This window comes from Lepisosteus oculatus, chromosome 14 (genome assembly GCF_040954835.1).
Source record: "Lepisosteus oculatus isolate fLepOcu1 chromosome 14, fLepOcu1.hap2, whole genome shotgun sequence".
In the NCBI taxonomy this organism is placed as follows: Eukaryota; Metazoa; Chordata; class Actinopteri; order Semionotiformes; family Lepisosteidae; genus Lepisosteus; species Lepisosteus oculatus.
Window position 1 is genome coordinate 27,566,670 of NC_090709.1, and position 126,270 is coordinate 27,692,939.

The window sequence follows — 126,270 nt, forward strand, 5'->3', positions numbered from 1 at the left end:
TAACCCTCTTTATATTTGCCGAAAATGCGAGTCTTTTGCCCGTGTCCAACAACAACACTTGAGACCAGGGAAGTCCAATAGTGATCAACACCGCAACTCCCCAGAAATCCATATTTACCCATGGAAAAGTATCTTTGAAGGGCTGGCGGGAGATATCATTTATACTCCTGTTGTATCCTCTGCTAAAATACTTTAGAAATACAACGTGGATTTGTTTGAGAATTTGACAAGCATTGTTGCGTTAGCACTGTGAAGTTGGATGTTGATATTTTGATATATTTACCTTCATTTTAACATAAATATAAACATAAATGCTGTACAATCTGTGCTATACAATCAAACACAGGTATATTTTGAGTCTCGTGCTGATCGTCCTGTGGATCCAAAAGAAAATTTTACAGCTGATACATTTTCGATTGTAATTTGCATCTAGCTACAATGTCCCTGGAAAAGAGATTTTATTAGTTGCGTGCAATCGGTATCTTTTACTTTACGTATGGTAGTGGAAATAGTTTTAAAAATGTTTTCTAAAGAAGATTGTATTGCCAGGACCTGCCTTTAGCGCTCAGTAGCGATGACGCTGTTGATATAGATGGAGAAGAAATGTAAGATGAATTGATGATCTAAGCTAAAATAGCCCTAACACGCCTCCTGGAACAGTGTTTGTATTCATAGCAAGTAATATTCTTTTTCAAACCCGAACGTTGCTTTTGCATTAAGTGTTACATAACAATTACCGGTTTCGGTAGCTTCTGAAGAGCGCACTTTTCCAAACTGAAGCCTATAAGAACATTATTCAAGATGCACCATGGCCCAGAATCGTGCATCGGGACAAGGATTAACATCAATCGAAAGAACTCCCAAATAAAAGATTTGACCGAAAAATTGAAAGAGTAGGCAAGTATTAAAACAACGCCATAACTTCTCGACCTCCAGTCGCTTTCCTGGTTCAGGCTATGTAAAATGACATGATCAGTGGAGTCATGCCACGGTTGTGAGTTCAAGCCTCACCTGGAGCAGCCTGGTTTTCTGTCTTGACAGGTAAACAGTGTTTTGTGTTATTTGCTAAATGGAGAGAGGATTCTGTGTTAATTGTGCTCCTCCTGGGAGAGGTCAAGATGAGAAGTTCACGACGCTGGTAGTAAATATCCTGTCCAGGAATATCGGGGCTGTAGGGGGTCAGATCTATAGATGTAGTAAACACATCAGTGGAGACGGTGTGTCTGCTCTCTGTGAGAGAGCCGGGCAGAAAGAATAATCTGTGGTCTGGGAAGAAGAGACCCTCATTGGAAGAGCGGCGCTCCTCACAGGAGAGAATGAAAAAAATCTTTTTCAGGGACACTGATTGTTCTCTTTGGGGGAATTAAAAGCACTTATAGCAAGTGACCTTGTGGCGCAACGGTAGCGCATCTGACTCCAGATCAGAAGGTTGCGTGTTCAAATCACGTTGAGGTCAGCCGATGAGTTTGCAGGTGCTGCTGGTGCCGAACCCGGAAATTACACCACGCAGTTGGGTTTTATCTGTACACCACATAGGTAATCTGAACGAAGTAACAGCGCAGTACAGAACACCCAGTCAGGAGCTTATGCAGCGAATCATCTTGAACACGACAAGAGAAAAGGCACACTGCACATCCCCGAAACATCACGTCCGGCTTTAGAGACAGTAACATCAGAGAATGGAAGTTTCAGACCTCCCTTTTGTTACAGGTTCAAGCAAACCTGAAAGTTAGGGAGTGTTTGGTCACTTTTGTATGAAAAAGTGTCTGAAGCTTGTAATTATAATTTGCCCTTTTTTAATTGTGGTTGAAATCAACTCCCATGTACCAAGACCTTACAGTATATTCATGTTTACTTAAATGACTAACGCTATTGAACATTAGTTGGTGTTTCTTTTGTAATGATTTGCTATTTCATGCAGGAAAGAAAGGAACCCAGACCCAACGTTTGCTTTCAGGTGCGGTCTATTTACATAACAGACATCTATTTCTGGGGAGCCTGATTTAAATCACACAACCCCGGTAGAAGTCGAATCGACAATCTAATAAACCGAAATCAGACGCGTTATCCATTAAAGCACTAGCCCGTCACGTAAATGAATTGCACCATGGTGAGTTCAGCGCCGCTACTAGTAATACCCCACCCCCATCTTAAATTTCTAAGTGAGAAACGTGTTTTCTACATTTTTATCAGTTTTAAAAAATCATCACTTTTAAGCAGACAAAGCCTTTATGTGTCGCTCTGAATTTCTAATTGATTTAGAATTCCAAGAAAAAAGCGTTTTGTTCCACAATGGCGTGAAATGATCACGTCTTTCACTCTACTTCTCTCTTGTAGTAAAGCAGACCTTGCTAGGTGAGCATTTGCTCCGGTAAATTAGGTCACTTTTCATGTTAACTCACTTCTTCTAAACACAACATTTCCTGGTGCACGTTTTCTCCATGAAAAAAGACATTTTCCCTTACATGATTTCTCGTTTTGTTTCATCAAAGAGTACAGAAAGAAGAAAGAATGGAAAAGCGTCGTAAATGAACTCTGCCGCCCTTGGGAGATGTCAAGCGCATTGGACATGAAAAGTGCCCAATAAAAGCCATTTCTCTTCGTTTCTCTTACAGTCGGGGCTCCTGTTGCGTGTAAAGGAGGCAGCTTGCTCAGCCAGCAGACTCAGGGCTTACTGAACGCAGGTGTCTCAGAGCGGTGTGTCCAAGTGGCTGTAAAAGAGGAGCATTCTCCCGGCGCCGTAGCTTAGTTGCTTTAAGTACCTGTCTCGATAACTGAAGATCCTGGCTCCACATCCCAGAAATTTAATTCTTTGCAGAGCAGAAGAAATATTGCCGGCTGGCAAGAAAATACAAGTTATTTTTTTTAACCAGGAAATGGAGAATAGCCTTCCCAATTAGTCTCTGTGGTGCAATCGGCGAGCACGTTTGGCTGTTAACCGGAAGGTTGGTGGTTCAAGCCCACCCAGGGGCGGCCCTGTTGTTGCCATTGATGATCAAGAGTCTCACCACCCACTCTATGATGCCCCATAGTGGTGATCTGTAAGCAGTGTGTCTTTTACCCACCCACTTGAAATAACAGCAAGCTGGAGTCCCAGCCCAGCTCCTCTCTCTCTCCCCTTGGATCTGGGAGATTTCCTCACAACCAAGATGAGTGTGTTGACACAGGTATCTTGGAAAGCTGAGGAGGACAGGGGAGTCGCCCCAGCCCCTGTACCCCCCTGGTACAGCAGTGTAAGCAGGACAAGGGAGAGGGGTTTCAAGAACTCACCAATCCTGTCTACGTAGCCTCAGATCCAAACTTGGCCAGGAGGCCAGGACCTCATCGTACAGCTCCAGGGCTGCCAGAGCCAGGCTGGGCTGAGCGGGTATTGCAGCGGATGTGCAAGAGGGCGTGTGAGGGATGCACGCGAGGGAGTATTGGGGTGTCCAAAGTGAAGGTCCATGGGCTGTTCCTCTGGAGATTCGTCTCCTGGCCCTTTTGGCTGTCCCACGGCTGGATCTTGGTCTCCTGCCTGGTGATTTGTTAGGCAGGCCTGAGGAGACAGGGGCACAGAGACGTCATGAGGAGGACAGAGAGAAACCAAAGACGACCTTCTCTAGGAGGACAAGGCCCTGCCCCTGGTCTCCCAGGAATCCCGGTCCCCTTCATTACAGCTGAGAGCATACTTTTCGACAAATGTCACAGACACATAAGACTTACAAACTCACAGCTCTCGGCATCCTGAGGCGAGACACAGGGGGAGTCTGCTCCCTCTTTCTCCGACAGTCCGCAATTTTCTCCTGAAGGATCTACAGGAGGAGAGATACTGTCCCATCAGATGACAGCAGCAGACCTCATCCAACCCCACCTTCCCTTTCACACACACCCACACACAGGCATGATTTTGTCACCTTCAACACCACATCCACCATCACAACCTCCACTATCTTCATCATCATCATCACCACCTGCACCATCACAATGTCCACTATCTTCATCACCATCATCATCACCTGCACCATCACAACCCCCACTACCTTCATCAAGATCATCTTCATCACCAATGATCAACTCCACCATCTTCATCACCGTATCCTTCTTCATCATGTCCACCATCATCATCAAAAGCTTTTTCATCAAGACAATCATCATGTCCACTATCATCATCAACAGCTTTTTTATTAAGACCATCATCATCTAGACCACTTTCATTCTCTTCACTATCATCTGTATCACTATCATAACCCTGAGCAGAACACACTGGTTATCTTACTCTGGAAGAGTCTTTGCTCAGAGCCTCAGAGTATCGGTGGCCCCTCTTTGACCTTTCAGGGTCATGTCTGTCTCTGTTGAGACCTGTCAGCAAGTTGACTGCTTTAGTCTCACCAGTAGAAGTCGACCAAGTTTATGTGTGTCGGGACAGGCTTTTTCGTAGTCAAACAATATTAAACATTTAAGGAAGAGCACTTAAAATGACAGGAGGAGGCACTTCTTTACATAAAAGGTGGTAGAGGTGTGGAACAAGCTGTCTAGCCATATTGTTGAAGCAGATTCCCTGGCTTGTCTCAAGAGACAGCTGGATGAGACCCTATGGTCAGGACAGGAGGCACTACTGTACATAGAGGGTGGTGGGGGTGTGGAACAAGCTACCCAACCATGTTGTTGAAGCCAATACTCATGTTTCTCTGGGATCTGCCCCAGGCACTCACAGCTCTCTGGATGTTGGTCTGGACTCTAGAGTGTGATTCCATTCGCAAGCGACCTGAACACCTGTTGATGGGTCACTTCTCAGACACACATACAGACACCCACACACATATAACACACATTCACAGACACACATAGACACTACAAATACTCACAGACACACACCCACACACTCATAACTACAAATACATTATAACACAAATGCCACTAACATTATAACAGTAACACTATCGCTAAGACTTACACTATCATCATAATTACTAAACTACTAAAACTGACACAAACTACTACTACACTACTAAAATTAATAATAACAGTAATGCTATCACTAAAACTAACGTAACATTATTATAACATTATAATCACTAATATTAATATTAACATGAATACTAGCATTAAAACTATCAGTAGCACTATCATCATTAATACTGACATGAACACTGGCATTAATATTAAATATTAAAACTACCGATTGTACTCTGACTAATATTAAGATGAATACTATAGCATTCGTTTTAGTTGATGTCCGTGATGTCACACCGCTCTTTGTGATGAAGGCGAGACAAAGTGACCTGTCGCCGTGGTTACCATACTCATGATTTATAAACAGTGGAAAAATGAATTTAAGCTAATTTAAACTTTGATACTTGCACAAATTTCTCAATTTGGAATATAATTTTCTTGCTCTAGGATACAATTCCTAAATAATAATTTAATTAATCATTATTTAATTTCAGATTGAACATTATTAACACTAAAGACACTATGGTAATTGATCGATAAAGGCGGTATTGACTGTTTTCTAGATATTTAAAACAGGGTCAAGAACGGGAAAAGAATCAGTACTCAACAATCGGTGGTTAATCGATTATTTTACGGTTCTTCAGTTTAATTAATTGGTTGTCGATAAATAGGTGATCAATAACTCTCCTCGGTTGCGCTCCGCGCACCTCCCGTGTCTCGCTCTCTGATCCCGGTGCTCTGGCTGGTGTCTGTGACGTCACAGCGCTCTTTCTGACAGAGCGGAGCACGACTCCGCTGGAGGAGTCTCCTTTCCGGAGCCCGAGGGGCTTTTCTTACAAATATAACATCTCCAAGAAAAACAATCCGGGCTGCGGAGAGAGGCGATTCATAACATTTGGAGAAGGAGAGTGACTATCCGAGGAATGAAATTCATTTAACAGAAAAAAATATATGGTTTACTTTAGACACTAATGCGTTACAAAGCGTACTCTTGTGGAGCAGAAAATAATAGAAATATAAAGAATGCAAGTCCCTGTAACAATCTGTTCTAAGCGTTTTACACGATTCTCCACAGAATAGAAGCCAGAACGATCAGACGCCTGATCCCAGAGGTTTAAACGCGTCTCCTGGTTTGATTTCCACCCAGCTCTCAGTTCCTCAACCGGTTTGATGATTTAATCAACTGTATAACTGTTATCAGACACTGTACTGTATATTTATAAGACTCTCCGTGAGACAGGTCTTCTGTGTGATCTGAGTCACACTACTCAGAGCTACAGTCTGGTCAGCTGGTCACTATTGTAGACATGACCATCGGTCTTCTGCTGCTGATAATCACAATACACTTATAAGAGTGGCAATATTGCTGTTCATTAAATAAGTAAAAATAATAATAAGAGATAATCACATACTGCTCAATTATCAGTCAAACACTTCTGACAGAGGTTTGGAGGCTGACTTACAGTAAAGACATTAATCAGGGTAGTAATACTGAAGGGATGGAGGTCCTGGAAAGGGTTAATAGAATTTTCTTGCTTCTGACCTGGAACAGAGCCCACAGCTGCCAGATCAGTGACCCCTGAGCCCAGTTTACAGAGTGGAGAACCAGGAGCTCTTCTCTGTCTCTAAGAGGGCTAGGAGGAAGGGGAAAAGGGGGAGATGTGACCTGAGTCCAGGCTGTTCTGTCTGATATTATTCCTGTAGCAGCACTGATTGTCTGAATATCCTCTGGTACTGGATTGTGAGGATAAAGAGAAGGATGTTCTGTCTGTTCAGGAGGTAGGAGTTTGGGTAAAGTATTGAGGGATCCAATGCTCTGTGTGTGAGTCTGAGCTGTGAATCTGACTGAGAGGAGATAAAGATTTTTTTTTTATTCTGCCTCTGAGAAGTCTTTTCCTTTGCCAAGTGATGTTACATCCCCTTCAGATACTCTGCACAGATTGTCAGATCAAGAGAAGAGAAGAGAGACGGAGAGATAAGAGCACACACAGCGAGAGAGACGGGAAGGGGGAGAGAGAGGAGAAGGAGCAGGAAAACAGTCCAGGTGTTCAGCCACACTGTGACCACAGGAGACAGGGCTCCCCTGTGTGTTTCATTGTACTGCTCAGCTCTCAGCTGCCTCATCACACTGACACCCACAGCCTCACAGTACAGCCTGGCTTCCTGTGCTGGAAGAGCTCAGAGGAGCACAAACCACAGAGTCACTGCTGAGTCTGACATGCAGCTCCAGTAGAGCTCTGAGGAAACAGGCCCATTTCCTAAAGACAAGGGGGAGAAGAGATAGTGCTGTTATACTGAAGATAATATGTCTTTCTGTAAAAGTATGTTGTCATGTCATTATATGAAAATATTTAATCCTGGCTTAACAGGGATTGTTGGCTTAAATCACAGCTGTTCGGCTGTATTAACAAGAACTGATTGTTTATAGTTAATCATTTTGTTGTTTTTGAAACAGACTCCTGCTCTTCTGCTCCTGCAGTTATTATGGTGAAGTTGCAACAAATACTACTGCTGCTATTACTACAACTGCTAATACTGCTACTATCAATACAACTACTACTTCTGCTGCAACTATGATAAACACTACTGATTACTACTAATGCTACTAAAGCTACTAGTACTACTGTTACTACTGCTGCAGGTACCACTGTAACTTCTACTACTGCTGCCACTGCTACTACTATTAATAAGGAGGATGTGAGCTGTGTTCTCACTGTTCAGCCTGGGTGTATTAACAGGGACTATTTTTTATTTTTATTTTGTTGTTTCTCCGACTTTGAAACTGACTCCTGCTTTTCTGCTCCTGCTGCTGCAGTTATAGTGAAGCTGCAACACAGCTCTGTTATACTATTTATTTTAAACTAAATAGTTTAAATACAGCATAACTACTAATACTAATACTGTTCCTACTGCTAATGCTCCTACAATTGCTAATGCTAATACCATTACTACTGCTACTACAGCTACTACTACTGCTTCCACTGATACAACTTCAACTAATAAGATTTTATTGCTACTCTTACTGCTACTTCTAATGTTACTAAAGCTACAGTGCTGCCACTGACACTACTGCTACTACCACTACTACTAATAAGGAGGAGATGAGCTGTGTTCTCATTCTGTTCACCCCCGGGGGGTGTATCAGTGTATCAGTATCAGTTCAGCTCCACTGTGCTGTTAGAGAGTCTCAGTCTCACAGTCATCTCCCCACAGAGGGACACTGGGGCCACAGCTGGAGGGGCTGGAACATCTGTGTGGACTGGAGCTGCACAGGAACAGACTCAGTGTCTGAGGAACTTGAACTTGAACTTGAACTTGAACTTTATTGCCATATGTAACCGGTACTGGTACAATGGAATTCTTACTTACAGAAAGTCTCTCGATTATAAAACAAGTGTAAAAAACAAAACAAAGTGCAAACAGTGCATCAAGACAATGTACAAACAAACAATAGACAATGTGCAAGTAAACATGCAGACAGTTTGAATGTAAACAATACAGACGTGTAAACAATGACTGGAGACGTACAATTAATAAATTACAATGAGGTAGATGGTGATGGTGTAGGTGTGGTCCGAGGGGGATGGCTAAATGTGTTCGCCAGTCTCACTGCTTGTGGATAGAAGCTATTGAAGAATCTAGTGGTAAGTGTCCGTATGCTCTTATATCTCTTGCCTGAGGGCAGTGGGGTGAAGAGCTCATGCCCGGGGTGGTGACTGTCCTCTGTGATGGCCAGAATTCTACCACGGCAGCGGTCCTCATAGAGCTGTTTAATCTCGGTGAGACCGCAGCCGATGATCTTCTGGGCCATATTGACCATTCTCTGCAGTGCCTTTCTTTCTCGCGAAGAGGTGTTGCCATACCACACGGTGATCCCGTTGGTGAGGACGCTCTCGATAGTGCAGCGGTAGAAGTTCACCAACACATGTGTTGGCATCCCCCATCGCTTGAGGCACCTCAAGAAATAAAGGCGCTGCTGAGCCTTCTTCATGATAGAGTCAGTGTTCACAGTCCAGGTTAGATCTTTAGAGATGTGAATTCCCAAAAACCTAAAGCTGGTGACTGTTTCCACTTCCGTTCCATCAATACTGAGTGGGCTGTGAGTGTGTGGCCTGTGTCACTTAGAGCTGCTGTCCACCAGGATCAGTACAGAGGGGACAATCACTGCTGGGCTTTTCTTTCTTTTTCATTTAAATTATTGGGCTCTATTCACAGCCACAGGACAGCCAGTTCTTATTCAGTCCATCTTACCTTTGTATTCCTGTGCTGACCTGAGTGACCTCACTGCCACTTTAGAATGGGCTCTCATCACACTGTCCTTGACCAGGACCAGAAGACATTGCTGTCTGGAGACACAACAACTCTGTGACTCACTGCAGGACACCAGTTATTGGACACTGCCTGACACAGACAGCAAGACACACAGGACCATATTCAGGACACCAGTCACTGGACACGGACTGACACAGGCAACAAGTGACACACGACCATATTCAGGACACCAGTTACTGGACACTTCCTGAGTCACACAGCCATTGAAACCACTGTCCACTGTAGTGGCCACAGATCACAATAACACAGGAACCCACAGGAAGAAATAGGGTCAGCACAATTCTACAGTCCTTGTAGTTACTGTATAGAGACCACATCTCTCAGGACACAAATATCCAAATCTCTGACCTGAAGACACACAGTCTTTAAAAGCACTGTCCACTGCAGTAACTATAGTTACCATAGGTGAAGAATCTCAGGAACAAAGTCATTACAGCCATTGTCCACTGTAGTTAACATAATACATAGAAAATCAGAAATATAGTAATTAAAACCATCCATTGCAGTACCTCCAGCTCCCAAAAAGCACAGGAACATTGTCATTATATCTGCTGACCATTGCAGTGACCACAGGTCACAGGAACACAATTATTATAGCCAATGTCCATTATAGTGACCACAGTACTAAGAAACAAGGGAACATATTTATTACAGTCCCTGTCCACTATAGTGACCATAACACCAAGAAACAAGGAACACAGGCAACAAGAGACACAGGACCTTATTCAGGGCACCAGTCACTGGACACTGCCTGACACAGACAACAAGAATCACAGGATCATATATACATAATTGATTATCTTGATACTGATTTATAATTATAATACCTTTCTACGACTGCAGAGATTTTTTTAGTTCAATATCTGAGCTCTGCTTGCCCCTGCAGCACCTGTAGCCCTGCTGTCTGTGTGTTTCCTCCAGTGAGACACAGAGCTGCTCCTGTCTCTCCTCTCTTCCGCACTGCTGGGGGTGTCTTCAGGTAGAGGAAATAGTGATGTGGCTCTGATATATATGGAGAAGACTGAAAGGGCCCTGTCTGATTGGCCGTCCTGCCTGTGTGAGAGGTTTCTGCTGTCAGTCTGAAAAGGCAGTGCTGTGTGTGATTGGCGGGGCAGGGGGCTGTGTTGTTACTGGGGGTCTGGTGTGCAGAGCAGCAGTTCAGTTGTCCTGTGGGCTCAGGGGTGAAGATTGGAGTCTCAACTGCACTCTGTCCTGATAACAATGGAGATCTGCCTGTCCATCTTCTCTCTCGCTGTCCTGGTGCTGCACAGCTCAGCCAGTAAGAGTTCTCTTTTCTCCTGTCTCAGCCTGTCCTTTGAAATTAAAGTTTAGATGGAAATGGAGAAAAAAGTGGGTAGAAAACAATTAGCTTTGCAGGTTATTGTAATTATAAAAAAATAATAAAAATTATTACAATTTATTATATCTTTTTTTCTGAGTTTGTGAGTGAGGAAATATAATTAGTTGCTTAGAATAGTTTTAGTTTGAGATCTTTGTATTTCATGAATCCACTACAGAATATTAGTAAAATATTATTTAAATTATTTAAAAAGTTATTAATATTATTAATTTTATTCAGGTTCTATAACTCAGGAAAAATAATTTCTTAGAACAATTTTAGTTTTTACAATCACCTATATTAATTATAATTCCATGTCCATTAATGTACAATTAATCATAGGGTTATAGTTTTCGATAGAAATGGAGCAAAGAGTACTCTGGTTGAGAGATTTTATTTTAAATGAAGCTTTGTGGGAATTTATCAAAAATTGTTAAAATTATTTTTGTCTGGGTTTGCAAGTTAAACAAATTCAATCTATGGTTATTTTATTAAATAAATCAGAATGAATTATATTTATACCATGGATGCTACATGTACTACACTCATCTCTCCAATATACTTGTTGGTTAATTAACATGTTATTAATACATAATTTTATACGTATTTAGAAACTATGCTGTATAAGACATGTCAGGCTGGGTCAAAAGTGTTTTTTTTTGTTACCATGTTAATCATCTACAGTAGATACTGGTCATTATCACTCTCTTCATAATTTGTGATATTATATAAAAATTAGTATATAAACTCTATTTAAAAAGTTGTTAACAAATCCTAATCTGTTACACTAATAATAATAAAATTATTCATATATTAGCATAAATTTGAGGATATGCTGGAACATGTGAGAAATTAGAAAAATGATTCCATAATTATATAATAGCATACAGGCTGATTCAGAAATATTTAGCCTGTTGATTGTTTCATTATCACACAGGGTGGTTCAGAAATGTTTACCCTGGATTGTTTATTGCTTTATTGTGCTCAACTAAAGACAACTAGTAAATGTGTCATTAAAGACTAAAGTTTTATGCTAGAGAAATAAAACTGGAAATTTAATGCAGCCATTATGTCTCTTGTGTGTTCAGACAGACCTGGATTCTGTCTTTAAGCTGTGTAAGATTCAGTTGCTGTTTATAAGATCTCGTGTTCCATTATGATAGAAAGTTATTAGTGTGAATTATTCCTTATACCGAGATATAATACTGAAAAATATAAAATACTGAAAAAGTAAAATATTGGAATCCTAGGCAGCCACTCAACCCAGTTCCCAGAAACACAAGACCACAAGTCCCAGCTCTCTGAAGTCACGCACTAATTACAGCCACTGTCCACTGCAGGGACCACAACTCCCAATAACACAATGACACAGTCAATTCACTCACTGTCCACTGTAGTGACCATATGTCCCAGTAAAAATACAGGAACACAAATCAAAGCCCACTGAACAGCCACTGTCCACATCAGTGACACTGCACTAAGGAGAATTTTAAGACTTTTTTTGTTCTCATTTAAATTCCGCTTTATGGATATTTATTAAAATTATCATGTTAAATATGATTTGAAATAAATATAATTCAATCTGTGAATCAAGCATCTATTAAGATTTTTAATGGTCAAATCTAAAAAAATACATTTTTTATATATTTAATGTTTCAAGAGCAAAACAAATTCTTTATTTCTCTTAATTACGGCTTCATATCTCACAATTGCAACACAGAAATAACCCACATTTCATTGTCTATCCTTTTGGGTTCTAGGGCTTGTGCCCTCACTGCTCCTACGCTAGTTCCCTAGTGACCCCATGGACTCAAACCCAGGTCTCCGGCATTGCTCAACAAGGGTCTTGCCAGCTGAGCTAAAAAAGACCTATTTTAGCCCTGGTGGCCAACATTGCTGTTATGCACAGGGGAGGGCAGTGCCGTCACCACACAGCAACTGGCTTGTACAACCTGTATGTTGGCTGTTCCATTACACTATATTCATAAATCGTACAGGATCCATAGGCCTGAAGACTTGTCTTGTCAATTACTGTAGGTCTACAGTAATTTTTATGGAAGACTATTTCCGCCAGGGAGGCTTTCATTGGACTCGGATGGAGAAGTGGGCCTCTTTTGTCAGATGAGCAACCTGGCCTACATAAGTTCATTGTTGGTGCCAGAAATGATGTCAAAATTGTGAGATATCAAGTCGTGAATACGAGAAATGAACTCTGAAGCACAGTATTTTAAGTCGCAATAGTGAGATATGAAGTCGTAATTATGAGATTTTAAGTCACAATTTCGAGATTTAAAGTCATAATGTTGAGATCTAGAGTCGAAACTGCGAGATACCATAGCGCATTTTTTTTTTACTCCCTGGCGGAAACAGGCTTCCATATAAATCACACTTTCAAATACAACACTTTTACAGAGATTCATAAGTGTGTAAATACAGAGAGTCACTGTCCTGCTAGACTCGCCAGTGTCTCACTGTAATGGGAGCCAGTCCTGACTCCCGTGAAGCATGTAATTAAGAACCCTATGCAGATGGTATTATCCAGAAGATTCTACAGGGATACAGGGAAAACACAGTGACGGAAGGACGGGATGACCAACAGGGTGCAGTGACGACAGTGATCCAGGTGCATGGGGGAAGCGTAGGCAACCAAGTCCAAATGAGGGAAGTCCAAACTGGAAACTAGGGCGTAGTCCAGGGTCCAAGTGCCGGGAGATCCATCCAAGACTGACAATTAAAACCAGGAACGGAATCAGGAACAAGAAAGTTAAAAACAAGATAACGAGGCCAGGCACTCTGAGCCAGACTCAGCTGGTCAGGACACCGTTCTGAAGCCTATGCCCTCAAGCTGCGGACGTGGGGCTACTTGATGCTAGGCGGGCCTCTGGCTGTCCATCTTCCAATTCAGAACCCTGAGCTTCGGGGTGTTTAAATAATTAGGGGGAAACCAGGGACAGGTGTACATAATAATGAAACTAAACACAAAAGGGTCAGAGCATCCTCTAGAGGAGGGATGGCGATCGTGACACTCACACACAGTCACTGTGCTGTTAGACTCACACAGTCAAGTCAAACAGGAAAAACAAAATTAAAATACAATTACCAGGTGTGATTCTAATAGGTGTAAATATAAAATATCCTGTAGACATGGTTGTAAGTATGTACGTTATAAATGTAGATTGTATATGTGTATAAATGTATAAATGTATATTGTTTCTCTTTCTGCAGGCAGTGTTGATGTGAGGCTGGTGAATGGTGCCAGTCCCTGTGAGGGGAGAGTGGAGATTTATCATGAGGAACAGTGGGGGACAGTGTGTGATGATGAATGGGATCTTGATGATGCTGCAGTGGTGTGTAGACAGCTGGGCTGTGGATCTGCTGTTTCAGCACCACAAAGGGCTCACTTTGGACCAGGATCTGAACCAACCTGGCTGGATGATGTTTCCTGCACCGGGCAGGAGTCAGCACTCAGGGACTGTAGATCAGCAGGTTGGAGAATAGAAGACTGTGGCCATCATGAGGATGCTGGTGTAATCTGCTCTGGTAAGATAGTGTACATTAATTTAATTCCAAATATGTGTTAATTATGATACCAAATGTATTCATCTGTTTCCCTATTTTCTATCATCCTAAACTAGAACACACTAGGATATTGTCTACAAGAAGTATTATTTTTGTATTTTGTTAGGGCAGTAGTTTCAGGTTCTGATTTTTCCAGAAAGCTGTCAGTCACCCGACCAGTTCTAAAAGGACAACTGTTTGGTGACAATTTCAAACCAAGAAGCTGGTGTTTCCAAGGGAGAAATCTTTGTGGGAGAGACCTTTATGGAAATTAGATTCCCACCTTCATGAACACAGATACAACCAGGAACAAATCTGTATATACACCATTTTACCTCACTGATGACCCACTGATGTGGCATCAATTATACTATCTCCCAGTGGAATTGCTATCTTATTTTCTATCGACATCTCTGAAGTTCATGCACATGCCTCATTAGTTTGAGGAAACTTTCTCATTCATGTGTTAATACAATAGGACACAGGAAGTTTGTCTCTCTCTGTCTCTCTGAACCTGTAGCTCATCTTGTCTGTCCAGGACCTTCAGTGTCGGACGTTTTAAACAGCCAGTTGAGTCTGTATCTAATTCACTGTGTCTTTACTGTTTTAATACCAATGAGGTAAGAGTCTGTTGTGGTTCCAGTGTGCTGTGGAATGAAAGGTGACAGTGGATCTGATTAGTTTCAGGTGTGTTCTAATGGTATTTTGGTGGTAGGTGCCAGTGGATCTGATCAGTTTTAGTTGGTTTTTAATGCTATTGAGCTCTAGATGAGCACTCAAAACAGCATTGCCTATCAATAGAGATGAATTAGACCAGTTCTCTTAGTTTGTTCAGCTAATTAAATGATTTCAATTCAAAACTGGACCTCTTACGTCTTAGTTCCTCAGTATGAGGAATTAAAGTTTGAAAGACTAGTTCTTTCTAAAGAGCCTTTAAAGACCTCTTTAAGGCACTGATGGTCATGTATTTATGCACTGTAGCCAGGAGCTGAGACTAAAACCTGTCACGTTCACCTTCAAAGGGTGCTCAAACTTCCTCATGTTAGCCTTTTTTAATTACCTGCATTATTTCCGGGTGTGCCTTGTTTTAGTTTCCCTATTTACGTTTACTCCTTCCTGCCTTTGGCACTCAGTTTTGGTACTGTGAGTACCAATAAATCCTGTGTGTCTTCCCTGAACACTGTCTATGGTCCTTTTTCCGGAATCGCTGCCTTGCATAGTGTCTAAACACCACCTTCCATGGGAGACCAACCTGGCTTCCGTGACAAAACCCAGGTGTGTGTAAATAAAGCTGAACTCCATGACAGTGAGTGTTTTTCTGTGATCTGATATCATGAGGAGAAGCACTACCTTGGTCTTATCCAGAGTGTCTGTCAGTGCTCAGATCAGACAGTCCTGCTCCACCAGTGCCAGGCTGTGACAGTCCTGGTCTTGTCCAGAGTGTCTGCCAGTGCCCAGGTCAGACAGTCCTGCTCCAGCAGTGCCAGGCTGTGTCAGTCCTGATGTTCCATAACCATAGCTCCAGTTTGGAGGGGCTTCTAAAACAGCTTAATGGATTCCAGTTGCAAATTGTGAATCATTTTCCCTTTTTTATATGTTTTCTCCTGCTTGATATTCAAAACCAGTATTCAGCAGCCCCCAGATTCCTCCTCACCCATCTCAGATATCCAGGTCAGCTCTCAGGGTTTCCTGCAGCTCTGGCCCTTGTGTTTTACATCGCATACCTGATTTTGCCCGGCTTCAAGTTTCTCCTAGCTTCAGTATAGGATTTGTGGCTCCCAACTCCTCTACAATGTGGATTGTCAAGGGGTCTCTCCGCTAGTGATCTCTGTTATCGTTCTAATATTCCAGTTCATCAAGGGGTCATACTGGTTGGAGGAAGTGATCTCTGCTCTGGGAGAGTGGAAGTACAGCACGGAGAGACCTGGGGCTCAGTGTGTGACTCTGACTTCAACTGGCAGGATGCAGAAGTTGTCTGTCGAGAACTGGAGTGTGGGGTTCCCTCACAGTTGTTGAAAGGGGCTCATTTTGGAAGGGCAGAGGGACAGGTCTGGACAGAGGAGCTCCATTGCCAGGGCAATGAATCTCAGATTTTCTCCTGTCCAAAGTCATCCACAAAATCACAGAACTGCACCCACGAGAACGACGTGGGACTGAAGTGTTTTGGTAAGAGCAGGATAATTGATTTAATTTATTTTTGTAACGTTGTTCCTGAATGAAATGATCAGAAGTTTAGGAGAGAGAAAACCCTCAATTCTCTCCAGTCACCTGCTCAAAGCAGCCTGTCATTCCCAGCAGTCTTTGGTCTATAGCCCCTCCCCTCACTCAATGTCAATACAGCAGGGGCAGCAGCCCTGTGCCCTTGGATACAGGGACTATCAGTGTCTCATCCATTTTTGTTTTCTTCAAGCATGAAAGAAAACAAAGCAAATATAACTTGGTCATGTTCTGTTCTGCTCCTAACATCATACAGCAGTAAAGAGCTGCCCAAGTCCCATTGATTACTGTCTGAGTCAGTATTGTGGGTTTAATCAGTGAAGAGCTGTAGAGCCCCATTGATCAGAGGTACTAGGTTGAGGGGTTATTGCTGGAAATTGCATGAAGCTCAATTTGCTGTGACGCTACTCTCTCCCCTATACTGTGTGCAGGATACACAGGGTTCAGACTGGCGAACAGCTCGGACTCCTGCTCTGGCCGAGTGGAGCTGCAGCACGACAGTAAATGGGGGACAGTGTGTGACCTGTACTGGGACCTGAGAGATGCCAGTGTTCTCTGCCAGCAGCTGGGCTGTGGGAAGGCTGTAGCAGCGCCAGGACAGGCCTGGTTTGGACAGGGCAGTGGACCAGTAAGGGCTGATGTGTTTGAGTGCCGGGGCAATGAGAGCCGTCTCTCACACTGCGCTGTCTCTTCATGGGGGAGAGCAGGGTGCTCTCATGGACAGGACGCAGGAGTCATCTGCTCTGGTGAGAACCAACACACTTGATAATTAGAGATGTAAACTACAAAAAAAATGGGCATGCAGCCATTGCATGCAGAATGTAAACACAATTTTGACACATTGCGGATGCTCCACTTCCATCAATCTGTTGGATCCTAATGAAAAATTGTCCTTCAAATTCAAATTCCATCCATCCAATTTAGGGTCATGGGGGAGCTGGAGCCTATCCTAGCAAGCAAGAGGAGAAAGGTGAAATACTCCCTGGGTGGGATACCATTGCAGTGAACACACAGACACAAACACACTTTTATTCTTGGACCAGTTATCCCAAAATCTAATTAGCCTGTCAGAATAATTCTGGACTGTGGAAACAGAAAAACAACATGTAGATCATTACTGCTATGAGGCAGTAATGTTAACTACTGCACCACAATGCCACCAAATAAAGGAAACTTGATTTTCAAACATTTTGTTGAAAAACAATTAATGATTATTAAAAACAATGCTTCTTGAGGTTGAACACATGGATGTATCAAGGTTAATTTTACCAGAAAGATGTAGGTGAAATCTGTCAGGTATGAACAAATTTTCCATCCTTTCACCTGGACAAAATAAATTCTCCATCTCTGTGGGCCTGGTTTATGGTCCTGATGTCTGACAATAAAACTTGATGATCATTCATTTTTTTATAGGTTCCTCCCTGTCAGCTCTAGACGGTGGAGTCCGGCTGTCAGGAGGAGAGAGTCATTGTGATGGTCAGTTGGAAGTTCACTACAACAGGACCTGGGGGAGACTTCTCCAGCACTCCTGGGGCTACAGAGAGGCATCTGTGGTCTGCAGACAGCTGGGCTGTGGCTCAGTGGTGCAAATTTACAACTCCTCTGTGTATGAGACAGGGGACAGTGCTGTGTGTCTGACAGGTATTCAGTGCTCTGTAGTACAAGTCTATAACTCCTCTCTGTATGGGACAGTGACAGTGCTGTGTGTCTGACAGGTATTCAGTGCTCTGTAGTACAAGTCTATAACTCCTCTCTGTATGGGACAGTGGAAGTGCTGTGTGTCTGACAGGTGTTCAGTGCTGTGTAGTTCAAGTCTATAACTCCTTTCTGTATGGGACAGTGAGAGTGTTCTGTGTCTGACAGGTATTCAGTGCTCTGGTAACGAGTCTCACTTGGTGAACTGCAGCTCTCCACAGACAGTCAACTGTAGTGCTGGACAGGAAGTGTCACTGCTCTGCTCAGGTAGGATTCATTTGGTCTGTATGAAGGTTTTTCATTAGTTTAATAAAATATTTTTACTGTGTTATCTGTTGCATTGCACTGGTAGAAGTGGCCCGGAGCCAGGAGGTCTGAGTAAAGCAGGCTGAGCAAGCAGACAAAAGTGAAACTACAGCCAGGCAGAATAAAAATAATCACCTCCTCTACCTAAACACCCAGATCCTTCTGTAAAATCGTTCTTTGAGAGATCAACTCAGTCTGACTGCTTTGGCATTCTTTCCACTCTTCAGTGAGAATCACAGTTCTCACTCCTACATCAACTGACATCTTGCCCTCTTTAAAAGCAACAAAGGGAAAAAAAAAAGCCTTAAAGAGCTCTTCTAAAGACCCTCCCTCTTTCCAAAACCCAGTGAACAACCTATTCTACAAAATTAACCCATCACACCTCTTAGCAGAATTTTCCCACAACATACCAAAAACCTGAAGATGACTGAATCTGTGCATTGAGATAAAGAAGAGCAGCTAATTTTATTTTGAAATCATTAAAGATCAACAATTATCAATTAACTTATTGTGTAATTTGGAAGGCAAATGGTTACACCCACAATTGCAATTAACTATTTGTAAGGGTTGTGGAATCGTTTCCTATCAATTTGGCTAGAGCTTTCATTTCTAATTACTATTTAGAATGTCTCAGAACAAAATCAGAACACAATGCATAAGCACAAAACATTAAACGTAACTGATACATAACAAATGTGCTGTGTCAACCTACTGATGAGGTGACTCATCAGTACTATCAGTACTGATATAGACTAGTGGTCAGTCTTATCATGCAGTTCTTAAATGTGGGACTCTGATGCACAGATACAACAGACTGGAACAGATTCAGCTTTCTCACACCACAGCAGCTGACCACTGTAGTGACCACACCTCCAAAAAAAGCGAGAATACAAGTCCCAGCCCTCTGTAGGCACATTGTCTCACACTCACTCACTGTACTGCTCGATTCTCCAATGTCTCACATACAGTCACTGTGTTGCTAGACTCTCTAGTATCTCACACACAGTCAGGATGTGAACACAGGTTTGTGGAGTGAAAGGTAAGATGGTCTCTTGTTCACCCGCAATCCAGTCATACAGGTAAAAGAAAATAAAAATAAAGGTTGTGATTTTAATGTAATGTGTAGCGTTTCTCTCTCTCCAGGCAGAGCTGATGTGAGGCTGGTGAATGGAGCCAGTCCCTGTGAGGGGACAGTGGAGATTCACTATAAAGGAGAGTGGGGGACAGTGTACAGTAATAACTGGGATATCAGTGATGCTACAGTGGTGTGCAGACACCTAGGCTGTGGATCTGCTCTTTCAGCACTAGGAGGTGCTCACTTTGGACAAGGGTCTGGATCAGTCCTGTGGCACTCAGTCTCCTGCAGCGGTTCAGAATCTGGGCTGAGGGAATGTGGAAAACAAGAAGCAAAACAGTTAAATCTCCCTCACAATGTGGATGCTGGAGTGAGGTGTTCAGGTAGGAGACATCACATTTTTTCAGCCTCCAGCACTGAGAACAATAAAACTCCTCCACTGATCTAGAGTCCATCATCATGTCTTTCTACCTGTGTGGGGACCAGAGGTACAAATACAGAAGACAGGAGACTCTCTCAGACAGGAGACTCTGTCTGAGACTCAGACTGTCTGAGAGCTACAGCAGGACAAACGCCTCCTGTCTGCTGTCTCTCAGGGAGGAAGAAGACACTCTTTCACTAAAAGCAAGATCAAAGCACAAGAATTCATATCATAAGACAGTAAAATGAACGATTGATTGAACTGAACAAATCAAAATCCCGGACCCTGGATCTGTATGTCAAGTGTTTCAGAGTAGTGACTTGGGTTACAAGTCCAGTCTGTCCACCAAACAATGTAAATTATCAACCCTTTTCATTTCTCAAGTAGTCTTGTTCTCCACTTTACTACTCCCTCTCTCTATAGCTATTTTTAACAATGATAACAATGAACCAGATAATTAACATTTTTTTTTTAAATGCATTATATACTATTATTTATATAGTGCACATAACTATAAGAAATGCATAGATTACATAAATATGATGTAATCAATGTAATTGATGTAATTAATAAATATATTGTAGACATATTGCATATTCAGAAACTGCACTCTTCAGTTTGAGAAAACTCTTCTCTTATCTGTGTGTCTCTGCAGCACGAAAACAGGAAGCCTCTGTCTGTCTGAAACAATAGCTCATCCTGTCTGTACAGGACAGTTAGTGTGTCTGCATCTATTTCACTGTGTCTTTCAATTTTTAACACTGGTGAGTAGAGAGTCTGCTGGGGTTCCAGTGTGCTGTGGGGTGAAATGTCTGCTCTCCTGGTGTCAGGTCAGTCTCAGCTTTCAGTAGATCTGGTCAGTTTCAGTTGTGTTTTAATGGTATTGTGGTGTCAATTGTCAGTGGATATGGTCAGTATCAGTTGTGTTTTAATGGTATTGTGGGCTCAGTGTTGTGGAGCTCAGTGCTGCAGTGCACTGTGTGTTCAGCTGCAGTACCCGCTGGCCTAGGAGATTATTCTCACTCAGAGAGTAGTGAATGTCATTCTGGTTCACATGAATGTAATTGAAAGATGAACTCTCAGTACAACACTGGATATAAAAAAATAACTAAAACAGTTTTGTTGGGCTTATTAGAGTAATCCAGTGATTCATATTTGCGTCTAACCTCACTGCCATATTGCAATATGGGCTACAGATGCAGCCATTCAAAATGCGCGGGCGATACCGCATTATTTTCCGGTACGCTGTACGCAGTCTACCGCGAGTTACCGGTAAATACCGCTAGCAAAATAATAGTATCCGGAATTTCCGCAAGGTGGAGCTAATAAAGCTCAACCTCTCATGTTTGAGCTGTCGCCATCAAAGTCTTTAACGAAGATATTACTAATAGTATTAATAATGAATGACCTTGGACAAGCTGTAAGTGTAAACTCAAAGTATTGCCCTGGTCCACATTCCTTTTTTCATTGACCGTCTTTGTAAAAGTAACACCACAGCATTTCGCAATCACGCATTTTTTTCCAATCATGCAAAGTACAGTAATTTTTGAGAATCGATTTACCATGCCTTTCACATGCTCATAAAAGAGATTGATTTAGGAACATAAACATATTACCGTATGCAAACTGTACTGTATACAGTATGTATATGTATATTTAATGTCTTAACTGTGCCCGTTTAAGTATTGAATATTCATATGGAATTTTACCACTGAAGGGAAATCTTAGTAGCTGAGCATAAAAAGAATAGGAGCATACTGCAACGCGTGTGAAGGCCATAAACGATATTAATTTTGGAAAATAAACATAAAGTATATGGCTGGTCTCGGTACTTTAAAGAAAACATACACGAAACATGGTTTCATTATGACCAGAATCGGTCTTGAGATATTTTTAACTTGATTTACAGTATTTGAGAGGTATGTCTTAACACCGATACTACGTAAATACTGCTCACGTATATGTTTCTAGGTTTATATTATGCATTTCATACGGTCAAATTACTTTTGAGCAACTAATAAGACACGCGAAACGGTATGCCCAGGGCATTTTAGTTTCGTTTTGTGCTGGGACTCTGCTTTAACAATGTCGCCGTGGATTGATTAGAGATATCAAGTACATACAAGTCATTTTTTAAATGTTGTAGTTCGTCTTGTAAAAATGTTACGAGTACATCATCTATCAACAATTACACAGGTTCTGTTTCCATATTGCGGATTTTGGTTACGTAATATTATTTTCTAAATTTCACGTTGTGAATATATGATTTGGGCAAACAGAGCCGCTAAGAAGTACATTATGGGTTGTTGTTTTTTTTTGCAGTTTTATCTAGAACAAGCGATGCTTAAACCTTTGTCTGATTCTTGTGAAACTATCCACACGACAGTTACAGTACCTAGGAGTTGACTTCAGTGATGTCACTGATGGGATGTTTCTAAAAATCCATCCTCTGTAAAACGTCTTCTCTAGTTGTCCTGCATATGTATTCGCTAATGAAGCTGTGTGTTCTGAGCCTGAATCTCTACATTTCTGTATGAACCAGCTTAGAGGGCTAAAGACAGCTTGTGTTTAAATTGAGTGTAAGGTAATTTATGCTTCTAAAGTCATGGTCAGCATTTATTATTGTACTGTGCTGTAAACTTGTTCTGTGCCTAGTCACATTATTTTATAACATTTTTATAGTGTTATCAAATCTGGTGGTGCTGTGTGTTAGTTTCCTGACTCCCATGTCACATGGTCTGTGATTGAATCCCATGGAACTATGACTTTATTTTTTAACAAACATTTCTTTGAAAAAATGAAACTTTTCCCTTGGTCAGAGATTAAATAAAACCTCACTCGCACCAAACAAATTTATATTTCTAAATATCACAACATGATCGAATTTAAGTCTTTTTAATAACAATGAATAGTCACCTATGCGTTACAAAATAAACATTTATATTGATTTAAATCACGTTTTGATTTCGGGTGTTTAAAGGCGATATACTGTATAAAAGCGCTGATTCTTATGGAGTGTGTTCCGCCGGGGATTCAAAAATTTTATTTTTTTTAATCGCGTATCTAAGGAAAATTGCAGTATAACTTTGTTCATGCACAAACAGTGGCATGTTACATTATAATTTGGGTGTCTCCCCTTGCCAGAAAGCTCTAAATTGCATTTTGAGTGCGGTTTTTGACTTTTTCTAAATTGCAACCCATAAATAAAGCTGATAAAGCTTAGACTAACTGTATTCTAAACTGTATTACAACAGCACATTGGACAATGCAACGTAAATTACAAAAATGCACTTGGATTCTGTCCAAGCCCTCCTACGAAAATTATTTAAACTGCGACACTTATCATTCATCTCTAAATAAACTTTATTTTATATAGCGTTTTAAGCGAATAGGTAATTAGATTGCTCATAAACCTAATCGCTTTTTCTACATAAATACAGCGTGATTGCTCTCTGAAAATGCTTTTCCTTTATATTTAGGCTCAGATTTCAACTATAGATCGTATTATTATAAACTTTCTTGGAAAAATGTATTTTATGTAAACCATGTTTGCTATTAATTCATTTAGGGCTAAAATACGTTCATTGTCTTCCAATCGAGTCGAGTTGACATTGGAAGCTTGCCACTCCCGGACTGTTACATCAACGCATTAGCATGTTAAAGCGATTTCATTGAGGAGCCTAGCTACCAGTTAACACTGTACTTCCTACTTTAAAAATACCTGTGAAACTGGTTTAATTCGTCACAGCCAGCACTCCGGCAGAGAGGGGGTTGTACTCGTAAAGTAGAAGCAGGCGAGATTTCTAGCGAAAGACACCTCCACCCAAAATCCCAGTAAGTACAGTACTAGTTAAGAAAGGCGAGGCTCCTCAATGAAATCGCTTTAACATGCTAATGCGTTGGTGTAACAGTCCGGGCGTGGCAAGCTTCTAATTTCAACCCGACCATGGCGAAAGGAACCCTTCTTTCATTTGAAGACAATGAACATACTTTAGCCCTGAATGAATTAATAGCAAACATGGTTTACATAAAAGCCCTTTTAGCCTTTGTCACTAATGAAACCACTAAATAAAGACATAAATATAAAAATCTTAAGATTTTTAAAATACATGACTTTGCTAAAATTTATTTGATAATAAAAACGATTACAAATGCCAGGGGAGAGAGAGAACAGGGGAGGGGTGTTGGTTTTGCATAAGGGGCGGGGCTATGGTCTGTTTGGGAATGTGGAGTTACATGTTCTGGCTGTTTGTGAATTATCGTTGTTGAGTATGGAGTCTTGAGGTATTGATTTTGTGTAATGCTTTATGTTGAAAATTGAGGTGGATTTTGTTTATGATAAAGAGGATAAACTGGGATGGGAGGAGGGTTTGGTTTTGCATAAGGGGCGGGATTATGATAATTGGAGGAATTTGCGAGAGTATAATGGTTTGATATATTTGATTTTGTATTGTGGTCGTTATCTATGTTTTTGGTTGGTATTATGTTTATATGGTTGTTTTTGTTGGTTGGTTGTTATTATGGTTATTAATAATACGATCTATAGTTGAAATCTGAGCCTAAATAAAAAGAAAAAGCAACTGATTAGGTTTATGAGCAATCTAATTACTTATTCGTTTAAAACGCTATATAAAATAAAGTTTATTATTAATTTGCTGGACAGAGCGGTGAACATTATTATGCATAAGACAAAGATAACGATCCTGATCAGTTTAGAGATCTGTGTACGCTGTAAGGTTTTTACTTCTTAAACTTTTAAAATACACGTTTAGAATAGAAATAAATCCTCTTCCTGGTACAGTCGCATGAAGAGAGAGGCGAAACAGCCCTACACAGCCATGTCGCAGTACACGAATATAATCATATCGTTATTAAATTCTTTAGATACGCGATTCCATATTATATTAGCAGAAAAGCTTAAAACTACCACTTTTTCACACGCTATTTCACATGTTAGTTAAATTTAATTTATTTATATATTATATATTTATATCTCTGACCAAGGGAAACGTTTCATTTTTTCAAAGAAATGTTTGTTAAAAGATGAGTCATAGTTTTAGTGGGATTCAATCACAGATCATGTGACATGGGAGTCAGGAACCTAACACACAGTGCCACCGGCAAGGTCACATGCAAACTGCTGAAAAAGCACTACAGAAACATTATCGACAGACAATGTACAGCGTGTACTATTCTTGTGTTGCGGTACATGAATATAATTATATCGTTATTAATTTCGTTAGATACGCGATTCCATATTATATTCCCTTTTAATCAAATTCTAAAAGTATGCTTGTTGACTACGGTATCTCTTTAGTTAAAGACTTCGATGCTTAAAATGTTTAGGGAGAAATGGAATACTGGTGTGTATTTTTTCTTTAAAGTACTAAGACCAGCCATATACTGTATGTTTATGTTCCAAAATTAATATCGTTTATGGCCTTCACACGCGTTACAGTATGCTCCTATTCTTTTTATGCTCAGCTACTAAGATTCAAACAACCTGGAATAACAAGTGGTCTCAAAGTCACCGAGCTCACAGAGCTTCAACAACAGATGACAATTCCTTTAGTCCTTCTTTAGTCTTCCTGAAGTTGTCAGATTATGAGTGAATAAAAGCATTTTTATTAAAAACATGTTTGCGTTTGTTTGGGAAGCCACCTTTAAAGGCAATATATAAAAGCGCTGATTCTTATGGAATGTGTTTCTTTCTTCTTTTTTTCAGCATGGAATAAACCTATAACTTGATTCTTATAGATGCCCGGTTCCACCGGAGATTAAAAAAATATATATATTTTTTTAATTGTGTATCTAAGGAAATAGCAGTATAACCTTGTTCATGCACAAACAGTGGCATGTTACATTATTAATTTGGGTGTCTCCTCTTGCCAGAAAGCTCTTAATTCCATTTTGAGTGCGGTTTTTGACTTTTTTTTAAATTGCAACCCATAAATAAAGCTGATACTGTTTAGACTTTTAATTATTTTAAACTGTATTACAGCAGCACAATGCACAATGCAACGTAAATTGCAAAAATGCACTTGGAATCTGTCCAAGCCCTACTTTTTCAGGCATTTTCTTTTACTGTAATGGACATAAAAACTCCCTTGCTTTTAACAGAGCGTTTCATAAACTACGAAATTATTTAAACTATTATTTAAACTGCGACACTTATCATTCAACCAGAGCTCGAAATATCACAAGGATCCTCAAGAGCACAGCAAAGACTGTGTTAAAAGTATACTAGTGACAAACTTGTTATAGAGAAACATGATCAGATTTTCCCTGGTTCAGAAAAAAAGATCTAAAGTGTTTACACCTAACTTTCTTAATTAGATTTATTTAAAACAGTGAACTACTGTAAGTGTAACATAACATTCAGAAATACAATCGAGAATAGTTTTGTGGTGTTTGTATAGATGAAACGTTCCTAAAACGTATAACGTAACAAAATCTGTTGTATGTCATCGGAAAATACAAGAAGTTTCTGCTTTGTGTAGGGATGGTATCAAGAAGTAATCTAAGTGGTGAGAAAGCTGTGCTCAATGATAATTAAGGGACTTAAAAGTAAAAGGAGATGCTTCATATTGCTTGACTAATTTTAAAAACTAAGTTATAAATGCAGACGCTCTCTCGGTGCCGCGCCAGGTCTAAATATCTAAATATACATTTGCCCCGGGCAAAGACCGATGAGCGCCCGGCCTGGGTGCACGGGGAAGAGCAGGACAGGAGTGAAAGTGGTCAGGGCGGGGTTTAGGAAGGCCGCCGACCAGTGCTGCAGTGTGAAGCAGGCGTACAGTCTGGGGAGGTATCCGTTTTCCTTGTAAATAGTTCCCTGCTTCTGCACCCCTGGGTCTTACTCTCTCTCTCTTTTCTCTCTCTCTCGGGCACGCGGGCGGTGTGTTGGTTCGCGCTGTTGGAGGACGGGGGCGCGGGAGAGCCGGGCTAGCAGGTGGTGACGGAGAAGAAAAATAAAGGCTTTAACTTGCTTTAACTCCGCAAGTCTGAGTTCTTGTGTCCGTCCTATCCAAACCCGAAAGTATTACAATATGTATCTGTATAGCAGGTGGTGTACAGCTTTTTAGTATAGATTACACTTTTCTAAAACGTATTTAAAAAATAAAAACGATTACAATCTAATCCTTCCACGTTTGATCCCAAAATCCCAAGAAAAATAAATCTAAACGGGGAGAAAGCTATGCTGAAAGTTTATTAAGATACTTAGAAGACAAAGATACTGTATCAATTTATGTTGCATTTGTCTGATTACAATTAAAAAAAACATATAACTAAACACGCGTTTGCGATTTAAATCAAGACGCGATTTAAATCAATATAAATGTTATAATAAAATAGTGTAAACACCAGGCCGCAGCTGGGTGATGGTCAAACCGGTGTCGACGAGGGCCTGGCAGGGAAGGAATAAGCCAACTCTTCCCACAGCAGGCAGCGTGAAGTGCTCCTTGCTTAGAATAGCAATATTATGGACAATCAATTGACAATAAACATAGAAAGCACACATTAAATTTGGGAAATTTGGTTTCAAAAGTCCTCATATCAACGATGCCTATACTGTGTTCCTCTACAGTATGCTAATCTATTGTAGTGCATTCGCCCCCCTCTTAGGCTGCGCAAACAATCTTTTAGATTTTTATAGAGAAATAGAGGCTGTACAGTATGCGTTACAATATAAACATTTACTGTCAACCTTTAAATCAACAATTGATTTAAAGACGATCTGTCAAAGCGCAATGAAACCTATTACTCAATTCTTATGGATTCCCAGTCCCGCCAGGGATTCAAAAATAACATGGAATCGCGTATCTAAAGAAATAACAGTATACAGTAACTATGTTCATGCACAAACAATAGCATGTTACATTATTAATTTGGGGGTCTTGCCAGAAAGCGCTAAATTGCATTTTGCCTCAACACTCCATACTCAACAACGATAATTCACAAACAGCCAGAACATGTAACTCCACATTCCCAAATAGACTTCATTTCCATAGCCCCGCCCCTTATGCAAAACCTACATCCCTCCCCTGTTCTCTCTCTCCGCTGGCGTTTGTAATCGTTTTTATTTTTAAATAAATTTTAGCAAAGTCATGTATTTAAAAAATCTTAAGATTTCTTTATTTATGTCTTTATTTAGTGGTTTCATTAGTGACAAAGGCTAAACTTTCTTGGAAAAATGTATTTTATGTAAACCATGTTTGCTATTAATTCATTTAGGGCTAGAATATGTTCATTGTCTTCCAATGAAAGAAGGGTTCCTTTCGCCGTAGTCAGGTTGACATTAGAAGCTTGCCAAGCCCGGACTGTTACACCAACGCATTAGCATGTTAAAGCGATTTCATTGAGGAGCCTAGCTTTCTTAACCAGTAAGTACTGTACTTCCTTGGTTTTGGAGGGGGGGGGGGAGGTGTCTTTCGCTGGAAATCTCGCCCCCTTCTACTTTGAAAATACCTGTGAAACCGGTTTAATTCGTCACAGCCAGCACTCCCGCTGGCCGCCCACATGTTATGCTCTTCGTTAATGTCTAAGCCGGAACACCTCATTATATCTCATTTTGTATTTCTTAAAAAAAAATTGGTTGCCCATCCTAACACTATTGTTGTTATTGTTTTTATCCTGTAAAGCGCTTTGAGGAGCCAGCTTTAAAGGCACCATATACAATAAAGTTCATTATTATTACTATTGTTAATTTGCTGGACAGAGAGGTGAACATTATTACGCATAAGACAAAGATAGCGATTTACATTGCATTGTGCATTGTGCTGCTGTAATACAGTTTTAAATAATTACAAGTCTAAACAGTATCAGCTTTATTTATGGGTTTTAAATAAAGGCGATTTAAATCAATATAAATGTTTATATTGTAATGCCTAGGTGACTATTCATTGTTATTAAAATGACTTAAATTCGATCATGTTGTGATATTTAGAAATATACATTTGTTTGGTGTGAGTGAAGTTTTATTTAATCTCTGAGCCAGGGAAACAGCTCCAGTGGGATTTGAACACACAGCATGGGAACCTAACCCAGAGCGCCACCAGCAACATCACATGGGGAGGGCTGAAAAAGCACTACAGAAACATTATCAACAGACAATGTACAGCGTGTACTATTCTTGTGTTGCGGTACACGAATATAATTATATCGTTATTAATTTCTTTAGATACGCGATTCCATATTATATTCCCTTTTAATCAAATTCTAAAAGTATGCTTGTTGACTCCGGTATCACGTTAGTTAAAGACTTCGATGCTTAAAATGTTTGGGGAGAAATGGAATACTGCTGTGTATGTTTTCTTTAAAGTACCGAGACCAGCCATATACTGTATGTTTAAGTTCCAAAATTAATATTGTTTATGGCCTTCACACGCGTTACAGTATGCTCCTATTCTTTTTATGCTCAGCTACTAAGATTTCCCTTCAGTGGTAAAATTCCATATAAATATTCAATACTTAAATGGGCACAGTAAAGACATTAAATATACATATACATACTGTATACCTTACAGTTTGCATACATTAATATGTTTATGTTCCTAAATCAATCTCTTTTATGAGCATGTGAAAGGCATGGTGAATCGATTCTCAAAAATTACTGTACTTTGCATGATTGGAAACAAATGTGTGATTGCGAAATGCTGTGGTGTTACTTTTACAAAGACGGTCAATGAAAAAAAGAATGTGGACCAGGGCGATACTTTGAGTTTACAGCTTGTCCAAGGTCATTCATTAGTAATACTATTAGTAATATCTTCGTTAAAGACTTTGATGGCGACAGCTCAAACATGAGAGGTTGAGCTTTATTAGCCCCACCTTGCGGAAATTCCGGATACTATTATTTTACTTGCGGTATTATAGGAGAATTTACAGTAACTCGCGCTAGAATGCGTAAAGCGCACCGCAAAATAATGCGGTATCGCCTGCTTGTTTTGAATGGCTGCATCTGTATGTAACTGGTGCTGGAAACTGTGAACACCAATAAACCCTGTCTATGGTCCTTTTTCTTGAATCACCGCCCCACATAGGGTCTAATCACCACCCTCTATGGGAGACCAACCCAGCTTCCATGACAAAACCCAGGTGTGTATAAATAGAGCTGAACTCCATAACAGTGAGTGTTTTGATGTGATCTGATATTATGTGGAGAACAACTCTTGTTACGAAAGTGGTCTTTCAGGACCCTATGCAGACAACACGATCCGGAGTAGAGTGGGAAAAACACAGGGAAAAAGCATCCGGGTGTCAGGAATGAAAACAGGGGGCGTGTCCATGGTGCGCTGGTGTTCAGGGGAGGTGTGGCCTAGGCAAACAATCCAGAAATAAGTCCAAGGGGGAATCCAAGCGGAGGCAAAAGTCCAAAACCGGGCTTCAATCTGAGACAAACTGAATAAAAACAGGAATCGGGTCAAACTGGCTGGGGAACGGAAACAGGAACTAAAACCTTAACAGGACCAGGTACTTCCAGGTCCTGGACTCGCCTGGTATGAAAACCAATGCAGACCCCGGAATAGAGTTAGCGCCTAGCTTTTAAAGAGAACTTAATAGGGGGCAGGAACAGGGAGCAGGTGCAGAGGGTGAGTAGGAAACAAGGAAGGGCTGGAGAGTCCTTAAGACGAGGGGTTAACGAACGTGACACTCTGGTCTGGTCTGCTCCAGAAATGCCAGGCTGTGACAGTCCTGGTCTTGTCCATAGTGTCTGTCAGTGCCCAGGTCAGAGGTCCTGCTTGATTCTCTTGTTCCATGGGTGGTTCTCTTTTTATCAGTTCATGAATATCTATGGACATCCTGGGCAGCAATAATTATATGATAGTTGAAATGCTTTATTTGCTGGAGCTAGAGCTGAGTCTCTGACACTTACTCAAGAGCTGGAAATAGACCCCACACTGCAATTTTAGGATTAAATAGCAAATAAGAAACACTGAATCCTTTTGTACATAGAACAGCAAAATATCACTGTAAACCAAATATTTTTAATATTATAGTAATAATTGTTTCTGTTGAAAGGAACTTGAGAGATCTGAGAAACCCTCAACACCCTGGCAGCATCATATCCAAGAAAAAGGAACAAACTAATTTCATGATTGTTTTGTATTTTTTGTGGGTATGTTTTTATTGGAGAGGCTGTTGTAGTGTGCTCTCTGAAGGCACCAGTTCTGTAGGGTTTGGGCATTTACTGGGACAATTATTAATTGTAGCAGTAAATCACAAAATTGATTCTTTTGATGGCTTTAGAATCCAACCATGCGATATAACTCAAACAACGCACGCACACAGGTACTAATACACGAGGATACATTTATTAATACATAGAATATGCATGTAAATCTAACAGATCTTATCGAGAGGGTTATCAGAATACAAAAGGTATATATTCAGTCAGTTACGAAGAGTTACACATCAAGAGGACATATGTTCAGTATATCATTCATATAGACTGTTTCGTAAATGAACTTGGTTATAACTTCTACATTAGATACTCAAAACAAGTACATAACTCTTAGGAATTAAATTGATATCAGCTGGTTGGGATAACAATTGAATTCTCGAGCTGTAATGCATTGAAGTTGAATACTCATCCAATCTCTGGGGATTCAGATCTCCTGCGGGCACAAAGAAACAGTTGCCGGCTGTTGCTGTCCAATCCGCGCTCTCTGGCTAGGTGCCAGGCTGTGCTGTGCGGTTTGCGACGGTGTGCTGCTGATGCTCACTGACCGGCTAGTTAGTGTTGGCTTTAACTAGCAAAGTTTGTGCACAGCAGAAAAGATGACTGTGGGTCCCAGCAAGTCAGGAAGAGGACCGGTTCGTTCCTGATGAAGAGCTAGTTCTGAATAGTTATTCAGCTGTCCACAGTTCTGATCTGTTCACAAGGCCTGCTGCTGGTGCTAACCTCGGGTGGATCCTCTGGTTACTCTCTGGCAACCTCCCCTCTAGACTCTTAGAACAAAGGAAAGTTCTGGCACTCGGACACACTGGCCATTCCTTGGTTGTCCGGGCTGAATCTCAGGATGGTCAGGAGGCGCGCTGCGAGAATGTCCTGCCCTTGGGAGCCTTCTGCTCCTGGGCCGTCCTGCCCTGGAATTCTCCTTTGAATTCCCTTTAGAAAAGTCCACAGAATTGTCCACTACAGGCTCTCTGTGTTGGAACTTCACCTCGTTGATTGGCTGAAAGTTCCATGGGCATCAGAGTCCTACGTGGGTTACTCGGCCCTACCAGTCCCTGATTGGTTGATCAAGGTGAGATATGAGTCACTTACTCCTGCCACTTAGGAATGCAGTCCAGATGTCCATCTGGCACTCCCTAGACAGATAGGCGCCAATAGATGACCATTGATCATGATAGCCAGGCTTAGCTAAGTGCATCCCCCTTTGGGAGCTGTCCCTTATCAAAGGAAACCTTAAATCAGCCTGCATGAATAGTTTCTCTGTGGCTGCACCACAGAGATGAACAGAGATGGAGCCTCATTTGGGAAAGCTCAGAACACTTAATTCTTTCTTATTAATAAGCCTCGCCGCTACGCTGTTATAATGAAAATCACTATAAGGCCTCAAAATTATTTAAACTTTACAGTTTCATTTATTGCAGGTCAATTGGATTCACTTGTATAGATTTAAATCCAACAAACCACCTCCAAACCTAACAGTTTTATGAGCTACCACAGCACAAGAGCTACAGAATGCAGGTTGTTTACAACTTGTACACATAATCTGATGACCTTCATTGTTGCTAAAGCTACATTTTCATCATAGATCTCGGCATGAGACTTCAGTTTCTCTGACTGCTGTTGAGACTTCATGAGGTGCTCCTGCTGTCTGTCTAGATCTCAGCCCTCCTTCTTTCTCTCTTAAGATCTCAGTTTGTACTCTAACTCTCTGATTGTCATTCTGCACCCCCTCCTGGATGAAAGGGTGCTGTGGCTACACCTACCTGCCTATATTAATTTATCTAAAAAATGAAACTGAGTTTATTTAACAGTTTATGTGTCTGGTAATTTAGAAAAACTACAGAAACTCTTAGATGGACTAACAAAGATGGTTTCAAGCTGTTTTCAGTTTAGGATTAAAATATTTAATACAGAAAATCTACACATAGTTATCTCTTTACATTTACTTCAGTGTATCTTTGATATGGCAGGCCCGTGACCAGAAACTGGGAAAAAACTGTAGTTACCTCCTGGAAACCTGAAATAGAGAACAAACACAGTAGGGTTATTGACTCAATGTCTGAGCCCCGAGGAAAGGTTCCTCATTGCTTAAATAATAATAATAATAATTGCTTACACTTATATAGCACAGGTAATGTGGTCTTTCCTACACCACCAATGTGCAGCCTCACCTGGATGATGTGACGGCAGCCATAGTGCACCAGAACACTCACCACACATCAGCTATCAGTGGGGAGGAGAGCAGAGTGATGAAGCCAGTTACGAGAGGGGGGTTATTAGGAGGCCATGACTGGTAAGGGACAATGGGAAATCTGACCAGGACACCAGGGTTACACCCCTACTCTTTTCAGGAAATGCCCTGGGATTTTTAATGTCCACAGAGAGTCAGTACCTCAGTTTTATGTCTCATCCAAAGGATGGCATCTGTTTACAGTATCTAGAAGGCTCCAGGACACAGGCCAGGCTTTTATACTGTTTTACAGTATAGTGTCCCCACTAACACCTTTTCCAGCAGCAAGCTTAGTTTTTCCCAAGAGGTCTCTCATCCAGGTGCTGACCAGGCTCACACCTACTTAGCTTCAGTGGGTTACCAGTTGTGAGTTGTGAGTTGCAGAGTGATATGGCTGCTGGCAAGGTCCCCTAACGAGGCTGATAAGCTGATTGTTGAGGAATTTGATGGACTTATTGCAGGAGCATTGGGGCTCGTCAGGGCATCACAATCATGTTATGCAAACTATTAATTTGCTTTAATACTGCTACAATATGTCAGATGCTTTGTGTATACCTGTGTCACATGTCTGGTCAAGTCTATTGTACTGGACATAGATGGATGTGTCCCTGACTGTAAAACTAGACTGAGATTACAACTACCACGCCAGAGCAGTATGAGACACTTTAAGCACACAGAGGATTCACTCTGGTGTTTTTGATGAAATACATGCTAGAAAGGGAACTAATAAGAACCTTAGTTAATGTCTTGTGTCAACTTCTCTTCAGGTACAGGAGTGCGGTTAGCAGGGGGCAGGAGTCTGTGCTCTGGCAGAGTCGAGGTTCTGCGATGGCCGTCCTGGGGTACAATCTGTGAGGCCGACTTTGACATGAAGGACGCGGAGGTCGTCTGTCGCCAACTAGACTGTGGATTTCCAGCAGAGCTGCTGAGAGGGGCTCATTTCGGAGAGGGGCAGGGGCTGATCAGGACAGAGGAGATCCAGTGTCAGGAAAATGAAACCAGAATCCACGACTGTCCCACCTCAACCAGGGAGTATCAGAGCTGCTCTCACAGAAACGACATCAGCCTGGCCTGTACAGGTGAGAGACATGCTGTCTGTACTGATCCCCAGCTGTGTAAATCAACTCTCACTCTGAGCAGTGTGGGCTAATTACTTCTCTTCCTCATAACTTTGCCTACTAACGTTGAGAGTATTGTCTGTTCTACTGTGTCATCATCTGGTTTAATTAAATACCTAAAGACAGAATCGCACTAGTCGCACCTGATTTCTTTTTTAGTTTGCATGTCCTTGCTTTTCAGAATATGTTTTGCCACTTTTTAGACATTTTAATTAGCATATGTTTTTGCCTTTTGCATTTCAGGGCACTGTATATTGGGCCCCAAGCTAATATCTTTGGATCTGTCAGCGAGCTGCAGCAGGCAGTGGTCTTGTGGTCATGTTATTTCCATATTGCTTGATTCATTTTTGTTTGTCACAGTGTGACAGATAATTACTCTTGTGTATTAAAGTAAAATATTATTCAATAATAATGTGTAAGTATGACATGTTATTGGACAATAAATACACTGTAAAATCAACCATTATAATACTTAAATAATTGAGCACTGCGTTCATACAGTACAGCTCCTGACTCTCCTGTCTTTTCTATAAAGTCTAGAGAGGTATTAATGCTCTATGGCTCCTGTCCTGTCTGCAGAATACAGTGGCTACAGGCTGGTGGGCGGCCCTGACTCCTGTTCTGGCCGGGTGGAGCTGCAGTACCGCGGTGAATACAGGACAGTGTGTGACCAGTACTGGGACCTGAGAGATGCCACTGTTCTCTGTCAGCAGCTGGGCTGTGGGGAGGCTGTAGCAGCTCCAGGACAGGCCTGGTTTGGACAGGGCAGTGGATCAAGAGGGGTTGATGTGTTTGACTGCCGGGGCAACGAGACCCATCTCTCTCAGTGTGCTGTCTCTTCATGGGGCAGAGCAGCTTGCCCTCACGGGCAGGACACTGGAATCATTTGTTCTAGTAAGAATTAACATATATTTTTATTTTCAGAATTAATAAAGCTTCAAATAAAAGATCAGTAGGAGGTCAAATCGAAATCTCTCCCAATTACTCACAAAGCAGCCAAATCTATTTACCTCCAACTCAGCTACACCAGTCCAGCAGTTCAAAGTGCCACTGAAAGCAATCCTCTTACTGGAATCACCAAGCCTCCCTTCATTTTCAAACTGTCCTGACTTCCAGCACAACCATGGTCACCTCTCACTCAGACCTTTATTCCCATAATCCTCTCTCATTTACACAGAGGTCCAGCACAACTTCTCAAGACCTCAAGACCACCCATCATTCCATCATTTCCTCCATCCTTTTCTCCCCTCTCTTTTCCTTCCATTACCCACCTCTTCATGCTGTTCTACAGGAGCCTGCCCTGCAGCTAATTCCAGCTCCACCCTCCTTGTGTTATCAACACACAAGTCAGTCCACATTCACATTCCTCATTCACAGCCCTCTCCTCCACAGATGTCCACACTGCAGTTTGTGCACCATCTAGTGTTCAAGTCACCTGCTGAGGTGCTGAGAATCCCTCCATCCCCTCACACGTGGGCTCAACTGACCTGCCCAGCACTGGCACATCCTCTTCATGAGGAAGCTGCTGCATGGATGCAGTTGAAGTGAAGGAAGGGAAACTAGAAAAGATGTGCAGAGTTGTGGGCACCCAGCCAGTATTTATACTGAACAGAGAGGAAGTGTGAGATTAGAACTTGTCCAACCAAATGTCTCTAACCATTTTAAAATTCTTAGGAATATGTTTAAAACAATGTGTTCTGATTTAATAAACTGGGATGTGTCATGCTAATTTTATATGAAAAAAAATGTTGTTCCCGATAACCCTTCTGTTTTATGATTCTGATGTGAGAATGACAGTAAACATTATGATTCATTTTTATAGGTTCCTCTCTGTCAGCTCTAGATGGTGGAGTCCGGCTGTCAGGAGGAGAGAGTCACTGTGATGGCCAGGTGGAGGTTCACTACAACAGCACCTGGGGGAGACTCCTCCAGCACTCCTGGGGCTACAGAGAGGCCTCTGTGGTCTGCAGACAGCTGGGCTGTGGCTCTGTGATGCAAATATCCAACTCCTCTGTGTATGAGACAGGGGACAGTGCTGTGTGTCTGACAGGTATTCAGTGCTCTGTAGTACAAGTCTATAACTCCTCTCTGTATGGGACAGTGACAGTGCTGTGTGTCTGACAGGTATTCAGTGCTCTGGGGATGAGTCCCACCTGGTAAACTGCAGTTCTCCACATACAGTCAGCTGCAACACTGGACAGGATGTTGCCCTGATCTGCTCAGGTAGGAACCACTCAAAGTAATTTTTGATTTTTAACATATACATATTGTAGGACATAAAACACAAACACTAAAATTCAAAACATATAATAACAGGACCTGGAAACAAGTTAAAATATTGTAAGAAGTGATATTTGTACCTTCTTAAAGACTTAAGCCCATTAATTTGAACAGGTAAAAAGCTGGGATAAATGTTTCCTGAAATTTGAGTATGACTGTAGAAGAGATTCCATATGTTGTTCAATCGAATCATCCCATTCTGTAGAGATGCCGTGTTTAGTCATCAGGTTAATCCACTCCTGACCACAGATGTGAAACCTGTACTTCTAATTCAGTAAGAGCTCCTTTCTTGCAGTTGTGAGCAACAGAGATAAAAACTATATCTATATAGTTTATCTATATAGAATATCTGCATGACAAGTCAAAAGATTAGTTAAAACAGCTGGGAATGATGAAATCCTACAGCTTAAGGAAACAAAAATTGTATGTATTTCTTTTTTGAAAATGAATGATTGGTGGGCAATATCAGAATGTATGGATATAGATGCACTTCCTTCATCATGAGCAGAGTATTAAAAGGAACTGCTTTATTAGGTCCATAAAAACACTCTTCTTAGTTGTACTAATGATTAGTAATGTCTTATATTGATTGAGCTGGGTTTCAGTGGATATCACAAGAAAATAAGTATTAAAATATTCCGATTTCTAACAACTCTATTGAAGATAGAGTATCATGTTGTCACAGAATCCAAGTGCAATTTATGGCTGGAAGGATTACGGCTGGTTCAGAGCTTGAATTGAAGCTAATATCTTGGTTATAAAGCCTGAATCATCAGATTTCTTGTATGTCTTACTGTGTACAGTCACACGAAAGAAATATGCATAACACATTTCATTTGTCTTTCTTCAGAATTATTTTTTTTCATGTTGAGGCACTCTGAGAAAGATGAAAATATAAGCCTTTTCCTATGAGTCTACTACCTTAGATAGACACTTGAGACAGATTGAACAAATATCCAAAAAATGTCTGCGTATATTATATGGAGACATAACCTGGAATGTTTTTTCACTTTCCCCAAAAAATAAAACAATTTTTTTAAATACTGAACTAGTCTGTGCTGGAGAGGCTATATATAGCATTTAAGCAGTAAAAAAGAAGACTTCTTACTAACTGATTACTCGCTGATAAGAATCTGATTGATCTTCACTTGACTGACAGGCTGACAATGAAAAGTAAAAGTAAGCTTGGCTTTTGCTAAGAATTTCCCTGAACATCTATAATAGGTCCCTAAGCCTGGTGAATGGTCAGACTTCACTGAATGACACCTTTTTATACCTATCTGTTTGGATTTTCTATAGGCGGTATAATTATAGGCTAAAAATCTATAGTTTTTCCCTAGTTATAGAAAACTTTTTTTTATTATTTCTATAATATGAAATCCTCTATAATGCATAACCAGGCTAACCAGAGAATCACCCTGCATCCTTAATGAACAGAATATCATTAATATGATGCCTGAAAGAGAATGAAAACCTTTTATTTTAAATCTCCTTCACCAACTAGGGGAGAATGTATTTAGCCTGAGGACCGGACAATGAAGGAAATCAGACTTTTCTTAAATTACAAGTCTGAGATCCCTCTTAAACAAGGTTCACATTATTTAACTAGAATGTGAACTCCAATTCTTCTCGTCTCTTCTTTCTTTTATATTATATATTAATATATTATGCTTATATTTTATCCTGTGAATTTCGACTGATGACTCTAATGAGGAGGTAAACCAAAGATTCCCTTTGTTCCTCTGTGCTTACGAGTTCTGCAGCTGAGTAAACTACTATTTTTTTAGACTCCTAACGTTTTTATATTCAACGATAGCTTGAATGGCACCACACCACCTGTAATGATATATGTCTCTATATGACTGGGTATTGTCTCTCCTAGCCCAGCGGTTCCTCAGGCTGGTTGGGGCAGGTAGTGACTGTGCTGGGAGGCTGGAGGTTTATCACAATGGCTCCTGGGGGACAGTCTGTGATGACTCCTGGGACCTGGCAGACTCTCAGGTGGTGTGCAGACAGCTCCAGTGTGGGATGACCCTCAGTGCCCCAGTGCCGGTCTCCTTCAGCCAGGGAACTGGACCTATCTGGCTGGACGAGGTGGGCTGTCTCGGGAATGAGTCGTCTTTATGGGAGTGTCCTTCAGCAGGGTGGGGACGGCATGACTGTGGACACAAGGAGGATGTGAGAATCCTGTGTTCAAGTAAGTGGGCTAAATAATCCAGAATCTTAAATTCCACATTGGAATTGGATATGGTTTGCGTCTGGAGTGCTTAAATATATCTTGTTGAGGAAAAGACTGAACTAGATGCAGAATTAATTTAAAAATAAATATTTATATACTGATGGAAAAAAGAAATGCAACATTTTCTGGAATACATATACTATAGTTATAATTTATGTACAAGCAATACAGCTTCTGCAGTGAGGCATTGCAACTTGCCAATCACACAAAAACCCGTTAGGTGCTGTTTTACCCAACGAGGTCCAGGCGGAACAAAGGCCTTAATTCAAAGGTTAGGTCACTGCATGAAAAAGGCCACACTTAGTCAGTTTTCTGTGCATTTCATAATGCCTCATATGTCACCAAAAGCAAGGAAGAGGGCCATTGGCATGCTGCAGGCAGGCATGTCATATGCCGGCTTTGCTAGACACTATGGAGTAAGCCACTCCACTGTGTCCCAGCTGCAGAGAAGGTTTCAACAGACTGGCAGGACAGATGACCATCCCAGATCTGGTCACCCTCGAGTGACCACACCAGTGCAGAACCGACACATCAGACTGGTCCATCTGAGAGATCGTTTCAGATCTGCCACCCGTAATGCTGCTGAAACTGTTGGCAGACACAATGCCCTGTAAGAGGACACGGGGAAGGGTCATCTCTAACAGGTACTTCCGAAACGAAACGCTGAAAATGCTAGAGATGGACCTTAGCGAGATGGCGGACAAAAAGAATCAGCTGACCAGCAGATGGAAAGGGTCTACCTTAAGAGACAACGAGACACAGCTGAGACGCATCAGGAACCGGGATATAAGTGGCCCGGAGGCAGTGAACAGGGCGGAAGCCGGGAAGGTGAATGCGTTTTGGAGGAAAAGAGTGGAAAGAGGTGCTTGTTACGGATCGGGCTAAGGAACAACGAACGACTGCAAGGAGAAAGGTTTATGATTTTGGATTACGGACACTGGTTTAGGATACATCGCGGATTGTCTTTATTACGGACTTTTGGAACTCGGAACGAATCAGGACTAAGGGAACGGATAACGGACTGTGTTGGAAGACACGCCACGGATCTGAGGACAGTAAAGTGTGGTGTAAGTACTACCTTCGTTTACATAAACTATCCCCCGGAGACACCACAGCCCACATCAGTGACAGGAGAGTGAGGCTCCATGCTGCTGGCCTTAGAGCAAGGTGACCTGTCAGAGACCCTCTGCTCACACCTCCTAGACGTCACACCCGACTGGCTTTGGCGATGGACTTGTCAGCAGTGGCATCAGGTCCTCTTCACAGATGAGTCACACTTCAGCCTTTTCAACGCAGATGGGAGAGCCAGAGTATGGAGGAGGAGGTGTTGTGTTTCTTTTTTCCATCAATATATTTATGATACATCTGCACATATTGACATCCCAGTGAAAATAAAAGAGATAAAGAAACTCTGGCACTGAAGGTAAATATATTAATCTCAGTCCTCCAGTAAAATCTAGGTGCCAGGTCTCATGGCTCAGTCACTTAGTTGTGCTGCTGCTGAATAGGCAAGCTGATCAGAAAGTTGCTGACATTTTGGATCCAATTATTTTAATTAAGACTCAAAGACTTAATGGAACATTTAATCCTACTGACACATCTCTCAGACAAAGCTTTGTGTATTACACTGTCCAGATTCTGAAATGAACAGACCACATACTCCTGTCACCTTCATGTCAACTGTGTGATTGTACAGCTGTCCTTGTTTCATTATGTGAGTCAGTTATTACTGCATTAGTAAAGGAAATGAGACTGGTAACTGTTCACATTTTTTGTATTCCGCCTCTAACCAGTTCAGAATGAAACTCTGGGCTCTCTTATTAGGGTTTGTTTCCATTGACTTTCCCTGCTGTCTTGCCAGATCACACTCTGATGAGGCTGTCTGCAGGCTGTTCAGGACAGGCAGAGGTTTACTACAATGGCACCTGGGGCAGCATCTGTGCCAACAGTATGACAGACATCACAGCTGCAGTGATCTGTAAACAGCTGGGCTGTGGAGACAAGGGCACCGTCAGAGAGACAAACTCCAGGCTGAGCCCAGATCCCAAATGGCTGGACTTTGTCTCCTGTCGCAAACACGACTCCACCCTGTGGCAGTGTCCCTCCTCCCCCTGGGGTCAGAATGAGTGTGAAGACAGGGAAGTGGCTGAGATCACCTGCTCAGGTACAGACTGGAGAGTGATGCTTTTTCGAGCAGTTCTTAAATTATTTTCACATGTTTAGGGCAAGGACTTTAAACAGAATTCTTGTCAATATATATATAAACAAGTAAAATTAAATAAAAATAAATGTTACACCTTATTTTCATCAAGTTTCATTCTTATATGATTATTAAACTACGAAGGTCCTGGAAAAGAAGCTGACAGAAGCACTCCAGTCCCTCAGCAAGAGCAGCCTCAGCAGTACTGCCCAGGTGAGTCCAGTGAGCAAAACAGTCGGGCACACTCCAGCCCTGAGCTGAGGAACAGTAACTGTACTGTTCTCTTCTAGATTCACTCAATATCTCACTGATCTCTTTGGGAGTCAGAGTCATTAAGCAACAGCAACATTCTCTTCTACAGTCGCTCGGTAACCTCATTGCCCTCTTCTAGAGTCACTAAGCTGAGGACACTCCGTAAACTCATTGCTCTCTTCTACAGTAACTGAGCTGAGGGCACTCGGAAACCTTGATTCTCTCTTTCAGTGTCACTATTCTGAGGACACTCAGTAACCTCTCTGTTCTCTCTCAGTCCCACTGGCTCTGCGACTGGCTGGAGGCACAAACTGCTCTGGTCGGGTGGAGCTGTGGTATGAGGGCTCCTGGGGGACAGTTTGTGATGACTCCTGGGACCTGCAGGATGCCCAGGTGGTCTGCAGACAGCTGGGCTGTGGGGACGCAGTGAGCGCAGCAATAGAGGCCTCATTTAGACCAGGGAGCGGCACCATCTGGCTGGATGAGGTGAACTGCACAGGCAGTGAGCTTCACCTGTGGGACTGCTGTCACTCTGGACTGAATCAGAGCAACTGTCAGCACAAGGAAGATGCAGGTGTTACCTGTACAGGTGAGATTGGAGGGATAGAGGATTTTCAATACATTACAAATTTGAATTCATATCTCTGCATGACTTTCTTGTTCTGTCATTGTCATTGCTTTAAATTAATCACCATTATAAACAGGGGTACCAATCAGATCCTGCTGAGCTATATACAGTAACCAGATATAATTAATTCCCTGACAATCTAGTCTTCTAGTCTACATTTTGCTCTGTCTCTGACCCCCATTCATAAGCACTTTTGTCCTCTTGGACAAATGTGAAAGCGTTTCTGTTTGGACAGACAGTCAGACCATGTGTTTGTTTGCTCTAAAACAAGCTTTTTTTTCTTCCAAGGTTTGCCAGTTACAAAAGCTAATCTAACAGCAACAACAGGTAAATAACAAGGCTTTCCTGTCCCAAATCACCTCTTTTCTCCAATCCTGGGTTTTCAAAACTGGTCTGGTGGAGGAGGTGGGTTGACCTTCTGTTGTTTTTTGCTGACATAACAAAACAGGGACCCTGGAAAACTCTTAACAGATAGTAAGAGACGTCTGATCTAAGCTTTGAGGATTTGTATTCAACCAACACTACATCTCCCCTTCTGAGTTCTTCTCCTTTCCTGGCTTTTCCAGTTGTCACTAAATCACCCAGACAGCCAAAGCAGGAGGCAGGAGGCTGGACTGTCCCGGCTGTGGTCTTCTTCCTGCAGGGAGCTCTGGTCTTTGTGCTTTTGGTCCTGCTAGTTGGGCAGCTGATACAGAACAGGAGACTGCGTAAAGGTAAGAAGTGAGTCCAATTGGGAAAACCCTGAGCAGAGCTTTGTGTTTATTACAGTGATAAGATCATGCAGGAGGTCATGTATGTGCAATCTGGAGTTATAAAATCCATTTATTTGCAACTGTATATCCTGATAATTAATCTTAATGAGAAATAATCTATTCACATTGAATTTCAAATTATACATCGACCTTACAAGGTGAGAGATTCTTCCCAGGTGAAGTCAGGAAATCAGAGCTTCCAGACTGGGTGTCCAAACCTGTGTTATTCAGAATTCAGCTCTCATCATTTCACAATCAGGCAGTGAGATGTGTGCTGGCCTTCACAGAGCTCTTACCTGACAATAAACAATAAACAATGGTCCAGGGATTGCAGTCTAGTGAGATGATAGGCCAAGGATTTGAGTTTTGCATTTCTGAAAAACTGAGCTTCTTCTCCTTGTCCTGTGTGCTGGGAGTATTATAATCCCTGAAAAGTGATGCCATGTCTGTGTGGGGGAGAAGGGCATAAGAAGATGTACAGTGTACGTTGTGTATTGTACACTAGCCCCGGTAATTCAACGTGAGGTTCTTCAACAGTCCACTTCATTCTGTACAAGTGATTGTTGTTCTGGTGTGACAATTCTGTGCTCTCTTAAGGATCCACTTGGTCCCACTTGTCATTTTAGATATTTGACAGACACTTCTGAGTGGTCACTCTTTTCACATTGAAATGACCTTCACCTTATTGCATCAGGAGACTGCTGCTGGTTTCTAGTTTGCCCCTTTTTCTGGAATGGCATGATTATGAATTGCATTGCTTTGTTGTTTTCACATTCTATGTGGATGTAATCAAAGATCCGAGGTTCAACTCTGAGAAGTAATCAACCTCAATTATCCACAGAAGTTTCACTCATGGAGTTAACCTGAGTGATTTGTGTTCCTTTAATGTATTCCTTTCTGCACTACATACAGATGCAGCCATTCAAAATGGGTGGGGTATTTCGCGGTATACCCCGGTGGGCGTGTAGCAGTATCACGCAGTATCACGGGGTACATCGTGTCTTTTGACGTCATGCCAGAAAGTATCCGGCATCACCTTGTAAAACCGCCAGGAGGAGCCAATAAAACTTAACCTCTCATGTACAGCATTTGAGCTTTTAAATTTAAACTGTGTATTAAAGCATGTTAATCATCAGTCATTAAAATGTTGGTATATTTTATGAAAGCAAGATTGCTCAGTTGGACAAAAGTACACAACCTACCTTTATCAGAAATATTTATGCATCAAAGCCTTTACCGAAGATATTACAAATAGTATTAATAATGAATGACTTTGGACAAGCTGTAAACTCAAAGTATAATTTCTTTAGCACATTTGTACAAGCACTTGGAATCTGTCCAAGCCCTACTTTGTCAGGCATTTTCTTTTACTGCAACGGACATAAAAACTCCCTTGCTTTTAACAGGGCGTTAAAGCTTTTCTGCTAATATAATATGGAATCGCGTATCTAAAGAAATTAATAACGATATGATTATATTCGTGTACTGCGAGAGGGCTGTGTAGGGCTGTTTTGCCTTTCTCTTCATGTGAGCCCATTCTCTTCCCTAGTAGCCCACTGGTCTACATGCCTGATTACTAACCTGCAGGTTGTGTGTTTAAATCCAGCTGGCGCTGTGACTTTTCTTTTAACAAACATTTTTTCGAAAAAATAGAATAGCAATATTATGGACAATCAATTGACGTTTATATTTCTAAATTTCACAACATGATCGAATCTAAGTCATTTTTGATAACAATGAATAGTCACCTTCTTACCTTCTGACAACGGTCCCTGCTTCTGCTTCCTGCTTCTATTGTGTGTGTGTGTGTGGGGGGGGGGATCCCTTCAGATCTCCCTTCAGATTTAAAAGGTTATTAATCATATCTTCGGTGTCGCATCTTACCAGTGCAGCTGATCTTTTGCTGCCTGGGTCAACTATCACAAAGCTTTAGAGAACCTAACATTTCTATTATCAACAAATTGTAAATTTGTAATAGAATAAATTTTTATAGAGAAATGGAGGCTGTACAGTATGCGTTACAATATAAACATTTATATTGATTTAAATCGCGTTTTGATTTAAATCGCAAACGCGTGTTTAATTATATGTGTTTTTTTTAATCATAATCAGAGACATTTTCATAGTTGGAAATTATGAAACGCTCTGTTAAAAGCAAGGGAGTTTTTGTGTCCGTTACAGTAAAAGAAAATGCCTGACAGAGTAGGGCTTGGACAGATTCCAAGTGCATTTTTGCAAGTTACGTTGCATTGTGCATTGTGCTGCTGTAATACAGTTTAAAATAATTAAAAGTCTAAACAGTATTAGCTTTATTTATGGGTTGCAATTTAAAAAAAGTCAAAAACCGCACTCAAAATGCAATTTAGAGCTTTCTGGCAAGAGGAGACACCCCAAATTAATAATGTAACATGCCACTGTTTGTGCATGAACAAGGTTATACTGCTATTTCCTTAGATACGCGATTAAAAAAATTTACATTGGCATTATTTACTTTTAACTTGAGTGTATGGAGGAGTGTCAGCTGTCAATGAGAGCAGGTAGAGAGCAATGGAGGCTATATGCATTACAATATAAACATTTACTGTCAACCTTTAAATCAACAATTGATTTAAAGATGATCTGTCAAAGCGCAATGAAACCTATTACTCGATTCTTATGGATTCCCAGTCCCGCCAGGGATTAAAAAATAACATGGAATTGCGTATCTAAAGAAATAACAGTATACAGTAACTATGTTCATGCACAAACAAAAGCATGTTACATTATTAATTTGGGGGTCTCCTCTTGCCAGAAAGCGCTAAATTGCATTTTGCCTCAACACTCCATACTCAACAACGATAATTCACAAACAGCCAGAACATGTAACTCCACATTCCCAAATAGACCTCATTTCTCCGCCCCTTATGAAAAACCAACATCCCTCCCCTGTTCTCTCTCTCTGCTGGTGTTTGTAATCGTTTTTATTTTTAAATAAATTTTAGCAAAGTCATGTATTTTAAAAATCTTAAGATTTCTTTATTTATGTCTTTATTTAGTGGTTTCATTAGTGACAAAGGCTAAACTTTCTTGGAAAAATGTATTTTATGTAAACCATGTTTGCTATTAATTCATTTAGGGCTAGAATATGTTCATTGTCTTCCAATGAAAGAAGGTTTCCTTTCACCGTAGTCGAGTTGACATTAGAAGCTTGCCACGCCCGGACTGTTACACCAACGCATTAGCATGTTAAAGCGATTTCATTCAGGAGCCTAGCTTTTTTAACTAGTAAGTACTGTACTTCCTTGGTTTTGGAGGGGGGGGAGGTGTCTTTCGCTGGAATTCTCGCCTCCTTCTACTTTGAAAATACCTGTGAAACCGGTTTAATTCGTCACAGCCAGCACTCCCGCTGGCCGCCCACGTGTTATGCTCTTCGTTAATGTCTAAGCCGGAACACCTCATTATATCTCATTTTGTATTTCTTAAAAAAAAATTGGTTGCCCAGCCTAACAGTATTGTTGTTATTGTTTTTATCCTGTAAAGCGCTTTGAGGAGCCAGCTTTAAAGGCGCCATATACAGAGAGGACAGAGAGGTGAACATTATTACGCAGAAGACAAAGATAGTGATTTACGTTGCATTGTGCATTGTGCTGCTGTAATACAGTTTTAAATAATTAAAAGTCTAAACAGTATCAGCTTTATTTATGGGTTTTAAATAAAGGCGATTTAAACGCGATGTAAATCAATATAAATGTTTATATTGTAACGCCTAGGTGACTTTGTTATTAAAATGACTTAAATTCGACTGTGTTGTGATATTTAGAAATATAAATTTGTTTGGTGTGAGTGAGTTTTTATTTAATCTCTGACCCAGGAAAATGTTTCATTTTTTCAAAGAAATGTTTGTTAAAAAAAGAGTAATGGCGCCAGCAGGATTTGATCACAGACCATGTGATATGGGAGTCAGGAACCCAACCCACAGCACTACCAGCAAGGTCACATGCAGAATGCTGAAAAAGTACTAAAGAAACATTATCAACAGACAATGTACAGCACATACAATCTTGTGTTGCGGTACATTAATATAATTATATTCCATATATATTCGATATCCGATTCCATATTATATTCCCTTTTAATCAAATTCTAAAAGTATGCTTGTTGACTCCGGTATCACGTTAGTTAAAGACTTTGAAGCTTAAAATGTTTAGGGAGAAATGGAATACTGGTGTGTATTTTTTACCGAGACCAGCCATATACTATATGTTTATGTTCCAAAATTAATATCGTTTATGGCCTTCACATGCGTTACAGTATGCTCCTATTCTGTTTATGCTCAGCTACTAAGATTTCCCTTCAGTGGTTAAATTCCATATAAATATTCAATCCTAAAACGGGCACAGTAAAGACATTTACTGTAAATCTTTCTACGACCGACCAACAGACCCCAAGTGCCCCTGTCGGTCAACCAATCACGTACCGTGGTATTTTGCGTCATCGCGCGTCACAATGCGCGACGCCGTAGCCAATTACCTTCCTTATTGTACACTAGCCTCGGTGCTTCAACGTGAGGTTCTTCAACAGTCCACTTCATTCTGTACAAGTGACTGTTGTTCTGGTGTGACAATTCTGTGTTCTCTTAAGGATCCACTTGGTCCCACTTGTCATTTTAGGTATTTGACAGACACTTCTGAGTGGTCACTCGTTTTTCACATTGAAATGACCTTCACCTTATTGCATCAGGAGACTGCTGCTGGTTTCTAGTTTGCCCCTTTTTCTGGAATGGCATGATTATAAATTGCATTGCTTTGTTGTTTTCACATTCACATTGTTTTCACATTCTATTTGGATGTAATCAAAGATCCAAGGTTCAACTCTGAGAAGTAATCAACCTTAATTATCCACAGAAGTATCACTCATGAAGTTAACCTGAGTGATTTGTGTTCCTTTAATGTATTCATTTCTGCACTACATATGCACTATATAAGATATACAAATTAGAATTTCAAGAAGCAGTAACGGTCTGCCGTCTTCCGAAATGAAAAAAAGGAACTTATCCTTGAAAGATATGACAAATAATTTGTATTAAACTCAACATGTTGAGTTGGATATTTGCTATTAAACAATAAAAAATGGTTTTGTCTCCCTTCTGATAAAAAATACCCATACAAAATATAATATTAATAATAAAAATATGTTTTAAACTTTTTCTTAAGATATGCAGCAATGTGTCTGCTTGTCTGTTCTTTTCCAAAGCTTTAGCTGAAGCAAAGGTCAAGCCCATGAATGAAGCTCTCTACCAGGAAATTGACTTCACACTGACTGCAGAGGGAGCCCTCAGGAGAGGTGAGTGGACACACTCTTGTACAGGAGGCAAGAGAACATCCCTCTCCGCACTCAGTACTACAGTCTCAACACGTGAAGAAATGTGTGTGCACAGGTTGTCATTACTGACTCTGTGGACCAATTATTATAAGATAAGATCTTGTATTAGAACTTTGTCCTTTCGCATACCCCAACTTGCTCTCCACAAGACACACATAGACAGGGAGAGAAGCTTGGGATCAGAGCACAGGGTCAGCCATTTATATGGCACCCCTGGAGCAGTTGGGGTTAAGGGCCTTGCTCAGGGACCATGGGATTCAACCGACAACCTTCCAGCCACAGGTGCAGATCCTTAGCCACAGAGCCACCACACCGCCTTCACAGCAGCTGGAGAAAAATCTTCCCTATTTTAATAACTGGATGTGAATTTCTTGATTATCAGTGGATGCACAGCACTATTATGCAACACATTTGAATATCACACCTCATAGCAACAGTGAATTTAGTCTTAGGGGAACAGTGCATGAGGAAAGATAAAGACTTATCATTGTTTAATTGAATAGAAATAATTCAGTGCAGCATTCATCCTGTCACTTTTTAAAAGCACAAACTCTGAGTTAGTGTTCACACCCTGGTTTTTCCCCAGTGGGAAAAGACATTAGATACAGTGAGGCTGCTATCTGACTGCAGGTATCTCTGCTCTGTCTTTCTTTTCACAGGGAGATTCCTCTCTGATGAGGTGCCCTCTGAATACGACGATTTGGAGGACAGTAAGGGAGACCCAGACCCAGGTAAACATAGCCCCCTTGCACATGTGTTTCTATCAACACCCTTAGAAGAAAACAAGTTTGTTGTTCGAAATCTCGGTAAATCAATTTGACAATGCAAAAGGCTCAGTGATGTCTTTGTAACATGCTTGTTATGTCACAGCAGTGGTAGTGTGATGTTGTTGGGTACATTAATGCCACCTTCAATAGTAAGTTCATTTTTGCAGTCATTTTCACTTGATCACTTTTTAAATATTTCTTTTCACTTAGTGTTATAACAAATCCTAAGTCAAAGTCATAATCCCACTTTCAACCCCAATGTCATAATTCTTTAAAATTGCAGTACACGATATGGGTCACTCATGGCTTTGTGAGTCTTATATCACCGAATCATATACTTGTCATACAGGGATGATGTGTCCCCATCAGTACAGTGGCACTAAGCATCAATCAGTCCATTTCACAGAAACTAAATAACTACTCATGAAAAAGTGTCACACACAGTTAAAATAACAAAAATGATTCCATTCCATCTTATATGTGTTTAATATAGTCTAAAACATTTTCATTTGTATGAAATCAAACTGAAACGTTGCCACTCTGTGGTGAACATAAGATACATATTTCCCCAGATCCTCCTCATTTGTATCTTCCTAGACACAATTCCACAGACACAAACAATTATACAGCCACACATACAATTGATGACGACTTGCATTCATATGTGGCAAGACTGTACTAAATGTGTTACACTTTTTTGCATATAAGTAATGATATTAAAATATTTTTAGTCTGAATAATGGACAGTTTATCTACAAACCTTTTTTTCTTGGTTTCCTACAACCTATTAAGATATAGTGGGGAACAGATAGCTGTATCTACTAAAGAGTAAACTTTTCATTTTAGAGGATGAAATAGTTTGACGTAGTTAGGAGTAATTAAAGGGATTAAAATATAGAATCTAACCACATGCACAAGTAGTAAGAAGCAGAAGAAGAAAATGTGTTTAATGAAATTAATTTACTAGGTGAAACACATACTGTAAGTAATTGATCTCTTGTTCCCAGGAAAACTCCTCTGTGATGAGCTGCAGTCTGAATATGATGATGTGGAGAACAATGAGAATGATCCCATCTCAGGTGAGGGCTGTGGAAGCCAGGGGAGCTCACAGTGGGTGTGGGAGGTTCAGCAGGTCTTCAGATAGTTCACAGGGAACCATTCCAAAGTCAACAAGACCCAGGACCAGACCTTAACTGTGGTTCAACTGTCAGGGGGTCTTCAGGGTTTAATCCCAGCACATTGAGAAAGAGGGTTTCTTACAGTGGGTCTGACTCAGTCTCTGGAGTCCCATCTGGAATCCCTGCTGAGAAACATTACATTTCTGAATAAACATATATTATTCTATTAGTGTATCCTATTCATATATTCTGTTTTCTATAGAGTTTATAACAGAAGTTTGGAAGAAAGATTTTATCCTAATCTCACTTCCTGTTCTTCTAAATTTAAATGTACCTATTTGGATGTTTTCACAATTAAACAATTACACAAATACAGCAGGGAATACCTGAGCATTTGAAAACCCTGGTAGGCATGTGTAACAATACTTATACTCATCTGAAATAGGGGATTAAACACAACAAATGTGTCATCATGGATAAAGTCAGCTCTCTGAAGAGTGCATATGAGGTTATTCACCAACCTCCCCTCAGAAGTGCCAGATTCTAATAGTCTATTATAGGAGGTGTTCCGTAAATTTAATCCCTGACAAGGGAGGATTTACAAAATATTACATGGATGTAAATAAATATGATTTCTACTGGACTTTATGTACAGTACTATAGAAATTACAATATAACATTTTTAGATGTTTTTAAGCTGGACACATGATCTAAGACATACATCTGTTTTTGATGATTTTGTTTCTGTTTCATGGGGGATATGAAAAAATCTGGAGGGCACATATTCTGTATTTTTTAATTTTCTATTCTTGCCCTGACATACTTCTGGGACTTTTTACATTAAGGGCTACTAGGTCTGAAGCAATGTACCCAGATATCAGAAGCTAGTTACTAGTGATTTTTTGGAATAAACTTTTGTATTCCAAAATGTGTACACTCTAAACAAAAGGCGAACATAGCTATAATTTCCTATATATCCTTTCATTAAAGAATTAATAATTATTAAATTCTAGTATTGACTTCTTTCACTTAAATTTTCACATAATGGCAAGAATGCCCATTGCAAGTTTCTCAGTGTTGATTATGCCACATGTATTTTGTCTCTTGACAGATGCTTCACACAATTTATATCTTTTCCACAACCTTGTTTCTTTGAGTAATGAGATCTTGAGGGGCAAAATCTGTCTCGATTTCTAACCAATTTATTTTATTCCACAAGTCACTGCCTCAGCGAACTTTACCACGAGATCAGCAGGCAGATCTAGCCAGTATAAGATAGTATGAGATTACTGTTGGTATTTATCCTGATGAATGAGGCAAATAGTCAAAAAAGAAAATTACAGTGTGTTAATAGAGGAATTTGGACATATGGTCCGTTTCTGTATGAGTTACTCTGTTTGCTATACCCTGTCCACCTCTTCTGCTGACTGTGTGTCTCTGGCAGGTGTCTCCGCCATTTCTCCCGGAGTGCAGAGTCTCCTGGCCACACAGTCCATTGAAGATGGATGTGACTATGATGATGTCGGAGTCTCCTGACCACACTACCCTCTGAAAAAGGATCTTAGTATGATTATGTCAGAGCACTGTGCAGCTTTGTAGAGGATTCGTCCTGAAGTCAGTTTAGAGTTTTTAACTGAATAATACCATTACAATATGCCTTGTGTTTCTGAGTCATCCCTGTTAAAATACTGTTATCTTTCCCTTAATGTATATAGTTCTGTAGGTTATGAGGTGTTTGATTTCAGATTATCCAGTAACTGTACAGCTGAGAACCTGTACAGTACCCACACAGTCACTGGCCTAGTGAGACCTTGTTATTGTGTCTCCTGCTGTGTCTCTCAGGCTGTAAGACTGACCTGCACTTTTATACCTTTACATTGAGAGACACTGCACTACAACAGAAGGTCTATATGTCCTGCAATTCCAAGATAAGAACTGAATTGTGATTGTTGTTTCCCATTGTCTACTGATTACAGATGTGTGTCATTATCAGAACAAGTAGATACAACATTAATTAATGATCAGTTAATCTGGTCTGATTTCATGTCACTGCCACTTACAGATGCTACATATGGAAAATAATCTGCATACATTATAATTGCATCTGTATATTTAGATGCATAAAAGCATTGCACACAAAGAAAAATGACCACCATTCAACCCAGGACACAGCAGCAAGGCTCAAATTCTAGACTTTTCAATCTGAACTGATGACCCTTCCTTTCTAATGAGCTTTTCAAAGACTGAATGTAACCTATATGTTGTTGTTTTTTGTGCTGAATGATTATTTTTTAAAAAATCTTAATTACTCGGATAAGACAATAAGACTAGTGTTGATAAGATGATTGTTGGGCAGGCATCTGAACACACAGAATGAAAGATTCATTCCTGCTCAGTGGCTTTTCTGGTTCTCCTTTTAGTTTAATTTAGCTTTTTATATTTGCAGAGGAAATTTTTAATATGTTGTTAATCTGATTTATTTACTACACATTGAATGTACTGTATCACCTTGAATTAACCTTTTATATAAAGCTTTATTTTTCATTGATCTGGTAAAAGTCATTTTCCTGGTCAGTAATAAAATAGTGAAAATAGAATCTTGCACAACAATGTATCAAGCTAAGATTGTTTTCCTCTCTAGCAATTTAGAATGACGTTTTAGAGTAGTACAGCTGTGAGCTTTTGAAAGGACGTACATTGTGTTTCCACATCCACTTCCGGATACAAATAATGTTTCCATGATGATAGAACTTCACAGATCCAGCAGCTTGGTAAAGAAGTATAATAATACTGTAGCCAGATGATGAATATCAAGGTATTGAGTGCTCAGCGCTTTGGATTTAACTCCCCTGGCTGAAGAAAGCATAGTGCTGGTAAGAGATCACTGTCTTCACATCCCCTCTCCAGGGAGAAAATCCTGCAGCAGTTGTGTTGCGGTGGACCCTCTGTAGCCAGGGAGCTGTTATCTGCAGGGAACCAGAAGTATGAGGTTAGAATTTGACCTCCACCTAAACTTATCTGAATACCATTATATACAGATGCAGCCACTCAGAACACACAGTATTTCTCCCAGTAAGAAGTTTTGCGGTGCCTTATGCAATTCAATGGCCAAAGACGATCTATAGGTTGCACTTAGATGTTAGTGAAACAATTACTTCATTTATTCTGTTTCTCTACTGTGCATGTTTAAATCCACTTAATATTGAATATTAATATGGAATTTTACAACTAAGACTACATTTTGGTAGCTGAAAATAAAAACAGAAGTACTGTATATCACAATTTTGTTTTGATTTGAACCAATGTTTGCATCTCAATAATCCATTCATCCTTGAAAGAAGCAAAGACAGATGTGTTTTGAATCTCACAATGATCCTGTTCTCAATCCAAAAGAAAGGTTTAATGAGATCACACTAGAACAAAAGTCAATTTCCATCTGAAATGATGTCCCTTCAAACAATTTGTAATATCTTCTAGAAGTAGAAGCCTGGTTAATTGCTTAAATTTAAACTAATCAGGACTATGGGAATGAGATTTGATTTTGAACTGGGATTTAAATAAATAGGAACACTTCACTACATTGTGCTTTATGTATTATGAATCTGGTTGAAAGAAAGGTGTTTTTTAATTTCTTTAATCAAAAAGTGAAAATTTGTCATTCACTTAGACGTCCAACGAAAGCCGAGTGAAAGGTGAAGAGCCTCCTGTTCTGAATTCTCCTCACGTTTTCTGGACTTGTAGACTCCTCACTCTTCCTAAAAGTGCTGCAGATAAAGGTAGTTGTCGGGAGTTCAGTTAAGTGGTAGAGCACATGCCACTCATTCCATTCAGCGGGGTCATCACCCTGGAGAACACAACGTTTCGGCCGTGGAGCCTTCTTCAGGTGTGAGAGAGACAGGGCCTATTATTTGGCCTATTATAACTTATTATCTGTATCTGCAAATCCCCAATATTATCTCATGAGAAACACAAGTGTAGAGTCAAATCAAATTAAATAATACAACAAATCTATTCAGTTAAGACCCAGATGTAACAGAACACATTTAAGACTTACACCCCTTTAAATATGTATTTCCTTAATTTCAGTTCTCTCCACCAGGATACCTGGAAATTCCCAAAAGCATAATACAGCTACTAAAGTACTAATGTTAAAGATAACATTAAACGTTATTATTAAGATATCACACTTTTATCAATAAAATATGTATTGATAAAATTCCTTGTGAATAATTGTAGTGTCTGGAAAGCAATTTTAGTAAAATATAAAAATAATTTTCAAACAAGTGGTGCATCAGTTCATTACTTAATGAAGATATTATTTCCACTACATTCAGGACAGTTCCAATGTAATCTATTGTTCCGCTTAGTCTGCTACTTCAGTAACATCTAATGGGCAGCAGCTGTTATTTTAGGTTTGTTGCAATTGAGAACAGGTTCAGTACAGAGCTGCTGACAAATTTCAGAGGCCAAGTTTGTTGCAACTGACCCGTTGTAGCTACCAATCAGCAACAAGGAGAAACAAACATCAGTTTTGCCTTTTTTTTTAAAAAAGGGAAACAGAGTAGTAGTTATTGAGGTCATTTCAGGTACAATGTAAGAACTAAAGTTAACTAGTCCCACAGTAATGTGTGGGGTCCTATCAACAGAAAAAAAATAGTTGTAACCCAAAAACACAACAAACACAAAATGAGAAGTCTTCCGGGAACCTAGGTAAATCCCTGTAGTGGTCTAACAACTATAAAAAAACAACCAAATGCACCAACTTCAAAAGAAAAAGAACATTTAAAAACAAATCTGGGGAACAACAAAAACAGAATCTAATGCAAGAGCTTTATCAAGTCTTCAGTGCTCCTCTCATCTCAGTAGACCTCTCTCATATATTTGTGTACAGGTCAACTGGAGGTACACAGCTGATAGTAATTTAAGTAGGGAGCTGCGTCAGCATGCGTGGGCATGCTGCAAAGGGAAAAGTATAGGTTTATTCCATGCTGAAAAGAGAAGGAAACACAATGTCTCAGCTGTGGAGTCTTCTTTGATTGTGACTCGAAATAAACCTTTACCTTTACTTGTTCGTTTGATGTTAATTTATCTCCATCAAATACCTAAGAGTACCTAAACTCGACAGTTGCTTTCGGTACCTAAAGGCACTGCTCCAGGTGAGGCTTGAACTCACAACCTCGTCCTGATTCCGCTGTGCACTGCTGTCTAAGTACCGCGTGCTGACCGATTGCGCCACTGGAGCTGTGCAAAATATGCTCCTCATACAGACTGACGTTGCACAAACAGGGTGAAAACAGTTTCGGTTGTGGATCCATCTCCTCATGGGGAAAAGCAACAGTAAAATAGCAAGGAAAATACAAGAAAAGAAACTGAAAGAATTGTGCTAACAGCAAAGGGGGACGGAGGGAGGTGGTCGGACAAGTAAATTAACCCGGCGGATTTTTTGTAGCGACATTTTCAAGTCGCCTCCTTTACACGCAATTGCAGCCCCGACACTGAGAGAAGCATGAGAAATGGCTTCAATTTCAATGTGAAGCGCAGTACAGGCTCGATGGCTTCACATCTCCCATCAATCAAATAAAATTGCAGTAAAGCGATCTAAATATGACTCTTAAGTACTGGGAAAGATGATTATTTTGAGCGTGCCTCCCAGGGTCTGCTACGAGGCTAAAGTTGGCTTCTTATTCGCGTTTTTCGTTCCACCTTAAATGGTGCTGCTGTGATGTTATATCTCTTCTTGTGCCGAAGAGCAGTCATACCTGACCCGTCTGGAATGACCACTGACAGACTTTATCCAGAAGCGACGGCACCACTCCCAGTAGAATGAGTGAGAAATACAGCATGACATGGGTAGTTAAGGGGCTCCCAGAATCCATCTTTCCTCACATTACTGTTTTTTTTCAATAGCATTTTGACCTTTTTCCACATTCAGATTTTTTTCACATTTAATTAAATCTCTTAATCAAAAACATTAAAAAGAAAACAAATGGAACATTTTTTGGAACAATAATTAAAAAAAACTTTCAATGCCTTGGTTGTACAATGCCATACGTGTGCACACCCTTTATAAAGGAAGTTGCAACAATGCTGAAATTTAAAGAGCATTTCTGTAGAGAAAACAGCATTTTTTCTGCCTTGATGTTAAGCTTAGAGAGTCTGTCTTTTAGAAATTATATTTCTTAACACCTTGCACAGCCTCCCGACAGACTAACACATATTTTTTGGAGAAATTGTCTCACACACCGGAAAACACTAACGTTTATTTATGTGAGAGTATGTAAAACTCAGGCTTTAACAGATGTTCATGGTGTTTCACACGGGGTGTTACCTTTTGTAGTGTTTCCAAAGATGTGTTAGCGGACCACAAATTATCTTGAAAAGATTTGGGTTTGTACTGGCTGGGATTCAAACACGACTTAATTATTTGGAAGGCACCTGTACCACCAACGCACTTCCGAGAAGCACCTGGAAATTATCACAATCCTCTCTCTCACCTACAAAGTTATGGAGACACAGACGTCCAATGAAAACTCAAGGCTCCACTCAAGGCTTTATTCACTCAAGGCTCCACTCTTTTGTTGTGATGTCATTTTAATTAATATTAGCTTTGATAAGGTGTCATTTTTGCCTCTTAAAGGTAAAGTCTGCTCCTTTCTTCCTGGTATAGAAAGAACGTGTTCCATCTTTGTTTAAAAACACCACTAAAAGTAAATTATTCAGCTCTACCGCCTGTGTGCATTGACAAGACATCTCAAAAGGACATATTAAATAAGAACACGATCCTTCCTGTTACCATTCCTGTGCCGGGGCGTTGTTTCACCCTTTTACGTTAAATCATCAGTACTGCTGTTTTTCTATGCATAGTTTAATCAAGAGCACTTAAAAGATGCAAAAAGCTTTCAAATAAAATAGAATTGAAAGACAGTCGAGTAAGGAGGTAGAAAAAAGCACTCCCCCGTCTGGGAATCAACCACCGTCGCCCATGTAACTGGATACAAAAATAACAGATTAATTTGTGCCCAGTCTCTTGAAGCTTCGATGCGATTATTTTTCCTTCCTTATTTCTTCATTCCTATGAATTTACTCTGTAGTAGAAGAAACGCAAAAGTGGGAAACTGCAGGCATTCTTCGTGAGTGGTGGATTGTGATCAATGAGCATTTGCACATCTCTAAGTCTGTTCCATAAAATTTTTCATCGGGGATGTAGCTCAGTGGTAGAGCACATTCTTTGCATGTAAGAGGTCCCGGGTTCAATCCCTGGCATCTCCAGGTGCTTTATGTTATAGTACTCACATCGCAATCTTCTGTTGAGTTAGAACTCTTTGCTCGTGTTCAGAGAGAGACAGGTTTACAAAATTAAATGCAGGCACACTCGACGTGCTGCAGAGTTGCGCTGCTGTTTTAAATGTACCTCATTTAGTTCTGTTTAATCTTAAATTATTTGAACTAATAATTTAGTTCAAATTCAGGAAATCCAGAGATTGCTTCACACTTGTCGTGGCTGTTGCAGAAAACACCTGTTGAATCTCACCCGGGATTTCCTGAGAGATTATTCAGCGAGCGAATCCTCCTTCTGAACTCCGCACTAAACTGAAAGCTTCACGAACTCCTCACTCCGTGTCCTGTACTGCTCTCGTGTAAATGTGAAGCACAGCCATAAACACACTTTGAACTTTTTCCGTTTGTTAAGGTAAATGAAAAAGAGCATGACAAGTATTGATCGTATAAAATATCCATGGCACAACTCGAGAAAGTACTGAAAGACTACACATCGACTCTTGATGATTACAAGAGATTCAAGAAACACAACCGTCCGCACCTGGGTTTGGATCCTGAACGCTAGAGTTAAAAGAACATAAGTGATGGATATGACCTATAAACTCTCTTAATTGTCTTGTAGTTTATGAAATAAAACAATTTCTTAATAATTTCTTACTGTTGATAGACGATTTATTGAATTTTAACAAAATCACAATTACAAACTTTTTCTGTTAAACTGTTATTCACATATTCTAACGTAGATAAACGTTAGTGTCTTCCAGTGTGTGAGCCAATTTCTCCAAAAAATATTTGTTAGTCTGTCGGGAGGCTGTGCAATGTCTTTAGAAATAGAATTTCTAAAAGACAGGCTCCCTAAGCTTAACATCAAGGCAGAAAAAATGCTGTTTTCTCTACAGAAATGCTCTTTAAAATTCTTCACTGCTGCAACTCCCTTTATAAAGGGTGTGCACACGTATACAACCAAGGCATTGAAAGTTTTTTTTTTTAATTATTGTTCCAAAAAATGTTCCATTTGTTTTCTTAATGTTGTTGATTAAAAGATTTTATTAAATGTGAAAAAAATCTGAATGTGAAAAAAGGTCAAAATGCTATTGAAAAAAATCAGTAATGTGAGGAAAGATGGATTCTGGGAGCCCCTTAACTACCCATGTCATGCTGTATTTCTCACTCATTCTACTGGGAGTGGTGCCGTCGCTTCTGGATAAAGTCTGTCAGTGGTCATTCCAGACGGGTCAGGTAATGACTGCTCTTCCGCACAAGAGACACGTGACTTGCGAGGATCCCGACAGTGTCAACTTTCTTTCAGAGCCTGGATAACTCAGTCGGTAAAGCATCAAACTTTTAATCTGAGGGCCCAGGGTTCAAGTCCCTATTCGGGCGGTTGAACTGTTCTTAAGTCTATTGTGAATGTCATTCTAAATAGTCCTTTATCTTTCACTCTTCTAGCTGTACTGTGGTTATTTTAAATGTCTATTACCTGTATTTACAGTAGTGTATTTAGTGTTTCATTTCACAAACCAAAAATGTTCAAGTAGATCTTGTCACTCTACTCCACGTAATCATCTAAATTAAATCACAGTAGAGTACAGAACACGCAGTGAGGAGCTCACACAGTGAGTACTCTTGAATACGACAAGAGGAAAGGCACACTGCACATCAGTAGTATAAAGCGACACCTTTCGTCAAACTTTTGACAGGTACCACGCCTGCCTTTTCCAGCCAATGGTCGTCCACGGTGTTTGGTTGTCCCGCCCCTTGCCATCCAATGGCGTGTTGTTATTTGTGCATGTCCCGCCCCCTCAGGAGCCAATGGTGTGGGTCGGAACCCCCGCCTCCCCCCGGCCGGTCGGTCCGGAGCCTCAGGGTCCCAAAGCCCCAAGGCGGCGCATCCCTCGCTTTAGGTGTGTGCAGGCGTGTATTGGTTTGGAAGGGGACCATGTCTGCCGCGGGGTTGAGTGCGCTCTATTATAACCCTAGGAAATCGGCTAGTTACGGCAGCGCGGGGAGTCTGTTGCAGGCCGCAAGATCCCGGGGTGTGAGCGGCACCAGCCGCAGCCGGGTGGCCCAGTGGTTGTCCGGCTGCACAAGCCGTGTCTCCAAAGCAGCAGGGGTGCAAGCACGCACACACACACACTGACTGCGTAAAGTCTCACGGAAAGAACTCGCAGGACAAACACCAGGTGAAATGTGAACCGCTTTATTTCAACAGGGGGTTTTCAAACACCGAAACAGCGCAGCCGCACTTTTTACACAAGTTACAGACTCCAGTTTGCAAGTATGTGAAATGTGAACCGCTTTACTTCAACAGGGGGTTTTCAAACAGTGAAACAACGCAGCACACATGCATTACCGGCTCCTGTTTGCATTCAACAATTAAATGTTGGTGCGGAAAATTAGTTCGCTACACATAACCACCACCCCAACATTGCTGAGAAACTTTGCGGCATCTGAAAAAGCATTCATAACCCCCTTCCGCTCCCCGTGTCTAAAGCCATGCGAACCACACTGGGTGATCCAATCTAGCAGGGCAAAAAAATTTGCCTGCGTAATCAGCGGGATGGTGTTACCACAGGTTCTGAGCAAAACACGCTGTATTTTGGAATACACACTGTAGAACCCCTCAGGCTTCCTTTTCTGATCTGAAAACATCAGATCCGCAATAATTTCACTCAAGTTCTTGACATACACATCTATCTCTTTAACAAATTTAAGGACCTTAGCATTCGACTCTTTGTTTTGCATATCAAGCTTTGTAGAGAGAAGTGTGTAAAGCACTCTTAGTAAGAATTCAGACGGCAGTCATCAACCAGGACCCCCTTTAAACAGTGTTTGAAGATGCAATAAACTACTGCTTTCACAATCTGGGGCATAACATCGGGCTCATTAGGGACATAAGCATCAGCTTTATTAACATTTGGGCGAACACACAAGCATAGACACGAGACATTCACTTGTGCCGGTAGGCTGAAGATTGACCCGTCCACATCCTCTTTATTCTATTAAAGGAAAAAGAAAAGGAAGGCTTAACAAAATAGACATGCTTTGTACCTAAAATATTGAGCATTTAACGCGCTTGTGAGCTAAGGTTTTTCGTTAATATTTACCATTTGTAGTGTGGCATCATCGCTAGCACCCGGCAGTTCTTCAACATCTGGTACCCCAGCTGAACTCACACCCCCGCCGCTGTCACACGGTGTAGAGGGTGGGGTCGGGTTTTGCTAAAAAGAAGATCAAGTATTAAAATGACATAGGCTAAGCACCGATACAAGTACGATCAGAAAAATATTTTAGCCGCCTACCTCTTGACTTTGTAGAGTAGCGGACCCCGTTGTTTCTTCACACAAAGAAGCCATCTCAGCACCTCTGCGGTGTCTGACAGCTCCAAGCACGCACTGCGACTCTGTCAGGCCGGAGCATTTAAGAATATGCGCCAATGGTGTAACACGCCTACATAACACAAGACATTTTTCAATTGGTTGTGATGACCCCCCCCCCCCCCCCCCCCCGATTTATCGAGCGCGAAAAGTATTCACACATCTGTTTATAAGTTTTAAAGTATTAACACACAATGCAAACACAAATGTTGTGTTTCCCCAGAAAATAAATTTTAAGTTTTCTCATTTACAAGCACACCATGTATTTCACGCAAAAATGTTCTTAACATTATTAAAAAATAAAACCTCAAAACGTCAAGCTTGTTTTGTGAACACGTCCCTATAAAGAACAGATAAGTTTTCGTATAGCGTTAATAAAAAACATTTTGTTTCATAATATTCGTAGCGGTCTGTTGGTGAATCAAACACAGACACCGCGGCACATTTACACCACGTTTAACAGCTATGAAATTTAGAAATCGTTGTATGTCTTAAAATAATATAGATTTTAACATTATAACGGTCTATATTCACTTATCAGTTTATAAGTTTTAAAGTATTAACACGCAACGCAAACACAAATGATGTGTTTCCCCAGAAAATAAATTTTAAACACGCAGGGGTTGGTCTTAAAGTTTTTAAAATAACGTAATAAGACACAGTTTATTTTTAATAACACATTCGCGCCACAGCATTTTTGAAAGTTTGAGATAAATTTCCACACAGCGCAAGCGTAAAAGTTTTTAAGGTATTAACAGACAAAAAATGATGGGGTGTTGTTTTTCATACTTTAACAGATTGGTCCTAATGTTCTAAAATTGTTTCCCAGTAGAGAAAACCTCAAAACGTCAAGCTTGGTTTGTGAACACATGCCTATAAAGAACAGATACATTTTCTTATAGCGTTAATAAAAAACATTTTGTTTGATAATATTCTTAGCGGTCTGTTGGTGAATCAAACACAGACACCGCGACACATTTTCACCACGTTTAACAGCTATGAAATTTAGACACCGTTGTATGTCTTAAAATAATATAGATTTTAACATTATAACGGTCTAAAATGTTTTCTAAAATGTTTTTTTAATTTCTACAGTCCAGTACGTGCACACCCAACGATACCAAAGATTAATGGTTTTATGTGGGGGGGGGTTCTTAGAAGAGTTTATCGGTTTGTGTATAAGTACCAGCGGTTTAACAGGCGAAGTTTTGGCTGCATTCCATTTCTTACAGTCTCACGTTATCGCCTAACTCGTCAGAATGGATCACACCGATCAATTTCAACAGTCTGAAGATATTCTATTTACAGACTTAACGCTGCTCGACTTGGTAGACGAAGGCCGGACTCCATGAATTTCAGCGGTATGTATATCCGGCTTTTTGTGAGACAATTACAACGTCACGATGCATGTCTCATGTTTGATATAGTTACAAAACGTTGTATAATATTTGTATACTAGACAATATTGAATTATTATAATGGAATTACCAGGGAGTTGCTCCATAATGTGGTCGTGACTGTGTGTATCTATTCATTTCCATTAGCCCCAAAAACCACAGCTGTAAAAAGGCCAGTTACCGCACAGTCCAACACTGGTGAGTATTTACGACAATGTTTTGAATAACACTTTACGACCATGTGAGTCTTAAAGACACCGGGGTATATACACCACACCAAAACTCGTGTGTCTATTCCACAGACGCGGGAGAAGGGACAAGTCGCTACACATTTAAAAAAACTCGTTTGGGGTTTACAATCCCACCGCAAAACCTTGTGGAGACAGATGTTCACGCCATACCAGAGGGTGCGGGGCATATTATCAGATCGCCTGAGAGAAGAGGTCGGTATTATATAAAACATTCTTTTAGCATGGCCATTTAAACGTGTCTATAATAAAAAAATACCAACCGTTTTTTGGTAATTTGCGGTGTTGAGTTCTTTCACTAATGGTATTTTCCCACTCCGTGCAGACCCCGGACCTTCAAAAAATAAACTGTGACGCGCCAACATGTTAACTGGGTCAACGAGCTCAAAACGTCTGAAATCAACAAGCAAAGGTTAATATAATTTAAGCGTGGTCAAGATGTGTTATGATCCACTTACGGCAAACGTTGCTTCTTTTGTTAGGATGTTAATTCGCTGAAAGATCCTACATCGCGTAGTTTTCTGTTTGGGAGTGTTAAAAAACCTTATTTTAAAACTGCTTAGCTTTTAAAGTTAAAAGCGACTGGTCTGTGCGCGGGTCTATAGGCCGTTAACCACGCTCTAGTAGCGCCACCACAGCCGTAAAGGAAACCGGTGTAACAACATGTCTGGGTAACTTGTTCCATTCACCCACAGCCCTGTGTGTAAGGATGCGCCACATGTGTGGCGTTTTTATCATAGTTATTGTAGTTTTCTGATTTTGACAGTTTAGATTTCATTGATTGTTGTGTTGAAAAGTCTTTTATTTTTATCACCGTGTAGTTTTCTGATTTTGAGATGTGGAGCATTGGCGTGGTAATAAAAAGTATTTTATTTTTTCACACAGCCGCTGTATCTACGAGCGGCGAAACAAATGTGGCGGAAACGTCGGACCCCAAGGTGGTGACTGCATCGGAGACGGCTGTTAAGACGCTGACCAAAGCCAGACGTGTCAAGCCTGCGGAGAGAAATCATAACGTGCCTAAAGACTTTGTGTTGGGTGATGTGCTAGATTCAGTGCGCAGTATTACACAGTCACTATCAACGGCGATCACTAATGAGGTGGCCAAAAAATGAGCTTTAGAGCGTCTAAAAGCGGTTTTAGCCGGTGTACAGACCTTGTTTCCAAAACAGATCCAGGTTTTCACCGCTAACCTCTTAGATATAATTTCTACAGAAGATACCGCTCTAAACTCAGGATTTCAGACCATGATGATGATATTTCATGCTTCATTGGTGCAAATCCCCGGTGATAAATGACTAAACATGCGGTCTAAAAAGTGCTTAAAAGACCGACCGCTTGCCAACCACAAGCTTTTGTACATAAATAAAAGAATTAAACTGGCAAAAGCATGTTTGTTGTGTCGTCAAAGATTCAGAGAGAGGCATCAGATTTCCCAAGAGCCGCCCGAACCACGCAATGAGAATGCCGTGGTAGAAAATAACTTAAGGCCCGAGGCTGTTGTAGCAGAACAGGATGTCGGTAACCGAGAACCGGTTGTATTGAACGATCTGAATCAGGTTGGTGGCAGTGCAGGGGCGAATAGAGACCCCTTAGTTTTCCTGGAGCGTATACGTAGTTATAACAGGTCTTATAATAATTTTAGAGCAACAGAGCACCATGAAGAATGTCATATGTACAGGCTATAGACGCTGTGCATGGTGCAATCCAGAGAATATTGGATGAATTTTCTCCAAACATCGGGGCGAATGATTTTGTACAGCTGCGTTTGACTGCGGGTGGTTTTAACAAACCCTTGTTCTCACGCAGGAGACACCCCGGAGAATTAAATGCTGCCGATTTTTTAAGCCACATCTCGGACCTCTTACAGAGCCACACAGAGGTTCTCACCGATGACAGCCTCCGCTTAGTGGTGACAATAGTTAGGAATATGCAGGGGGGTGCCCGCCGAAGATTTAAATCCGTTCTGTACAGCCGGGTAATTGCTCAGAAAAAAGCGCACCTTATCGACTTACATTACACGGGCGGTAATCTGTGTTTCGCCGGGTGTGTGTACGGTTTGTTGAATGAAGGTTGTACCAATAGGGAAATGTTACAGAGCGCTAAACGAATGCACAAAGAGTTGGGTTTTCCAGAGAATCGGAAAATTAGTTTGTCAGACATAAAAATTTTGTACCACGATCAGGGTGATTGGAAATATTTTACAACGGGGCCCACACCACCAAATTCTAAAATACTTTTTGTTCTACTGCATGAAGAGCATTTTTATGGGGTTTTAAATATTAAAGCTTTTGTGGGGGCGGCGTATTTTTGCACTAACTGCCATGTGGCGTATAGCCACAAGAACGCACACGCCTGTGTTAAAGCTTGTAAAACCTGTTTAGATCCCCAATGTTGCAAAATTGATGCAGAAATTCAGAATTGCCCGGCCTGTAAGGTCTTTTGTCGTAGCTCTCAGTGTGGCGAGACACTTGCGGAATGCGGCGACGGGTGTGAGTAAGTGTGAGCGCAGGGTCTTTTGTGAGAAATGTGGGGTTTATAACCTCGCAAGTCACAAATGTAAAGAGAAAATGTGCTCGCGTTGTAACAACGTGATCGACACCCCTGACACACATTTGTGCTACATACCGCCTTTGGACAACCCCAAAATTTCAAACAAGTAGATTTTTTTTTTTACTTTGAATGCATGCAAGAAACGGGGACACACATACCAAATTACGTCCACGCCCTTCATATTGACAATAAACGAAGCTGGGAATTTTATGGTGAAACTTGTCTAAAGGATTTTGTGTGTAAATTTATTGATAAACGTTTCAAAAACCATACGTTCATATCGCACAATGGCAAGGGATATGACAATTACCTAGTAATCAGACAGTTGTTAGCTGAAAAGATGGACGTTGAACTAATTAATCAGGGTGGTAAGATAATGTGTATGACTGTAAAAGCTCTGAACATCAGATTTATCGATTCTTTAAACGTTCTACCTATGAAATTAAGCAAACTGCCGGCCGCCATGGGGTTCCCTGGGGCTAAGGGGAATTTTCCACACTTGATGAACACTTCAGAAAACCAAAATTATGACAGCTCGCTGCCGCTGCCAGAACTTTACGGCGTTAACTACATGCTGCCGAGCGAGAAAGCCGGGTTTTTGGTTTGGTATGAAGAATGCAGGGGAAGTGTGTTTAACTTACAGAGAGAGTTGAAACGTTACTGCCAGTTGGATGTGGCAATTCTAAGAGAAGGCTGTATCAGGTTTCGGGACGAGGTCATGAATATGACCAGACAGACACGCATGACTGAGTCAGGGGCCGCCTGTGTTGTCTGCATCGACCCCTTTCAGTTTGTGACCATCGTTAGTGTCTGCATGGCCATGTTCAGACTTATGTTTTTACAGGAAGAGACGATTGCGTTGCTACCCCATGAAAATTACCACCGCCAGCAAAAACGATTTTCTACACCCAGCATTCAATGGCTTATGTACATCGAACACACAGAGCCCGTTAAAATCCAACACGCGTTAACCACGGCCAGTGAGTTCAAGGTTGGCCCATATTTTCTGGATGGTTATGCTGTAATTGACAGAGTGCCGACAGCCTTTGAGTTCAACGGTTGCTTTTTTCACGGTTGTAGCGTTTGTTATTGTAAAAACGATTTTAAACGATTTTAATCCGCTGACAAACACTACTTTTGGTTGGTTGTACAGAAAGACGATGGTGAAAATTAATTTTCTCAAAATGAGAGGTTTTAACGTGCGTGTTTTGTGGGAGCACGAGTTCAGAGACATGCTTGTTGAAAATGGAGACTTGGGTAAATTTCTAACAGCGAGTCGCTTTTTGGGGGGAGAACAAATGAGATTTGTTTGCATTACACAGCGCAGCCCGGTGAAAAAATCCATTACTATGATTTCACCAGTCTGTATCCATTTGTGAACAAAACTAAAAAATACCCACTGGGGCACCCCCGAATAATTTATAAAAACTTTGGAGATTTAAAACAATATTTCGGTTTAGCAAAGGTGAAAGTTCACCCACCCAGATGTTTGTACTTTCCAGTTCTTCCAACCAAAATTGACAAAAAAACTGTCAACACTGTCGTACATGTGGTGAAACAAAACAGACCACTCCCTGTGAGCACGGTGATGAAGATCGCGCCTTGACTGGTGTCTGGTGCGCCCCTGAATTATGGCCTTAGATCTGGGGTATAGAGTGGGTAAAATTTATGAAATTTGACATTTCGAAAAGTCCTCACACAATCTTTTTACCGACTACATCAAACTGCATCTGAAAGGGAAACAGGAAGCTTCGGGGTTTCCAGAGGGGTGTACAGATGTCGCGAAACAACAAAGATATATCAGCGAATATTATGAAAAAGAGGGTGTCCGGCTGGACCCCGGCAACATTAAAAAGAATCCGGCCAAAAGACAGCTTTCAAAAATTGCCTTGAACAGTTTGTGGGGGAATTATGGACAAAGAGACAATTTACCACAGACCACCATTGTGAGAAACCCCGATGAATTGTTCAGGTACTTATTTACGCCATATCATGAGGTGTCAGCCTGCAAGTTTATCAATGAAAACACAGCCTGTGTTATGTGGAAACACACTAAACACTAAACACCACTATACAGGCCATTCAAACACTAACATTTTCATCGCTAGCTTTACAACCGCCTATGCCCGCTGGGAGTTATACAATCTGCTAAACGCTTTGCAAGGCCACTGTCTGTACCACGACACAGATTCCGTTATCTTTGTGAGCCGGGAGGGTGAGTGGAATCCGGGGCTGGGTGACTATTTGGGTGAGCTGACCAGCGAAATCGATGCTGGACAACACATCACCGAGTTTGTATCAACAGGACCCAAGTCGTACGGGTACAAGCTGTCTGGTGGGAAAGCCTGTTTAAAGGTGAAAGGCATTACGCTCAATGTGAACAATTGTGAAAAAGTTAACTTTGAGAGTCTGCGGGACTTGGTTTTTGACTATGGCATTAATCCTTATGCAGAGTGCCGGGAATTTAAACACATTTCTATTCAACAGCCGATGATCGTGCGTGTTAAAAAGGATTGGCGCAGTGAGACCCGGACCTTAAAGAAAACCCAGAAGGTGGTGTACGACAAGCGGGTGCTGCAAGAAAATTTGACATCGTTGCCCTACGGATATTAACACGATGGATGTCAGGTTAAAACACCTTTTCATGCATTTTTTCCTGACCCTCGAATTGCGGTCAAAGTTATTTTATAAAACAGCTCTTGGAGAACAGTGATACCGTTATGACTCGTAAACCCGAAAACATAGTCTGGTGTTACAGCTGCTGGCAACCTCTATCCGCTAAGTTGCTTGTGAAATTTCCATACATTCAGTTTATAGAAGGGCTACCGACGTCGTTTTCCGATGACCAGCTACTGCCACCGGATAGAGTAAATTTGATTATAGTTGATGATTTGATGGAGTCTGCATGTGAAAATAATGAGATAGAAAAAGCTTTTACAAAATACGTACACCACTGAAACCTCAGCATCATGTATATAGTCCAAAATGTGTTTTGCCAAGGCCGGAAAAGTAGAACCATAGCGTTAAATACAAAGTACATGGTGCTGTTTAAAAACCCTAGAGATAAACTACAGATTACAACCCTGTCACGGCATATGTATCCCGGTAAAGCCAGATTTTTTTGGAAGCGTTTGATGACACTACTAAAAAACCTTTCGGTTACTTGTTGGTGGATTTAAATGCCGACACCCCAGATGACTATCGCTTGTGAACAGGTCTTTTCCCCCCAGATGTACCCGTGGCTTATGTATTTAAAGAATCTAAAAGTCGGTGATCTCGCAACCACAGACTCAATCAAAAAAACACGTTCGGGCCGTCGTCATGTCTTCACGCGTTCGGAGAAACCTGACACTTGCATTTTCTGGTAAAAGCCAGCCCCAGTCACCGGAAAGCTATTCTCTGTGGGGCTTCAGATGATCTTGTACAGGCAATAGCTAAGCCTGCTAAGCAGTTTGGGACCCTGAAGAGAAAGCATAAGCTTTTAAAGACTTTGAGTCAAAGGGGTCTTTCTCTTAAAAGAAAGAGACTCTTGGTGAACCAGTCCGGCAGTTTTATCGGGACACTGTTGAGTATTGTAGTACCATTGATTACGGAGCTTCTACAACACCGATAATGGACCACACTGAAAAAAAATGTACCTCGTACCTCAAAAACAGCTCGACTCCTAGACTGGTCCGGCAAAGAAACCGATGTGAGAAAAATAACAACCCACAGGTTGGATGACGAAATGAGAGACATTTTTCAGAACTCGCATCTGCCTGAATATGAAAACGTGAAATTATATAATCAGCTGTTACAACGGTATTTGACATTAGTATGCCAGGAAGTTTCTGAAGAGGGGACTTTAACTGTTGTACGACCCGAAAATGCACCCGCCGATCTATCACACGCATTACCACAACAGCCGTCATCGACCGACGCTGACTTTGGGTATATTTTAGACAGTGCGTCTCAGTGGTTCCAGAGAAATGCCGAGATATTGTTAAAGACTGTGGCACACAATAAACCGTTAATAGCCGGGAATTAAATAAAATTTGTGTACAAAGGGGCACCCGTTGAGGGCTCTCACATGATTGATCTTGTCAGGGCTCTCACACAACAGCAATCAGTTGAGGCCAGTAAGAAGCTAAAAGATTGGGATGTGTTCACAGGGGCAATGGCCGAAATCAACGTACCGGGCACCTTGCTAGCCAATGCTGGTAACTGAGAGCTACTAAAACTCAAGTCTGCCCCACTGTGGTGTGCAGCGTCTGTCAAAACTTTAAAACCCCATGTCCCACCCCCTTTTCAACCAATGGTGTTGTTATAGGGTGGATGTCCCTCCTTCCCCCACAGAGCAGTAGTGTGATAGAGAGGTTTAACCAAACTATTAAAACAAAAATGTGGAGGTACCTGACACACAAAAACACCTTTCGATATATCGATCTGTCTGATCTTATTTACTTTTATAATCATAGTTACCACATGACTATTAAACGACCCACGGCTTCTGTTACGACTGATAACTCCCTTGAGATGTGGAGAACCGTCTATGGCGAACACTTTAAGCGAAAACCGTCAAAGTTTTCATTTAATGTAGGTGATCATGTGCGGGTGTCCAAAATTAAAGGGAATGTTTGAGAAGGAGTATGAACAGACCTTCACAGATGAAATTTTCATTGTCAAAGAGCGGACCCCGGCTCTGAGACTCTATTACAAACTGCAGGACTACGCAGGTGATGACATTAAGGGCTCTTTCTACGCAGAACAGCTACAGAAGATAAACCCCAATTCTGAGAGCGTCTATCGCATCCAAAAGATTAAAGCAGCCAGGGGGCGTGAAAAAAACAAACAGATTTTGGTAAAGTGGCGCAAATAGAGCGATAAATTCAATAGTTGGGTAAAGGCTTCCGAGGTCAGAGAAATATATAGGTGCTGAAAAATGAACCCCGATGTCTTCTAGGTTACGCTGGCCAGTAATTCATCCTCAAAGATGTTTCCAAAGAACACCAGCGGGTGCTTCACAGAGCATCTGGCAAAGGCGATTGACCTGGACAGGAGCTGGGAAGTGGGTCTGGTCGAGCTGCACTATCCGCATACGCTAAACATGTTTGATCAAGATGAAGATTTTCTGTCCATATAGTCTAATCGCTGATGAACATGTACCTTACCTAGAGGGTACTACTGCAACATCGATCAGCTCATACATGAAATGAAACGTGCTGTGGAAAAAGTTCTGTTAAACCTCTCTATTACACTAACCTTCACATCACTGGCCATAATGAATTGTTCAATATTCTCACATTTGAGAAAATTTTGGAAGGTCCCGTTAAGAAATTATTTTCTGTCATCAGTTTGTAGCATTTTAGGAGTACGATCCTCTTGAAATATATTTCGGAAATCACTTGTCACGACACCTCCAGACTTTTCAGTGGCACAGCCCAGGCATATTTAGACAACATGTCTATATGTGAGGAGATGTAACAGAAACCATCATTGAACTCACTGTAGTCTCTCATGTTCACCAAGTCGGCCTGCCACTGCCAGTCCATTTCAGGTACCAGCGTCCTGCTTCTCTTAAAGCTCACACGTGCTGGCTTGTGTAGAATATAAGCCAGCTGGCCGGACAACCAGTCTGACACACAGCCGCGGCTGGCGCTCACACCCCAGGAAGTTGTGGCCCTCACCAGACTCCCCACCCTGCCGTAACTTAGTTGGCAAGACCTGGGTTCGAGCCTTTACAGTGAGGCACAAACTAGGGCGGGAGCGGCAAGTGCACAAGCCCTAGAACCTGAATCCATTACAATAACAAAAGGACAGAATTAAATGGGGTTAATTTCGAAATCGCAAATATGAGATACCATAGCGCGTTTTTTTTCCACTTCCTGGCGGAAACGGGCTTCCGTAGTTTTGTGTATTCTTGATGCATCACAAGGAGGTACAGATGCAGCCATTCAAAGTGCACGGTACAGACACGTACCGGAAGTAATTGGCTACGGCGTCGCGCATCGTGACGCATGATGATGCGGGGTACTGCGGTATGTGATTGGTTGACCGACAGGGGCACTCGTAGTCCGTTGGTCTGTCGTAGAAAGACTTACAGTACAGTAAACGTCTTTACTGTGCCCGTTGTAGATATTGAATTTTACCACTGAAGGGAAATCTTAGTAGCTGAGCATAAAAAGAATAGGAGCTCAGTCAATTCTTATGGAATGTGTTTTCTTTCTTCTTTTTTCAGCATGGAATAAACCTGTTACTTGATTCATATGGATGCCTGGTTCCGCCGGGGATTCAAAACATTTTTTATTTAATTTTTTTAATCGGGTATCAAAGGGAATAGGCAGTATAACCCTGTTCATGCACAAACTGTGGCATGTTACATTGATTTGGGTGTCTCCTCTTGCCAGAGAGCTCTAAATTGCATTTTGAGCGCAGTTGTTGACTTTTTTTAAAATTGCATTTTGGGCACGGACAGCACATACAATGGTTAATGAACTGCGCCAAGAAATTTAAAATAGTATTCTTTAGGTGTGAGGGTAGGAGTGGACCGCAGCAGGCTTAATCAGCAAACCAGGAAAACAAAGAACAGGACAGGTGAGACGTGTATCCAGAAAGCGAGTGATCAGAAAAAGGAAATGGTGTTACGCCCAGGTTTTCAACCCAATTGTTTTAACTTGCTAATGCATCAGACACATTTCCTGGCATATTGTGTTTTAAATAAAATAGGAGTGTCTTTCCCTGGCATTAGCTCATCGGTATGGTGTAAGTTTTATCTGTACCATATCATACAGTATATAGGTACAGAATTCAAGCTGCACCACTGTATCGCTTTGGTAAGGAGACGGACAATGACCAAAATCACGAAGACTCTCTCACACCAAATAATGAAGATGAAAAGAAACGGGAAGTCAACACGGGACATTGTACAGCAGTTGGCTTCGATGGACATCTTCGTTTCTGAAAGCACAGTGAGACGGCATTATAAAGGGGAGAGGAGGCAAAGAGAATCTAAACCGAGGACGATTCAAAGGTAAATAAATTTCTAAAAATACCTTTCTTGCATGTAAATACAACTACGCACATTATTTTTAAAACTAACTGTTGATCTCTTTTTTTTCAAGTCCTATTGTGCGAGTTATCGACAAACTGACTGATGAAAATGATGAGCTACCGGCGATGCAAGTCCAAAGACGGCTCTGGGCTGACCTTGGTGCAACCATTAGCCCGACATCGATAAGGAGAGTACGCAGGAGGCTTGGATGGAGATACAGAAAAACCAACACGTGCCCCATGATAAGACTAAAAAACAAAGAGGAAAGACTCAAGCAAGCGCTCCAATGGATTGAACAGGGGGAGGCATTTCAGGATGTACTTTTTACCGACGAAACAGTGGCTCTGGAACAGTTTTCAACAATGGCATTTTGCAAAAAGGGGAGACATGTGGACAAGCCAAAGCCCAAACATCCACTGAAGGTTCACGTCTGGGGGGGTATATCTAGAAGAGGCCCGGGACCACTTCTTATTTTCGAAGGAATTATGGACCGTGTATTCTTCGAGGAAGTCGTGGTCACACACCATGCCGCCCCATATATCAGGGAGCAGTTTGGATCAAGGCACCGTCTCTTTCAAGACAACGATCCGAAACACACAGCAGCAAGGGCGAGGCTTATAGCAGCAGGAGTGAACTGGGTGAAAACTCCAGCCGAATCACCAGATCTAAATCCGATAGAGATGGTTTGGCATTCGTTGAAAGACTACGTTCGGAAAACTGCTAAGCCCGTCACAAAGCAGGAACTGATCGATGTGATCTATAAATTCTGTGAGGAAGAACTGACCGAACAAAATTGTAACAATTTTATTAACAGGCTGTTTCGTGTTCTTCCTAGGATTGTTGACCAGGGCGGAGGACATTCGGGAATGTAAGTCTGAGAAAGAGTCTCACATTTGTGGACAGTCTGTCCACAAACAAAACATGTAAAAAAAATGTAAAAAAAACAATTACTTTTTGTCAATGAAAACCGGTGTGTGTGTGTCTCTCTCTGCTGGATGTCCCTCTCACTCTCTGCTGAATGAATAAATGCATTTTATTAAAAACGCATTTGCGTTTGTCTGGTATTTACTTTGGTCCCTTTTAACTGTTTTTCCATCTACTTTATTGCCTTGAGATGCCACTTTTAAAGGTGAAATGTTAAATAAAGTTTATTATTGTTATAGAGAAACATGAACAGGTTTTCCCTGGTTCAGAAAAAAGACGATTAAAATCTGTAATCTTTGCACTTGTATGTCATCGGAAAATACAATCAGTTTCTGCTTTGTGTTAGGATGGTTTGGTGAGAAGGTGAGAAAGCTGTGCTCCTCAAAGCGCTTTACAGGATAAAAACAATAACAACAATAGTGGCTGGGCAAACGATTTTTTTTTATCGAAATACAAAATGAGATACTGTATAATGATGTGCATGAACAAAGTTATACTGCAATTTTCCTTAGATACGCGATTAAAAAAAATATTTTTTTGAATCCCCGGTGGAACACATTCCATAAGAATCAGCGCTTTACAACCCTTACTGCGTGCGACTGGAAAAGAATTTGTGATCGGATCAACGAAATGCTTTGTAGAAGGAGGCGCTCTTTTCCTCTAGTCTAACCACAAACAAAACATTCCTGTTAGACAAGAGGAATTGAAAAAAAACAATTTTGTCAATGGAAACTGGTGTGTGTGTCTCTCTCTGCTGAATGAATAAAAGCATTTTATTAAAAACGCGTTTGCCTGGTATTTACTTTGGTCCCTTTTAACTGTTTTTCGATCTACTGTATTGCTTTGAGATGCCACTTTTAAAGGTGATATGTAAAATAAAGTTTTTTATTATTGTTATAGAGAAACATGATCAGATTTTCCCTGGTTCAGAAAAAAAGATCTAAAGTGCTACACATAACTTTCTTAATTCGATGTATTTAAAGCAGTGAACTACTGTAGGTGTAACATAACATTCAGACATACAATCGAGAATAGTTTTGTGGTGTTTGTTTAGATGAAACATATAACGTAACAAAATTAAAGACGATTAAAATCTGTAATCTTTCCACTTGTACTGTATGTCATCGGAAAGTTTCTGCTTCGTGTAAGGATGGTATCAAAAAGCAATCTTAAGTGGTGAGAAAGCTGTGCTCAATGTATTTAAGGGACTTAAAAGTAAAAGGAGATGCTTCATATTGCTTGACTAATTTTAAAAACTAAGTTTTAAATGCAGACGCTCCCTCGGTGCCGCGCCGGGTGTAAATATCAAAATATACATTCGCCCCAGGCAGAGGCCGAAGAGCGCCCGGCTGGGGTGCGTGGGGAAGAGCATTACAGGAATGAAAGGTGGGGTATAGGAAGGCGTTCAGTCTGGGCAGGTATAGATAACACTTTTCTAAAACGTACTTGAAAAATAAAAATGATTACAATCTAATCCTTCCACGTTTGATCCCAAAATCCCAAGAGATATAAATCTAAACGGGTAGAAAGTTATGCTGAAAGTTTATTAAGATACTTAGAAGACAAAGATACTATATCAATTTATGTTGCATTAGCCTGATTATGATAAAAAAAACACATAATTAAACACACGTTTGCGATTTAAATCAATATAAATGTTTATATTGTAACACATACTGTCCAGCCTCCATTTCTCTATAAAAATTTACTCTATTACACACACACACAATAGAACCAGGAAGCAGAAGCAGGGACCGTTGTCAGAAGGCAAGAAGGTGACTATTCATTGTTATCAAAAATGACTTAGAATCGATCATGTTGTGATATTTTGAAATAAAAAAGTCAATTGACTGTCCATACTATCGCTATTCTATTTTTTCGAAGAAATGTTTAAGAGAAAAGTCCAGCACCAGCTGGATTTGAACACACAACCCGTGAGTTGGTAATCGGGCACGTAGACCAGTAGGCTACAAGGGAAGTCACATGAAGAGAGAGGCGAAACAGCCCTACACAGCCCTGTCGCAGTACACGAATATAATCATATCATTATTCAATTTTTTAGATACGCGATTCCATATTATATTAGCAGAAAAGCTTAAAACTACCACTTTTTCACATGCTAGTTAAATACTTGGATGCTTAAAATCATTAGGGAGAAATGGAATACCAGTGTGTATTTTTCCCGATTCCTGGAATCTGACTGGCTGACACCCTTCTGAAGTGATTCCATAAAATCTGGTATACGGAAAAGAAAGCGTTGATACATACAAGTATCTTTTAATACAGTCTTTGCTGTGCTCTTGAGGATCATTGTGATATTTTGAGCTCTAGTTGAATGATAGGTGTCGCATTTTAAATCATTTTCGTAATTAGAAATTATGAAACGCCCTGTTAAAAGTAAGGGAGTTTTTATGCCCGTTGAAGTAAAACTAAATGCCTGACAAAGTATGGCTTGGACAGATTCCAAGTGCTTGTACAAATGTGCTAAAGAAATTATACTTTGAGTATACAGCTTGTCCAAAATCATTCATTATTAATACTATTAGTAATATCTTCGGTAAAGGCTTTGATGCATACATATTTCTGATAAAGGTAGGTTGTGTACTTTTGTCCAACTGAGCAATCTTGCTTTCATAAAATATACCAACATTTTAATGACTGATGATTTTTACAAGGTGACGCGGATAGTTTCCGGCATGGCATCAAATGACGCGATTAACCACGTGATACTGCGTGACACCGCGACACGCCCACCGGGGTATGCTGCGGAATACCCCACCCATTTTGAATGGCTGCATCTGTACTCTTCTCTTTACCGCACGTATGGAGTTTGGGTCTGATCGAGCTCGTTACTCGTCCCTCACGCAATCTACTACTTTCATCTAATACAGCCCTTTATTTGGCTTTAAACTCCACCTGTTACCCCTCACACTCAATGTTTCAGAAAAAGGGTTTTAATTTAAACTTTGCCCAGCAGTGTTTGAGCAGACAGAAGAAATAGAAGCGCCATTCGCGCCAGTTTAGCATAGTAACCACTAACTCCAATAATCCACTTATTATTATTATTATTATTATTATTATTATTATTATTATTATTATTATTATTATTATTAAAGAACCCCAGCTTCTGCATAAAAAAAACTATTGATATAGTGCATCCCCAACACTGGCTGGAGACGCTGTGTGTGTACGGGCTCAGCGGTTATATAGGACAGGACTCGGCGAGCTGCAGGTGAAACTCATTGCTCTGCGCTCCCCGTGCGGAATGCGCGTCTCCTCCCTCCAGACTCGTCACACCGCCTTCTACAGCGGGGAAAAAAAAAACTCCCCTTTACTGTCTTAATACATCCCTCTTAAATCCCAGGAACACAGAAACTGCGGGGCGTTTCTGTGAGTCAGTACTGGGTTTCTCTGTTCGAGATTACAAGCGGAAACAATTAAAGCGCTGAAAGCAGGAAGTTATTTCTGCTCGTAGGCATAAACGTGTAAAAATACATTTTCTGATTCCTAAAACCTAATAAAATCCATGTAAGTCTCCCTTTTGTTCCCAATGCACATAACTGAATATAAACCAGTCAAGTTCAGGTACTTTACTGATAGTTCAGGTACTGATGTATATGAATACACTAGTTCTGGCGCAGCTGTTACAACAAAGATACTTACGAACTATTTTTTTCATACGAGCTCTTGCCGTTTTAAAATTGAATATTTTTTCATTTCGCTAAATCACACGAAACACCAACAACACTCATCATAAGCATCTGACCAATCACATTCCTGAATTTTAAAAGTATTTAGTATTTATTTTTAACTTGTTTTATTTTTAAAAAAATGTATACACCTGTTTTACATATCCTTGCCATTTTTGGCATATTGTAAGTGGATTGTAACTTCAAATTGATAATTCCTGATCTTTATAACTGTGTATCATTTCTTTTTACCTTGTTTTAATATGTTTTAATTATTTTTGCATTTTATAGAAAATTTAAAATATGACTATCAATGCTCCTGACTTCTAAAACCTGTATTTATTCTGACATTTTTCTCTCCAACTGCAGATGAGGAGGGATGCATTTGATTTTAAATTGGTTGATTTTAGGGGAAAATGTACATTAATTTCTTTGTACGTATCATCAGTGGGAAACTTGGCATTTTGGGATGAATTGCAATCTTTACTGCAAGGCCTTCAGACTGATATAGAAATGACGTGAGATTTAAATGACACGTTTGATAAATCAGACAGGCACAGTACAACATCTAAAATGGCAGAACCCTCTAAAGTACTGAAATATTTTAGGCACATTCATAATCTACAAGATGTTTGGTGGTTACTGTGTCCTGCTACCCTTTCGTATTTTTTAGTGTGCATGAATGTGTCCCACTTCTTTTACTAGTTTTTAAGGAAGATTCTGAAATATCTGATTACGAGATCAAGCCAGAAAAAAATGATGACAATAAGTAGGAAGAAAGATACAATGTATTGACAATGTAATATGCTTTAAAGGATTAAAAGGAAAATAAATACTTTATCTATGCAAACTAATTCAACTGAACTCCTCTAAACACTATAGCCTGAAGAATTGCCGAAGCACAATGTATCACTTTGGGTGACACTAAGGGAAGAGGAACACAACACTCAAAACCACAAACAACTTATTTTCAACAGCAAAAATATGCTTGAAAATATTTGACAAAAAAAAGAAACCTTACATGCATGGAAACCAATATTTATCTGCTAGGGTAGAATGCAGCAGAGAACAGTAGGGCAGAAGGTTAGTGTAACTCTATAGTGCATCACAGAGGCCGGTCTCTTCCCCTCATTATGCAGGCTGACTTGTTCACAGTTAACTGTCCTCCAGCGATAGTCAGCTGCAATCACTGACATGAGACATGATGTTAATACTCTGACAGCACTTTGGCTGATTTGGTTAATGCGTTTTCCTATTAAACAGGAGATCTTGAGTTCAAATCCCAGTGGTGCCTTTCTTCCTGTCTTGTCTTATAGAATGTATCACTATGGATGATCATGTGCGGCTTGATTTTGTTAAATGCAAGTTTTCATTTTCTTTTTAGAACAACTTGCTTTTCATGAAATTCATACAGCTTGCGAAAGATGAAACACAGATCTTGCTTATCAGTGCAAAACAAATATCACAGGCTGGCAAGAATAAAGTCTTTTTTTTTACAAAAAGCTTGCAAATGGAGAAAAGGGATGCACGTGAGTCTCTGGGAGCTGTTAATTGAAAGGTTAGTGGTTCGAGCCCATTTCTCATTATTCTACTTAATTGGATTTCTTAGTAAAACCTTAACCCACTTGATATTTGCATGAAATGCAGTTTTTTTGTGTGATGAACTACAACAAGTAAACAAGTGAGTACATTAGTCATTATCACTGGGAATGACCAGTCATGGCCAACATTCAAGGGAATCGTATTCAGTCACGGACTTTGACCTTCAAATGGTTGGCGGGAGAATTCATTTATACTCTCGTTGCACCCTTAGTTAAAATATTTAAAATTACAACACAGATTTGTTGGAGAACTTGAAAAGCAAAAAAGACAGTTGGACAGCATGATTATGTTAGGACTGTACATTTGTATTTCAATACTTTTGTATATTTATCTTAATTTTAATATACATGTAACCATAAATGCTGTTCTATATATATATAAAGATTGTTGTATTTTATAATATTTTAGCAGAGGGCACAAGGGGGTCTATTATACCTTGCGAAACATCCAAGACAACTATAATAGAGGCTCATATTTTAATAAAATTTGCTTTAAAAGAAAACCAAAATTTGTATGAAATCATCCCTCAATATCGACGTTCAGTTGAAGGATTTGAAGAAGCAACAGCGATAGGTGAGTACATTGATTTTGGACCCATGTTTGCATCTGAATAATCTTTCCTCCTGGAAAGAATTAAAAACAGGTCTGTTTTGAGTCTCATGATGATTCTCTTCTGGATCTGAAAAAAAAAACAGTGCAAATTTGTTTCCGATGTATTTTTCAATTTTATCAGATTTTTTCAGGTGAATGCAGTCGATACGTTCAAGTTTTTATATGATGACAGGACCTACACTTAGGGCTCAGTACTGATAACACTGCTGATATTGATGGAGTAGAAATAAGTGATGTATTGGCAGCTTTATCTGAGGCGAGAAGTCCTAGAACACCTACAAAAATGTTAGGATTCAGAGGAAGAAATATTTTTCTACCTCACCCAATCCTGCTGCATTAACGAGGCTGAAGTTGGCTGCTTATTCGCCAGCTTCTTATTCGCGTTTTTCGTTCCACCTTAAGTGCTGCTGTGATGTTATGCCGCCTTTCGCCTGTAGATGGCTCTCTATAGTCATTTTTAAAAATACTAATCCGAGTTGATTACTGCACATATCCTCAGTAAAGGGGAATATGTAAGTAATGATTATCCAAATTGCATTTTTGTATGAAACACATTTCAGAAAATCGAAAACCAATTTTCAAAACTCACAATAACACAAACTGGCATGTTAGACAACAAGTAAATAAGACAAAGGCAAAACGTGAATTCTCAAAGTCTCAAAATCTTGCATTTTGCAAGAAATGTTATTATAGCAGTTACAATGGGACATTTAGAACATGACATATGAGAATATATGGTTAACGGAGGATGAGCAAAGAGTGATGGCACTTTCTGCTTATTGCTATGACCCTCCCTCCTGATTATAAAATCGTCTCACAATTCTGCCACTGAGGTGTGAGACACAATGTAACAGACTCTCAAAATCCTGAACTTCAGGAAATGTTGCTGTACCATTTTTAAAATATGACCCTCTGAATGTGGCATGAGAGAATTTATAGGGAAAAGCTAATTGCTCTTTTTGTTGTATTGCGATGGCCCCTGTTTAGAAAAAAACATCTCAGAATTCTGACACAAAGGTGTGAGACAGAATGTAACAAATTATGAAAATCATGAAGCATAAGAAAATTTACTGTACCATTTTTTTAATATGACCCTCTGAACATGGCATGTGAGGATTTATAGTCAACAAAATAGCACCCCTTCTGCTGAATTACTTTTTCCCTCCTTCCTCGTTACCAAAACATCTTAGTATTCTGACACTAAGGTAAGAGAGACAAAATCACTCATCACGAACATTTGTAATTTACAAAACTTCACTGTTGCATTTCTGCGTTGTGACATTCTGAACATGGCATGTTAAAGTATATAGAAAACCTAGATCAGAACAGGTTAAATGTAATTCATAGTGATTTATATTTTTTTAATTCTTTCTAAATGAAAAAATATGTTTTTCAGTGATTATGACACTTCAGTATTACATAAAATATGCTTCAATGCCAAAATAAATAATAATGGAAAAAATACCCACAGTGGACGTTCATAGTTGTGATTATAGGAATGTTATATATCAGGTGGGTAGCTGTGTCAGCATGCGTAGGCTGCATAGGAAAAAGTAAAGGATTATTCCATGCTGAAAACAGAAGAAAGGAAACATAATGTGTTGGCCGTGGAGCCTTCTTCAGGTGTGAGAAAGACAGGGCTGTAAGCAAAGATAATTTCCTTTATCTTTGCTTACTGCAGTTTAAAGACTTTAGGAAGTTTTACGGCTAACAGCTCCACATCAACTTCCTTTTATAACTAACCTCATCAGATCCCTCAACTCCCAACTCTTCCAATTTCTCACTTCAGAGAAGGATAAAAAACTCAATCATCCTCTACAGAGAAAAACCATCAACACCCCTACCACCTCCACCAATCCTAACCTAATCCTTGTTTTTACTATACCCTCTGACCTTTCCCTTTCACCCCTTTACATCCTCGGCTAACTTATTTTAAAATTACAATAGACTGTATAGTATGTATGTTTAAAATTAAGGTAAATATGTCAAAATATCAAAATCCAACTGCACAGTGCTATTGTAACAATGCTTGTCAAGTTATCAAACAAACCTGCATTGTATTTTTAAAATATTTCAGCAGAGGATTCAACTGGAGTATAAATGAAGATTCGACGATAATTTTTTCTGGGGAGTTGCAATGTTGGGCATTATTGGACATTTCCCGGTGACCCTGACACGTGTTAAACACTCGCATTTCCTGCATATATTAAAATGGTTATGGTTTCGCTGAGAAATGCAATTGACTTAAGACAACGTTTATACTGCAGAAGAATCCCATCCCTGGGTGGACTCGAACCACCAACCTTTCAGTTAAAAGCCAAATGCGCTAACCGATTGCGCCAAGTTTTGGGTTAAACAAAACTCTCTTACCGTTTGTTTTGCCAGACGGTAATATTTCTTCTGCACTGATAACCAAGAATTGAATTTCATTTTTCGCAAGCTGTGTGAATTTAATCAAAAACAAGTTTTCCAGAAAGGAAATGAATACATGCATTTAACGAAATCAAGCCCTTTGTGATTGCCCGTAATGATACGTTCTGCACTACAAGATATGAAGAAAGACACGGCTGGGATTTGAATCCCGGTTCTTTTGTTTAATAGAGAAGCGCTTTAACCAACTAGGCTACGGTGACAGGACAACTATCCCCTTTTACAGCCGCTTGGACACACCGCTCTGAGACATCTGCGTTCAGTAAGCGCTGAACCTGCGCTCAGAGCAACTTGCCTCTTTTACATAGCAGCCCCGACACTGAGAAACGAAGAGAACTGGCTTTTATCTGGCATTTTCATGTCCAATGCGTTTGATATCTCCCAAGGGCGACAGAGTTCTTTTGCGACACTTCTTTTTTATTTCTGTAGCTTTGATAAAAAAACGAGAAATCGTGCAAGGGAAAAATGTCTTTTTTTTCATAGAGAAAACGTGCACCAGGAAATGTTGTGTTGAGAAGAAATGATTTAACATGATACGTGACCTAATTTATCGGAGCAATTGCTCAACCAGCAAGGTCTGGAGAGGTTGGAGAGTCTGGTGGATGTGATAATTATACGGTGTTGTGAAAGAAAACAGTCTTTCTTTGAATTCTCAGTCAATCGGAATTTCAGTGCAAAACATAAACCCCTTGTCTGATTTAAAGAGATTATATTTTAAAACTCATAAAAAATCAGAAAACACATGTTTCTCACTTTGAAATTTTAGACGGAGCGGTGCATTACTAGTAGCGACGCTGAGCACACTATGGGGAAATTCAGGGTATGTGAAATCCCAGCGGTTTAATAAACAACGCGTCTGATTTCGGATCATAAGATTGTAGGTTCGACTTCTACCTGGCTCGTGTAAATTTTATTCAAGCTCCTCAGTAATAGATGTATATTATGTAATGAACCGCACCTGAAAGCAAACGTTGGGTCTGTTTCCTTTGTTTTCCAGCATGAAATAGCAAATCGTTACAAAAAGCACCTGCTAATGTCCAATAACGGTTTTTTTTTATTAAATTACATTTTCAGGCTTCAGGCACTTTTTAATAAAACAAAAGTGTCCGGAAACTCATTAACTTTCAGGTTTGCTTGAACCTGTATTAAAAAAAGTTATCTGAAACTTCCGGGATTCCATTATCTGATGTAGCTGTCTCTAAAGTTGGACGTGATGTTAAGCAGATGTGAACTGTGCCTTTTCTCTTAAAAAAAACAAGTTCTTTTTTCCCTCTTCACTCCAATGCTGGAGACTGTAAGCCTCTGTGAGCTCTACACTGCGTGTCCTGTACTGCTCTATTTTGTTTAGATTATCTATGTGGTGTACAGATAGAACTCAACTGTATGGTGTGAATTCCGTGTTCAGGACCAGCAGAACCTGAAAAAGTAACAGCTGACCTCGACGTGATTTGAACACGCAGCCTTCTGATCTGGAGTCAGACGCGCTACCGTTGCGCCACGAAGTCACGGCTGTCCGTGCCTTTGAATTCCCCAAAGGAGACAAATCAGCTTCACAAAAAAAAATCTCATGTGAAGTGCGCAGCTCTTCCGAAGAGAGTCTCTTCTTACCACATTTTATTCTTCCTGCGCAGCTCTTGTGCAGGTGTTGTTCTCAATTACAGATCCAGGAACACTGATTGTTTTTTCTATTTTTTTAAATTAAGTACCCCATGGTGCAACGGTAGCACGTCTGACTCTAAATCCCCAAGTTCATTTTCAAAGTATATCGGAGTCAACTGATACTGATCAGGTTCTGCTGCTACTGAACCCGCAGTCTTCACCTTAAAGTTCAATTCCCCAAGCCTTTTGACCTTATATGTCCATCCCTTCTCGTCAAAACTCGTATTTTCACAGGGTACCCTTCAGAAATCGCAGTATAGAATGAAAAAACTCCAGTAGATCTCGGCCGCTGTTGGTGATTTTCCTTTTAAAATAAATGAATCTCTGGAAATTTTACGGAGTGTATCACTTTCACTGAGACCTAGAAGTGTTAAGCTGTACATGCGTCTTTGTGGCTCAGTTGTTAACCAAAAGGGTGGTGGTTTGAGCCCTTCCAGGGACGCTACGAGCCTTTTAACGTACACACCCTCCTCACTTCATTTCTCCACGGCCGGTCTTGTACCGCTAACAAATACAGAGCCCGTAGGAGGCAGTAAGCTCGTACTAGACCTCGTGAAACCCGACTGCTGCTAGTTGAATTTGTAATTTAATTTATTTAAACTTTTCTTTTCTGTCACTGACTTTTAGCAGGAAAGTCTACATCATACGTTTTGTGTGCAATTTATAAATGTGGTTCTATATTTTCCTTTTTCGCGTAGGCGCTAGCATTGCAGATTTGAATGCGAAAGTACAAAAAATAGTCATGCTCCACTTTCTTGTGATAACGGTAAGTTTTCGGTCTCTTTGCTTAATCCTTTTCGCTCAAACACTACAACTATCAAATAGGCAAACGTATCAAACTGTTGGCTAATTTATCACAGCCAGTCTGTTTTGCTCCACGATGCGCTGTAGCGAACGTGGGGTTCGTGAGGCAATAACCAAGAGAAAGTTCTTGGGCAGCACACACACAACAACTTATTTACGGAGCTCCTGTAGCCTTTTTTTCAGTGAGCCAGCACTCAGGGAAGATACTTTTACAACCCGTTCGACAAGGGTTAAACACACAAGGGCAGTAAAATGTATGACATCACATGCACAGATCTGAATGAATGTTTAGGCTGTTGGAAAAAAAAAGTAAATACTCAAATAGCCCATTTGTTTTTTGCCATTCTTACAAACGATCGACTGGCAAGCACTCCGCGAACGATTGGTTGGGCACCCCTGTGTTAATGCATTAAGCTTTGTTAACATTCAAATGATTTTGACTAATTTCACGTCATGTTCAGGAAAGCAAGAAAAGTTCTTCTGCATTTTCTGCAGTTTGACACGTAGAGCAACATGAGCTTGGAAAGCCGTATTCCTTCTTTTCACAGAAACGGCGAAAACGACAGGTGTTTAAACAGAGGGTGTCCCAATGTCTGGGACAACGCATTGTGATTTTGTATAAACGCAAATGGTTTCTGATTTAAGCGCAAATGTTCCTCATTTAAACGCAATGCTACCTCATTTAAAAGCCAACAACATTACTTTTTCTCCCTGGCGCTAATAAGCTACCACACATGGAGAAAAGAAAAGAAAATTCATATGTGCATAGGAAGGCAGAATAAAATCCAGAACTGTATTGGTGATATCGATAAACAGGGCTCATGTTCTCAATAAAACGTATTTGTATAAAACATTAAAATTCGTAAATATATATTTTTTAATTATGCAAAGTGTCTGTTAAACCATTCATGAAGGATTTTTTAGACAAAAAAACACACTATTATATGAGAAAATATATTTACTATATGTGCATTTAATTTCTTTTTTTAACAATTTCGATTCCAAGGTCGATAAAAATTGTTGCCCTGCTTTTTTGTCATAAATACACAAGCTTGTTATGTCTTGTGTCAGAAATAAACTGCATGAAATTCGCTAAAGCAACAAAAAGTAAGCCACAAAGAAGACAAACATTTGCGTTTATAATGCAATGTCATCTCGAGCCTTTAAAATGACTTTAAACGCAATTTGTTTTTCTCTGTGGCTCTAAGGCTTTGTCATTTAGGTGTGCTGTTTTTTACGTATTGTAAAAAAGTCGCTAAATCATACGAAACATAAAAACTCCTATTGTAAACAATTGACCATTCATATTCCTGAATTTTAAACCTATGGAGTATTTATACTTTGTCTTAGTATTTGTGAATAATACAGAGCTCCTTTTCAAAAGCTGTCAGTACGGTTTAGTGCTTAGGTCTCCTGGTTTTCACCCAGGCGGTCCGGGTTCGACGCTTAGTATAGGAGCGCATCTGTGTTGCCTTCTGGATCTCAAATGAGCAGCTCAGTACAGATAAAAGCCCCGAAGAGCAGCATGCGGAGTGCAAAAAAAAGTATAATAACGATCGTCTTAGTGTGTTAAGAGAGATACATTGCGCGTGGTGGGGAGGTGTGACTGGCAAAGAGTGTTGACCTTCGAAAAAAGGACTCTCGGGAAAATATTTCCACATCCTGAAGAGAAGATTGTCCCCATTTCTCTAGTCGGAACTCCTCTAATGCTAGAGAGCTGTAGAATGTGGAGTCTCCTATCCTGCTCTGGGGGTAGGGTGTACTGTCGTTGCCGTAGCGCGGTGGTTATCACGTTCACCTCACACGCGAAACGTCCCTGTTTTCGCTCTTTCAAACTGCTTGTGGAGTTATTGCACGGACCCATGTTGTCCTCGTGAATAATTATTAAACTAAACAGCCAGCAGCGATATCACTCCTCTTCTTCATTAATTTCCTTAGTGAACGGCCATGTCTGTGTCCGAGCGCCTGGTGCGAATAGTGAGATAAGCCATTGTTTTCCGATATTTTCCAGTGCGGTTATTTATCATTGTTTTAATTAATTGCTTACACTTATATTATAGTGCTTTTCTGGACACTCCCCTCCACCACCACTGTGCAGCATCCACCTGGATGATGTGACAGAAGCCATAGCCAATTGATAGAGGGGGATTATTAGGAGGCCATAATTGGTAAAGGCCAATGGGAAATTTACACCCCTACTCTTTTCAGGAAGCACACTGGGATTTTTACTGACTGCAGAGAGTCAGGATCTCACTTTTATATCTCATCCGAAGGACAGCGCCTGTTTACAGTACAGTGTCCCCGTCACTATACTGGGGCATTAGGACCCACATGAGCCTCAAGGTCAGCACGCCCCCTGCTGGCCCCACTAACACCTCTTACAATAGTTTTTTCCCAGGAGGTCTCCCATCCAGGTACTGACCAGGCTCACACTTGCTTAGCTTCCATGGGTTGCCAGTTGTGAGTTGCAGGGTGATATGGCTGCTGGCTGGTTTACATATTGAACGTGTTACCTGTAAAGTCAAAGTGACACTTTTACACATGAATTTTTGTATGAAAGCAAAGGTTTCACAATATTTATTTTATTAGAATACTAGTAAATCCTCTTATTCGCCATGCAATTTCTTGGCCTTCTGACAGGCATGTGTTTTTTAAAGAAACTCTACTGTATAAAAAATAGAGAGGAGCTAAGATACCAATAATGGTTGCAATAATGAGCAGTGTTTTGATCATGCAGTTTCAGACTATAATGTGGCATGATATTCACTGCGTTTATCTGTGTCCTAGTGTCAAATGAAAATACATTTAAAGCAGAGTCCTTGATTCATTTACTCAAGCAAGGAAAGAAATTTTCTTCTTGATAATCTTTAACTGGACCAAATATATGCATTCCCATTTAGTGCTAGGTACCATTAAGGTGTAAAGTGCTAGGTACCATTAAGGTAATTAGAGACCTTCTGTAAGATAATGACATACACTGCACCTAACATTGGGCTTGAACCTACGACCCTCAGATTAAGAGTCTCATGCTTTACTGACTAAGCAAGTCGGGCACAGATGCCAAATAGACCTGCTGTCGTCAATTTGAAGAGGTAGCTGGCTTATAATTACAGTGCCTTGCGAAAGTATTCGGCCCCCTTGAACTTTTCAACCTTTTGCCACATTTCAGGCTTCAAACATAAAGATATAAATTTTTTATTTTATGTGAAGAATCACCAACAAGTGGGACACAATTGTGAAGTGGAACGAAATCTATTGGATTTTTGAAACTTTTTTAACTAATAAAAAAATGAAAAGTGGGGCGTGCAAAATTATTCGGCCCCCTTGCGTTAATACTTTGTAGAGCCACCTTTTGCTGCGATTACAGCTGCAAGTCGCTTGGGGTATGTCTCTATCAGTTTTGCACATCGAGAGACTGAAATTCTTGCCCATTCTTCCTTGCAAAACAGCTCGAGCTCAGTGAGGTTGGATGGAGAGCGTTTGTGAACAGCAGTTTTCAGCTCTTTCCACAGATTCTCGATTGGATTCAGGTCTGGACTTTGACTTGGCCATTCAAACACCTGGATACGTTTATTTGTGAACCATTCCTTTGTAGATTTTGCTGTATGTTTGGGATCATTGTCTTGTTGGAAGATAAATCTCCGTCCCAGTTTCAGGTCTTTTGCAGACTCCAACAGGTTTTCATCCAGAATGGTCCTGTATTTGGCTGCATCCATCTTCCCCTCAATTTTAACCATCTTCCCTGTCCCTGCTGAAGAAAAGCAGGCCCAAACCATGATGCTGCCACCCCCATGTTTGACAGTGGGGATGGTGTGTTGAGGGTGATGAGCTGTGTTCCTTTTACGCCAAACATATCGTTTTGCATTGTGGCCAAAAAGTTCGATTTTGGTTTCATCTGACCAGAGCACCTTCTTCCACATGTTTGGGGTGTCTCCCAGGTGGCTTGTGGCAAACTTTAGACGAGACTTTTTATGGATATCTTTGAGAAATGGCTTTCTTCTTGCCACTCTTCCATAAAGGCCAGATTTGTGCAGTGTAAGACTGATTGTTGTCCTATGGACAGACTCTCCCACCTCAGCTGTAGTTCTCTGCAGTTCATCCAGAGTGATCATGGGCCTCTTGGCTGCATCTCTGATCAGTCTTCTCCTTGTCTGAGCTGAAAGTTTAGAGGGACGGCCAGGTCTTGGTAGATTTGCAGTGGTCTGATACTCCTTCCATTACAAGATGATCGCTTGCACAGTGCTCCTTGGGATGTTTGAAGCTTGGGAAATCTTTTTGTATCCAAATCCGGCTTTAAACTTCTCCACAACAGTATTACGGACCTGCCTGGTGTGTTCCTTGGTCTTCATGATGCTCTCTGCGCTTTCAACAGAACCTTGAGACTATCACAGAGCAGGTGCATTTATACAGAGACTTGATTACACACAGGTGGATTCTATTTATCACCATCAGTCATTTAGGACAACATTGGATCATTCAGAGATCCTCGCTGAACTTCTGGAGTGAGTTTGCTGCACTGAAAGTAAAGGGGCCGAATAATTTTGCACGCCCCACTTTTCATTTTTTTATTAGTTAAAAAAGTTTCAAAAATCCAATAGATTTCGTTCCACTTCACAATTGTGTCCCACTTGTTGGTGATTCTTCACATAAAATAAAAAATTTATATCTTTATGTTTGAAGCCTGAAATGTGGCAAAAGGTTGAAAAGTTCAAGGGGGCCGAATACTTTCGCAAGGCACTGTATGTGGTGACCAGGAGTCCAGTGCCTATCACGGTGTGGTGTGTTGATTATTCAATGCAGAGCAAATGTCAGTAGCCATTGAAATTAATGGTTGAAATCAAAAGCACTTTATTCTTTCACACAGTAACAGATACACATATAACATAGGACGATTTTCATACCGGGGTAAAGTTAGCTTCAAGTTCGAAAATGATTTTGGCACGCCTGTAGCATTTTCACGAAACCTCCTTCACGAAACCCAAAGTAAGGCTTGGAAAGGTCAGAATGCCTGCTTAGTGTGTAAAACACTTACTTGCAGCAGTGCCACATTCAATAAAACCACAAGAAAAAGGGATACAAGTGTATCAGTTTCAGGAAAAGGTAATGCACAATGGTTCTATTGGATGCAAGTGAAACCTTTTCTGAATGGAAATCAAGACAAAGATAATACTAAACAATGAATACTAATAATTTTTCTTTTATTTCTATTAACAGGACAGGAAATGGTGTTCCAATATACCAGGATCCATGATATAACATACTTAGATTTTACAGATTACCATGGGACAGACCTCGAAGAGTTAGTACATTAACAATGGCCAATATATACACTTAATAGGGAGGGCAGATGGTGAGTGGAGAAGGTCTGTTCACCAGGTAAAAATATGATTCAAGTGAAGCTGGAAAAACCAGGAATGCCGTACAAGTTAAATCCAGTTTGAATCCAAGTAAAGCACGACAATGTATAACATGGTGGGAATATAGACCATATCCGAAAAGATTATCATCCAATTTATCCAAACTCAGAATACACAATGAAACTTATGACAGTTGGCTAATAACCGCTCTTTATAGAAATGAAACTGGACTCATTATGTGCATCACAACATATACTAGGAGCATCCCAGGACCCAGAGTATGAATTAGTACTGATTTTAATTACATCCAGATGGACTAATTTGAAACCTTTTTTATGGACAAATGGACTCGATGGACAATATTATTCAATTAAATGTATCAATGTTATCCAGAGGAAACACTGTGAATATAAACAATGTTTCAATCCAACAGCCTGTGGCTATAAAATGCTAACAATATGTCCAACATTGATGACACCACCAACAGATGGACTTCTTAGGGAAGCAATGTTGCATGTTAAAATCATTACTTTAGAGGTAACTTATGTTTTAGCTAATGTTGTATTGCAATATAAAAAATGTAATCAATTGTAGAAACAAAACCAGTACTTTACAATGGCTGCAACAAAGCATATCTGTTACAACTTGCCCAATGAGGACCTGACACACCTCTTCGCATTACAGTGCGAAATCAGTAATCAGACACACCCCTACTCTTGGGTACTTTAACCTGCTTCACTCTCATCTCCCTGCTCAGTATTTGCTTGAACTTCTCGTGATACAATTCAGAGCCTTTTGCTATCTTGATTGCTTCTTGGTTATTCTAGACTTCTAGTTTGCCGACTCGACTTCGGTTTTGGATCTTGTTTTCGGATTGGTCTTTTGGATTGACTTCCTGGTTTTTTTAACTTGATACTTTTTGACTACGGATTATGGCATCCTGGTTTTCGGCTTCTTGTTTTCTCATCTCCCGCATACGGTCCATCTTTTGTCTTTCGTTTAAACAAAGTGTAGCAATATCCACACTAATTATAGATGACCCAATTATATCAAACTTAAATTGCACCAAGAAGTGCTCGGGGAAAAAAAAAGTTTGTTTGGAGATATTGGAGGTCTCTTTGGAAGTTCAAATTTGGCTCTAATTTCTTGGAAAATTGCAAATACAGAAGCATGTGCTAACTAGGCATATGCTCAGCAGGCATTGCAAGGTCTGGGTTTAGCAGATAATGGAGAAAATTATTTTTTGCATGCTGTAAAGCTTTAGTAGAAATAGTGAATACATTAGGTCAAGGTATAGTGAAAAACACAATTATTCATGTGAAAATTTTGCTAGAGATCTATTAAATGTAGTCAAAAGTGAATTATTGGATATCAGATTAGGAGTAGTCCTAAATACACTATTGGAAATGCTTAAAAAGTTAGGCTTACAATGGTTCACTGACAAAAATGAATTAACTTGACAGAATTACAACAAAACCCACTACATGAGGTGACACTATTACAGTTCCATTTTTCTTAGTGTTTCCACAAGTATCACATAAGCATAGATACAAGAAAGTAAGGGATTTTGAGAGTTTGCGTGATTCCATATAAAGATATATTCCATATTAGATTCCATATAAAGATCAAGTAATGACTCGTGGTAAGAGAAGATCTATAGTAAACAGAAAGCATGACACTGCTCACTACAACTGATTGCTGTCCTGAAACTCACCGTTATATTATAAGCAGTTGTAATACTTTACAGCCTTTATATAACAATTCTAAATTTATTTCTAGAATTGCATCCCTGTTGGGAACCTCACAAGCAATACAAATGTCAGCCACGCAATGGTGTATCACAAGTAATAGGTTTATTCCATGCTGAAAAGAGAAGAAAGGAAGCAAATTTCAGCTGTGGAGCATTCTTCGGGTGTCACTGCTGTCAATGGTATATCATGTCTGACAAAGAAACCTATATATATGGGGATTTATTGTGACCAGAAAAGCACACTTCTGCATACAGTTAACAGATGCTTGTGCGAAGGACACAGTGTACAAACACCTGTTGTTGCAAAAAAAGAATCTGACACATACGCTGAACAAGCAGACTGTTGTGTTGCATATATGAAAGTCTGTAGCATGGATCAGCGGTTAGTCCTTAACATATTGATCATAAAATATGTGCTTCTCCAATACCATGTTAGGTACATAGAGGAGATGATTATAACGGTATAAAAGGGTGCTTTTGAACAATGGCAAGCAAATCAGATAGGATTACTCTGACAGTCTGATCTTGGGGAGGCCTCTTCATTATTAATAAACCTCTTTCAATCCTTCACTGAACTGCACTGTGCCTCTTTTCTCTACAACAGTACAGTTGGAGTTTCAGGTTCTTTTAGGTACAAAATTACTGCATAGTATAAATACTCAGATCATAGTTTTTTTTGAGCTTCTAATGTGACTACTCAATTAGGGGACTACCTTCTTTATTATTTTTTTCCTGTTTGAAAAAACAATTCTCCCACCCTTCCTATCCCAGGAAACAAGATGTGCAAATTTGTAGATACACACACACCTACTGTATATATTCTCATATAATGTTAAAAAAATGCCTTGCAAAAAATAATACTAGCCATTTTTGCAACGATTTAATTTAAACTGGGCCGAGTATCACTGTGCTAAAGGTAGAATGGTTGCAGTTGTTAAGTCCAGGAGACGTTCATAGCTTTGCCACTTGGGGCATCTTGTTATATTTTTGTTTCTGATGTAAAAAAAGGTCGGGGGGGGGTTCCTTTCTTCAATATACTACCCTATAGTTTTGGTGGTATAACAACCACAGGCTTCCCGGTTTCTGGCCTCCACATCAGGACCTGCGCGTCGTTGGCATTGGGCTTCACCATGGCGTTGGGCGGAATGGGCTCGTTCCTGGCCAGGATCTGGGGCTGCTCCTGGGCGGTGGGCTCCAGCAGCTTGGCACGCTGGCCCAGGGGTTTGCCGGGGTCGATCTCGATCTGCAGCTGCATCCTCCACTTGATGGTCTTCAGGATGAAGTGCATCCTGCTGGCCTGGTTGATGGCCACCAGCCAGGTGATGAAGCTCTGGTCCCTGCGGATATTGGTCAGCTGGGACTGGTTGCTGTTGCTCACGGGCACGCCCCAGGACACACTGGGGTTGAAATTGTCGTCCATGGTGACGTTGAACTCTGTGTCCTTCATGGTGGGGCTGGTGAAAATGTAGATCTCTTTCTTATTGCCATACCAGGGGTAGTTCACCCCATCAGAGTCACTTATTGCTTGAATTTGACCATCCCTTAAATCAGGGATCTCCCAGCTAGACCTAAAACAAAACACACCAATTAATAGATCAGCACATCAACATGTAACACAGCAACAGTGCAAGTTTGACACTTTCCCCCTTTATAGTAACACACAAGTCTATGGTGGCTGGATTGATTAGCTACTATAGTGTTTCTAATTGGGTCATCATTACTTTGAGTTCCTGAGATCATATTGTTGAAGATTCTGATCACTTATGGATCAAAAACTCACACAAACTGAACTGTAGGAAAAATAGTCAAAATGATTAGAGTAGTTGAAAACATTAATGGTGGCTTGTACCAATTGATGATGCTCATAACATATGGTACTTCCTGAATTTGCCTAAAATATCCAAGGCTTTTGCACAGCAAGAACTAAGGAAGAATTTTCCAGCAGGAAAATGTGTTCCCATCTAACAAGAAAATATATATATATACAGTGGTGTGAAAAAGTGTTTGCCCCCTTCCTGATTTCTTATTTTTTTGCATGTTTGTCACACTGAAATGTTTCAGATCATCAAACAAATTGAAATATTAGACAACGATAACACAAGTAAACACAAAATGCAGTTTTTAAATGAAGGTTTTTATTATTAAGGGAAAAAAAAAATCCAAACCTACATGGCCCTGTGTGCAAACGTGATTGCCCCTAAACCTAATAACTGGTTGGGCCACCCTTAACAGCAACAACTGCAATCAAGCGTTTGCGATAACTGGCAATGAGTCTTTTACAGCGCTGTGGAGGAATTTTGGCCCACTCATCTTTGCAGAATTATTGTAATTCAGCCACATTGGAGGGTTTTCGAGCCTTAACCGCTTTCTTAAGGTCATGCCACAACATCTCAATCGGATTCAGGTCAGGACTTTGACTAGGCCACTCCAAAGTCTTCATTTTGTTTTTCTTAAGCCATTCAGAGGTGGATTTGCTGGTGTGTTTTGGATCATTGTCCTGCTGCAGAACCCAAGTGCGCTTCAGCTTGAGGTCATGAACAGATGGCCGGACATTCTCTTTCAGGATTTTTTGGTAGACAGCAGAATTCATGGTTCCATTTACCACAGCAAGTCTTCCAGGTCCTGAAGCAGCAAAACAGCCCCAGACTATCACACTACCACCACCATATTTTACTGTTGGTATGATGTTCCTTTTCTGAAATGCTGTGTTACTTTTACGCCAGATGTAATGGGACACACACCTTCCAAAATGTTCAACTTTTGTCTCGTCAGTCCACAGAGTATTTTCCCAAAAGTCTTGGGGATCATCAAGATGTTTTCTGGCAAAACTGAGACGAGCCTTTATGTTCTTTTTGCTCAGCAGTGGTTTTCGTCTTGGAACTCTGCCATGCAGGCCATTTTTGTCCAGTCTCTTTCTTATGGTGGAGTCATGAACACTGACCTTAACTGAGGCAAGTGAAGCCTGCAGTTCTTTGGATGTTGTTGTGGGGTTTTTTGTGACCTCTTGGATGAGTCGTCGCTGCGCTCTTGGGGTAATTTTGGTCCGCCGGCCACTCCTGGGAAGGTTCACCACTGTTCCATGTTTTTGCCATTTGTGGATAATGGCTCTCACTGTGGTTCACTGGAGTCGCAAAGCTTTAGAAATGGCTTTATAACCTTTTCCAGACTGATAAATCTCAATTACCCTTTTTCTCATTTGTTCCTGAATTTGTTTGGATCGCAGCATGATGTCTAGCTTTTGATGATCTTTTGGTCTACTTCACTTTGTCAGGCAGGTCCTATTTAAGTGATTTCTTGATTGAGAACAGGTGTGGCAGTAATCAGGCCTGGGTGTGGCTAGAGAAATTGAACTCAGCTTTCCAAAGATCTGATAAACCACAGTTGATATATGTTTTAACGGGGGGGGGGGCAATCACTTTTTCACACAGGGCCATGTAGGTTTGGATTTTTTTTTCCCCTTAATAATAAAAACCTTCATTTAAAAACTGCATTTTGTGTTTACTTGCGTTATCTTTGTCTAATATTTCAATTTGTTTGATGATCTGAAACATTTCAGTGTGACAAACATGCAAAAAAATAAGAAATCAGGAAGGGGGCAAACACTTTTTCACACCACTGTATATACACCTGTTTGACCTGTATTGGCTTTAACTGACAGAAGTCATACTCATTCTTAATATCCCATGCATCTGTTTTTGTTAAAAATAAACATAGGATCGCACTGGTATCACACAAGTCCTGCATCCTCTTTGGATAACTCTGCAGTACCAGTGATTCAGATGTGGCAAGATTTGTTCAGATATGCCCATGAACTTTTTTGAAAAGTAAATCCATCATCTATCCACACATATTATACAGTAACTGCTTCATCCAATTCAGAATAGCAGGGGAGCCTATCCCGGTAAGCAAAATGCACAAGCCAGGATACACCTTAGATGGGACACCAGTCCCACACACACACACACACACACACACACACACACACACACACACACACACACAGGCCAATTTTCCCCAGAAGGCAACTAATCCACCAGTATGTCTTTGGACTTTGGGAAAAAACCCTCCCTATATTCATTAGAAGATACAACTCTATATTGTATCTTAGAATTGAACTCAGAGATGGTGTAATGCTAACCACTGTGCCACTTAGAAGTTGTTGCACATTCTGTAATTCCCCCCCCCCACAAAAAAAAATAAAAATTGTCAATTATTTTCTTTTAAATCCCCCCCTCATCCAATTTAGATTCTCCATAGTTTAACAGGCCTGCATTTACAGCAGCTCCTAAAACCAGCACAGGAAAGATATAACCCAGCAACCTTGCAGGAACCTGTGCTTGTCAGAGTTATCTGCTATTTTTCACTTCACAGATACCAATGGAGTCACCACTGCCTGGGGGGACTGACACGGCTCTCACAGCTGCTGACAGATTGAAATCTGATGATCCAATGGATGTTTTTGATATGCAGGAGACTGAAGGAAATGACCAGCATCATCAGGAAAGCAAGATCATCCTCAGTACCTGGGTCAAGTGTGCAAATACTGTCTAAAAGTAACAAGAGTGCTATGGAGGCTTTTAAGGGTTGTATTGAGAAGAGGCAGATTGGCATGTAGTGGAGGTATGTTTCATACCAAAGCGGGAGAATGCCTAGGGCATAGGACAGTTTAGAACTATATCTTTGCTGAATGTGGAAGGAAAGATCTTTCTGGCAATTGTGGCAAGATGACTTACTGACTACATGCTGCTTAACAAGTACATGGATATATTAGTGCAGAAAGGAGGCAAAAAAAGGAATAGGGAACTAACAGTACTATGGCTGGACCTAGCCAATGGATATGGCTCATTACGACATAAATTAGTGCATCTGACAAGTAAGATGTAAAATGGCGAGTAAGATGGCGCTGACAGTGAAGGCTGGCGTCCTGCAAGTGTCCTGCGAGCATCCATTCGTCCTTGTTTATTTAGTTTTATATAATAATATATTATATAAATAATTATAAAATAATCCAGATACGACCTCAAGAAAGCCATCAAAAGAGCTAAATACAACTATAGAGTTTATAAAAAGTTTTATAAAAAGTTTATAAAAAGACCAATCCACACAAGGCTCCTGGCAATGGCCATGTTCTGAAGTCATGTGCAGACAAGTTGGCAGATGTCTTCTCAGACATACTCAATCTTTCTCTAGCTCAGTACATAGTTCCTTCCTGCTTTAAGAAAGGCACCATTGTCCCCGTTCCTAAGAAACAGAGTCAGGTGTCTAAATGACTACTGCCCCGTTGCACTTACATCAATTATCAAGTGCTTCGAGTGGTTGGTCAAAGCATTCATCACCTCCTCACTGCCTGATACACTTGACCCATTAGTATTTGCGTATCGCCAGAACAGGTCAACAGAGGATGCTATAGCCACTGCCCTCCATACTGCCCTCTCACAAGGGGATAAGAAAGGAACATATGTGAGAATGCTGTTTGTTGATTACAGCTCAGCATTCAATACCATAGTGCCCTCAAAGCTCGTCATCAAGGTCCAGGACCTGGGACTGACCATCTCCCTCTGTTACTGAATCCTGGACTTCTTGATGTCCGCAGGTGGTGAGGGTGGGCACCAACATACAGTGGTGCTAGAAAGTTTGTGAACCCTTTAGAATTTTCTGAATTTCTGCATAATTCTGACCTAAAATGTGATGAGATCTTCATCTAAGTCATAGAAATATACAAAGAGAACCCAATAAAACAAATAACACACAAAAGGATATACTTTTTCATTCATTTATTGATCAAAATGATCCAACATGAAATGTCTGTCAGAAAAAGTATGTGAACTTATGCTTTACATAAATTTACAAATGTATGTAGAAATTCAGAAAATTCTAAAGGGTTCACAAACTTTCTATGCTCTACCCAGACTCTAAAAACTGGAGCCCCCCCATGGCTGTGTGCTTAGCCCTCTCCTCTACTCCTTATTTACTCATGATTGTGTCGTCAGGCGTAACTCAACTCCATCATCAAGTTTACGGATGATACAACAGCCATCGGCCTGATCACAGATGGTGAAGGGTCTGCGTACAGGTAGGAGGTTGAAACCCTGGCAGCATGGTGCCAGGAGAACAACCTCTCTCTGAACATCAGTAAGACTAAGGAAATTATTGTGGATTATAGGAACCAATAGGGAGATCACATACCTATTTATATCAATGGGACTGCAGTGGAGAGGGTCAGCAGTTTTAAGTTCCTGGGAGTTAACATCTCAGAGGACTTTACCTGGACCCACCACACCAACATCGTGGTCAAAACAGCACGGCAGCGCCTGTTCTTTGTCCGAAGGCTAAAGATGTTCAGAATGCCATCACATATCCAGGCCAGCTTCTGCAGGTACACTATTGAGAGCATCCTGATTGGCTGCATCACTGCCTGGTATGGAAACTGCTCCACCTGAAATCGCACTGCACCAAGTACCACAGAGGGTGGTGAAGTCAGCGCAGCTTATTACCGGCTGTAAGGTACCAGACATCCATGATATCTTCTCAGCTAGATGTCTTAAGAAGTCCAGATCCATTCTCAAGACCCCAGTCATCCTAGTATCGAAGCATTCAAGGCTGCTAAATAGCCAACCTGCAGCTTCAGCAAATCACTGTAATGGCTGCATGGACATACTGTACAGTTTTCATTGTATTTCTTTGTATTTGGTGTACTGCACTACTTGGACATAATGTATTGCATACACCCTGGACACATAACAGCTCTATTTATATTGAGTTTTGTTGGAGTTCATCTTATTCATATTCTATGTTACTTAATTTAGTCATTTTTATGACCCCCCCCTCGTAGAAAAGGAATTGCATTGCCGGCATGTACTGCTACACACTGTATTGTTGTGCATTTGAGAAACGTTGATTGAGATACTGGATGTTTACAGACAAGTCACAGGGTCACTGCTGAGCACTGAGCTGAAAATACACTGATTTGAAATTCAACAAACAAACAAACAAACCACAGACAACTGGACAAGTGTCTTTGTCCTGGTCAGTCAGATAAGTGGCTCACCCACACTGAAACTAACACTGTCCATGCTCTTGGACAAACCGTCCTATCTTTACTGGCATCAAATCACTGCAGGACTGGGTAAGTGCTGTTTTGACAATAATTTGTTCCCTGGACTTGGACATTGAATACAAGAAGCTCCTTATACAGTATACCAAGATGAGAGTGTCAGCAAATCCTATAAATGCAACGTGTAGTGTGCACAGTGTCACTAATAGTAGTGACATTGCATATTACTATTTAGAGAAGGTTAAGCTGCAACATGGTAATAAAAAGATTACTGTACGGCAGAACACATTTGTGTACATCTTTACAGTAAGCACTGATTGAATATGTACTGTAGCAGCATTTCCTTTTTTATTACAGGTACATAAAAACAAAAGATTAAATATGTGTCTTTTCGTATTTGCGTCTTCTTCTTTCTCATTTCTCTCAATCCCTTCCCTGTCACTCTTCATTTCAGAGACACAAAAGGGTTTCTCCAGAGGGAAATTTGAGTCCAGGCTACTGGTGCTGAATCTATTAAGAACCGTGTTAACAAGTACTCTGCTGGGAAATGTGAAATTTCTGAGAATATTCACATCTTGACTTGTGCCACTTGTTTCAGGCGTTTTAATATAGACCTTGTCACTTTCTCCACAGCAATTCTCTTAATTTGGTACTAATCCAGAAACCATTGCTGAGCTCATTAGAGCAGTTTGCAAACATCTCAATCTAGCTGACCATGGCGTAGGACGAATGCAATTAGTTTTGATTAAGAAACTAAACATCAAATGATACATTAATTTTTCCCCCCCTAAATAATACCAGTTTTGAACATGTTTTGATAGGTCCACTTCACAGTCATTAGAGTTCAGTTATTTTACCTTCAAATACAACCAGAACATGTTCCAGCCATGTAGCTACAGTAGTTCCTGGCTAAAGATCATGATTGAAATAAAGGCAAACATTCACAGGCAACTATGAATGGTGAAAGCAGAGCACCATTTCATAACAGCAGTTATGAAAATAACAGCACACGTAGGATTAATATACTACCTGTTAGTGATCCCTTAGACAGTTCACTGAGGATATAAAATACCTGATAATCTCATACTCTTCAGCAAAGCAAGAGGTACTGGAAGTTACTGAGGAAAGCTTTCAAAAATAAAAACAGATACAAATAAATCCAGCCATTTTATTTCTTAAGATGTGTAAAAATATATTAGAATGCAACTCTATACTTCTATTATATAAACTGTATGTATAAATATTGCATAGTATGAACATGCTAAATGCTAATTAACCTCACTTTTATTTAAGCTGATCATACTGATAGTTACACTAAATCTAAAAGTGAAACCAAAAAGTTTGCTGTCGTGACACATGAAACTTTTTAATTTAGGACTCAGTAAAAGAAATGTGCACCACTTGTGAATTTGCCGATAACACAAGAACACTGCAATAACTCAAGTAGCACTGCCAGCTTGGGGTTCTAGGGGCGCTGGAAGTTTGGAAGAAGGTTATACAAACAGTGAAGCTGGGCTCTTCCATACTGAGCCATGTTAACATTAACCTCACAGTTAAGACTAAATACAGGGCTGCAAATACTATCCACTAGACGTTGAATTCAGGGAAGTGGGGGACACAGTGCAGAGAGTGCAAGGCAGGACACGCCCCGGACAGGACGCCAATCCATCACAGCACGCACGCACGCACGCACGCACACACGCACACACCAGGGCCAATTTCCCAGAGGCCAATTTATCAACCAGCATGACTTTGGACTGTGGGAGTAAACCCATGTGAACATGGGGAGAACATACAAACTCCACGCAGACAGCACCCCAGGAACTGAACCTTAGACAATGGAGTCCACCATGCTGCCCTGGATTTGATCATTCTGCTTTATTTCTGTGTACAATTTATATTACAATTGTAAAGTAAACATTCTAAATGTGGTGCCTGGTTACTTTTCCCTTGCTACTTAACAGAACCTTCATGTACATTATACTCTTTTTCTCCCACACAGCCACCAATTAATGATCTACCTCAAAGGAGGAAAGCAGCTCTTGGATGACCAAATACTTGGGTGTAATTTTGTGTACATAGGCCTTGTTTGAAAATTTCTGCCTGCACAGGCAAATTACAAGAAGGAAAAAAGAATAATGTCTTTTGCTGTATTTCTTATAAGTTGAATAATAATAATAAATATAATAATTGCTTACACTTATATAACGCTTTTCTGGACACTCCACTCAAAGCGCTTTACAGGTAATGGGGACTCCCCTCTGCAACCACCAATGTACCGCATCCACCTGGGTGATGCGACGGCAGCCATAGTGCGCCAGAACGCTCACCACACATCAGCAATCAGTGAGGAGGAGAGCACAGTAATGAAGCCAATTCATGGATGGGGATTATTAGGAGGCCATGATTGGTAAGGGCAAATGGGAAATTTGACCAGGACACCGGGGTTACACCCCTACTCTTTTCAAGAAGCACCCTGGGATTTTAAATGACCACAGAGAGTCAGGACCTCGGTTTTACATCTCATCCGAAGGACAGCACCTGTTTACAGTACAGTGTCCCCGTCACTATACTGAGGCATTCGGACCCACATGGAGTTTCAAAAGTGGGTAAGAGGGGTTTGAAGTAAGGTAAAGCATAACTGCCTGTTTAATTCACCCCTTACTGTCTACATTCAATCAATATAAGGCACAGACTAATGTTAAGGAACAAGTAATACATTTATTACATGCTGAAAAGAATAATGGAAAAGTCAGAAAAAACACAACATGAGCCTGTCTCTCAATAATAATAATCCAGTGTGTGATCTCCTGTCCCAGCCTGAGGAACAGACAGTGAGCCTGTCTCTCAATAATAATAATCCAGTGTGTGATCTCATGTTCTAGCCTGAGGAACAGACAGTGAGCCTGTCTCTCAGTAATAATAATACAGTGTGTGATCTCCTGTCACAGCCTGAGGAACAGACAGTGAGCCTGTCTCTCAATAATAATAATACAATGTGTGATCTCCTGTCACAGCCTGAGGAACAGTGAGCAGTCGTAATAGTTACAGCTTTCCTTATTTAGCTCAGCAGCTTTTATTTCGCCCGCGGCAAGAAGTGCAAGCAACTTGTGAAAACAGATTGGGTTTGCTGTGTTCAACCGGTTTGGTTTCTTCGTTTTGTAAAGCCGAAACGTTGCGTTTAATTTCTTTTTTCAGCATGGAATAAAAGTATTACTTGTCCCTTTGCACCTTATGCATGCTGACGCAGCTACCCACCTGAACTATAGAATAATGTTATCAGACTTGCGTCTGTTCACCAATTTATACAGGCTGTAGGAAGTCAAAAGATTCTGAAACGTTTTTGTAGATACTGTATATTGTAGCAGGTTGTGCTGAGCATTTTCAGTTTTGTGTTTTTATGCGGTAAAGCATTTCTTAGAGGTTGCACAGAAACGTGTTTTTATAGGGCTATACATATTTCTTACTGAAGTCTAGTAGATAGCCCCAATAAGCCATTGTATATACAGTATATATAATGTGAACATCAGCGCGCTTGCTAACGCGGTACTTACGTTCCTTCATCCCCGTATTCATTGTAAAACTGCATGTGGTTGCACGCTTGAATCCAGCCCACGGTCCAGGTCTCCTTAGCAGCGATGGGCGGCACCAGTACCCGGGCCGAAGCTCGGAAATACGGGGTTGTGTACCGCAGAGCAGAGAAGGATTCGTAGATGCTGGTGGGATTTGAGTCTATGATAGAATTCACTTCAAGAACGGCAATGCTTTCACGGAAACGTTTGGGAAAACTCTGGCTAGAGCCTATTGCATTGAATATCACTAGAACTCCCAAGAACGGCAACAGACGCATGAAAAACATAGTCGCTGATTTTGTCTCCACTCAAGGAAATATATATATATTTTTAAAGAAGGTGTTACGGTCAGTCTTCCTAAACCGAAGGATGGATCCTATGTGGGTTCAGTAGACAGAACAATAACCAGAAACTTCCTCGGTAGTGATTTCGCAATCCGAAAGATTTGCTCAAAAACGGAAAAAAACAGACAAGTTTGAATGTTACACAAAGCCGCAATCCGAGAAACGAAATAAAAATACTAAAAGGGGTCCGAAAACAAGAAGACACTCTAAATGAACAGCCAACAGTAAGGGAATATCAAAAGTCAAACGCAATACTAAGCGAGGAGGATGAGCGGCGCTTAAATGCATTGAGAGGAGCGGGTGTGTCAGCAAGAGAGCAAAGCGGTAGGTTAGGTGGTTATCGATGTCTCTGCCTACGTTTTGATCGGGACGTCTGGGTCTTAACCGAAGGTCTTCACGGCACATAGCCTAGCGTTATCGCGATGGTTAGATATCCTGTTGCAGTTTCAAATTTTTTACTAGTCTTGAAAAATATCCACTCCCGGCACATGTTCTGTATAAGAAACTTACTGCACGTTTTATGCCAAATCAGTATTTCTATACTGGAAAGCTAAGGAGGTCCAGCATTTGTAATAATAATAATAATAATAATAATAATAATAATAATAATAATAATAATAATAATATTCTAGTTATCAATAGCATTTTTTGATAAATATACAAACAGCTTACTTTACTTCTCTGAAGCAGGTTTCCGTTTCTTATAGCCATAGCATACAGCAGTCCATTGCCGCAGAGAAGAAGAGCGGACATCAGTGGATTCTGTACAGACCTGCAGGCATGTCCCAGGTGAGTTCAAGTTCGCGATCAACAGTTACACCAAGAGCTGCAGCCACGCTTTCCTTTAAACTATCGGCGGTTTAAAATAAACTAGCCATTTAAAACAAAGTAGTGATTGACAGAACTAGACTGATCTACATGCTCTGATGCATAAAATAATATCGACATCTGCAACAGCAATGCTTGATAAACGATCTTTCCGTCGAGCGCTTGAAGTTCCTACCTCAAGTTTTAGTACCCTTATACGATCAGTCGTTTTTTTGTCTTACTTTTGTTATAGTTTCCTTAAAAGACGGAGGAGAGGATGTGAGAGCGATTTAAGCTACGTTTGCATGTTTCTAGTTGTGAAAGAGAGCGGAATTAATATTTAGATTTCTTCATAATGTCACATTCAGACTCATCTCATGCCTCCTCAATCTAATGGTTCCGTCCTGCATCGTTTACATTCAAATTTCATAACAGGAAAAAATATATATATTTTCCCTGCTTTCCCTGTTTAGAAAACCTTAATTCGCAGGCGCTTAAAAATAAAAGATACTGTAATAAATATGCCCCTGCGCATAACATGGATGTTGGCTGCCCGGGCTGAGGAAGACGGCAAGACCCCTGTTGAGTGATGGTTTGCGCCCATGTGGTAGAGAGAGGAACTGGGTGTGGCTGGGGCACAAGCCCGAGAACCCAAATTCGTTACATTGGTGTTAGGGTGGGATGGATGGACAGAGACCTACAGCACCTGTTGGACTCAGAGATGCGCCAGTTCCCCCAGCAGGTGTCCCACCCTTAAGTGCCAAGAGCTAGAATGGCTCCACCGGTGCAGCCACTGTTAGAAATTAAATCTAGGTGGACTGAGTGAGCACATTTGGTTCCTGTTCTGACCCGAGGAAGACCTAAATAATCTAGACCAGGCTCATCTTATTCTTCTGCTTGCTGTAATAAAACCAGAATCTCCATCACTCCCACTCCCTGCTCTCTAAACTGATTTCAACATAAAATCTATCCAAAACCATCTCTGCAAATTCTCCCAGTGGTTGGTCATAAGAACAAAAGAAGAGTTAGAGACCCATCTAGCCCATTTGGTAGTAATTAATGCATCAGATGATCTCATCCAGCTGTGTCTTGAAAGGAAGCAGGGTATCAGTTTTAACAACATGCCTGGGTAGCTTGTTCCACCTTTCCATCACCCTATGAGTAAAGTAGTGCCTCCAGTTTTTAGTTTTAAATCCATGTAGTTTCCACTGTTCATACTAAAGAAATCCACTGGGTTTCAGTGGATCAGTGTCTCCACTGGTGATCAATGTCCTTTGAGAATATGGAATAAAAGTATCAGTGTAAGGATCCTATGCAGACGCAGATGCATAGGATCTGTATATGATATGTACAGTTGGCTTGTGCCCAACAGAGAGGGGACTATTTCCCGTATCAGTTTCAGTATCAGTTTCAGTGGGCGGCCTGGGAGAACGGCTGGTCCCAGGGGGAGATGGCAGGCCACCTTGCCATGGCCCGGGAGGGGAAGGCCTGATAGGCTTTGCTGACCAGCAATACAGCTACATGGTCAATGCTGTGTTTGAGGAGACCGGTGGGCACGTCCAGAAGGGTGCTCCCTGCTGGGCAACAGAGGCCACATCAGAGGAATCGGGTGGGGAGGAGGAGATGGCCACCGGTGTTACACCAGTAGAGCAGCGAAGACAGGTCACCTACTTACCACTGTGGACATCGCCCAGGAGGTGTTGGGCGCCAGAGCCAGAAGCTGTCGGGAAACAGGAGAAGAGCAACCTAAAGGGGGCAGGAAAACCCGGAGGAGTGCTAGACCCCGCCTGCCATTGTGGGGTTCCTTTCCTGCCTCACTGAGGGCTGGGCATCAAGACAGCCGGACCCTCAGGATGGGAGACTATCAGCCTGCGCCTGAGGACAGTGATGGGACAGTGCACAGAGGTCCTCGGCAAGGGGGTGCTGACTGACTGTGAATGTAAAGTTTGGGGCAGCCCCCTTTTATCTCCTCCAAATTCATGATGACTGAATCCTGGGGGACTGGTTGGAAGGAAGGTGGCTGCCTAGACTTGGGCTGGTGGGAATTGGTGGGGCGGGGAACAGATCCGTCTCGAACATGATTATGTTAACTCTTGTAAAACTACTTCTACTACAGACCCAAAACCGATGTAAAACTAAGATCACCAGCAATTTTTTAAAAAAGATTCTCTGAATGAAACAGGAATTAACAGAAACTCTGTTCCGGTGTTTAATAAAGCTAAACAGTAAGCAGGTGTTTAAGGACAGCCCCAGAACTACTGAACACTTGCTTGAGGAGCTTTTCTCTGGTTAGACTGAGCACAGGCAGACATAGAAGTGTAAATATTGTGTCTCTGTACTTAGTGTGTATGTTCAAATTTACTCTTCTGTTTCAGATATTTGGACGGTCACTTGACAGCTCTTGAACTCATCAGTATTTATTACCTTGATTAATGGAAATGCAGGTTTCCCCCCAAAAAACTATCATCCTTTTATCTGACTTCAGTTTTGAAACTGGATCTTTCCCCTCTTAACATGGTATAAAGTTCAGGAATGAACTCACGTTTTCTACGTTATTTAGTATGTTGATATCAGCACAAAATATAAAACTCTTCCCCTTGACTCATGAATTACTTTCTTTATTGAAGGTTGTTCCTTTCCACCTGTCCTAGAGAACCGAATCCTGTGTGCTCAAGTGCTCTGAGCAAAATCGTTCATGTCAAGGATCGCCTCAAGAAAGAGAAAGAGGAAAATCAACCCTGATATTTTTAGCACTGTCTCTGTGTGTTTCTTTTCTTACTACTTCATGTCCTTCTCCTGCCTCTTCAGTGTTCAGACAAGAATGTTGCTCAACACCCATTTTCAACACATGAGGATATATGTCAAAACCTGATTTTCAGTTCTTTAAAGCATGTGTGCAGGCACTGTTCATTCATTATACATAAACGTAAAAAAATGACTCTGACGTTTGGTGACATTTGAGTTTTAGATGAATACAAGAGAAAAGAACTCCAGGTAACTTTGATAGAGAACAATGCTGTGTTTGTGTTCTAACCTGTCATAGTGATGCTACTATTTTGTTTGTACTAGTTTTCATAGTCTGAGAGGGGGTAATAAAGAAGCAATCAGCCCTGGCTCATCTCTTCTTGTTACTGTTTTCTGGGCCAACGTGGCTGTCACAGTCCATGACCTTAGTCATTAAGAGAATGAGCTTGACTTCTTCACAACAAGCACTGTGTAGAAAAACAGACAGTTTGAGAACAGTAGTTTTGCTCTCGCCACCCAGGAACCTCGTGTTACAATGAAGTTTCAACTTCAGAATGCCCCCAAGCTCAGATACAGCTACCCTTTCACTTTCAAAATGAGGCTGTATGTATTTATTGATATCATGGCTCTGTGGAGATAAGATAAGAGTTTTTTTAAGCAGGTCATCAAACAAAGCATATCATATCTTCAATGAGAGGCACTCTGAAAATGAACCTAACGAAATCTGCAACAATAGAAATATATTTGAACTTCCTGGGATCGTGGTCTTATTAACTACAACTGGCAAAGCAAAATATCTGTTGAGGGGCCTGTTCACACAAGCTCAGGCAGTCAGAGACTTGATGACAGATCTGGAATAGAAGGATGGCTGTGATGCCAGATTCTAGGTTATAGATCGTTGACTGAACTTTTGAAGTCACTTTTTTTAAAATTAAAATGTATGTGGCCTATTAGAGCTTCAGTACTGTCAAAGCCAAAGATAAAATCAACGTTCTGCTGTCAAACACTACAAGCTTCCTATCTATTACAACTGCACTTATAAGAAATGCCTGTGAAACTAACTGCCTATAAAGAGGCTTAAGAAATTCAGCACTCCAGTCCTTCTATGGTATTTCCTCTTGGAGCAAGTAGAGTGATAATAACCAATGTCCAGGAGTGTTCACTCAGGGTATGGATTGTTACCGTGCTGATATGAATCTGCTGGCTGTTGACCTCATGATCTGCACCAGGTAGCTTATTCCCAAGGAGCAAGGCTCAAGCTACGCTCAAGAGCCCATGGAATTTGCATGTTAGATGGTACTGTAAGATCCCCCCTTCTTGTCTGTTCCAGTCTAAACTCTGTTCCGGTGTTTAGTAAAGCTAAACAGTAAGCAGGTATTTAAGGAAATCCCTAGAACTACTGAATGCTTGCTTGAGGAGCTTTTCTCTGGTGACACTGAGCACAGGCAGACATAGAAGTGTAAATATTGTTGCTCTGTACTTAGTGTCGATGTTCAAATTTACACTTCTGTTTCAGATATCTGGACGGTTGCTTGACAGCTCTTGAACCCATCAGTATTTATTACCTTGATTAATGGAAATGCAGGTTTCCCCCAAAAAGCTATCATCCTTCTTTTATCTGATTTCAGTTTTGAAACTGGATCATTCCTCTCTTAACATGGTATAAAGTTCAGGAATGAACTCACGTTTTCTACGTTATTTAGCATGTTGATATCAGCACAAAATATAAAACTCTTCCCCTTGACTCATGAATTACTTTCTTTATTGAAGGTTGTTCCTTTCCACTTGTCCTAGAGAACCGACTCCTGTGAGCTCAAGTGCTCTGAGCAAAATTGTTCGTGTCAAGGATCGCCTCAAGAAAGAGAAAGAGGAAAATCAACTCTGATATTTTTAGCACTGACTGTGTGTGTTTCTTTTCTTACTACTTCATGTCCTTCTCCTGCCTCTTCAGTGTTCAGACAAGAATGTTGCTCAACACCCATTTTCAACATATGATGATATATGTCAAAACCTGATTTTGAGTTCTTTAAAGCATCTGTGCAGGCACTGTTCATTCATTATACATAAATGTAAAAAAATGACTCTGACATTTGGTGATATTTGAGTTTTTGATGAATACAAGAGAGGAGATCTCCAGGGGACTTTGATAGAGAGCAATGTTTTGTTTGTGTTCTAACCTGTCATAGTGAAACTACTATTTTGTTTGTACCAGTTTTCATAGTGTGAGAGGGGGTAATAAAGAAGCAATCAGCCCTGGCTCATCTCTTCTCGTTACTGTTTGCTGGGCCGACTTGGCTTTCACAGCCCATGACCTTAGCCATTAAGAGAATGAACATGACCTCTTCACAACAAGCACTTTGTAGAAGAACAGAAAGTATGGGAATAGTAGTTTTGCTCTCACCACTCAAGAACCTCGTGTTACAATGAAATTTCAACTTCACAATGCCCCCAAACTCGGATACAGCTACCCTTTCACTTTCAAAATGAGGCTGTATATATTTATTGATATCATGGCTCTGTGGAGATAAGATAAAAGTTTTTTAAGCAGGTCATCAAACAGCATATCATATTTTGAGTGGCATTCTAAAAATGAACCTAGCGAAGTCTGCAACAATAGAAATATATTTGCACTTCCTGGAATCGTGGTCTTATTAACTACAACTGGCAAAGCAAAATATCTGTTGAGGGGCCTGTTCACACCGACTCAGGCGGTCAGAGACTTCATGACAGATCTGAAATAGTAGGATGGCTGGGATGACAGATTCTAGATTATAGATCGTTGACTGAACTTTTGAAGATTCTTTTAAAATTAAAATGTATGTGGCCTATTAGAGCTTCAGTACTGTCAAAGCCAAAGATAAAATCAATGTTGTGCTGCTCAAACACTACAAGCTTCCTTTCTTTTATAACTGCACTATTGAGAAACACCCTTGAAACTACTTCCCATAAAGAGGCCTACGAAATTCAGCAGTCCAGTCCTTCTACGGTATTTCCTCTTGGAGCAAGTAGAGTGATACCAATGTCCAGGAGTGTTCACTCAGGGTATGGATTGTTACCCTGCTGATATGAATCTGCTTTTAACTGATTTCCAGTTTGAAACTGGATAATGTTTCTCTTAACATGGTATAAAGGTCAGGAATGAACTCGCATTTTCTATAATAATTAGTATGTTGATTTTAGCCAAAAATATATAACTTTCTTTATTGAATGTTGTTTCTGCACTCTGTCTTGATCTGTTATTTTCCATGTTTTAGTCTCATCTTGCTTTCTGGCGATCCTGCACACTTCTTCTTCTGTTCCTGGTCCAGTTCCTGCTTACCTGGTGGTCTGTGCACTTTTGGTCATTTCCAGTCTTGTTCCTGATTATCCTGTCCAGTCCTGCTGTGCTGCACCGTCACCTGCCTGGACCACTCCCACTGCTCATGTCCATTATTGCAGATCCTCCTCGGAATCTTCCATCATTGCTTGCCTTGGCTTCAGATGTTTCCATGAGACCTCATCCTTTCAGGTACATCAACTCTTTGCTCGTGTTAATGCCTCTTTTCAATAAACTAGTCTTTATCTCATGTATGAATTCTCTCATTACTCAATAGGCTTTAGGATTTCTTCCACTTTGCCAAAGTGTAACACTTCCCAGCTGGAAGAGTCAGTCTGAGAACAGAACTCAGACAGCTCTCTGCAGAGTACATCTTTTACCTGGAATCAGTGAGTCACTTTACTGGCTACAAATGATGGTTGCAGGCAGAGTGCACCATCTGACATTGTATAGCAGATCATCTGACACTGATACTTTTGAATGGCTAATGGATAATACACAATATATATGTATGAAAAATGTAGGGTATCTGCACACACAATAGAACACATCTTAAAAAAAACATTAGCCTACAGTATGTTTTATTCATATTGTCAAATATCTTAGTGACCTTGTGGATTAGAGAACTGCACTTTCCTCTCCAGAGAGTTTCTATACTGTGATCATACACTGTGTCCATAGAGTGTTCATGGAGACTCATTCACATAGTGTACACTGTAATAATGAGAGTATTTTTAGAGGGTGGTTGAGAGAATGATATTTGGATTGAACACCATGCAACCATATGAGGAACTTTTATCACTGATCTGGAAATAGGATCAGTTTTAACCACTGATCCAGGTGCCACATGCCTTTTTATGGAGGAAGAAGATTTGTGGAGGAAGAAAATCGGTTCCTTCTATGGGTGACTGGTGGAGTTTCAGAAAAAAAATGTACTCTGCTGTGTCACAACACATCGTGTCATTGTGTCCACATACTTGAACACAGTACAGAAACGACCTGTTCCCCTGTTGCTGTCAACTAAGACTGGTTTGTGACGCATCTCAAGGGCACAGGGGATATTGGGAAATTGCAAGGATGAGGCACTCTGTCCTACTAACACATGGAGAACGTGTTGAATTAAGCCGGGACCACTATGTGTTTGTTTTTTTCAATTTTGAATCCAGAACTGAAACATTCTGCTCACATTTTCTGGACGCTGTGTGGAAGCAGTTAAAAAGGAAAACAAAATGTTTAGTTGTAGTGAAAATTGAATAATTAAAATTATGGGAAGTGGTATTAAAACTGTACAATGCACTAGTGAGGCCTCATTTAAATTATTGTGTACAGAAGTGATCACCATGTTATAGATGTTATAGAAATTATATTGGAATTAGTGTGGAGAAGAGCAAACTGAGCGGAAGGAAATGAACTACACTGCCAAGCTGGAGGAACTGTGTCTCTTTAGATTGAACGGAGTGTCCTACACTTACAGATTGAAGGATCTGCTGGTCATTGGGGTGAAAGACAAGCAATCTTGGTGTCTGAAATATCAAGGAGGAGGTTCAAAGTGGCATTTCAGTGGGTAACAGAAGATGATTTTGCAGTGGAGCAACAGATATTGAGAGTATATTGAATGGTGTGCTGCTCATTCTAGTGTGGAGCCAAGTGTATTGGTTGAAGCTTATACTGGTTTTGAGCCAACTGTACTGGTGCAGTTCAAGTATGTGGACACTATGACACTACATATTGTGACTTCACCGGTCACCCATAGAAGGACCCCATTTTCAAATTTTCATAAAGTCTAGAGATGATACTGGTTTGGAGCCAGTGTACTGTGTGTCTATGTACAAAATTTACTGTATAAGAGTTTGAGGAAGAGTTTAGTAAAAGGATGGGAAGAGTAAAGTCTGAACAAAATACATTTCCTCCTTTAGAAATGTCAAAAGTAGCTCTATGTGTCATGAGCTGTGGTGTGTCACTGTGTGATGTGTCATGAGACTGTGGGTGAGTGCTGTAATCTAACCTTTGTTCTAACCTTTGTTCTAAGACTTAAAAGTACAAAGCTAGCTTGAAATAGCACCACAAAAGTGGAAGATTGCACTGTTGAGGCTATTCGTTTCCAGCATTATGGTGATTTTTGACATTGGTTATCCCAAATAGATTAAAGTTCCAAAAGGATGACACTATTACTGTTACATGTTCAATTTGGGGTACCACAGGATCAATGCTGGGACCAATATTTTTCTCTCTCTACATGTTGGTGCTAGGTAGGATAATCCGAAAACATAATATTAACTTTCATTCATATGCTGATGACACTCAAAGGTACATTTTGCTTACACTTAATGACAACTCGTCTATTATCACTTTATTTAATTGCATTAATGAAGTAAAGACTTGAATGTGTGAAACCTTTTTGTTACTTAACTCTGATAAAACTGAGGTTTTGTTGTTTGGAGGAAACAATACTGATAGGACTGCTATAACTTCAGCACTTAACTCAGAGGATTTAAAACTTTGCCTCAGAGACTCAGCACGTAACCTAGGTGTCATATTAGACACAAGGCTCTCATTTAACTCTCATGTTAAAACAGTATCTAAAACATGCTTCCTACAAGAAATATTGCAAAACTAAGGCAGTTTTTCTCCATTCAAGACACAGAGAATACATGCACTGGTATACAGCATGTTAGATAACTGCAATGGCCTACTAACAGGGAGCACCCACCACTCTTTCAACACCTTACTGTGAACTCAGAATGCAGAAGCTAGAATTGTTACTAGGAGTAGACCATATAACCCCCATACTTAGCTCTCTTCAATTGGCTTCCTGTCAGGTACAGGGTGGACTTCAAAATCCTTCTACTTACTTACAAGGCTCTCAGAGATCAGGCATCTGTCTATCTAATGGAACTTATTAATGTATACCATCCAAGTCGCCTGCTTAGATCACAGAATGCAGGTCTTCTACATATTCCATTAAAAAACAGTTGGCAGTAAAGCCTTTAGTTACAGGGCCCCTAGCTTATGGAATAGTCTCCCACCCCATATTTGGGATGCAGAGTCAATCTCAGTATTCAAATCATTCAAATATAATATTAGCGTGCCCAAAGGGATAGGGCAACTAGTTGGCTTTGGACCACTTGAGGTTTTTTTCTCTCCTTACTAAGGAGTTTTTGGTTCCTCTCCTCCATTGTCTTCTGTTCTGTATTGACAAAATTTATTGTCAATTGTATTGTTAAGCGCCTTGGGGCAACCTTGTTGTGAAAGGCACTATATAAAAATAAGTTGAATTGAATTGAATTATATCTAACTTGCCTCTTTGTGAAAATCTGAGAGCGTGCTGTTGCAGTTCAGTTTAACAATCACCTCATTGCAATTAACCACTTTGTAACAGAGAGAGGAACCACAGAGAACATTAAATTCCCATGGACTGAATTACTATTTCTATGATACTTAAACCTACAGTATGCCCACACTAAACCTGACACTAAAGTAGCTATCTCTGCACTCTTAAACTGCATTTCTGATATAAAAACCTTCATGACTTACAATTTCCTTTACAAACTGCCACAAGACAAGGCCCATGAACTCTGTAGAGCCAGTGCAGTAACCCTGTGGATTATACAGTACTGGAACATTAGGGTTATATCCAATCCTTGCTTGATTTTTGGCTCTCAGGTGCAGAATATTGTAAACACATTGTTCTTCCATCTCAGATATACCACCACACTATGTTTTATTTTGCCTTTGTTGCTGAAAAGCTGGTCAACGCTTTTGTCTTCTCTCATATTGATTGCAGTAATGCCGGGGTATTTAAATCCACACTGAACAAACTTCAGTATGACCAGAATTTGGCAGCCAGAATCCTGACCCGGCCTAGTGCAAGTGATCACATTACTGTCCCTGCACCGGCTTCCTGTCACGTTTCTTGTCAACTTCTAAATCCTCATGCTTACATACAAGCAGGGCTTGGCACCTCAGTACCTGTCTGAGCTACTACCTTTGCCAGCTGTTTGGGGTCACAAGTGAGAAACCGTCCAGCGGTCAGAGAGAGTTTGTTTGGTTTCAAAGTCTCCAGTAATGGAGCCAGTTCCCCTGTTTCTGTGCAAAATTATTCATACTTGTATTTATGAAGTATATAAAGGGTTAATTGAAGAAGCTTTCAGAAGCGTGGAGTGATAAAAGAAAAACACACTGGTGTGTAACAGTATTGTGAGTTCAGTGAAGTGTAGTTGCATTGTGGGGAATTGTCCTGTTCAGTCCTGTGTGTGTTACAGAGTGTGACAGTTTTTAAACAGGACAGTGTAACATCACCTATAATGAGTGTAAAGATGTATGAGGCTGAGAGGAAGATCCGTGATACCAGCTGCAGTTACCCCTGTAATGCAAGAACCTGTGGAAACACCCCTATATTTGAACTAACTTTTTAGAAAATAATCCTTTAAAAAACATGATCTTGTGTGACTATTCTCGGCGTGCATCTCTGACTGCAGCCAGCACAGGAAGGGACCTACGTGACGTCATCACGGCCAGGCTGGTTGGGACTTGCAGTGCAGACGCCCCCAGGAAGTCTCCCAGGGGGTTTATTGGAATTGTATTTCGTAACTAGTATCTACTGCCAGCTATGGTGAAGTGTTCAGACAGGGTTACACTTAGAGCGAACTACCTGCCTCCATGAACTTATTTAAAACAGGCGTGGTTGAAAACACCAGGCTCAAATTACTCCTGTAATACCTGTAATACCGAAATACAATATGAGGTATTAATAAATCAATATTTATGTAGCCTGGCAAAGAATAACCAGCAAAGGACACAAATATATTTTTGGGTTTCTTTATTTCCAGGTGAGTATGGTGTCTGATCTGTTTTGTTAGTTTGGAAAATAAAAAAACAAAAGAAATTACATATAACGATATTTTTACCCACACAAAATACAGTAGTGGCTCTTCCTACCATGAAGGAAAACATAAAAAACACATTTTAGTTTTACGGTTTCAACTGACCGTTACAAAATCGCATCTAAACTGAACAAAATATAAGTTACAGTTGAAGTTTAAACAACTCACCACGCAGCGCGTGCAGAAATAGGCCGCTCAAAGTTCTACCCTCACCGAGAAGTACATTACAACGATAATTAGTATAATACTGTAACGCAACGGGGGCTCAGGCGGGCACCCTTGCCGCATTAGGTCGGCCCCCCACCGTTGGGGGCTCGAACCTGGGACTCCCACATCTCTCTGCAGTGACCCAGCCCTGTGAGCTGAATAGAGATCTCCCCACAGCCCAGTAGCTGTAGTCCTGCTATCACAGGGAAGGGCAATGACATCACCTGCTCTGGTACGCCGGCTCTTACACAGTGCCTGTCGGCCGTAAGCGTTACAATACTTACAATTGCATACACTTAACAAACGGTGCTATACCCATTTCACAGCTAAACATAAGTCTCTGTAAAGAATAAAGGAACATAAAATACAAGGAACCTGTGAAACACATTACTTACAATTCAGTAAACAGATATTCCTAACCCGAGTAGATGTCTAGAAACTGGCTACGGCCTCAGTGCACTCAGTTAAAATCTAATATCCATCTTTCTAATCTTGTCTCAATCCTATGAAATACCCCTTTATACTTGTTAATAATTTTGATTTGAGACCTTATTTAGGGTGTAAATAGGGAAACAACACAGTATTCACTGTTACAACTCTCTGCAGAAATTCAGGGTTCTTTTTAACAGTAACTCACTACTTCCTAGTCCCTTCTGCCCATGCGCAAAACGCTGAACTCAACTGACAGGAAGTAAGATACACCGCGAGCTAAGAGGCAGCACCATCTAGTGGATTTAGCATAACAGACATTTCTTCGAAAAAATAGAATAGCGATATTATGGACAATCAATTGACTTTTATATTTCAAAATATCGCAACATGATCGATTCTAAGTCATTTTTGATAACAATGAATAGTCACCTTCTTCCCTTCTGACAGCGGTTCCTGCTTCTATTGTGTGTGTGTGTGTGCAACAGAGTAAATTTTTATAGAGAAATGGAGGCTGGACAGTATGCGTTACAATATAAACATTTATATTGATTTAAATCGTGTTCTGATTTAACCGGTTTAATTCGTCACAGCCAGCACTCCGGCAGAGAGGGGGTTGAGTAGTGGAAGCAGGCGAGATTTCCAGCGAAAGACACCTCCCCCTCAAAAACCCAGTAAGCAGTAATGCTTTAAGTTGAAAATCGAGGTAGATTTTGAGGATGATAAAGAGGGTAAACTGGGATGGGAGGAGGGTTTGGTTTTGCATAAGGGGCAGAAGATTTCCCTTCTGCTTTGTGTAAGGATGGTATCAAAAGCAATCTTAAGTGGTGAGAAAGCTGTGCTCAATGTATTTAAGGGACTTAAAAGTAAAAGGAGATGCTTCATATTGCTTGACTAATTTTAAAAACTAAGTTATAAATGCAGACGCTCCCTCGGTGCGCTGCTCTGGTACACCGGCTCTTACACAGTGCCTGTCGGCCGTAAGCGTTACAATATACATACCCAACACTGCTTGTACCCATCTGTCATGCAAATAAAACACCTTGAATTGAATTGAATTGAGGGGAGAGGGGGGGAATACTAAAGCCAATACTGGCTCAATACCCTCAATGGGCTTTGACGTGCTAATGCGTTGGTTTAACAGTCCGGGTGTGGCAAGCTTCCAATGTCAACTCGACTCGATTGGAAGACAATGAATGTATTTTAGCCCTAAATGAATTAATAGCAAACATGGTTTACATAAAAGACATTTTTCCAAGAAAGTTTATAATAATACGATCTATAGTTGAAATCTGAGCCTACTGTAAATATAAAGGAAAAGCATTTTCAGAGAGCAATCACGCTGTGTTTATGTAGAAAAAGCGATTAGGTTTATGAGCAATCTAATTACCTATTTGCTTAAAACGCTATATAAAATAAAGTTTATTTAGAGATGAATGATCAGTGTCGCAGTTTAAATAATTTTTGTGTCTGCTTGGACAGATTCCAAGTGCATTTTTGCAATTTACGTTACATTGTCCAATGTTCTGTTGTAATACAGGCTAGAATACAGTTACAGTAGTCTAAGCTTTATCAGCCTATTTAAAATAATTTTTTTGAATCCCCGGCAGAACACACTCCATAGGAATCAGCGCTTTTATACAGTATATCGCCTTTAAACACATATATTTAAACACGTGTTTACGATTTAAATCAAAACGCGATTCAAATCAATATAAATGTATATTTTGTAACGCATAGGTGACTATTCATTGTTATTAAAAAGACTTAAATTCGATCATGTTGTGATATTTAGAAATATAAATTTGTTTGGTGCGAGTGAGGTTTTATTTAATCTCTGACCAAGGGAAACGTTTCATTTTTTCAAAGAAATGTTTGTTAAAAAATAAAGTCAGAGTTCCATGGGATTCAATCACAGACCATGTGACATGGGAGTCAGGAAACTTAGACACAGCGCCACCGGATTTAATAACGCAATAAAAACGCTATAAAATAATGTGACTAGGCACAGAAAAAGTTTACAGCACAGTACAATAATAAATGCTGACCATGACTTTAGAAGCATAAATTACCTTACACTCAATTTAAACACAAGCTGTCTTTCTGTATGAACCTCTAAGCTGGTTCATACAGAAAATGTAGAAATGCATTAGCCTGATTATGATTAAAAAACACATAATTAAACACGCGTTTGCGATTTAAATCAGAACACGATTTAAATCAATATAAATGTTTATATTGTAACGCATACTGTCCAGCCTCCATTTCTCTATAAAAATTTACTCTGTTGCACACACACACACACACAATAGAAGCAGGAACCGCTGTCAGAAGGGAAGAAGGTGACTATTCATTGTTATCAAAAATGACTTAGAATCGATCATGTTGCGATATTTTGAAATATAAAAGTCAATTGATTGTCCATAATATCGCTATTCTATTTTTTCGAAGAAATGTTTGTTAAAAGCAAAGTCTAGCACCAGCTGGATTCAAACACACAACCTGTGCGTTGCTAGTCACGCACCTAGACCAGTAGGCTACAAGACAACTTGCATGAACAGGGAGGCGAAACAGCCCTACACAGCCCTGTCGCAGTACACGAATATAATCATACCGTTATTAAATTCTTTAGATACGCGATTCCATATTATATTCCCTATTAATCAAATTCTAAAAGTATGCTTGTTGACTCCGGTACCACGTTAGTTAAAGACTTCGAAGCTTAAAATGTTTAGGGAGAAATGGAATACTGGTGTGTATTTTTTTCTTTAAAGTACCAAGACCAGCTATATACTGTATGTTTATGTTCCAAAATTAATATCGTTTATGGCCTTCACACGCGTTACAGTATGCTCCTATTCTTTTTATTGCTCAGCTACTAAGATTTCCCTTCAGTGGTAAAATTTAATATCTACAATGGGCACAGTAAAGACGTTTACAGTAAGTCTTTCTACGACAGACCAACGGACCACGAGTGCCCCTGTCGATCAACCAATCACGTACCGCGTCATCTTGCATCATGATACGCGATACCGCAGCCAATTACCTGCGGTACGTGTCTGTACCGCGCACTTTGAATGGCTGCATCTGTAGGAACAAATCTTAGCGCATCCCTGAGTGGGCTTGAACCACCAGCCCTTTATTTAACAGCTGTACATAGACACACTCCTGTTGCTTTTCACCATTCACACGTTTGTAGTTAAAGAAAATTAAATACTGGCGTTTTCCTGACAGCCAGCAGTATTTCTTCTGCACTGACCAAGAATAACCAAGAACTTTATTTAATCTTTCATAGGTTGTAATTTCCAGAAAAGGAAGTGAATACTTGTATTAAGCTAAATCAAGCCGACGGAGATGCACTGCAGTTGTTTTTCTCCACTTTTCGTTAAAAGGAGAAAAAAAAATCACTGGCATTTTCTTGCAGTGTTTCTGATAAGCAAGACTTGTACTTTATTTTTCTGAAGTTGTATGACTTTCTTGAAATTAAGAAACAGCTTGTTCCAGAAAGGAAATTAACACTTGTTTCAAAGTAAATCAAGATGTATATCTCTCTCTGCATGTGCTCTTATCTGTCCATCTCTATCTCCTCTTCTCTCACTCTGGCAGACTGTGCAGAGTATCTGAAGGGGATGTAACACCACTTGGCAAAGAAGAAAAATTCTCAGACGCAGAATAAAAAATCATTATTCTCTTCTCAGTCAGATTCACAGCTCAGACTCACACTCGGACAGAAGCTCATCTCCATACTGTTCTCTATCCTGACAACCCAGAACAAGAGTATATTCAGACAATCAGTGCTGCTACATGAACAATATCAGACAGAACAGCTCAAGTCACATCTCCCCCTTTTCTCCTTCCTCACAGCCTCTTAGAGACAGAGAAGAGCTCCTGGTTCTCCTCTCTGTGAACTGGGCTCAGGGGTCACTGATCTGGCAGCTGTGGGCTCTGTTCCAGGTCAGAAGCAAGAAGCTTCTATTAACCCTTTCCAGGACCTCCAGCCATTCAATATTACTGTACTTTCTTTACTGTATGTCAGCCTCCAAACATGTTTTATAAATGTTTTATAACACACATGAGTGTGGAATTATCTTAGTATTTATGTAATAAACACCAGTATTGACACTCTGATCAGTATATTGATTATTAGTAGTTGATGATCCGATGTTCATGTCTACAATAGTGACTAGTTGACCAGTCTGTAGCTCTGAGCAGTGGAACTCAGATCACACAGAAGATTCCACACCAGCCCTGGGATTCAGCTGCTCTCACAAGTGTCTAACAGTCTTATAAATTTACAATTAGATTAATTATTGTAACAGTTACACAGTTAATTTAAACCATCAGACTACCTATGAAATTGAGAGCTGGCTGGAAATAAAACCAGGATACCCAATTTAACCTCCAGGATCAGGAGTCTGTTCCTCCTGATTCCTGTACTCTGATGATTCGTTTAAAACATTTAAAAGCGCTTATTACAGGGACTTGTGCTCGTTCTCTACTGCTCCACATGGGTACGCTTTGTAACACATTAATCTGCGAAGTAAACTATTTTTTTTCCTGTTTAATGAATTTCATTCCTTGGTTTGTCACTCTCCTCCTCCAACTGTTATAAATCACTTCTCTTCACAGCCCGGTGTGTTCTTTTTTTGGGGGGGTGTTATATCTGTAAGAAAAGCCCCCGGGCTCCGGACAGGAGTCTCCTCCAGCGGAGACGCGCTCTGCTCTGTCAGAAAGAGTGCTGTGATGTCACAGACACCAGCCAGAGCGCCGGGATCAGAGAGCGAGACCGCGGGAGGAGCGCTGAGATCACGAAGGAGAGTTATTGATCACTTATCTATCCACAACCAATTAATTAAACTGAAGAACCGTAGAATAAACTATTAACTTCACCGATTGGTGAGTACTGATTCTTTTCTTGACCCTCTTTGAATATCTAGAAAACAGTCAATAAAGACTGTATCAATCAATTACAATTGTGCGTTATATGTTAATAATGGTTAATCCAAAATTAAACAATGATTATTCATATTATTATTTAGGTTACTGTATCCCAGAGCAGGAAAAATATATTCCAAGTTGATAAATGAATGTAGGTAACAGTTTAAATGCATTTTCCAGTGTTTAAAAATCATAAGAATGGTAACCACGGCGACAGGCGCCCCGTCACTGCGCGTGTCTAGGTGTCTCGCATTTGTCACAGAGAGCGGTGTGACGTCACGGGCAGCAACTAATACTAATACCAGTGTCTTAATGTTAATATTAGTCAGAGTACAACTGGTAGTTTTAATGCTAGTGTTCATGTGAGTATTAATGATGATAGTGCTACTGATCGTTTTAGTTTTAATGTTTATATTCATGTTAATATTAATTATAATTATAGTGTTACTGTTAGAGTATTAACACTAGTAGTAATGTTAGTTTTAGTAATATCATTACTGTTATTATTAGTAGTTTGTGTCAGTGTTAGTGAAAGTCTTACTGTTGTAATATTAGTAGTATTTCTATTTGTGTTAGTCGTCTTGTATCTGTAGATAAGTGTGTTTGTGGTATCTGTGTGTGAATGCATGCCTGTGAATGTGTTTGTATGGTGTGTGTCTGTGAATGTGTGGTGTCTGTCAGTATGTAGTTTTATATTTGTAAGTGTATGTGTGGGTATGTCTGTCAGTGTGTGTAGTGTCTATGTGTCTATGTGAGTATTAATGATGATAGCATTACTGATAGTTTTAGTATGAATGCAAGTATTCATATTAATATTAGTGAGAGTGTATCTGGTAGTTTTACTAATAATATAAGTAAACATGTGAGAGATTGTGATGATAGATACTTTTAATTTTAGTTTTAATGCTAGTATTCATGTTAATATTAGTGATAATTATACTGTTAGTGTCAGAGTATCATCATCATGTTAGTTTTCATGACAGTATTACCGTAATTATAAGTATTATTAGTCTAGTAGTAGTTTTTGTCAGTGTTAGTGTTAGTAACAATGATAGTGTAAGTTTTGGTGTTATTGTGTTACTGTGTTAGTGTTGCTGTTGTAATATTAGCACTATTGCATTAGTATTAGTTATAGTGCATCTGTACCTAAGAGTGTATGCGGTGTCTATGTGTGTATATAGTGTTTATTTGTGTGTCTGTGAATGTGTGTGAGTAAGTGTGTGGGTGTGTATCTGTGAGTGTGTGAGTGTCTGATTGGGTGTATAATGTGTGTTGTGTCTGTGAGTGTGTGTAGTGTCTGTGGGTGTAAATGTGTGTGAGTGTGTAGGTGTACAGATGCAGCCATTCAAAGTGACGCGCGATGACGCAAAATACCGCGGTACGTGATTGGTTGACTGACAGGGGCACTCGTGGTCCGTTGGTCGGTCATGGAAAGATTTACTAAAGAAGACGGGGGTTTGAATTTAATCCTTTCTGTAGGGGGTTTAGACTTCTAAGTCACAAGCTGGGGTTTATGGCAGAAAAGGGGGTTAACTGATAAGGATTGCAGATGCAAGCTAGGAACCCCCCTGGGTGTAATCTTAAACTGACCATTTGTCCAGAACATCGTAAACTGGCCAAATACCATGAACCCCCCTCTTTACCATCAGACCGAGTGACGTCAGAAACGGAGAAGAAAACACTATATAACCCAAAAGTTTGTACCAGTACGGGGAACAATACTTCGGTTTTGTTGTTTCTTGCGGGAAACAAGACTTCGGCTTTATTGTTCCTTGCATGCAATAAACTCATCTGTTTTACTTCATCTCGGGATCAAGAACCTTATTTCTTCTGTTACAACAGGGGGGAGAAATATGGCTTGCTATGAATCCTAACACTTTACAGGAGGTATTTTATTCATTATCGGCTCAGATATAGCTGTCAATAAATATATCATACATTTCAACTCCATCAATATCAGCAGTGTTATCGCTAAATGTAGTTCTTACATCCCCATTACAGTATTAAACAAAATATTGTAAGTATTAATTGCATGCTGCTGATAAAATATATTTTCGATGGAAGTTATAGTGTAGAGATGCAAGGAGTCACAGAGCAGTGAGTTGTACTATAGTTCAGACTTGAAATAGTGTATTGTACATGCAAGTTTACAATGCAACTGTATTGTTTTTACTCAGTTCAACTTTAAGCAAAATGATACTGCACGTGAATTCTCTCTCGGTTTCTTGAGAAATAGTATTACAGTATAATTCTCCTGTAAAATAGTAAATATTTAGTCTAAATTTATTCTTACGTTGTGTTAGACCATGACAAAAGTCTTATTTCATGGCTTTGGTTCTTCTTTGTCAAGGCTTCACCTAGTTTGATAAAGGGTTTAAGTTGCTGTATGCCTTCCTATGAATCCTGGGAGCTTCACTTTCATGTTGTTCTTTATAAACTCACCTGTCTCTTATCTTTACGATATAAAGTTTGTTCCAGCTATAGTAAATATACCTCTAATTTTTAGTTGTTGTATAATTTCAATTCCAAAGGTCAGAAAAGTTTTATTTTTTTACTATCCCATGCATTGTATGCATATCATTGTGTTTTTGCAGTTCTTTCAACATAATAAGTAGTTTTTAGCTTTACATAATCATGTACTCAGAAATATTATATATATTGTATTCTAATAGTTCATTAACTAATGATTTTCTCATTTTTTCTTTTAAGTGATACTTTTACTTTTCCTTAATTTTGTATTCTAGGTATATGCAATATAATAGTATTTTCTTAGGGTTATCATAAAGCTGCACTTATTATCATTTGTAATAGTGTTTAAACTATTTACACTAATTCCTTCCTCTCAGTGAGAATATTATGATAAAGTGGTTGGCTTTTATTATTTTTATATATACAGATACATGCATTTAAAATGTACAGTACAACCCTGTACTGCGTGAAAGTATCTACAGATCACAGCGTTGTACCGCAGTAAGTGATTGGCTAGCCAAAATGACCGACAGGCAGCACTCGTGATGCATTGGTTGTTAGTGAATGATAAAAATTTTAAGCATCAAAATCTTTCATTCCGTTACATACTGTGGTTATTTTTGAGAAGTTTTTACGTACTTCTGACTGTATTAAGTTTATATACTTCATAAAAAGTTTAACCTTTTCTATGAATAATTGCTCTCGTTATCACAGTTGAAAAACACATACTTTTTATAATTTGATTAATAGGGAATATAATCTGGAATCGTGTATCTAAATAAATTAATAACGATATAATTCTATTCATATAGCTCAAATTATTACAGTAGTAGACTTTCTTTGTAAACAGCTTCATCAATTTGACTCATTCATCCCCTTGGAAACCCCTCATTCAGTTATAGCTTAAACTATCAAGCGGTGTGGTGGTATAATGGCTTAGGCATCTAACTTGCATGCTGGAAGTTGGGGGATTGAACCCAGCTCTTGCCATGAGTTTTCTTTTAACAAATAAAAATTTATTTGAAAAACTACAAAAGTAAATATTATTGACACTATATTGAATTTGTTGGTATTTATAAATATCAAAACACATTCAAAGTTAACTGAGTTAAGTGATTAACCTTTCCTATGAAAACTTGCACTCGTTATCGATGGAATCGCTTATCTAAAGAAATTAATAATGATATTAATTTACTGTAATCCACATTCTTTGTAAACATGGTTTATTTTTAATTTGACTCAATCGCGCATGATTACTTTCAAAACATTTTAAAACTGTTCGTCTCAGCTGTGTTTTCGAGCAGCCCTTGACAATCCAAGTTCAATACCTGCTTACGGGACAAGTTTTTCTTCTAACAAATACTTAAAAAAATAAAATAGTAAGTATTATGTACACTATATTATCATATTTATATATATATTCATCATAACATATTCAATGTTAATTAATATTAATAATGAAATAAAAACGTGAATTATCAAACGGGAATACTGTCAACTGTTCAACCGATTTGATTCAAAACACTTTATTCAGTTGGGCAGTTTAACAGATGCCTCAAGCCTTAAAACAAAGTTGTATATATTGTAATTAGAATCGAGAATAACAAATTAAAAATACCACTGAAACTATATATGTGTCTGGTCATTATTAACAGTATTAATTTAATAATAATAATTTCAAGCTTCTTGTATCTTTTTCAGAGTCATTTTTTTCTTCAGTTTTCATAAGTTTCGCTTATTAAAATACTCGTGTAGGAGACACAATGTTTCAGATGTCGATAATTTTGTGAAAAAATGACAGAGCCTGCAACCTACAGTTTTAAAGATCGTGATTTGTGAAAAATTTCACAGCTTTAATTTAAACAATATCTAGTACCTGCTTGCAGTTTTAGAAATCCTAGTTTGAATAAAGCGGATTCCAGGTGCAAGTGATAACGCGAGAAGACATTATGGTATATTTTTTATGCATCACTTGAAGCATGCTGAAGTCTCTCAAAAACCTAAAAATGTAACATAATATTGTGTGGCACGATGGGCAACCGATTCTTTTAATTTTTAAGAAAATCAAAAATAGGAAACATTAAAGTGTATGTCTCAAATAGACATTGCATGGTTTTAAAACCCATAAATACTGGTTTAGGAAAAAAATACGAAAAAAAAAATATTTTGTGTGATCAGCTTAGAATCTTTGTGCAAGCTGTACATTTTTTAAACTTTTTAATTAAACATTTTTTTAATTAAAGACTTTAATATTGTAAACGCAACACAAATTTCTTACAGATCCAGAACAATCACATTCTCCTGTTTTCCCGTGGTGTGAAATGAATTAGCAGGAGATTGAGAAAACGGTGCACCCACTGAGCTCAGAGAAAAGGAGGGTGCCGTAAGGACACCATTCTGCAGCCCAGTGTTTATGGCTCTGAGTGCGCCTGCCTTTAAAACTTAAAAATAGAATGTAAATAATTTATTTTAACTTGAAATATTTTATTATTAAACATAGCTTTCTCACCAGTTCGTTTTATTTTTTAAACGATCGTTAAACAAAACAGGGGCTTATTGTACTTTCTAATGACATTACACATGGAAAGATTATACATTTTAATCATTTTTAAGTAAAAAAATAAATTTTAGAAACATTTCATCTACACAAATATCACATACTATTTTATTTCTGATTGTTATGACAACAGATTACAATCTAATCTTTCCACGTGTGTGAAGTACAATAGGCTCTTGCTTTGATTAACGATGGTATGAAAAATAAATCTAAATGGTGAGAAAGCTATGCTTAAAGTTAATTCAGGAACTTAGAAGACAAAGACAATGATTGATGTTGTTTAATTTTAAAAACTAAATAATAAATGTAGACGCGATTGGTGCCATTTGCACTGCGAAAGCTCAGGCTGTGCTGCTTCTCCCCCCGTCTTTGATGGGGCGCAGTATTTTCACAGCCTCTGACTGGGGAAAAAAGACCAGCTGATGTGTCCTACATAACAGGAAGAGAAGAGAATGTGATTTTTTTTCTGTATGAAAAGTGTGTTACGTTTATGAAATTCGAGTATTTTAAACATTTAATTAAAAAGTAAAAATCTTAAAGCTAACACAAAGGTTCAAAGTTGATCACGAAGATGAAAAATCACCCAATTTTGTTGCGCATAAAAAGTGGTTTTTAACTAAACCATTTTTTTACAGATTTTAAAGTCATGCGATGTTAGGCAGGGACACGTCATTGTATCTTATTTTTTATTTAATTTAAAAAAAAAATAAATCGTTTGGCCATCTGGTTGATAATTGGTTGATCCAATTACTGGCAATTGTAAGACAAAATAACCATTCCACCCTCCCTTGATTAACTTAAAGATTTCCATTAAGAAATGCTTAAAAACAAAACCATTATGTATAATAATTAATCCAAATTCACACGCAGGAGCCAATTTTGCCAGACACAACATCCCAGAGCAAATCAGGCACTTGGGCTGAGATCTCCTTTAGCCCAGCCAGCTGGTTTCCTGTTGAATGACGTGACAGACTGGGTTCAATCCCAGGTGGTTTACTATATAGTACAGTAAATTTTGGTTTTAATTCCAAGTTTAATTGTTGGCTGATTACTGGCTGATGACATTTGGATGAAGACAAAATATAGATTTTCTCAATTCAGGTGTAAACCTGAAAAAGACACATCATGTTCACAATAAGCTATAGTGGACTATAGTAGTAGTAGACTATAATAATAGTGGACTATCTTTATGCATTCGGCTCTGATCGCGCCTAGGTGCGCCTAGGTACATTACTGTCATGATCGCAAACCCCTCCTCTGAAGGGCGCTCCAGCCCTTCCTTGTTTGCCTTATTCCCCACACCTGTCCCTTGTTCCAGCCCCTTTTTAGTTCCCCCTTATAAGCCAGACGCAGACGCCAATCTGGGCTCTGCATTGGTTCCTGTATCATGCGAGCCCGGGTCCTGGATGTGTCTGGCTCCGTCATAGTTTTAAGTTTCTGTTCCTGTTCCCCTTGCCGGTCCAGACCCGGTTCTGGTTTTTAATCTCCTGTCTTGGATGGATCTCCTGGCCATGGACTTTTGCCTTGTTTGTGGACTTCTCTTTGGACTCGTCCCCGGATTGTTTGCCTCGCTACACCTTCCCCGACCACCAGCACTCCATGGACACGCCCCCCTGTTTTTATTCCCGTATCCTGCATGACTTTTTCCCTGTGTTTCCTCACTCAACCCCGGATTGTGTCATCCGCATAGGGTCTGGAAAGAAAGCTTTCGTGACAATTACAGTGCTCATTACCACTACAATGACAATAGAAGTTATTTTTTAAAGAAACGAATATCAAAATGTTTCCAAAACGTCCACTTGTGATACTTTAGCTGCTTAGTTACACAATCCCATATTAATATAACTATCAAGTGATGTTAAATCACTACAACATGTATTTTTTTAGAATAACAGCAAGTGGTGTTTTTACTACGAATTCTTAGAAAAGGATAAAACGTTATAACTTTTTATGAATTACAGAATATAAGCTTAATAATGTTAGAACAAGCATGTTAAAACCAGAACCCATGTTAGTTACCAAGTTAAAGACTTTGATGCATAAAATATTTATGCATAATTAAAATATTTATGATGAAGGTGGAAGGTTGTGTACTTTTGTCCACAAGAGCAATCTTTCTTTTGTAAAATATACCTACTTTTTAATGTTTAATGATTGACATTCTGTAATACACAGTTTCAAATTATTAAAAATCTAAAGAGTATGCAATTTAAATTCTTAGTTGTAAAAAGACTGTCCCT

At 40.1% G+C, this 126,270-nt stretch overlaps 2 protein-coding genes, 2 long non-coding RNA genes and 4 other non-coding genes across 8 annotated transcripts; 5 read left to right on the forward strand and 3 right to left on the reverse strand.

Annotated features, from left to right (window-relative positions):
* Positions 1–1,384: 1,384 nt before the first annotated feature.
* On the forward strand, positions 1,385–1,456 carry trnaw-cca (transfer RNA tryptophan (anticodon CCA)). Its single transcript has one exon. It is a non-coding gene; the product is annotated as a tRNA-Trp (tRNA).
* A 19,204-nt stretch (positions 1,457–20,660) lies between these two features.
* LOC138243016 (antigen WC1.1-like) lies at positions 20,661–53,107 on the forward strand. Its single transcript, XM_069198512.1, has 15 exons — positions 20,661–20,705; positions 34,052–34,363; positions 34,982–35,296; positions 36,225–36,452; positions 36,527–36,625; positions 38,565–38,879; positions 40,783–41,085; positions 41,266–41,334; positions 41,651–41,962; positions 42,290–42,328; positions 42,568–42,714; positions 47,986–48,075; positions 48,774–48,845; positions 49,889–49,960; positions 51,444–53,107. The coding sequence occupies exons 1-15, from the start codon at positions 20,684–20,686 to the stop codon at positions 51,533–51,535; spliced, it is 2,487 nt and encodes an 828-aa protein (XP_069054613.1). The 5' UTR covers positions 20,661–20,683; the 3' UTR covers positions 51,536–53,107.
* A 4,089-nt stretch (positions 53,108–57,196) lies between these two features.
* trnaa-ugc (transfer RNA alanine (anticodon UGC)) lies at positions 57,197–57,268 on the forward strand. Its single transcript has one exon. It is a non-coding gene; the product is annotated as a tRNA-Ala (tRNA).
* A 1,319-nt stretch (positions 57,269–58,587) lies between these two features.
* trnak-uuu (transfer RNA lysine (anticodon UUU)) lies at positions 58,588–58,660 on the forward strand. Its single transcript has one exon. It is a non-coding gene; the product is annotated as a tRNA-Lys (tRNA).
* An 801-nt stretch (positions 58,661–59,461) lies between these two features.
* LOC138243029 (uncharacterized) lies at positions 59,462–62,239 on the reverse strand. The gene is made up of 4 exons (XR_011191887.1): positions 62,143–62,239; positions 60,580–60,727; positions 60,385–60,498; positions 59,462–60,276 (listed from the first exon to the last, which is right to left on the reverse strand). It is a non-coding gene; the product is annotated as an uncharacterized lncRNA (long non-coding RNA).
* An 89-nt stretch (positions 62,240–62,328) lies between these two features.
* Positions 62,329–63,677, forward strand: LOC138243034 (uncharacterized). The gene is made up of 3 exons (XR_011191895.1): positions 62,329–62,494; positions 62,625–62,711; positions 63,185–63,677. It is a non-coding gene; the product is annotated as an uncharacterized lncRNA (long non-coding RNA).
* An 18,895-nt stretch (positions 63,678–82,572) lies between these two features.
* On the reverse strand, positions 82,573–82,644 carry trnaw-cca (transfer RNA tryptophan (anticodon CCA)). Its single transcript has one exon. It is a non-coding gene; the product is annotated as a tRNA-Trp (tRNA).
* Positions 82,645–91,715: 9,071 nt separating this feature from the next.
* On the reverse strand, positions 91,716–101,437 carry LOC138243026 (protein FAM78A-like). The gene is made up of 2 exons (XM_069198526.1): positions 101,318–101,437; positions 91,716–92,277 (listed from the first exon to the last, which is right to left on the reverse strand). Exons 1-2 carry the CDS (start codon positions 101,350–101,352, stop codon positions 91,752–91,754), a joined length of 561 nt encoding a protein of 186 aa, XP_069054627.1. The 5' UTR covers positions 101,353–101,437; the 3' UTR covers positions 91,716–91,751.
* Positions 101,438–126,270: the final 24,833 nt, after the last annotated feature.

Coding starts and splice junctions, on each gene's coding strand:
- LOC138243026 (XM_069198526.1), bottom strand. CDS start 101,352: ATGCAGTTTTACAATGAATACGGGGATGAAGGAAC. Junction 92,278..101,317: donor GAATACGGGGATGAAGGAAC/GTAAGTACCGCG, acceptor GTTTTGTTTTAG/GTCTAGCTGGGAGATCCCTG.
- LOC138243016 (XM_069198512.1), top strand. CDS start 20,684: ATGTCTGCTCTCCTGGTGTCAG. Junction 34,364..34,981: donor CATCAGCCTGGCCTGTACAG/GTGAGAGACATG, acceptor TCCTGTCTGCAG/AATACAGTGGCTACAGGCTG. Junction 38,880..40,782: donor TGTGAGAATCCTGTGTTCAA/GTAAGTGGGCTA, acceptor CTGTCTTGCCAG/ATCACACTCTGATGAGGCTG.